Source organism: Dioscorea cayenensis, chromosome 11, assembly GCF_009730915.1.
Source record: "Dioscorea cayenensis subsp. rotundata cultivar TDr96_F1 chromosome 11, TDr96_F1_v2_PseudoChromosome.rev07_lg8_w22 25.fasta, whole genome shotgun sequence".
NCBI classification, from domain to species: domain Eukaryota; kingdom Viridiplantae; phylum Streptophyta; class Magnoliopsida; order Dioscoreales; family Dioscoreaceae; genus Dioscorea; species Dioscorea cayenensis.
The window spans coordinates 4,846,021-4,964,379 of record NC_052481.1 but is presented as its reverse complement, the minus strand read 5'-3'; the positions used below and the strand labels follow the sequence as shown (position 1 = coordinate 4,964,379).

General features: G+C 36.0%; 8 protein-coding genes and 1 non-coding gene across 13 annotated transcripts; 4 read left to right on the top strand and 5 right to left on the bottom strand.

Annotated features, from left to right (window-relative positions):
• Positions 1 to 2,168: 2,168 nt before the first annotated feature.
• Positions 2,169 to 49,035, top strand: LOC120272125 (DNA (cytosine-5)-methyltransferase CMT2-like). Of its 3 annotated transcripts, none has more exons than XM_039278875.1 (22): positions 2,169 to 2,925; positions 3,195 to 3,229; positions 3,299 to 3,401; positions 3,948 to 4,055; positions 5,087 to 5,206; positions 5,410 to 5,503; positions 15,854 to 15,958; positions 21,035 to 21,222; positions 21,328 to 21,393; positions 21,486 to 21,731; positions 22,379 to 22,437; positions 22,502 to 22,568; positions 25,889 to 26,218; positions 26,318 to 26,386; positions 44,054 to 44,140; positions 44,215 to 44,302; positions 46,801 to 46,919; positions 47,012 to 47,116; positions 47,709 to 47,752; positions 47,843 to 47,912; positions 47,989 to 48,092; positions 48,582 to 49,035. In XM_039278875.1, the coding sequence occupies exons 1-22, from the start codon at positions 2,275 to 2,277 to the stop codon at positions 48,766 to 48,768; spliced, it is 3,045 nt and encodes a 1,014-aa protein (XP_039134809.1). In that variant the 5' UTR covers positions 2,169 to 2,274; the 3' UTR covers positions 48,769 to 49,035. The 3 variants fall into 3 exon arrangements, with proteins under 3 accessions (XP_039134809.1, XP_039134811.1, XP_039134810.1); XM_039278877.1 differs by having other exon boundaries at positions 48,011 to 48,092; positions 48,582 to 48,718; XM_039278876.1 differs by lacking the exon at positions 15,854 to 15,958.
• Positions 49,036 to 59,524: 10,489 nt separating this feature from the next.
• Positions 59,525 to 61,495, bottom strand: LOC120271548. The gene is made up of 2 exons (XM_039278236.1): positions 60,275 to 61,495; positions 59,525 to 59,926 (listed from the first exon to the last, which is right to left on the bottom strand). The coding sequence occupies exons 1-2, from the start codon at positions 61,493 to 61,495 to the stop codon at positions 59,525 to 59,527; spliced, it is 1,623 nt and encodes a 540-aa protein (XP_039134170.1).
• Positions 61,496 to 62,563: 1,068 nt separating this feature from the next.
• Positions 62,564 to 64,508, bottom strand: LOC120271547. Its single transcript, XM_039278235.1, has 4 exons — positions 64,426 to 64,508; positions 63,891 to 64,307; positions 63,209 to 63,830; positions 62,564 to 63,163 (listed from the first exon to the last, which is right to left on the bottom strand). Exons 1-4 carry the CDS (start codon positions 64,506 to 64,508, stop codon positions 62,564 to 62,566), a joined length of 1,722 nt encoding a protein of 573 aa, XP_039134169.1.
• LOC120272921 lies at positions 64,341 to 64,452 on the top strand. Its single transcript, XR_005540453.1, has one exon. It is a non-coding gene; the product is annotated as a small nucleolar RNA R71 (small nucleolar RNA).
• Positions 64,509 to 66,593: 2,085 nt separating the features above from the next.
• Positions 66,594 to 67,156, bottom strand: LOC120271546. Its single transcript, XM_039278234.1, has 2 exons — positions 67,004 to 67,156; positions 66,594 to 66,941 (listed from the first exon to the last, which is right to left on the bottom strand). The coding sequence occupies exons 1-2, from the start codon at positions 67,154 to 67,156 to the stop codon at positions 66,594 to 66,596; spliced, it is 501 nt and encodes a 166-aa protein (XP_039134168.1).
• Positions 67,157 to 71,770: 4,614 nt separating this feature from the next.
• LOC120272503 (gluconokinase) lies at positions 71,771 to 73,690 on the top strand. 3 transcript variants are annotated; one of them, XM_039279338.1, is made up of 4 exons: positions 71,771 to 71,823; positions 71,909 to 71,951; positions 72,788 to 72,867; positions 73,245 to 73,690. In XM_039279338.1, the coding sequence occupies exons 1-4, from the start codon at positions 71,799 to 71,801 to the stop codon at positions 73,667 to 73,669; spliced, it is 573 nt and encodes a 190-aa protein (XP_039135272.1). In that variant the 5' UTR covers positions 71,771 to 71,798; the 3' UTR covers positions 73,670 to 73,690. The 3 variants fall into 3 exon arrangements, with proteins under 3 accessions (XP_039135272.1, XP_039135274.1, XP_039135273.1); XM_039279340.1 differs by having other exon boundaries at positions 71,803 to 71,823; positions 72,753 to 72,867; XM_039279339.1 differs by lacking the exon at positions 71,771 to 71,823 and having other exon boundaries at positions 71,913 to 71,951; positions 72,750 to 72,867.
• Positions 73,691 to 73,806: 116 nt separating this feature from the next.
• On the bottom strand, positions 73,807 to 75,843 carry LOC120272502 (protein MODIFYING WALL LIGNIN-1-like). The gene is made up of 3 exons (XM_039279337.1): positions 75,599 to 75,843; positions 75,099 to 75,301; positions 73,807 to 74,238 (listed from the first exon to the last, which is right to left on the bottom strand). Exons 1-3 carry the CDS (start codon positions 75,692 to 75,694, stop codon positions 73,920 to 73,922), a joined length of 618 nt encoding a protein of 205 aa, XP_039135271.1. The 5' UTR covers positions 75,695 to 75,843; the 3' UTR covers positions 73,807 to 73,919.
• Positions 75,844 to 81,309: 5,466 nt separating this feature from the next.
• Positions 81,310 to 83,989, bottom strand: LOC120272179 (uncharacterized membrane protein At1g75140-like). The gene has a single exon (XM_039278945.1). The coding sequence runs from the start codon at positions 83,302 to 83,304 to the stop codon at positions 81,565 to 81,567; it is 1,740 nt and encodes a 579-aa protein (XP_039134879.1). The 5' UTR covers positions 83,305 to 83,989; the 3' UTR covers positions 81,310 to 81,564.
• Positions 83,523 to 86,621, top strand: LOC120271545. The gene is made up of 3 exons (XM_039278233.1): positions 83,523 to 83,655; positions 85,318 to 85,809; positions 86,401 to 86,621. The coding sequence occupies exons 1-3, from the start codon at positions 83,523 to 83,525 to the stop codon at positions 86,619 to 86,621; spliced, it is 846 nt and encodes a 281-aa protein (XP_039134167.1).
• Positions 86,622 to 118,359: the final 31,738 nt, after the last annotated feature.

Genomic DNA, 118,359 nt, shown 5'->3' with positions numbered 1-118,359 from the left:
GGCGGCGATGGATGTTGAGAGAAAGAATGCTTGTTATTTATCGCCTACGTCCAAGATTTTGGAGCTTCGAGAGTCGGTGAGTTTATCGCAATGTGGTACAGGATGGTGATGGATGGGAGAGGGATGAAGGATGAAATGAATCACGGGATGAGCGGCGTCCCGCCCGATTTGGTGGGAGCGCCACTCATCCAATTTTTACGGATGAGGGGCCATCCCCATCAGGCCCATCAGGAAACCAAAGCAACGGATGGGCCTATAGCTCTGGATATTCCATCCCATCTCAAGATATCCGACTTGCCAAACACTACCTTAGATTAGTGGAGCTGAATTTGAGGAGTTGGCTTCTTCTGATTGGCTGGAGTTGGCTTTCTCTGATTGGTCAAAGTTTTGTAGTGGAGAACTACCATTGGTGTTGGGGATTCCTTTGGTTTGCGAGTTGTTAGGAGGTGTTTTTGTTTTGGTTATTTTTGGTGTCTTGTTGCTGAGGTGGCAATTATGTTGTTTTTGTTTTTCTTTCTCTATGCCTTTTTATTTTTAACATAATGTTCTAGCTTAATAAAGTTATTGCTTTCGGCCAAAACTCAACCTTTCAATCAAATAGGAATATTTACCTAAAGTACACAATAACTACAATTAACATCAAGGTTTATATCTCATTTAGATCATACTTAAAAAAAATCTAATTCCAAAATGCACTACTAACTCTGAAACTAAGGTAAGAATTGAATTAGAACAACATCTAATCATCAGCAAAAGCCTAAATATTGAGAAATTCTATAAATTGTGTAGCTTTTAAAAGAATTTGCTAGTTTTTAAAAAATTTTCATGATTAAGGTCTCATTAGAAAAAGCTTGTCACAAGTGTTTCATCAGTACTTGACATGCCCTAATTGGACAATATCTTGGACTTGAAAATAAATTCTAAAAGGACATTCATCGTACAATCCAAATTTTTCTAAACCTTAACATCAAACTTTAGATTTTCAAAAAAAAAAAAAACAACAATACAAACTAATTTTTCTACACAAATCACAAAATCACATGCCAAAGGATTCGAAGCTTAGTGGCGTTGGCTCTACTGCGAAAGACATATATTGCTGGAGCTCATGGGCAGAGTTTGAAATGTGCTAGCTATAGTGGTGGCAAGGATCCTTGGTTAAGGAAAGCGGCTTTACAACCCAATCTACATGTACGGTTGGTCTGAGGTGCGAGCCATTATTGTCCCCGTGATTTGTACTTATCGTTTTTGTTATCATGTTAGTCACTACACCCTTTATTCCCTCTTAAATTTTTAGATCTTAAAAATTTGGTAGACAAACTTAGAACGCATGTATCTACATGTCAAAAAGAAAAAGTAATTTAGAATAGATATTACTTTACAAAGGCTAGGTCCCTAATTATGGATCACATATTCACGAATTTTGGATCTAATATGAAAGCAATACACACAAGATTTAAGGTTTTAAAAAAACAATTGATGATTTAAATTCAATTGCATTTTGTACAGCTAGGTTTTTTTATAAAATAAAAATACTCTAAAAAAATAGTATGACAATATATATATTGATGAAAGATATTAGGCTTGACTAAGCCTATAACCAAGAGCATGTGCATATGAGAGAGCTCTTTTAGAGAGTTGAGCTCTACCAATAAAGAACACATTCAATTCACAATATGCCTTTATATTTGGTGACCCAAGTACTGTGTTGGGTTATAATATATATATATATATATATTTTATTTTTTTCTATAAAATTTTTCAAAAAAATATTTCTATAAGTGTTTGGTTTAGCATTGAAAAAAATATTAGGTTTTGCATTGAAAAAAACCCAAAAATATATGTTGAAAAATAAATGCGTTTGGGGTGTTTTTCTCCTAAATTAAACATTTCATAAAAAACAAAGAAAAAGAAAAAAATTCAAACACCCAACAAAACAATATAATAAATTAATTTTTAATGATTGTTGCGGCGAGCTCACTTCCCAGTTCCCACTCACCAAATGGAGCTTTGTGTTAGTGGATCACTACTTTTAACGTATCTCACATATCATTCAATCACATCCGTTCATTATCAGGGGTCCCACATGATCGGACGGTGTTTATCCACTCTTCGATATAACCAATAATTTGACCGTCGTATTACCCCGCCAACTCGTAGTAAAAGAACTCCCGCCATTCTCCCGATCCTTCTCTCCCCTCGAAAAAAGCCCTAATTTTTCCCCCTTTTTCTCCTCCTCAGCCCCTCCACGGAGGGTTTTGGGGCTTCAATCCAGCAATGGCGAGCTCGATTCCAACTCGGAGCTCGACGGAGAAGTCTGAGGCCCTGAAACCCTGCTCAAATGCGAGGAAAAATGGTGGAGATCGTGGCAACATCGGTCCTGAGCGTGCATTTGAAAATCCTGAACTCTGGGGGTTGAGGCGCTCTGCGAGGAAGTCTGGGGTTCCGGATTTCTTTCACGATTCCATGGGGGGCAATGCGGGCTGTAAGCTTGGTTCTCCGAGAAGCTTTTTTGGGGATTCAGTGGCCACAAATTCTAAGAGTGAGGTTGTTGATAATGGTGATCGGAGTGTTTCTGAACTCAAAAGTTCTCGTTTTTGTTCCGTTGTTGGCAATGAGGGTCCACAGATCTCATTACACACTGATAAGGCTTTGACGAGGTGCTGCTCACTGGAGGACTCAACCGATGGTGATCCTGGAAAGAAGAATGAGAAGCTTATTGCTCTGTCCTGTAATGAAGAAGAGTTTTTGATTGAGAATCGGGAGGGCCCAACTTCAAAAAAGATGAAGGTTTCTTCTCGTCCCGTAGTGAACACTGTTCCTTTTGATGCGAAGTACCTAAGAAAGGTCAATGGGACTACCTTTTTTGTTGGCAACCCTGTTCTAGAGGAAGAAGCTAGGCAGAGGTGGCCACACCACTATATGAAGGTATGTTGACCTAGAATTGTGAATTAGTTGGTAAAGATCATGCCTTTCATGTTATTGTTTTGTTGGAATTATTTTCTATTCTTTTCTTTTCGTTATCAAAAAGTTTGTATTGGTTCAAATCAGGTTACTTGCAGGTATTCTTGATAATTGATTCCAGTTAATGTATGCTTTCAATTCTTTCAATTGTGCAGCTTTTTGTTTTTTCTTATTAGCAAGGTTTTACTAATCAATCTTGCATTTTCTAAATAATGTATCTCTTACTTTCCAAGGGCAAGAAAAGCAAAAAAGGGTGTAATCCTGCGAAGTAAGTAATATCTATCAATCTTTCTCTCTTCCCTTTCAGCTTTCAAATTATGCATTTCCTTGTTTGTAGTGACTGTGATGAAGACGAGGTCATCTTAGATGTAAAATGCCATTACTTGCAAGCTAATGTTAGTGGATGCCTTTTTGATATTGGGGATTGCGCTTATGTGAAGGTGAGCAATCTCTGGTCATCTTTAATGTAAAAGCATCAGTTGCAAACTAAATTTAGTGAATATTTTTCCAAGATCGGAGGTTGTGCTTCTTTTATAGTGAGCTTTCCATGGTCATGATCTCAGTTCATTAAATATCATCTTCAATTGTGTATACCATATATTGAAGGTCTTTCAATTTGAAGAGCAAAAACTATCTTTTGTTGGCTAGATTAGAAAGAAGGTAGGGTATTTTTATCTCTACTCCGCAGAATGTTTAACATTTCTAAAGAATTAAATAAATGAGCATTATTAAATTGGATTTGTTTTTGACAGATTATTTGCTTTTTTATATTGTCTTGGAACACCATGTGTCTTTTTACTTAAATAATCATGTTTTTCAAATGCCTTCTCCTATAGGGTTTTGGGATATGAAGTACAGTTTTTTCTTCTACTGTTAGACTTGGAATTCTCAACCCGCATTTGTTTTATTAATTTGAATTTGTGAAGTAGATAGTAATTTGTATTCATGGTATAGTGACATTGATGTGATATCTGCACCTTTTATAGGGTGAGAAACGAAAACCGAATTTTATTGGCAGAATATGTGAATTTTTTGAAACAACAAAAGGGGAACACTACACCACATTGCAGTGGTTCTATAAAGCTGAAGATACTGTGAGCACATAACTACTCTTATTCTTTGGTATTGAAATTCTATTATGAGAATTGATTGTCAAGCATCTGATTGATATGATATGTTTAGTGCTGAACTGCTGATGACCTTTGCTGGATCTTTTTATTTTTATTTGTATTGCTCACTTTTTCTCAGTCATTGATTGCTTCTATCCCTGGTTGAGGTGAGGAACCACTTCCATGCCTGTGAACATAAGTATAGTTATTTAATAGTTATTTAATCTTCCCCTGATTCCCTGATAGCAGAAGCCTTGCACACCAGGCTTTCCATTCATATCAATATAGCCTTTTTTTTTCTTTCCATTATGTCCTCACCCACTCTTCTTCCATCCTGACTTTAGGAAGCTCTCCAACATTAACCTGGGAAATATTTCCAAGTCTTTGTATTTGGAAAAGTCTTTTGTCTTTGTTATGTTGGTAATGGTTCTTATTGTTGGTAGCTGGTACTCGATACAGAGAATGATGGTGCTTTCTAAGAGCATTGAGTACATCAGTTGATAAGAGTCTCTATTATTATGTTTATTATGTTTTCTCTGATATAATTTGTTGTTCAACTCTTGCTGAACAATTCAACTTCTGTTGTTCTCATTTGTTTTCCTCTCTCCCTTCAATTAAAAGAATAACACTTAAAAATCTCATTTACCCTGAAGGTTGTGATCCATATCACATTTAATGCCTTCATTTTTCTTACTTACGTTTTGAACCAACAAATTATTTTCTGAAATTAGCTCTTTATTCTTTGGTAGAGTTCTAAAATGACATTTTTTTGTGTGACCTGTCATACTGTTATCATGAAGTCTCTGCCCTAGTTTTTAATGATGTTTTAAAAAAAAAATCTTTATCATGAAGACTTCATTATTGAAATTAATTCCCCAAATTTCTTTGTGCAGATATCTGATCTTTGATAAGTGATTTAAATTTTCTCTTTTGCTCAGATTACTGTAAGGAGAAAGGTTTACCAACCATGTCTACGGCATCTGATATTGTCTACTGGCTTCATTTCTCTTCCATAGGTTATGAAAGAGCAGGCAAAATTTCATGACAAAATGCGGTTGTTCTACTCTGATATAAGGAATGATAATTTGTTAGACTGCATCATTTCAAAAGTCAGGATTTCACCAATCATTCCCAGAGTATGTATATCTGAAATTTAGCTATTATTGATGTAAATATTATGTAGGAGTATATTCTTAAGAAGTTCTGTGTCACATTTTCTGCATGTTAGCAGGATATGATTTCTCATTTGCATATGTTAGTAGATACCACCTCTGATTAGTACTGTATATAGCTAGCTTGTATGTTTGGTTACAGCTGTTAACTAATGATTACATTGCAGGTAGATGTGAAGTCTAGAGCTCTTCCATCATGCTTGTATTATTATGATATGAAGTATTCGGTGGATTATTCTACTTTCTCTTCTTTGGAAACTAGTAAGTTATCTTGCTTAATTAAATCCATGAATGAATTTAGTAAATGTGGTAATTTTGTGATTTTAAAAGAATATGGAGAATTGACTCTTAATTATTGTGTCACATGCTAAAACTAATCATTTGATTCTTGTATTTACTTTCATTCAAGCCAAATGAGGAGACAACAGGTACATCTCCTGAGTTCTTGGTTCAGCTTCCAACACACTGTTTCATATTGATGCAGGATAGACTAATCAATTACACCTAAAGAATCTAATTTTGTTCAAGGATTTGTTTGAATCCCTTACCATTATGAATTACAAAGTAATAATAACACATAATTTTAGTTGGCTTTGATATTTATTGAAAATCAGTGATGCAAATAAAAAAGAGCTTAAAACATTAGGGCTCTTGGTTATACAGCCGAAAGGCCAAATTAGTTATAAATTCTGGTTCCCAATGTATCAACAAATGGGTATTAATTAAACAAGACGAAAATGCAGGTCTACATTTCAGCAGAACATTTTCTTGGTAGAAACTATATGAAAGACTTGACCCTAAAATAATTGCACAAAAATCAAATTAAGGATCAGAGCATAGTCTAGTTTATGACTGGAAAAATCTTGACCAAGGCCTATAAATCAAATTGGATTGACTGTGACCCTGAGCATTATAATGAGAATAGCTATCCCACATCAGACTAATGTTTACTCTAGAGAATAGCTATCCCACATAGCCACATCAATGCCCACAATGGATGTGGACAAATAAATTATCAACTTTCCTAAAATAAAATGAGACTGTGCATTTATTTGACACTGTAGCAGTCCTTTGGGAGGATTTGTTTTTGTTATGGAGTTTGATGATAAAATTAAAGCAGTTAATGTTCATTTAGATGGTTCCAACTGCAGATATTGGTCTTATGTGATGAATTTTCTTTAAAAAAAATATGTTGAAGTATATTGATCAATTTTTACTTATGCCTATTCTTGATATAAAGCTGCATAAGCTTTGTCTATTCATGAATAACTCATATGAGAGTAAAATATCACTAAGGGAAAAATTGTCACATAGATCAACTATGTTGTTACCTAGGATATTGGTTTTCAATTATCAAACTTTCTATTGCTAAAGTGCATGACATTTTCTAGCCAAAGAATATCAATTACAAAGATAAATACAAGTTGCTCGCCAAGGTGACCTTTCAATTCAAGATTTTAATACCAAATTAAGTATGTCGTGGGGTCAATTAGCATTTATGGGGCCTATTGAATTGCAAACAAAGCTGATTTCCCAAATATGGAAGAAAACGATGTTTGGCTTGATTGTTGATACTAGATAGCATTAGTCCCTTATTTGGTTCAAAGGAGGAAGGGATGGAGGATTTGGAAAAAATATCATGTTAGGTTCATTGGAGGGGTGAGGAGTAATCTATGTTTTTTGTTTGGTTGGATAGAGGAGTAAGGAGGTGTGTAATGTATATTGACTGATTTGCCCTTTAATATAAAATGAATTATGATTACTCTTTTTACATTTTTTTTTTATTTTTATGTGATTTTATACCCAATTTATTATTGTTATTATTACTTGGGTTCATTTATGTAGTTACTTTGTATTTTTTTTTATTTTATGATCATTATTGTATATAAATATATTTTTTGAATATTGCATGGTTATGATACGGAGGCGAAAAATAAAACTAAGTTTGAATCATGAATTTTGTCATTTGAAAAAAAACCCATAGATAGTCTTTCCTACCATGATACTTGGGAGCATCTTGACGAGCCACCATAGATAGTCTTTCCTACCATGATGCTTGGGAGCATCTTGACGAGCCACTTGTACACGTATATGAGTTCCATCAATTGCAACAACACAATCCTTACACATAAACATAATATAAAATATTAATGTCAAAATTCTTATTTTCATCAATTGTGTGAAATAGATGTATATATGCTGAAATGTTCTAAAATTTGCCATGAAGTATGGGAAAAGTCTTTCACTACAAAGTATCTCAGGAGGGACAGTTCCACCATCAGGCTGGATTAGGAATTTATTTTCTAATTGGATTATAGTTTATATTACATTATGTAAATGGCAGCTAATAGGCTCTCCTGCCTGAATGTCAAAACCAGAAGTTTACTTCACGATTATTGGCACTATGTATTAGTATATATAAAGACTTAGTAAGTTGTTGTTCCACACTTACCCATCGTGTAGGTCTTAGGCCGCCTTCTCCTTTCTCCCTCTAACATTTCAGCTAACTTCAAAAATGTTGGAGGTACCATTCTCACGATGTTATGACTTGTCTCATTGTTCATAATACTAGTCATTATCTCATCTTTAATCTGCTCTCTTTCGGAGCTCATGTTATATGTTATTTTTCTTTTACGAGAATGCCTGTGGATGAAGTACCGTTTAGCAACAAGACAAACAACATGAGCTACCATATTTTGCACCATAATCCACCATCCTATAATTTCATCATTTTCCATCTAAATTTAATAAGAATATAAATGATAAGAACTATTAGATTAATCATATACAAAAACTGATACACCAATTATCACTGCATAAATTCATTATAATTGTATAAAGCTAAAAACACAATGAGCTTAAAGATGGTTTACAAAAACTAATACACCAATTGTAGATAACAACTATTTTTATGGAATTAAGCACCGATGAAAAAAAACTATAATGTAACTTAAAATCTTTATCCGTTGTACTTATTATTTATTGGTATCACCCATGTCTTCATTGGCTGTCCCGTTAAACCCAAGCTAATACGTTTACTTTTTATGTCTAGTGTGCCATTTCGTAACATACTTCTTTTTATGTTTTCCAAAACTATTATATATTGATTCTTAAACCAATAATAACTACTGTAAAACAATGATAAATATTTGATTTAGTTTATATGTTATTGCATTACATACACCTTGTTCAACTAAAACAGAGAATGAAAGATATACCTTGTTCAACTATAACAAAGAAATTAAGAAACTTCTGGTTGGCCCTGTAATATGGTTGCTCACAGTTTCCCTAGATTGCATTACATACACCAAGTGCCAGGGTATAGAGTGAGGAGATCATGCATGGGCAATGGAGTAGCATGAGCCGAAAGGATTATGACAAAATTTCCCAATGGTTTCATTTTGTAGACTGATAGGCTCCTAACAAATAAGGAATATGGGTTCTTAAGATACCTACCAAACAAGTAACAACTGATAGACTCTTATCATTTTGCAAGCAATACTATAATATTCATGTAGTTTTCATTTTTGCCTTGCGTGATTGAAAACTTGCCTTTCACATATGAAACTCTACTAGTTTATCTCCACACTTGGATCAAGACAAGTTATGGATACTCAAAGTCCTGTTTGCCGTTTGTTAGAGTTATGTTATAGTTTATATTTGGTTAATAGGCCATATTGGGCCTATACCACAAAACCCTAATATTTCTCTATATATACCCTTGTACTCTTTTACTAATAATATATACAAACTATTTTTCCTATCTTCACATGGTATTAGAGCACTGGGTTAAACCCTAGCTGTCGCTACCACCACTCCAAACCTTAGCCTTCCACCAGCCACCGCCACTTCTGCCGCCAGCCGCCGCTCATCACTCACCGTTCTCGTTGGTTTATGGGCACCTGGTGATGTTCCTCAGCACTTACTAGTGATGCCCTTCTCTCGTTGCTGAAGGATTTGTCTCTTCGTTGCTATGTCTTCGTCTCATAATTCTTTAGTTAAGAATCTCTATTGTACCTCGCAAAAGTTAGATGGGAGGAATTATGTTTTTTGGGCACAGAGTTTTGACCAGTTCCTTATGGCTCATAAGAAATCGTCGTACCTCACGGCAGATCCGTCGGACTCTAAGGATGCCAAGTATGCTGATTGGCTTGCTGAGGATGCTGTAGTTCGCTTATGTTTGACTGGTAGTATGGAGCCGGATATTGCCCGAAGTGTGGTGATGTTGACTACCGCAAAGGCAATTTGGGAGATGTGCAGATTGACATATGGAAATGAAAATAATCTCTAGTGTTTTTGAGTTGTATGAGTAACTGTTTACAGCTCTTCAAGGCGATTGTACCGCCCCTCAGTTCTTCACTCACATCCGTAGCTTGTTGGATGAGCTAGATATTTACCAGTGATTAGTTCTTGATCTGGCCACCCTTCGTCGTTACTGCAATGAAGTTGCAGTCATCGCATATCTTTCCGGGCTTCCTCTTGAGATGTAAAATCAGGTGAAGGGTTCTATTATGAGTTCTGAGAGAATGCCTGATCTTGCTGTTGTTTATGCTCACGTGCTTCGCCTATCTTCTACATCCACATCTCCATCGCCCGTCGTGTTCTCTGATTAGTCTGCTTTTCTAGCTTCTTGTAGGCGTGGTGATAAAGGTTTCTCTTGTGGTGGTCGAGGAGCTGGTCATGGTGATTCTTGGAGTAGAGTTGTGTACCTTCTGTCGACGAACATGCCACACTGAGGATCGCTGTAGGGATAAGCATGGTCGCCCGGCAGTGGCCAATCCTAGTACCGAGGTGGTCGATCCGTCACCTACTTCCGGTGTTGAACAGTTTGCCACTATCTCTCAGGCTGACTTAGCACGGTTCCAGCAGCTACAGGGCACAGTGTCTCACGCCACAGTCTTTTCTCCTGTTTCCTCAGGTAATGCCTTTCTTGCTTCCAGGGACAGTTCTTGGATTATTGAGTCTGGGGCCTTCTCTCACATGACAAGTACAAAACCTTTTTTCCAAAAGCTTTCTTCGTCTGTTTTTGTTTTGTGGTAATTGTTGATGGACAATCGTGCTTAGTGTCCGGAGAGAGTTGTGCAGGTTTCTTCTCAGCTTAGACCAAATGATGTTCTTTTCGTACCTGATTTCCTGTTAACTTGCTATCCGTTTCTACGATCACTAAACATTTGAATTGTAGTGTAACATTTTTCCCTTTCACTGCATTTTTTAGGATCTGCAGACGGGGAAGAGGATTGGTTTGGGGCGTAATCGTGGTGACGGCATGTCTACGTTGGTGCATGATGATATTCCTCGTGGTTTGGCATCATCTGTTTTTAACTCCGAGTCATCACTTATATGGCACTGTAGATTAGGTAATCTTTCTCTTAGTCGTCTTCAGCAAACTTTGCCTTGGATTCGGGTCGAGTCATTTCAATATGAGTCGTGCCAGTTTGGTAAACATTATCGTGCTACCTTTAAGCATTCTACTCTAGTGTCTAAGTCGGTCGTTATTTGATTTAGTTCATCGTGTTTTTTAGGGACCTTCTAAGGTCGCGTTTATTTTTTATCATCGTTACTATGCTGTGTTTGTTGATTTTTCTCGAGTGTCATGGGTATATTTGTTAAAAGATCGTCGGTCTATTGCTGATGTCCTTAAAACAATCATTTTGGAAATAAAAAAAATCAGTTTTTCACTGTTCTCAAATGTCTTTGCACCGATAATGCTTTAGAATTTGTATCTTCTGTTGTAAATTCTTTGTGTGCGTCCTTTGGGATTATTCATCAAACCACCTGTCCACACACTTCTCAACAAAATGGGGTTGCTGAAAGAAAGCATCGTCATATCTTGGATGTTGCGCGCACTCTCGGTTAAGAGTAATGTTCTTATGTATTTGTGGTCTGATGCTACTTTAATTGCAGTCTATCTTATTAATCGTATGCCTTCTGCACCCCTAGGGGGAGATGTTCCTCTACGTCATCTTCTATTTGATACTGAGTTGTTTCACTTGTCTCCTCGTGTTTTTAGTTGTGTTGGTTTTGTTCAAGATTTAACTCCTGGTTTGGACAAGTTGCGCCCGCGTGCGCTTAAATGTGTCTTTCTTGGATATTCCCGCACCCAACGTGGATACTGGTTGTTTCACCTGACTAGTCGGAAGTATTGTCTATAGATGTCACATTTTTTTTGAGTCTCAATCATTTTTTTTCTGGCTCAGTTTCTCACGAGATGTTGACTACGTCATTTGATATTGTTTTCTCCATTCCTGTTTCGGTCCCTCTGCTTGTGCCTATGCCTAGTGTGATGCCTCCTCCAATGGATACAGATGATGGCCGCTTTGGACAAGTTTATCATCGTCGCCAATGTGTATCACGCTAGCTCCGCCCCTCCGGTCCTCTCGCCGGACCATGTAGATCCGTCTCTTATCTTCCTATTGCCTTTCGCAAAGGTATTCGTTCTTGACTAAACATCCTATCTCACTTTTTGTTTCTTATGATAATCTTCACCTGTCCTTCCGTATCTTTGCTCTTTTATTGTCTGCTAAGTCGATTCCCAGGATCTACCAAGATGCGCGTTTGCTTCCACAATTGCAGATGGCAATGGATGAGGTAATTGAAACCTTGAGATCTCGTGATACATGGGTGCTTGTGCCTTGCCATGCTGATGCCAGCGTCGTTACTTGCCGATGGGTCTTCTCTGTCTAGCACAAAGCGGATGGTACAGTTGATCATTACAAAGCCTGGTTGGTGGTTTGTGGTTTTACTCAGATTTATGGTGTCGATTATGCTGAGATTTTTTCACCGGTTGCTCGTTTGAATTCCATTCGTATTCTATTGTCAGTAGCTATGAATCAATTATGGGCACTCTGTCAACTTGATGTAAAGAACGCCTTTCTCTATGGAGACTTAGTTGAGACAGTGTTTATGGAGAACCTCCGGAGTATGTTGCTCAGGGGGAGAATCTAGTCTGCCAGCTGAAGAAAGCGATCTATGGTCTGAAACAAAGTTCTCATGCATGGTTTGAAAAATTTAATGTAATTGCAGTTGCAAATGGTTTTCGCAGGTGTAATGTGTATCACTCTGTCTTCTATAAGAACACTTAATCTGGTTGTATTGTACTTGCGGTATATGTCGATGACATCTTGTTGACGGGTAGCGATCATCAGGGCATTCAGAGAACTAAGGAGGATTTAATGAAGCATTTCGTTACACGAGACATGGGACGACCCAGATACTTCCTTGGTATTGAGTTTGCATATGCCAAAGGAAAGATGACGCTCTCACAGCGGAAATATGTGTTGGAGTTACTTGAAGAGACTGGTTTATTGGGTTGTAAACTAGAGATTATATCTATTGAGCAGTCACCACCCTTCTGGGAGACATCTTCCCCATTTCTCAAAGATCCTGGTCAATACATATGTCTGATTGGCAAGCTCATTTATCTGACAGTTATCGTCCTGATATATGTTACGTATTTGGACTCGTATGGCAGTTTATGCATGAGCCATGAGAAGTTCATTAGCAGGGTGCTCTGAGGGTTCTTACATATGTTAAAGGAGCTCCCGGCAAAGGTCTCCTCTACAAGAATCATGGTCACCTGCACGTTGCAGCCTATTCTGACTCGGGTTATGCTAGTGATAGAGGAGACAGAAAGTCTACGCCGGGTTTCTGTACGTATGTCGGTGGAAACTTGTTTACTTATGCAGAAACAGAGTACAGATTAATGGCACAGACAACTTGTGAGATGGTTTGGGTGCATTTTTTCTATCTGAGTTGGGATTCTCTATCACAATACCTATGCAAATGTTGTGTGATAACCAGGCCTTCATCTTCATTGCAAATAATCCAACATTCCATGAGCGTACCAAGCATGTGGAGGTTGATTGTCACAATGTTCGTGATATGGTACTGAAGGGAGTCATCTCTACGCCATATACTAGTCGTCTGAGTAACTGGCGGATATTTTCACCAAGGGTTTAAATGTTAAAGTCTTTAGTAATCTATGTAACAAGCTGGGCATGCTCGATATATATGCTCCAACTTGAGGGTGAGTGCTAGAGTTATGTTATAGTTTATATTTGGTTAATGGGCCATATTGGCCCTATACCACAAAACCCTAATATTTCTCTATATATATTCTTGTACTATTTTACTAATGATATATACAAACTATTTTTCCTATCTTCACATCGTTCTAATTGCAATTTAATATTGATTTAACAAAAAGGTGAACAACGCAAATCATAATTAAAACACATCCTGATTAAGGCAGAGCATAGGGCATCCTAATCAACTTGCCATTAAAAAATTAAATTAAATAATAAAATAAATAACTTAAATAATTAATTAATAAAATAAACTTTTCAAAATGAGATTGTTTGATGACATATCATAAGACAAACTTCAAAATTAACAAAATCATATATTTAGCCTTATATTCATTAGCCACTACAACTAATGTTGAAGAAAACAATAGGATGGATCACTGCCATAGTTTTTAATGCTAATAATATTTTAAGTGGGCTTAGAGATCTTAAGCAATACAATCAGAATTAACGGGAAACTACCAATTTTGACTTATTTCAGCAATTAGCTAACAAGTTCGTAGTGTTTGGGGGAGTGGGGTGCTTCACCCCTCCAAACTCCTTTTTCTCCAAAATTCTCCAACCAAACACACCCCACTCCAAATTCCCTACTAGTTCTCCAACCCCCCAATGGATAAGAGAAGATTTTGAGTATGTTAGGGGTCTCACTTATATGGCACACCCTTGCTTGTTGATGCAACTTTGAGTGAATTAATTTGCAAAAGAGACTCGTTTTAACTCTGTGACTCCCAATTTTGATATTAGTAAATCTCAAAATTCTTCCGTTGTTGCGAATACAAGCTCCATTAAAGTCATAACAAAACCTATGTCTAAATAGCATGAGAGGCCAGAAGAACTCTTGTGCACAAGTTATAAGTTACGGTCATACTTAAGGCCATGGTCGAGCCCGAGGGCGTGGATATATTTCACATCAATCTTACTCACATTTTTGGAAAAACATGACACAGTAGATGTGGACAAGAATTTTTTGTTGATGTGTTGTCTGATATATTTGCTAATTAACACATACTTTCTTTACTTATTGAGATACTTGAACAAGATGTCCAAAAATTTTTGTCAAATCAACATCAATAATTTTGTTTGTTTTAAAGTTTTGTAATCTTCCGACTTTTCACAAATTCCCTGTTCAGGTAATTTTTCTATTACTTGGTCATTGATTATAGTGCTACTAATCATATGATTCCCTTAAATCTACCTTGGTCTACTTACATTTTTTCTATTGATAATCTCAAACCAGTTTATTCTGCTAATGGGCTTTGCTATGGCCCTTCAAAAGATCGGTAGTCTATTTATTTTACCTTACTCTTGATCACACTGCATGTTCCTAAACTCACTACTAGTTTATTATCTATTAGTAATTAGCTAGCTTAGGGTATTATATAACCTTCATTATGTAACCTTCATCACTACTATGTGTGTTGAGCAGGATCTGCAAACATGTTTTGGGATTGGGGCAGGCCATAAAGTTTTTGGCTTTTATGAGTTGGGTTACCTTCACATCCCTCATTTGGTTTTTGCTACTAAAATATCCTCATATTTTTTCTTTTGAGTTAAACTCTCAATCCACATTGTTTCAATTAAGGCATTCTTGGTTAGGGCATGTTTCTGAGTTGGAGTATTTGGTTTCTGTAAGAATATTAGGAAAAGTTAATTTTAGTGATATTTCAAATTGTTGCGGGTGTAAATTGTCCAAATTGTCTGCTTTACCTTTTAATAATAGTCAAACAATGTAGTCATCCCCATTTAATTTAGTACATCTGTATTTAATTTAGTTCACTCAGACATTGGGGGACCTGGATCTATGCGTAGTAAAGGAGGTGCATGGTATTATTTGTTGTTTATTGATTATCACATAAATTACATGTGGGTTTACTTAATGCATGAACATACAAATTTTACAATATCCATCACTTTTTTATTGCAATGGTATGCATCCACTTTGGCAAAATTGATTAAGTATTTTCATTCTGATTTTGGAGGAGAGTATCTGTCTAATTAATTTACTTACGTTTTGATCTATAAAGAAACGATTATCAAATTTCTTGTCCTTACACCCTTGAACAAAATGGAATTGCAGACCATAAGTATTGTTCTTATATTATGGAAGTTTCCAGATTATTGCTACTTTCGCCCAATGTTCCATTTATGTTCTGGGATAAAGTTGTTTTAACTATCGTATATCTTATTAATTGTATTCCTTTTACACTCACTTCTGGTCTTTTTCTTCTCCTACATTGTATGGTTTTACAGTGAATTATTCTTCTTTATGGGTTTTTGAGTGCATTTCCTTTGTTTTGTTACCTACTCATGAACACAAAGATATTTGTTAAGTCACGTATGTGTGTGCTTCTTTGTTACAGTGTTGATAAAACAAAGGATATCAGTATGGTCTGAAAACTAATTGATTATATGTTTCTTGGTGCAGTATTTTTAGAGACTATTCCTTTTTATTCATTATGTAATACTTTACCTTTTCCGACTTTCATTGATCTATTACATTATAATACGACACGTACCACTCCTGTGGTTCCTTCCACTATTTCATCTGATTCACCATCTTCTATTACACGAGTTATGCATCCGAAGACATCAACAGAGGACATTGAAGATGATCTACCTTCATCTAGTCAAGGTGATTTTGCATGTGTTATCTCCATCTCTATCTGTTGATTCTATTTCATCTATTTTTCATCCTATTCATGTTCAACCATTTTGTACTCGCATCTTAACACATATACATCATTAATCCATTTGTCTTCCATTTATTCCTCTGACTATTGCTCGTTTTATCATCCATACATTCTTTCATTGAATGTTCATCTTTTATAGAAGCCTTTTCTCATCCTAATTGGCAAAAAGCTATGGAGGAAGAACTTGATGCTTTGCATAAAACTCACACAAAGGATATTGTATTAGTACCCTAGGTAAAAACGCTTTTGGTTACAAGTGGAAATATAAGAATAAGACAAATGCAGAGGGATTACTTGAATGCTATAAAGTTCGTTTTGTAGCTCAAGGCTTCTATTAGGAGTATGGCATTGACTATGAGGAGAATTTTGCTTTAGTGGCAAAAATGGCTTTAGTACATGTTTTGATAACGCTTGAGTCTTCTAATAAATGGCCTTTTTTTCAGATGGATGTAAAGAATGCTTTCTTAAATGGAAATTTATATGAAGAGGTATACATTTGTCTTCCTACATTTTGCCGCATACTAAAGATTATGTTGTCTTCAGACAGCACTTTATAATCTTAAACAAGCATCTGGTGCTTATCGTGAGAAGTTTAGTTCAACATTACTCTAACTTGGCATCACTAACTCACTATGATTCAGCTTTATTCTTGTTAGGGATGCAGTGGCTTAGGACTATAGTCCCACATCGCCTGTGGGAGCCAATCCCTCTTGTCTTATATACCTATACCAAACCTTCTTTGTAACTCGGGTTATAGAGAAGTTAGGGTGATGGGTCTCTGTCTTAACATGGTAACAGAGATGTAGGTCCCCTGTGCCTGTGATCGGCTATGGCTAAGATCTTGGGTCCCACATCCGCTGTGGGCCCAGGGGGTGTTAGGGACGCAATGGCTCAGGATCATAGTCCTACATCGCCTGTGGGAGCCAATCCCTCTAGTCTTATATATCCATACCAAACCTTCCCTGTAACTCGGGTTATGGAGAAGTTAGGGTGGTGGGTCCCTATATTAACAATTCCCTCATACTTTTCACATGGGAAAATTCTTTTGTTTTTGCATGTGAATGATACGATAATTGTTGAAGATAACTTGGATAATATTGCCTTTTATTAATGACCATCCTGCAAAGTTATTTGTAATGAAAGATTTAGGTCCTCTGTTATTTTCTTGGCATTGAAATTGCCTCATCAGCTTGTGGCTATATCTTGTCTCAGACTAAATATGCACTTGATATACTTAACAGAGCTGGGCTTACGGAAGAAAAGACAATCACAACTCCTTCTGAGTGAAGTGTTAAACTCTCTCCAAATGATACACTTTTGGATGATCTTGTTGGCTTTTTAGTGTATCTCACAGTAATGCATATGGATATACAGTTTACTGTATATGCTAGTTTAGTTTTGCTCTGCGTACTACTCATTGGACAAATATTCTTCAGATTTTTTGTTACTTGCGAGGCACATAACATTATGGATTATTATTTTCTTCATTTCCATCTTTGGGTTTATGTGCCTTTTGTGATGTAGATTGGGTTGGAGATATTATAGATCATTAGTCCACTATTGGGGGACATTCTTTAGTCTATTGGAAAAGCAAGAAAAGGGGAGTTGTTGCTAGATCCTCCATGAAGCAGTGTATTGATCTATGGCATCTACCATAATGGTGGTTTTTTGGCTTCATTGACTTTTAAATGCTTTTGGATTTCTACAATCAATGGCTATGCCTTTTCATTGTGTCAATAAAATCGCAATCTTGTTTACTCACAATTCTGTTTTTTATGAATGAATAAAGCATATAGAAATTGATTATCATTTTGTGTGCTAACATTAACTGCAGGGCACTATTAAACTTCCACATATTCAGTCTTATTTGTAGATTGCTGATATGTTTACAAAGACTCACACATTAACCTGTTTTCAGTTTTTGTTAGGCAAACTCTCGATGTGTATTTTTCCATCAAGAGTTAAAGGGGAAGTATAAGGGTATTAATGCCTTTTGGGTTAAGTTTAGAAAACCTCTCTTATTCAATTGAGTTGTGCCTCAATTGTATTTTAGTGTGAAAAACTATTCTTTTAATTGGAATATTACAACCTTAATTTCAATAGTTTGTTTGCTTGTTTTGGATTGCATGATCACTAAAGAGCGAGCATAACACATCCAATATTTTAGCTTATTACTTCTGAATTATTGAACTAAGAACATAGAAAATGATTCAAACATTGCTATTAAAGACTTAAAAAAAAAAAGCCTTAAATACAATGAGATGGAGTTCTTAAGCTCTCAGCTTCTTTTTAGGGCTGGTTAAGAAAAAAAGGACTCTCTTTGCCAGCTGATGTTTTGGCAGTTCTGCAGTCCAGTGATGATTGGAGGTGGAGATGGACTTCTCAAACTATTTGATTCTATGTTAAGGCTGAGGAAAAAGGGGAGAATGGCCTATTTGCATGTTGATAGTTTGTGGACTTCTCAAGCTCTCATTTGTGAGGGTTTGGACTTCTCAAGCTCTATGATTCTCTGTTAAGGCTGAGATAAGGAGAGGATGCCATTTCATCATCTGATGGTGTGGCTGTTCTATAGTTCGGCGATGATAGAGGTGGGATAGACTTCTCAAGTTTCTATTTGCAAAGATTTTCATTTCTTAAGCTTTCTGATTCCTGAGGTTGAAAAAAAAAAGGAGGTAATGCCCTATTCGGCTAACAATTTATGAATTTCTCAAGCTGTTACTTGCAAGGATTTGGACTTCTTAAGCTCTCTAAGACTTTGTTAAGGCTGACAGGAAAAAGAAGATGATGCTCTTTTTTGCCGGGTGATAGTTTAGTAGTAAGTAGGACTGGACTTGTTAAGTTCTCATTGAGAAGAATTTGCACTTCTCAAACTTTTTAATTTTCTGTTAGGGTTGAGAAAAAGCAGAGAATGGCGAAGATGAAAAGAAAAGAGGAAAGTGGTAATAGTTTAGACATTATCTAAACTGTGATTAAAACTCAAAACCATAACAGCTGCTATTGGTGATTGACAACAGGGACGTATAAGCAATTAAACATTTTTTGTAGGGGTATGCAAGCACATATCCTTTTTGTAGGGCCATTTAAGCAAATTACATATCTTAAGGGGCATGCAAGCAATTTTCTTGTTTTAGTAAGATCTCATCACGCTAAAAATCAGTCAACTTCTCTTGGTTTGTTTTTCCTATGCCAATAGACATTGTATTGGTTTTGATACCAAATTGATGGATAATAGGATAGACAATCACACGTAGGGTTTCTAGTCAATCACCTGCGGAAACTGTAAGCAATCACATTTAGAAGAACAAAAGAAAATGAAGTAATTACACCTCAAAGTATAGCATTAAGCTAAAAGAAACTAGAGAATAATTAATTCATTGGAATTCTAAGAAGACTCCACACAGGAAAAAAGCTTATTTAAACTAAAAATTATCTAAGCTTCTAAATCTATTGAATAATATTTAATACAAGCCCATCAAATTTTACACACTTATGTAGGCCAAAAAATGAAATCACCAAACTACCCAACACCAAAGCATATGATTTACACGTAGACAACTGACAAAACTAAACCATGCGGAATAATAATGGGGCCCATGTTCTACATCAAGGATTATTGCCAAAAATTTTAACCATGTTTTTTAAAGTTTTGGTAACCTCACAAGTGAAGTTTAGTTAAATGCATGATTTACGTTAGTCCGCCTGAGGGCTACGATACAATATTCACTGCATAATCACCATGTCTGTAATGATGCAGAGGAAAATATTAACATGGTGGTTAGTATGAAAGATTTATTAAATATATTTACAACTGTACAAGCTTCCTGGTCATGATTATCACAAACTTATTATGCTTGGAATTGTTATTACCATGTTTGTAATGGATAATTGGATGTTTTGTACGTCCATGCCTTTGGATTAATGTGTGTATATCTTATCAATCTAATTCTATTTGCATCTTTAATGCTATTTTTCCCATTATCTTAAATATTCAATTTTATTTGCACCTTTTGATTTTGGGCATATTTATTTAAGTCCATGATCATTGAGTACTAATGTTAAGGCTAAAATTTTGGAGTTATTAATTGAGATCATTTTAGATGATCTTGACTTTCTTAAGTCAAATGGATTTGGTGTTTGTTCTTTCTTTCTTTCTTCTTTAATGAATGCTAGATTTATGATGTTAGGAAGAATTATGTTTTTTTGAGTGCTAGATTTTATTTTATTAGGAAGATTTCTGTTTTAGATATAATTAGAAAAATCAGGACCTAGTAGACTAGCCTCCGTTTAGATCACAACTGATCATGATTGTAAAGTTATTGAATTTTTGAGACAACAATTTTTGTGTTGCAGCTTTTTCCTTGTCACTCTCTCCTTTTTTCAAGTTATGTGGTAATGCTAATTTGTTTTTATTTGATGCAACAGAGGTTGGGTCAGAATAATAACGGTCATGTGCAGAATTTGTCAAAAAAGATCTTTACCCTCTTTGTACATAATTTTAGAATTGGACTCTTCTATCATACATGGAAAATGAAGAATTTGATTTTATAATTTAATAAAAAAATTACATTTGCTCAGAGAATGTGAACATCCAAATGCTGTGTTCTTAAAGAGTGAAGGCAAGATACATATTTTGAACTACACTGTATATGCTCTTTCTTTATTTTTCCCTTACTTCTCTCCCTCTCTTTGACCTGCCTTATTTTGCTTCGTTCTTAGTTGATGTAATTTCTGCAAGCCTTAGAAAAAGATAACTAAATTTCACATCAGTCACGAACTACTCTCAAAACTTGATTGTGATAATGATTAATCTTTGTGTTAAGCTAGGGCAAGCTCAAAGACAAATGAAAAATTTCTTAGTTGGCTATTATGTGAAAATAGATAAAGGTTGGTTGAGTACTTCCATGATATTTCAGATGTTACTGTATGTGTCTCTTTTATGTTTGTCATGCCATTTTCCTAAGTTGATATATCTATGATTATCAAGATATCTCAGCATCTAACATTTTCTAATGATTTAGGTGAAAAGAGGGATTTGTGCTCATGTTATGGCTTTGAAAATGATAGTGATGTTTCGTTAAAAGGTGTGCGGCACTGTTGCAAGTCTAACAATGTAGAGGCAACGCTATTAGATCTGTATTCTGGTTGTGGTGGAATGTCAACTGGGCTTTGTCTTGGAGCTCGACTGTCTGGTCTGAATCTTGTGACAGTAAGTATTTTGTCACACTCAATTCTTAACATGTTCTGGGCATATATCATTCCTTTTTCATCTTTGAATCTTTTCCATTTGGGCTGACTTATATTCCCTTCATAGAAATGGGCTGTTGATTCTGACGAGGCTGCATGTGAAAGTCTGAAACTAAATCATCCAGAAACTCAAGTAAGCTTTATTTGAACAACTATATTTGCTTTCTGGAACTGCCTTTGTTATTCACTTAGAAACATTATGTGGATATTTTTGTTTTGCAATAGATCAGGAATGAGTCCGCAGATGATTTTCTGGATTTGTTAAGAGAATGGAAGAGACTTTGCAAATGCTATGCTGTTGGTATTGGTAATCAAAGAAAACCTAACTTAAGGTCCTCTCATGTGAAAAAGTCCAATCCACATGCTCGAGATGACTCTTCGATGGATTCTGAAGAATTTGAGGTTTCAAGGCTAGTTGATATTTGTTATGGCGACCCTGCAAATGTTGGGAAGCGTGGATTGAAATTTAAGGTCAATTATCAATTCCTCTTATTTTATTATCTTGTTAGTGCCATAGTTGTAGCATTTCCAGTTTTATTGTAATTAAAGTAGTTGAGAATCCCTTTCGCATGGCGCATTCTGGTTAATGAATGCTTTGATACGTTAACCTGTAGCAGCTACATGGAGCAATTAGAATTTATATAATAAAACACTTTTAATGACAATTAAAAAGGTATAATTTCCTAAGCAGTCCCTCTACTTTTCTAAATTTACCTTTTTAGCCTCTTTACTTTGAACTGTAACTTTTCGGTCCCTCTATAATTTTAATTTAGCCATGTCAGTTCTCCTAAACCCTAAATCCTAACCCTAAACCATCAAAAAGAGAGACTGACATGACTCATTTAAACATAGCAGATGAACTAGTTTAAAGTGAGGGACTAAAAAGTTAAGTTTGAAAAGGTGGGGGACTATTTAGAGAATTATACCAAATTAAAATCGTTAAAAGATTTGTGTGACATGATGGTTAGAAAAGTAAAGATGGATTCAAAAGAGACATATCCAAGTTTGCATATGATGGCTTGGTTTTGAACTTATTGTGAATATTGCTTTTAATATTTTAGTTTGGACAGTATCTTTTTACAATGTCTTTGTTGACTATGGCATAATAATAATTCCAGGTGCGGTGGAAAGGTTTTGGTCCTAGTGAAGATACATGGGAACCAATTGAAGGACTAAGGTACTTCCTCTCGAATAAGTTGTGTTTATTGTGATTACATCTTTGACACTGTGCATTGCTTCAGCAACTGTAAGGACAGTATAAGAGATTTTGTAGTTGAAGGGGTCAAGGCAAAGATACTTCCTCTACCTGTAAGTTCATTTATTACATGAGATATGCTATATGTACATTTGATTATTAATTTATCAGTTCAACATTTTCCTGATTGAAGAGGAAGGACCATTGCAGTTTCTATTGCCTATAAACTTATGCTCTTTAATTTCCCAAACAAGGGCCATAGTTTTCATTGATATTGTAATCAATTAGATGATTTTCCTATTAAAATAGTTATTTTAATTGCCAAAGATTCGTGTGACAACTAGCACATTCATATGCTTGCAATAGGTAATAATATTTTTCAATTGTTTCATGACTTTGTACCATAAAATGAAAATACGCGTAACCTCTTTCAATTCGTTTGGGCACTTGACTATTTTCTAGTCTATAACTCCATTAGAAATCATTGTAGAAAAAACCATATGTTGCCTTAGTTATATGATAGGAAGCACACAAGTCTTTTTGATTAAGTTTTCATGCACATCCATGGTTGTTAAATCAAGATTCGAATCTTGAATCGAAATCCTAATTTTGTGAATTGTGAATCGAGAATTGTGAGATTCAGTAATAATTAACAAAATTAGTGAAAAATAATATATATTATATTCTAAAATATGTATTTATAAACTTTTCACCTTTTATAATCTTTGACTTTTGATTTATAAGTTTGTATCATTTGCCTAAATATGCTAAACCAAAAATTTCCTAATCTTAAGACTTATAGTGTCTTTCATTTGAAACCTAAAAAGTTTTAAATCTAATAATCTATATTTTTGAGCTATATTAAATCCATATAATTTCCGAATTCGAGCCCATCGAGCCCATCATCATCATGGATTTATCTAAAAAATTTCACTATAAATTACTTGTAATTGCTTTTCTTCCTCATCCTCCTCTGTGATATCTTTTCCTTTTTTCTTTCTATCAAACATCAAATTCCATGACCCTATATTAGATTTAGAGCTCTTTTAGACATTTCAAACAGCAAAATTCCAAATTTGTAACATAAATAATAATAATAATATATTTAGTTTAATATTTTTATATAACATATGCCATGTGAATCAAAATTATAAAATATTAATCATAAAACAAAATGGTCAAAACTACAAACTTATTTTATAAATTTTAATCATAAATTTATTAAAACAAATTATTTCATTCTTATCACAAATGGATTTATTCTTATCTTAATTTACATAACATAAATTAGGATTCTTAAATTTTTTGAAAGATAAATCCTAATTGGCATAAGCAGTGGCGGAACCAGAAGAAAAGTAGAGGGGGTGCTAACTCAAAGAATTAAAAATAGGTTTTGGACATTTATTAAAAAAAATCAAAAAAATATATAGTCAGATTAGTTAAACTACAAATTCATTGTAGTTTGGCCGATCTAATTAAAAAAACAAAAAAACAAAAAAACAAATGAGACTATAGGATACAGTCAATAATTTTTTTTATGTAAGACTTACTAAAAAAATTAAGGGCCAAACAATAGAATGTTATAAATATTTTTCTATATATATATTTATTTATTTATATGTTATATCCTAGCATATAATAATTACTAGGTCAAACAATACATTTTTATCATTTTTTCTAAAATTATAATTTTTATTCTATGTAAACTGATTTGTAATAAATGGAGGGGCCAAAACAATAATGTTTTGAAAAAAAAAAGTGAATTCTTTTATACTATATGAACCAATATGTAAAATATCAAAATAATAAATTTTTTTTTTCCAAACATTTTTTTTTTAACTATCGGTATTCATTTGTAAAAACTTGTTATTTTTAGAAAAATAAAATAAACTTTCAATGGATATATAGAGAGAGAGTGTGTGTGTGTGAGAGAGAGAATTAAAGAGAGAGGGGTTTGAACTATGCCCTCCTCAGTCCCTTAATATATATATAATTGGTTGGGCCAAGGGATGCTCAAGCACCCCCTTGACCTTCCTCCCCCTTCCTTCTGCCCTTGGGCATAAGTGAATTAGATGAATCTTGTGATTCAATGTCGCATTGATTCCTATGATTTAGTAACTATTTGAGAGATTCGGTAACAATTCGATGATATTTTTGATTTGTATGTACGATTCGTATAGGTGAGAATGGACTTGATACACACAATACGAATCGCAATCGTACGATTCTAATAATGGTGTTTGCATCCGTAATTTTACTTGAATGAATTGTTTATTATTGTTAGATGTAGATCAAATATATTCTCTAGAGTCAATTTAACCCAAATCATAACTGGTATGATGGATATATATATGTTTATATCCATATTTATTAACTTAACCTATTTGCCTTTTTGATAGGTGCTAGTCCATTTTAGCTATCTACGATGCAAACAATTCAATTAAACAAACTTTTATACATGTTAGTTGAAACCCAAACATATTATCTCGACTTTAATCAGCCTGAAAGCTTAAGTTGATGTGAGATGTGGCATTTGGTATTTATGGTAAACTTAGAACCAAGTAAACAACCCTTTTTTGGTTGGAAACTTAGGGTAACCCGTAAGCAAACATAATTAAGTCTTTAGGATGATCCAAAGGTCTTCTTAAATTGGACTCCTCACAGAACATATTTAGGTGCGTTCCATCCTCATACATTTTTTAGCATTTATAACTTACAAAAATTATTTTGCGTATATAAGTAATTAGATCTCATTATCTTTATATGTCCATATAAAAGATGTGACTACATATATGCCCCTTAAATTATTCTTTTTTTTCTGTGTACCTTTGGAAAAGTGTATATGCAGTCATGCAGAATAGTATTTTAAGATCAATGATTGCACATATGCATTTCTATATTTAGGGTGTTTTGCATATGGACACCTTGATATATGATTTTCTCTTATAAAGCCTTTCTAAATTTGAAATTGAATACATACCTTCTTATGCCCTTTTATGTGTGTATATGCAGAGCAAGGCTATTGTTATCTTTAGAGCATATCCTTCCAAATATAATCATATTATAATTTTGTATTCTTTGAGGTATTGAAAAAATATTTCAATAAGGTGACAAAAACTTATAAATATTTTTAACCAAAATTATTTAATTTATTAAATAATTATATATCTGTGGTAAATAAACATAACAAGGGCATCATTGACATTTGACAATTTTCTTTTCCATTGATGCTCTACTAAACACATTGAAACAGTGTAATTCTTCTTTGTCATATCAGCGCTGTTTCGTCTTTACTAACAAATGCTACCTTTGTTACTCTAATAATTATGAGCAAATTAACTACATCAGTTATAGGGACTGTACTTCTATGTTCAAATTGCTCTCTACAACAAGGTAGATATTCATTATTTTATTTCTCGCTAAACAATTTCAGGGTGAAGTAGATGTTGTATGTGGAGGTCCTCCATGCCAAGGTATCAGTGGCTATAATCGGTTTAGAAACTTCAATGCGCCACTAGATGATGAAAGAAACCGCCAAATAGCTGTCTTCATGGATATTGTAGAATTCTTGAAGCCTAAATATGTTTTAATGGAAAATGTTGTTGATATATTGAAGTTTGCAAAGGCTACGCTAGCACGATATTCATTGAGTCGATTAGTTCACATGAACTACCAAGCAAGGTTTGGAATGATGGCTGCAGGTTGTTATGGCCTTCCACAATTTCGTTTGCGTGTGTTCTTATGGGGTTGCCATCCCTATGAGGCAAGTTTTGATGTATGATAGTTCTTTGTTTTGCAGATCATTGTTTCATATACTAGTTTCCTTTCTTTCTTTCTTTTTTTTTTTTTAATTTTGTTGCAGAAATTACCTCAATTTCCCCTTCCAACGCATGAAGTGATCTTGAGAGGTGGTGCCTCTGCTGAGTTTGAGGTATGCTATTTCTCTTTTATTTGATTAACTTGCCTTGTTTCAAATGAAAGAAAATCAATTTAAAGTCTGACTTTTGCTTTGAATAGTTTTCCATGCAAAATTATTTGAATATCTATAATTTGAAATTTGCGCCCTATTAAAATTAGTTAAGCTCTTGGCTACCATGAAAAGTGTGGTTGTGATATCTTGAATTGTTTTGTGAAGACTGAAAATTAGGGACATAACCTCATTGTTTCCATCTTTTGCACCAAAAAATATGCAGATAACCTTTTGTTCCATTTTTCCATATATGAGATCATTTATAAGATTGTTTCACTTGAGGATGAGTACAACCCTGATAATGCTAACATGATTCAACACCTTCGTGATGATTTCATGCATGATAAGGTAGTTGAGGGAAACAACTAATGAATGTATTCATGTATTTTTGATCTTTCTTAGGACCATCACTCAGAGCTTCAGAAACTTTTAGGAGAATTTTTAGTTTCAATTATGTTAAGAAAGCTTCCACCTTAGATTTGAGCACAAGTTTGATTCCATTGACCCTCAAAAGGTGCCTTTGGAAATGGGGATAAATGAGTTAGGGTAGTGGAGGTAAGGTTTGGAATTTGAAATTATTTAAAGGAAAATTTTAATTATACTTTGACTATTAATACTAATCAATATAAATATTTTAATATTAGAAATATACTTTGCTAATGAATATGGCTATTTACTAATATTAATAGTTATAAATATTATTTAATTAAATAATTAAATCTTGTATAAGAAAATTGGTGGGGTAACTATGGGTGTTTGGTTTGAGGTTTGGGTAACCCCATTGCTAGATGCTGTCAAGAATCCCACAAGTCAAGAAAATCAAAACAAGAGATTGAGAGAAATGAAATTCTACAGGTCAAGAAACCCAAAGTATGAGATCAAGAATGAACTAAATTGTCTGACCATATTATGGATTTTTCAGACTTATATATTGGGACGAAAGGAATACATAAATAGTATGTGCAATTTGAGGCTCCATTCTATTAATAGATAGAGTTCTTGATTATAATCCTAATATGGAAAGACAATCCTAAATTTTCTGATTAATTCCTTCACATATTCTTGTGATATATATTGCATTGATTCCTTGACGTGTTTTCATGACATTGTAATTGATTCCTTGACACTCCCTCAAATTGATGCTGGTGAATAAACTAGAAACAATTCGCTAGTAAGAAGATGATGACAATCGCTTGTTGAAGCTTTTGTTAAGATATCAGCTAGTTGATCTTGAGAATGCATATAACTATATAAGGAAGAAATATAAACTGTCAACCAAACATATTCCAAATACAATGGCAATCTATTTAATATGCTAATTCTCTTATGAAAAATAGGATTCTTTGCAATTTAGGTAGCATTACTGTTATCAGAATGCTAAAGCGTATAGTATTCAAATTTATCAAAATTAGGCTGTTGATCACATATAGCTTTGTTAATTTGAAGACAAAAAGAATCTTTGGTATGATAATAAGATTGTTTCTATAGGGCAGCCACAAATGGTTAAAATTAGGATGTTAGAGGATAAGTTTTGGTCATAAAATGTTCCGACATTGGGAATTATTTTTCTCATCAAATTTGAAGATTGTTAATTGCACCTTGTGAAGTTTAATTCTTGTGAGAATAGGAAAAATAATTTGGATATCAATCAAGAAAAGAGTACAAGGGTATATATAGAGAAATATTAGGGTTTTGTGGTATGGGTCCAATATGGCCCATTAACCAATCTAAACTCTAACACTCCACCTCAAGCTGGAGCATATATATCGAACATGCGTAGCTTGTTACATAGATTACTAAAGACTTTAACATTTAAACCCTTGGTGAAGATATCTGCTAGTTGTTCAGATGACTGGGTGTATAGCGTAGAAATGACTCCCTTTAATACCATATCACGAACATAGTGACGATCAACCTCCATATGCTTGGTATGCTCATGGAATGTTGGATTGTTTGCAATGAAGATGGCGGCCTGATTATTACACAACATCTGCATAGTTATCGTGACGGGGAATCCTAACTCAGATAGAAGAGATTGCACCCAAACCATCTCATAAGCTGTCTGTGCCATTGATCTGTACTCTGCTTCAACATTCGATCTTGAAACCGCATTCTGCTTCTTGCTTCGCTAAGTAACCAAGTTTCCACCAACATACGTACAGAATCGGACGTAGACTTTCTGTCTCCTCTATCGCCAGCATAACCCGAGTCAGAATAGGTAGGTGACCATAATTCTTGTAAAGAAGACCTTTGCCGGGAGCTCCTTTAACATATGCAAGCACCCTGCCAGTGAACTTCTCGTGGCTCATGCATAAACTGACTCAAGAGTCCAACTGTGTAAGATATATCAGGACGAGTAACTGTTAGATAAATGAGCTTGCCAATCAAATGTTTGTATTGACTTGGATCTTTGAGAGATGGGAAGATGTCTCCCAGAAGGGTGGTGACTGCTCAATAGGTGTACTCTCTGGTTTACAACCCAATAAACCAGTCTTCTTAAGTAAGTCCAACACATATTTCCGCTGTGAGAGCGTCATCTTTCCTTTGGCATATGAAAACTCAATACCTAGGAAGTATTTGGGTCGTCCATGTCTCGTGTAACGAAATGCTTCATTAAATGCTCCTTAGTTCTCTGAATGCCCTGATGATCGCTACCCGCCAACAAGATGTCATCGACATATACCGCAAGTACCACACAATTAGATTAAGTGTTCTTATAAAACATAGAGTGATCCACATTACACCTGCGAAAACCATTTGTAATTGCAATTACACTAAATTTTTCAAACCATGCACGAGAACTTTGTTTTAGACCATAGATCGCTTTCTTGAGCTGGCAGCAAGGGCGGAGGGAGAGGGGGGCAAAGGGGCAGCCGCCCCCCCTGCCGCCGGGGGCCCCTTTCCCCCTTCTCTCTTTCTCCGTTTTTCCACACTCTCTCTCTCTGGCCGTCCCCTTTCCCCCTCGCCCGCCCTTTCTCCCTCTTCCCCTCTTTTTTTTTTTCTCTCTAATTAGTTTTTATTCTCTCTTTAATTAGTTTTTATTCTCTCCCTTCCCCTCCCACCCTCTCTCTAACCCGTTTGGTGCTTTGCAGTGAAAGACTTTCCCTGTAAAGTCTTTCGTTGTAAAATTTTTCCCTGCAAAGTAACAAGACAATGTTTGGCATGTATAATAAAAAATGTAATTGAAATACATGTAAAGTTAATTCTTTCGTTTGGTATGAATAAGTTTCTATGTAAAGTTATATGCATTCTCAATTTTACCCTTGATTACTCTAGTTAATAAATTAAAAATTTATATATAAAAAACATTTTAAATTTCATCACCAAATCATTGTAGCATCAAATAAATTCATTAAAACCATACAAAAAACTAAAATCTAGTTCCAAAAATATAAAAATTTAACAAAAATATATTAAAAAGTTAAAAAAAAATATATAAAAAAATTAATGAGTGATCTCTCTTGCCCTAGAGTTTTGGAAAGAAAAGAAAAATGGAGTTTTGTTCGAGGGTTTTTAAAATCAAGAAAAGATAAAGAAAAAACATTATTTAACTAAAGGTAGTATCGGAATTTCACTTGCTTAATATTTTCACAGTCACTGTGTAATCCTTTTCACATCCTCCCCCCTATGAATCATTTTCCCTAGTCAAAGGGAAAGTAATTACATGAAGACCGTTACTTTGCATTGCTCATATTAAACCAAACGTGTGAAAGTCTTTCACAACTTTACTTTCCTACAACTTTACAGTTTTTTATTCTCTTTCTTCCACCCCCTATCTCTCTTTCTAAGTTTTTTATTTTTATTTTTTAAAATCATCTCTCTATTGTTTTTTATTTTTATTTTTAAAAAAATTAATTTTTTTTTTACAAATTAATAGATATAGTCTAAAACAATCAAAAGGGCTTATAGCCTAATAGTACTTGATGAGATCTCTAGTTCAAAACTTATTAAAAGCAATAAAGATAATGGGTCGACATCGGTTGTGAGTGTGGGTTTGTAGCCCAAACTCTTCATCACCGGTTGAGAGTGCGTGGATTAAATAATTAAATTTCATTCCAGCACACGCCCAAATCTATACAGCATTTGTCACTTTTGTTAACAAAAAAAAATCTAAAACATAATATTTTTAAAAAATATTATCAAAAATTTATTATTTGATTTATTAATATTTTATAAATTACTTTGTGTAGCATTTTTTTAACTCTATGTTTTAGTTTTTAATTTTTTTTACAAATTAATTTATATAATATATAAAATTACATTTTTAGTAGAGTTTTTTAAATATATGATTTTTATAAACTAAACTATAAATTATCATATAAATGAATTTTAAAAATATAAAATTTTTAATTAGTTAATTAATTAATTTTTTTTTTAATTCGCCCCCTAACCTTTAACTTCTGGCTCCGCCACTAGCTGGCAGACTAGATTCTCCTCCTGAGCAACATACTCTGGAGGTTGCTCCATAAACACTGTTTCAACTAAGTCTCCATAGAGAAAGATATTCTTTACATCGAGTTGACAGAGTGCCCATGATCGATTCATAGCCACCGACAGTAGAATGCGAATGGAATTCAGACGAGTAACCGGTGAAAAAGTCTTAGCATAATCAACACCAAAAGTTTGAGTAAAACCACAGGCCACCAACCGGGCTTTGTAGTGATCAACTGTACCATCAGCTTTGTGCTTGACAGAGAAGAGCCATCGGCAAGAGACGACATTGGCATCAGCAAGGCGAGGCACGAGCTCCCATGTACCTGGAGATCTCAAGGCTTCCATTTCCTCATCCATTGCCTTCTGCCATTGTGGAAGCAGACGTGCATCCTGGTAGTTCCTGGGGATCGATTCAGCAGACAGGAAAGAGCAAAGGTGCCGAAGGACGGGTGAAAATTATCATAAGAAACAAAAAGTGAGATGGGATGTTTGGTACAAGAACGAATTCCTTTGCGAAAGGCAATGGGAAGATCAAAAGACGGGTCTACATCATCCGGGGAGACGATCAGGGGAGGCAGATCTGGCAGTGGTACATGTTGGCGGCGATGATAAACCTGTCCAAAACGGCCATCAGCTGAATCTACTGGAGGAAGCGTCACACTAGGCACAAGCACAGGTGGAGTGACAGAAACAGGAATAGGAAGAACAATATCAGATGACATTGTCAACAAATCGTGAGAACCCGAGTCGGAAAAAAAAGATTGAGACTCAAAAAACGTGACATCCATAGACACATAATACTTCTGACTAGTCGGGTGCTACAAACGATATCCACGTTGGGTGCGGGAATATCCGACAAAGACACATTTAAGCACATGCAGGCACAACTTATCCAAACCAGGAGTTAAATCCTGAACAAAACCAACACAACCGAAAACATGAGGAGATAAGCGAAATAATTCAGTATCAGGTAGAAGACGACATAGAGGGACCTCTTCCCCTAAGGGTGCAGAAGACATACGATTAATAAGATATACTGCAGTTAAGATAGCATTAGACCACAAATACCTAGGGACATTACGCTCCACTAAGAGAGTGCATGCAACATTTAAGATGTGACGATGCTTTCTTTCAGCAACCCCATTCTGCTGAGAGGTGTGTGGACATGTGGTTTGATGAATAATTCCAAAGGACGCACACAGAGAATTTACAGCAGAAGATACAAATTCTAAAGCATTATCAGCACGAAGACATTTGAGAACAGTGGAAAACTGATTTTGCACTTCCAAAATAAATGTTTTAAGGACACCAACAATAGATCGACGGTCTTTTAACAAATATACGCATGACACTCGAGAAAAATCATCAACAAACACAACATAGTAATGATGACCTGAAATAGACGCGACTCTAGAAGGTCCCCAAACATCATAATGAACTAGATCAAATGACGACCGACTAGATACTAGAGTAGAACGTTTAAAGGTAGCACGATGATGCTTACCCAACTGACACGACTCACATTGAAATGACTCAACCCGAATCTAAGGTAAAGCCTGCTGAAGATGACTAAGAGAAGGATGACCCAATCTACAGTGCCATATGAGTGATGACTTGGTGTCCGAAATAGAAGTTGCCAAACCACAAGGAATATCATCACATACCAACCTATAAACGCCGTCACCATGATTACGCCCTAAACCAACCAATCCTCTTCCCCGTCTGCAGATCCTGATAAGTGCAGTGAAAAAGGAAAAAAGTAACATTACAATTCAACTGTTTAGTGATTGCAGAAATAGATAGCAAGTTCACAGGAAATTTAGGTACAAAAAGAACATCAGTTAGTTTAAGCTGAGAGGAAGCCTGCATAACTCCTTCTCCAGACACTAAGCAAGATCGTCCATCGGTAATTGCCACAGAATGAAAAATAGATGGACAAAGATTTTGAAAAAAAAAATTTTGTACCTGTCATGTGAGAGGAGGAACCGGAGTCAACAATCCAGGAACTGTTCTTGGAAGCAAGAAAGGCATTACCTGTGAAAATAGGAGAAGAGACTATGGCATGAGAAACTGTGCCCTGTAGCTGTTGAAACTGTGTAAAGTCAGCCTGAGAGATAGTAACTAACTGTTCAGCACTAGAAGTATGTGACGGATCGGCCAACTCTGTACTAGTATTGACCATTACCGAATGACCGTGCTTATCCCAACAACGATTCTCAATGTGGCCTGTCCGTCGACAAAAGGTGCACACAAACCTACCCCGAGAAGCACCACAGCCGGCTCCTCGACCACCATGAGAGGAGCCTTTACAACGCCCACGAGACAAAAACATGACGACGAAGATAAATCCTTCAGCAACGAGACAAGGGCATCACTGGTGATGGCTGAGGAACATCACCATGTGCCTGTAGAACAATGGGAACGATGAGAGATGAGCGGCGGCTTGTGGTAGAGCTGGCGGCGGCGGGTTGAAGGCTAGGGTTTGGAGTGGCGGCGGCAGCTAGGGTTTTGGGTGGCCGCTAGGGTGTAACCCAGAGCTCTGGTACCATATGAGAATAGGAAAAATAATTTGGATATCAATCAAGAAAGAGTACAAGGGTATATATAGAGAAATATTAGGGTTTTGTGGTATGGGCCCAATATGGCCCATTAACCAATCTAAACTCTAACAATTATTATCGCTACTACTTAAAAGAAGATAGAAATTTTCCCATTCAATGTAGGTACACCTGAGATGTATCTATGAAAACTCAAGTTGATAAGTCCTGGTTATTGTAGTGAAAATTTGATCACTTCAATTTTGCGGATATTTCATTAGAAAAAAATGATGAGAGGCCTTCCATATATCTTACAAATTTTATATGTGTGAAGGTTATTTCCTTGGAAAATAACAAAAATAGTCCTTCTCATATAGAAAAGCATGCAAGGCCAAGAAACCATTGGAGCTGATTCATATATAAATATATATATATATATATAGGCGACCAAAATAGATACTTTATTTTATTCATTGATGAGTACACCAAAATGACATAGATGTATTTTCTTCAAGAATGACAAGACTATTTTTTCTCTACTTAAGAAATTCAAGAATCATGCTTATTCCTTTGGCGGTGCTTGTCATTTTTTTCAAAAATAAAAATTAAAAAAAATGGCCACTACCAAATTTGTATTCATAGTTGGTGATGATTTTGTAAGTTGGATGGAGCCCACAAAATCATGCTTCTACCCAAAAACAAGGAAGCGCACTACTAGATTTTTTTGTCCTAGTTAGTAATGATTTTGTTAATTGGATGTATGTGTACATCACAAGATATTGTTACTTTATTGATAAAAGATTATATTCCTTTGAAGAAATGGGGAAAAATGATTTGGTTCAAATAGATGCTTTTCCAACTTGGATGTGATATGAGAAATACGTTATTCATTGTGAGTTTTATAAATAAAAAAATAATAAATTATGTATTATGATGTTATGTAACCCTGGAGGGACAGAGAATTAGGAGTGGTAATGGGGCGGGGAATCCCCGATCCCTGTGGGGACCCGACCCGACGGGGATGGGGATCCCCGAATCCCTCCCCTATGGGGGCGGGGACGGCGGCCAATCCGTCCCCGTTTCCTAAATGGGGATGGGGACGGGAAATGCCCTCCCCGCCCCGTGGGGATCCCCGACCCGATTAAAATACATATATATATATATTGTGTGTATATGTATGTATAATTTTTCCAACATAAAAAAATTCAATGGCCTAGGTAATAATATAAAAAACTCTAATTTTAATTTAATTGCGCTAATCACATAAACTATTTATTTTAAACTAATAACAATTAAAATTAAATATAAGAGCCCCATGTTAAGTAGTTTTGATCTTATCATAATTTTATATATATTTATGTTGAGTTATTTTTATGTTCCAATATGTAATAATATTTTTACAACTAGAGAATCCCCGTGGGGATGGGGATGGGGAAGAAAATTCCCCCCGTCAGGGAATCGGGGATGGGGAATCCCCGTCCCCGCCATTGACGGGGACGGGGACGGGGAGGGGCATCCCCGCCCCCGGCCCGCCCTGTTACCACCCCTACAGAGAATATGACTTCCCCGATAAGGGAATCAGTAAACAACGAATTAATAATATTATCCAGTATTCTAACATATTTGCACAGTACCATACAGTACAAAATGCCAAGAGGTTTCAATCTCTGAGCAGCTTATTCACCATTTTAGTGAGATACCATAGGACTATCAATGGTTCTTATAACACTGAATATTAGTTATTTTGAAGGCTGATAATTTGCTTTCAAGTTGGAGATTGTTGATATTGGCTCAAAAACCTATTTGTGCCTGATTTTGGGTAAATCCAAATGACAATTTAGAGGCTATTACCTACATTTAATTTTACGACTTACTCATTTATTCTTCATATTTGATTAAGTTAGATATAAATATTGTAGAACCCATGGGTTTGTAAGATGCCCAACCCAGCTCATTGGTTCAATAACCCAGCTCATTGTAACATGAACTTGAAGCAACTTGATAGAACTTAGCTATGATACTAGATGTTGGCAATTAAAAGGAATCTAATTACCTAAAGAACAAACTGTAATGATGGTTGAATGATCCAAACAAACATTTTCCACTTAATTATTTCCCTTTATGTGTTCTTGGGTGTACTAGCTTTGTTTTGTTTCCCATTCATGAATGCACAAAATTATTTGCTAAGTCATGTTTTTGTATTTTTCTTGGTTATGTGATTGATAAAAAAGGATATTGGTGTTTTGATTCTGCTGCTAATCAATTATATGCTTCTCAGCATGTAGCCTTCCTAGAAACTGTTCGTTTTTTAATATTTTTTTATCAAGTAATACTTTGTTTTCTTTTGAGTCTCTTAGTTTGGGGTTGTATCTATTACTCCTTTAGTTACTACTATTACCATAGAAAGATGCAGATTAATGCTAGATTTGGTTTTCAAGTGCTATTTATTTAAAGATTATGCTTATCAGGGATCCAATTATTAGGGATTATTCTATCCAGATTAATGCAAGCCTAGATATCTCTTTGTAATATTCAGGAGTTTATCCTGGCTTGTAGTTTTATTTCATTTGAATTAATTTTGCCATGACCCTTAGGCTATATTTATGCCCTACAAAGTCTAGTATTTTGTTAATCCTCTGAAATGAAAGTCTTTTATTTCTAAATAGAAAGTTTCATGGTATCAGACGGGTCTGATTTTTTTTCATCTTTGAAATCTTATTTTTCCCCATGACTAAATACCTTAGAGTAGCTATGACTAGTGAGAGTGGTACCTCAAATCCAGATTTTAAACATAGAAATACCAATCTTAGCTCAAACTTTATTAGCATTTTTGTGAGTGGGACTATCCCTACCACTGGTTATAAGCTCATTGGTTATAATTATAATCAGTGGTCTCATTTAGTCATGATTTTCATCTCCGGCAAGCGGAAAGAAGATTTCTTGACAAGAGCCACTTTGCAACCTCAAGAAAGCAGTCCTAATTTTTGCAAATAGAAGGTTGATGCGTTGGTTCTTGAACTCCATGACAAATGAAATAGGAGAAACCTTTATGTAGTACAAAACTGCGAATTGGGATGCGGTCCAATATAAATAAAGACAACACATCAGCAATCTTTGAGATCAAGGGGATTCTTTAAGATCTCAAGCAAGTGGAATAATTCATTACAGATTATTTCAACAGACTTGTTCACTGTTGGCAGCAACTTGACATACTGGAAGCTGTTTCTTGGAGTTGTTCTAATGCTGGAAGGTAGTACAAACAAATTCAGGAGAAAGAAAAGATTTTAAATTTCTCCTAGGCCTAAATCGTTATCTTGATGAAATTCGAAAGAAAGTTCTCAGCATAAAGCTTTTACCCAGTGTTTGAGAGGTATTTTCTGAAATTTGTAGGGAAGAAACTAGGAGGAAAATCATGCTTGGAGCCCTACAAATATTTGTTGGAAAATGCATTTAAAGCTGGTTGATTTGATACCCAGTCCAAAATCTTCTCAAGATAGCAGGGGGAATGTTGTTGCAGTTGCCAAAAATCAGCCTTTTATTTGAACCCAGTCCCTTCAATAAATAAAAAAAAATGGAAGTCCCACAGAAGCTTTTTTAAACCACAGTGTAGAATGCCCTGAATCTTGTTGGAACTAGTACAATACTCTGGCGCAGCAAGACCATCTATTTACTGCTTTGGGTGGATTCAAGAGCTTCAAATTGCATGAACGATGACTTTAATTCTTTTGACTAATGTAAGCCATGTAATGGAGGAAAAATGGTCTATATAGCAGGTGCAACATGCTCATCTGTCTCTGGTGGTTCAGTCATTATATCAAAAGATTCAAGACTTAAGATATAAGACTTAATTCAGTGTTGTTTTTTTTGTAAACTTGATTATAACCCGCTGTCTGTGAGTAAATTCACTAAAGATTTGGAGTGTGTTGCTAAATTTTCTACAAACTTGTGTGATTTTCTGGGTTTAATCTTTGGAAAGACCATTGGCAGTGTGAAAATGAGTGTGGGTCTCTACCTTTTGCAAGCTAAAGTTCCTAGGGACCCGATTAATAGGGATTATATTTTAAGAGCTTGTTTATTTTTTCTTTTTATTTCTGTTTTGTATCCAACTTGGATAGCTTTTCCTGATATTCAGTAGTTTATCCTGCCTTGTAGTTTTATTTCATTTGAATTAATTCAGTCTGTCTCGCGTAGGCTGTATTTATACCCTACAAGGTCCTGCAGTTTGTTAAGCTTTTCTGAAATGAATCTTTTTTTTTTTCCTATACAGAAAGTTTAAATTACTTCTTTATATTTACCACCTTCCATTACACAAGTTGAAACTTATTATCCTAAGGTAGTAGCACAAGGTTTTCAAGATGATCCATCTTCATCTAGTCAATGTGATTCTATAGGCTTGCTATCTCCATCTTTATCTGTTGATCTTATTCTATCTACTTCCCAACATATTCGTTTTCAACCACCTCATACTCAGTCGTTTTCTTGATCGGCATACAATATTAACTCTTCTATCTTCTAGTTATTCATATGAGTATTTCCCTTTTTTATCATGTACACATTCTCTTGTTAAACATTAATCTTTTAAAGAAGCTTCTTCTTATCCCTATTGGTACAAAGCTATACAGAACAGACTTGATGCTCTGTATAAATCTCACACATGATATCTTGTGTCATTACCCTCAGCTAAAAATGTTATTGGTTTCAAGCAGATATATAAGATGAAAACAAAGGCATATGGATTTTTTCGAATGTTATGAAACTTGCCTTATGACTAAGGGTTCATCTGAGGAGTGTGACATTGACTATGAGACATTTGCTTTTGTGGCAAAAGATGACTTGATTACATGTTTTTAAATTACATTTTGTTCCTCCAATTAATGGTCCTTTTTTTTTAAATGGATGTAAAAAATGTATTCCTAAATGGAGATTCACATGAAGAGATGGACATTCGTCCTTCTTGAATTTGCTCCATATTATGGGACAAGTATGTTATTTTGATAGAGCACTTTATAGTCTCAAATAAGTGCCGTGTGCTTTGTTTGAGAAATTCAATTCAACATTACTCTGCCTTGGTTTTGTTAACTCACGTTATCATTTAGCTATATTCATTCATATCTTTTCTCATGGCAAAATTCTCTTATTTTTGTATGCGGACAGTATGATCATAATTGGAGATGACTCAAATGGTATTGTTTTTTTTTAAGGATCATCTTGTAAAGTTGTTTGAAATGGAAGATCTAGGCCTTCTACATTTATTTTCTTTTCATTGGAGTTGCTTCATCAACTCTTAGTTACGTCTTGTCATAGACTAAGTATCCATTGAATATACTTAATAGAGCTGACCTTAATGAGGAAAAGGTAGTTGCTACTCCTCCTGAGTTGATGGCGGCTCATTTTTCAAAAATGTTATTCAATATCGAGAAATTGCTGGCTTTGTAGTGTGTCTCATAGTCACTCGTCTTGATGGAATAGTCTGCTGTGCTCATTGTTGGTCAAGTCAATTTTGCTCCTTACTCATTGGGCAGTTGTCCTTTAGATTCTTTTATTCTTCCAAGGCACAAATAAATTATTGTTCCCTTTATTTTCATTTTTTGTTTTACATGCCTTTTGTGATGTAGATTGGGTTGAGGATATAACATCTCACCATTCCATTATCAGTTGGTGTTTTTATTTGGGGGAATCCTTGATCTTATGAAAAAATAAAAACTTGAAAGTTGTAGCTAGATCCACTGAAGCTAAGCACCGGTCTATGGTGTCCACCATAATTGAGGGGCTTTTGATGCTTTAAAATTTTCACAATTTGATCCTACATCTTTACATTGTATTTATAAAAGGGATATGTCAAACTCTCACAACTCACTTTTTCATGAGTGGACAACATATATGGAGATTAATTGTCATTTTGTTCACCAACATTATCTGCAATGCATTATCATCCTTCCAAATGATTAGACTGTTAGAAGGGAGAAGAATGAAAGAAGAGAAGAAAAGAGATGGATCAAAGCTCATCAGTATATTAGAAACAAGTGATCAATGGCTACATATAGAAGCAACACATACAAGTATACACCACTACACATGTATATATATACATACATACATCTGGTATACATACATACATCTAACACCCCCCCTCAAACTCAAGGTGGATCATGGGTCTTGAGTTTGGATAACATAAACAGATGCTGATCACGTGTCTGTGCCTTAGTGAAAAAAATCGACCCACCGGACCTCGGTAGGGAAGATAATGAAGAGAGACAAGATGCGCACTGGACATGACAGCGGATGAAGTGGGCATCGACACCAATGTGTTTGGTCAGCTCATGCTTGACCGGATCTGCTGCAATCTGAAGAGCTCCTGTACTGTCACAGTGAATAGGAATAGGAGAATGAATCGGGACACCAAAATCCTGCAAAATCGAGCGAAGCCAAAGCACCTCCTGTACTGTAGAAGCTAAAGCGCGAACCTCGACCCTCAAAGACTGGACTTGGCAATGGTTTGCTGTTTCTTAGTCTTCCACACAACAAGTGAAGACCCAAGAAATATACAATAGCCGCGATGTGAGACTCGATCATCGGGAGAATCGCCCAAGTAGCATCCGAATAGGCTCAGAGTCAAGAGTGGACTCGATGCAGTAGAATACACCACGCGAGGCAGTACCTCGAAGATATCGTAACACCCGGAGAAGATGTCCATAATGAACAGAGGTGGGAGCCGCAACAAACTGACTGAGAATGTGCACAGCATGAGAAATGTCCGGACGTGTGCATGAAGATAGACTAAGCTACCAACAAGATGCCGAGAAGCGAGAAGGATCCGTAGGGGAACCCCATCGAAGCACGAAGTTGCAAATGCAACTCCATCGGTGTAGCGGCGGTACGAGTATCTGTCAAACCAGAGCGATCAAGAAGGTCAAGAGTGTAACGTCCCGGGATAGTCGATAGCCATCGGGATGAGATGTGATCTCGATACCCGTAAAAATAACGAAGCGGACCAAGATCAGTCATCAAAAAAGTCTCACATAGTCGCTGCTTCACAAAAGCAATGTGAGCAGAATCATCACCAGTAAGAATCATATCATCCACATACAAAAGAAGAATGGTCCGGCAACGGGGTGAAAAATGAATGAAGACTGCCGGATCATGTATGCTCGGAGTAAACCCAGCAGCCTCAACGGCTGTGCTGAACCTCTCAAACCAGGCACGAGGAGCCTGTTTGAGACCATAGAGAGCACGGCGAAGGCGACAAACAGAGCCAGGAGGTACCTGAAGGCCGGGAGGAGGAGTCATGTAGACCTCCTCCTTCAGGTCCCCATGAAGAAAGGCATTCTTCACATCAAGCTGATGAAGAACCCACCTACGAATAGCAGCAACAGCAACTAATGTACGGACTGTGTGCATGTGGGCCACGGGGGCAAAAGTCTCCTCATAGTCACGGCCATACTCCTGCTGAAAACCACGAGCAACAAGACGTGCTTTATAACGCTCGAGAGACCCATCAGAACGGGTCTTCACCCGATAGATCCAGCGACATGTAATAGGAATAGCATGGGTAGGGAGAGGGACAATATCCCACGTGTGAGTCCGAGACAAGGCATCAAGTTCCTCGCCCATGGCGATCCCGCCACTCGGGGATCGAACCGCTTCATGAGGTACTGCTCAATGATATCCGAGACACTCGGTGCTAGCGTAGCATAACGACAGGGAGGATGTAAAGTGGAGCGATCTCGCAAAGAGTAAGGAGGAGTCGGATCGGGTAGTAGGAGAGACGCCGAGAGGGCTCGCCTCGATGGAGTCGTCATGGATCCCGACGATGGTAGAATAAACGGATCGCGGATGAGCGGGGAGGAAGTGAAGAAGAAGAAGGGGTAGACACAGTAGGAGACTCAACAGAAAGAGGAGAAGCAGGGTCAAGGGAGGAGGGACTAAGAAGCTCTGGAGGAGTAATGATCGACGGAGAAGACACAGGAGAGGTACCTACAGGAGAAATGGGAGGGAAAAGAAAAGATAGAGGAACCGAAGGAGAGGGAGACTCAGTAGAAGAGGGAGAAGCGTAAAATGGCGTAGTCTCATCAAATGTGACATCACGAGAAATACGAATACGACGAGCAACGGGATCATAACAACGATAACCTTTATGCTCAAGGCTATATCCCAGAAAAACACAGGAGACAGACTGGGCGGTGAGCTTCGTCCGTTCCCGCGGTGAGAGCAAAACAAAACAACGACAACCAAAAACACGAAGATGATCATAGCGAGGAGGTGTCCCATGAAGAGACTCCCCCGGGCTGCGATCATGAAGATGAGAGGAAGGTTGAAGGTTAATCAGATAAACAGCCGTACTAACAGCATCAGCCCAAAAATGAGGAGGGAGAAAAGCACCAAGAAGAAGAGCACGAGCCGTCTCTAAGATATGACGATGTTTGCGTTCAGCAACCCCATTCTGAGCATGAGCACCAGGACAGGATAACTGAGGCAATGTGCCTTCAGAAGATAAAAAGGCTCGAAAAGCCTGAGAAATATATTCACCACCCGAGTCAGATCGAAAGATCTTGACTGAGGCAGCAAAGTGGGTGTGAACCATGGCTGTAAAAGATCGATAAATAGACAATAACTGACTACGATTATGCATAAAGTAGATCCAAGTAAAAGCGAGTGTAGTCATCAATAAAAAAATAACATAATAGCGAGTTACCTCCTTTAGAAACAAAAAGGAGCGGGGACCCCAAACATCGAATGAATAAGTTCAAAAGTGCGATGAGTCCGAGATACACTCATAGGATAAGGGACGCTGGAGCTGCTTTACCAAGCTTACGACCAACACGCATAATATCGGAGGAAGGAGAGACACTCCTAAGACGCCAAGACGAACAAGAGATGACAGATGCAGAGGGACACAAGTGACCAAGACGATGATGCCACATATGATGAGATAAAAAGCAAGTAGCATGACAGATGATGAATAGATTTAGTCAAGATGACGTGATGAAGAGTATCCAACACATAGACTCCATCATGGCGGCGGCCAGCTCCAATCACCTTCCCACTGTGATCCTGCACACGACATGTGGTACGGTCAAAAATAACCTGACAACCATAATCAGTAAGCTGACTAACAGACATGAGGTTCATGGATAAACGAGGAACATGAGAGACAGAGGGAATAGAAAAAGAAGTAGAAGAAAAATGGCCAGTAGATGAAATGGGGAGGAGGGTGCCATCAGCAGTACGAACACGTGTAACATGTAATGGCGGATGAGAATGATGAAGATGAGTGGCATCAGGAGTCATGTGAAGAGAAGCACCAGAATCAAGAAGCCAAAGAGGACAGGAACTACCTGGAGCAGTAGGAGGAACCTGAGCCGACCGTGCATGGCCAGTGGAGTCTGCTAGATGAGACTGCTGAAACTGTCGAAACATCGCCAATAACTGATGATCGGTAGGAGACAGCGAAGGAGAAGATGATGTAGCTGGAGATGGTGGAGACAGCGAAGGGGAAAAAGACAGGACTAGTGAAGTATAGAAATGGCCGACTGATGAAGTGTAGAAATGGCCGGAGAGGTGGCCGGAGAGATGGCCGGAGGAAGGTACCTAGTCTGATACCATGTTAGAAGGGAGAAGAATGAAAGAAGAGAAGAAAAGAGATGGATCAAAGCTCATCAGTATATTAGAAACAAGTGATCAATGGCTACATATAGAAGCAACACATACAAGTATACACCACTACACATGTATATATATACATACATACATCTGGTATACATACATACATCTAACATAGACATCCATGCAGATTGCTGATATGTTCACAAAGATTCATAGATTGACCCGTTTTCAGTTTTTTTTAGCAAACTCTTGATGTGTACTTCTCCATCATCAATTTGAAGAGGGATGTTAGAATATAGTAGTATATATTTGGACTGCAAGTGCAATAATGCCTTTTGGGTTAACATTGGAAAACCTAATCCTTTTCTTATGTGAAGAGAGTTTTGTCTCAATTGTATAGAGGGAGAAATTATTCTTTTAGTCTTCAAATCAACATCTTTTTCCTTCAATGGTTATTCATCTTTTGCACAAGAAAAAGTTTGCTACCTGGCATATAGAAAATGAGCTCTTCTGTGATTATATTCTCAGGAAATGTATATTCAAGATCTTGTCATTAGTTTGCTAGAATGAGCTCCTTCTTTTAAGCTTTCATCCTCAAAATATTCATACTGTTTTTTTTAAATTATGTCTCCATGGGACACTCATTCTGAGATCCCATTTCCTGAAAATTATAGATTCGAAACTATTCCACTTTTTTGTAGATCGGTGCCTCACTTTGAGCCAGGAAGTTAATCCTATGTGCTGGGGCTGGGTTAGTTACCCACAGAACAAATGGGACATGAAAGGAGAAATTCATTTATCCTTCAAATTTGAAAAGGACTGTAGATTAAATGTGGTAATATGGCTTTGCTATTCCATATATATTATGGACTTTGGCTAACCTTGGGTCTTTACTGATTACTTACCTTTGACTAACTAACTAATCTCAAGAGCAGGTCCCATCCAGCTAACCTTTTTGACAGCTAAACCTCGAATGAGGGTAACATTATCTAGCTAGATTACAAGAAGCTATTTGCATGTACACAAGACAATGTGTCTCATTATCCTTTTTCAGCGTAATATTGTTGGGTACGATGAAGGCCAAGTACGTGTGTTGGAAAAAGCGGTTGTTCTCGAGGATGTTCTTTCTGATCTTCCAGCTGTAAGTTTGCTTATTTGATATGTTTCTCTTGTGCTATTACTCAGTGACATCAGGTATTTATCTTTATTCCTTAGGTGTCAAATGATGAAAATAATGAACAAATACCTTACACTAAAGGCCCTCAAACAGAGTTTCAGAGATACATTCGCATGCCCAAGTCTGGTATATTCTTTTTCGATATGAAAGAGTCAAGTGTGAGTTGTTTTTTTTTTTTTTCGTCTAGCAAAGCAAGAATTTCAATTTTTCTATTGTCAAAGGCAATATATTTAGGCTAATTGTGTCCCTTTTCTTGCTTTTGTACCTGCCTATGTTATTTAATTCTTTCATGCCTGGCCATCAACTTAGCTTGGTATAATTTTATTGAGAATTGAGTTTTTGTTTTTATTCTTTTCTTAATTGAGAATTGAATGTGAGATACCTTTTGCCTAGCAAAGTGAAAATAATAATGTCTTTATAATCAAAACCAATTTGTTATGCATATAATTTTGGGGGTTTTTTTTCTCTCCCTAATTTGGCCTTTTTTTAGTTTTTAATCATCAAAATGGTTCATGACCATTTTATTCATCAAAATGGCTTTGGAGGTATCACATTAGTGCCAGGTCAGTATCTGTGTGCTAATTGGACACTATAAAAAAACCAAAAGCGTGGTTTTTTTTTCCAGTTTGATCTTTTTTTATTATTATTGTTTTTTTTCTTTTTTTTAACCACATTTTTTTTAAATTGACTTATTAATTTTTTGAAAAACCCATTTATTTTCAAAAAAATGGTACTATTATTATTAAAATGGGAAGCATTTTTGCACATTATTTAAATCTATTTGTTTTTAAACTTTTTTAATGATTTTTTAAAAATAAATTTCTCTTCCCACTTATAACCATAATTGTGTTTCATATATACACACAAAAAGGGTTTAAAATGATAACCATACATATTAGTAGTTGTTGTCATGCGAACATATATACACATTTTTATAGGGTTAATTGGTTTCCTCTACACCTTATTTATTATGCAATTAATGTATGCCATTTCTAGCCATAAAATTTGAAAAGAAAGCCATATATATGTGTGTGTATATATATATATATATAAAGTAAAATATTAATTTTATATATGATAAAGACTCAATTAACTTTATATATTCTTTTAAAAAATTTGTACAAAAAATATATATAGATTTTATATTTACAATGAACTAATATAATATCTATCTTATATTAAATAGTAATTGTTAATTTAGTTTTAAAATGTATATAATAGGAAAAACAATTATGCTTTAGGTGAAAAGCGAAATTAAAAAAAAAATTATATCCAAATGCGTTTAAAGAAATTAAAAACAAATAGGTCTTAAACTTATTAAAACAAAATAGGTTTTAAAAAATGTGCAAAAAGTGATTCCCATTTTATTAATAATAATATATATTTAAAATGAATAGGTTTTTAGAAATTAATTTTTTTTAAAAAAATAATAATAATTTTTCAAAAATTAAGTTATAACCAAAAAAAGGGCTAGTTTAGCAATTACAACCAAAAATAAAGGTTAAATTGGAAAAAACCATGCTTTTTCCTTTTTGAAGTGCCCACTAAACACCAAGGTGCTGATTTGGCAACGTTCAGGGCCATTTTGTTAAATAAAATGGTTTTGGGGCCATTTTGACAGTTGAAAATGGAAAAGAGGGTCAAGTTAGATAAAAGCTCTATTTCTTCTTCTTTTATGACCCGACTATTTACCTCTATATATCTATTCTTTCATGACCAGCCATCTGTGTTTAATTTTATTAATTTCAAGATTCGATATTGAAGGTTCAACTTGACGAGTTGTTTTTCTCAAGAACTTAGTAATTAACTTGCCTTAGTAGAAAGCAATTCATTATACATGTATCTGTTGACGAAGAAAGAAATGTCCAAAGTTAATGCTAAATTTATGTGATACACATGTACAAAAAGTTTCATTTGTCATCATGGTGACCATAAGGACTAGAGATCTTAAATGTTTTCAACTTGAATATCTTGTTCATATACCATCTGAGATTCCTCAAACTCAAGGCGAGTTAAAATTGATAATTTAAAAGAGTTATCCAATACTCAGAGGGCAGATGACCTTCTGAGATTAATTTTAACTTGTAATGTTAGATTTTATATTTTACACTAGTGGGCCGTACATGGATGTTATATAAGCTGAGGGGTGCTACACCAAAAAGTCTTAAAGATTTAATGGCTCAATCCCTATACTTATATATAAACTCATTACACTTCTATCATATAACCGATATGGGACTATATTTCTAACATGTAACATCCGCATTTTTTTAATTTATTCTTTTTATAAGTACTTTTGATACAGCATGGAAGGTTGTATCCGGAGCAACTCATTTTTACAAGGTATGACCTTGTGTTGAGAGACCAGTGTTCACTTAATTTTCAACTTTAACACATTATTCAGTGGTCTTATTTTGTTGTTGTCCAGACTTGTTGTGCATTTAAAGTCTGTCTTTGCTTTCTCTTTAATTTTCCTTGATGAAGGATATAACTTTTAAAGTTGTCCGTCAATAATCTGAGGATGTAGCATGAATGTCATTTTGTTATCATCACATGAAAAATTGTACTGTTGCAAGTTATGCCAAATATAGTCATTCTGAAATTTGGTTTTTTTCAAAAAATAGAGATGATAGGATTTTCAGCATGTGAAGTGGATGATATACAACCATTGTTGTTTGACCATCGTCCGAGAAAGTTATTTGAGGATGATTATATGCGTGTCTGTCAAATTCCTCGGAAAAAGGTTCTTTTTCATTTTTCATTTTAAATTATTTTTTTCTGTATAGTCATATCTTGCACAGAGATATGCCCCTAATATTTTTACCAAATTTACAGGGAGCTAATTTTAGGGACCTCCCTGGAACCATTATCGATGCTAACAATACTGTTCAACTAGATCCAAGCAAGGAAAGGATACTATTACCTTCTGGGAGGCCACTGGTAGGATATGTTTTAGTTTTTCTACTGTGGAATGGTAGTAATTTGTGTTGTCTGTGGTCATATGAAACGGTTTGGTTGATTCTGATTACTTGCTACTTTTGATCTAGTTGTGACCTTTCTTCAAGAAAATTTGCTTTACTTGTTCATGTCCGTTAAAGCAATGTGTCCTGAAATATTTAAAAAAATGTATACAGTAATTTGCATTCTTATTCATTCTTGTTAATCTGTATCAAAAAGGTTTTGAATGTACTGTTACTTTTTGAAGACCACTTTTACCCTTTGAACTACAAATGGTTGCTATGCTAGTAGCCAGAAATTTTCTTTGAAGCATACTCAGTATATGGCCGGTAGTTCTGTAATGTCATTGTTTTATTCTATGCAACATTAATATTATTACTTGTCTTTCAAGTTGATGATATTAAAACTTGGATTCTTGCGGTATTTCTGTCCAAATAATTTTTTGGCTCCTTATCTGAATATGTAAATATTATGGTCTTTGCACAAGTGTTATGCATTAGACCTTGGGTTACACACTTATACACTGCAGATTTGTTAGATGGTGCGACTGGGTTATTGTTTTCATTTTTATCAGGTTCCAGATTATGCCCTGAACTTCTGGGAAGGAAAATCAGTGAGGTTGTCTGAGTTTCTCAGAATTTTTTTCAAATTTGTAATATTGGCCTCATGTTGGATTTTCAGTTCAGTAACTCATGTTATTTAATGCAGACCTTTTGGTCGGTTATGGTGGGATGAGACAGTACCTACTGTCTTGACTGTTCCTGATGCTCATCATCAGGTACTCTTTTCAACCACTTTATTCGAGTTACCCTTTTTAAGTCATGGTAATTTTATATATACTAAGTTTCTTTCAGGCTGTTTTACATCCTGAGCAAGATCGTATTCTCACTATCCGAGAGACTGCAAGGATTCAAGGTTTTCCTGATTATTATAGGTTCTCTGGGACTGTGAAAGAAAGGTACTAGCTACAATATTTCTCCTCATGAACAATAGAATAATTTTAGAACTCATCAAGTGAAGTAGCTGACATTTTTACTATTTATAATTGTTACAATTTCTTCTGTGGTTGTTTTATTAAGTTGGAGATAGGTGCAATGCCACTTTCTTGAGCACTTTGATTTAAATTGAAATTGTGAATAAGATTAAAAGACAAACTAATACAGAAAGCACGTCTGTTGACTTGAACATAATGAACTCCTTTTTCCTATATGGAAGGATGGAACCAATCTCTTACTCATGGTTGATTGAGAGTGAGGATGAATTTGGTGTTTTATTAGAAGAAATTGATTTTATCAAAGCTCAACTAGATGAAATCAAGTATTGTGTTTTGGTGACCTCTTTAGCTAGCCTTTCCAGCATGGATTATATCATACTATCTAGTCCTATAACTCTATTTATAACTCTAGATTCTTTTTCCTTGTCAAATTCATGCTACTTTATATTGCAGATACCGCCAAATTGGCAATGCCGTGGCAGTTCCAGTCAGCAAAGCCTTAGGGTATGCAATGGGGCTTGCATGGTTGAAGCAAAGTGGAGATGAACCTCTACTGACCCTGCCATCAAATTTTGCATTATCTAACAAAGTCCTGCAATTATCTAGCTCACCTTCAGAAGTGCAAAACGTGAGCTCCTGACCTCTGTTCAATGACGTCATCGATTCAAATAGTTCTGGTTTCTGTATGCATGTTATCTTGCATCCTAATGATACTTGGTGTTAGACTAAGCATGATCCTTCCCATGCTCTTTCTATCTTGCTTTCAAATGGTCACAGTAGTCTGTAAGCCTTTGCCAAACTCCTGTTTTTGACTTCATTTCTGCACTAAAATATTGCAAAGGAAACGTTTAATTGGTTGTCGAAATTTTTTTCTATAATGTATCATTGGAATATTATTCAGGTTGGTAACTTGAACTGAAATAATTAACTACTTATTGAGCAGCAGTAAGTCTCTCTCTAGAATTTCGCCTATATAAAATTGGTTGTTGAGATTTGTGAATGCAATGGAGAATAGCACCTTTTCATTATTGTCTCAGGGAAATATTATTCCAATTGAGCTGATCAAATCAAATACTGATTCAGTGGCTGTAAATCTCTCGTAATAGTATCGTCCTTTGCTATATTCAATTGGTTGTCGAGATTTCTAAATGGAATGGAGAATAATTATTTGAATTGAACAAGCCTGACAGTTGATTCAACAGTGATGAATCCTTCACTAGAATTTGGTCCTTGGTTCTATTTGATTGTTTGCCGAGATTTCTGAATGCAATGCAGAAGAACTCTTGTTTACTATATCAAGTGAAATATTCTTTCATGAACAATTTGAATAACAAATCGACTAATAATTCAGCTACTGTAAATTTCACTAGATTCTATTTAATTGGTTGCGGAGATTTCTGAATGTGATGCAGAATACCTCTCTGTATGAAGAAAAATGTTCTTCAGCGAACAATTGGAACAACAAATTGACTTGTAATTCCGCCGCTGTAAACCTCCATAGGATTTTGGCCTTTGTTATATGTAAAATTGGTTGTTGAGATTTCTGAATGCAATGCCAGACATGTCTTGTTCTTAACTGTGTATCAAGGGAAGTATTTCTGGGCAGCCAATTTGAACAACTGATGATTCCTGATTCGTTACTGTGTATCAAGGGAAGTATTTCTGGGCAGCCAATTTGAACAATTGTTCAACTAATGGTTCCTGTTCTTTACTGTGTATCAAGGGAAGTATTTCTGGGGTTGGTCTAAATGTTAAAGACTTAGGTTGTTTAAATAAATAGTTTTAAGTTTAAATTTTTGTGTATAAAAAACAAAATACATGTATGAAAAAAAAAACAAAACCATGTTGGAAGAGGCCTACTTCTTTGGAGAGCTTTCAATGTTTCACCCCTTTGTATGTAAAAAGGGAAACAAGGAAATGATTTACTGTTGTTTAATATTACTACTTCAAAAGTCTCATATTAATTAATTTAGAAAATATAGATTTGAATTATATAAGCTTTTTTTTATTTAACCAGGTTTGGACTTTTCATTCAAAGCAAATTTTCAAATTTATATTTTATATAGAAACTTGCATCCATCAGAGTAATTTTTAGTATATTTAATCTTCTTGTGCTTTTAAAAATAAAATCAAAGAAAAAAAAAAACAGAGCAAATCACTTAACTAATTAGAACTTGTGTAACTTTTGCATAAAGAATTGGCATTGACCTTCCTAGCAAAAATTAAGATACTCAAATTTTTTGTTTAAAAAAAATATTGAATAACTAATGGGTGTTTTAGTCCCTATATTTTACATTCGTAACACTTTAGTTATTTTACTATTTTAAATAAAATATTTATGTATTATTTATTTTATTAATAATCTAGTATAAATATGAGAGTTTCAACACCTACAATTTTTCGCCTTACAATTTGTTTTGCATTTGTTTTTCCAAGTGCAATGTTGTTTTTGTCATTGCATTGTTTTATACCCTGAAAAAGGTTTGCTTTTGTAGCTCTCCTATGGAATTAGTTGATTATTATAATATCAACTAGTGAAAATATTAAACTTCCAAAAATTGTCACTCTCTATTATTTCTAATAATCAAATATATTAATTTTATTAATTTTCATTTCATCAGGCATCCCAGGCGTACAAAAACAAAAACAAGAAGGAAAATATTTGGCTTTGGAGGTGTATAAAAAATTATAATATTTTAAAATTTAATTAAGATCATATTGTGTTTTTTGCTTACATATCTTCACAAATGATTAATGGTCTATATACTTTTCTAAATGCTACTATATATATATATATATATATATATGACAAACTAGACATATTGAAGTGCACGAATTTTTTAAATATATCACACATCCTCATTCTTTATTATAAAAGAGTTAAGCCATGATCTCCAGCAGCAAATAGAAGACTCTTGCTAATAGAACCAAAGGGTTGTTAGCGTATACATATTCATATAAATCATTGTCAAATGAATTAAATTATTGTTAGCGTATACATTTTCATATAAATCATTGTCAAATAAATTAAATTATTGATCTTTTATAAAAATTGTGTATCAATATTTTTTCTTAGAGATTTTTATTTTTATTTTTTAAAAATCTTAATCATAGCCAGCGCAAGAAAATTAAAAAAAAAAAAAAAAATCGGTACACATAAATAAGATTTTTTTTAAGGACATGTTAGTAATTAAGCATTGTATAATGGGATAAGGGGAATTTTATCAAGCACATATATTGTCCCATTAAACTGAACGCCCAGTCAAGCCTTCCTCCAACGGCTTCCAATATGCAAAACCAAGGTTCAATTTTTCTCCAAGTTTCCATGATTTTTGTCATCTATTTCAATGTCTTGATTGTTTCTTGTGTTTTTTTGAAAATTATTGAAAATTCTCTAAGTTTTTTATCTATTGATTTTGAATTTTGACAAACAAAACTCAAATGGAATGATACAATGTTACACTCTAATACCATGTTTGTTATCTCAGCAATGGAAAGTTGCTCATGGTATGCTTTTCCAGCAAAAATGACCGGTGCGTAAGAAGAAAGCATAAAGTGAATTTTTGGGGGTAAATTTCTTGGTTGGGTACTAATTTTTGGTCAAATTTCACTTTGAGCACTAACTTTCAATTCATAATAAAGTGAGCACTAAGTTTTTATTCTCTTTCACCGACTGAGCACTTGGCCCTTTCCAATGAGAACTTATGATGTGGTCGCCGGATTGCTTGCGTGGACTCCTATTTTCCACGTAATCGGTTGTCCTGGAGCCATCCACGTTAGCAACTTACCTGCATCAGCGAGGAAGGATCCACGTTGGCTGCCATGCAGGCATCTTCTTCATCATCGAAGCCGAGATTACTTTTAGCCCTAGTTTTTTACCGTGCTTCCCGTGAGCTTGCGATCATTGGTAGCACTGCTTCACGTTCGACAATGTCTGCCGAGCAAGCGTGCGATGTCTGGCGAGCTTTGAAGTAACAATAGAGGTCACAATTCTTGTTGTTACTGCAAGAGGTCTTCCACTTTGAACAACAGAGAAGAAGCTGCAGTTGAAGCATCATGGGCATAAATTGGGAAGTTCACAATTCCTCCATGCATCATCGGTTAATTCACAAGCAACAAAAGAAGTCACTAGTTTTGTCTGGGTTAATACACAATCATGGGTTAATTCATGCATCATATCTTTGTGATAAAAGTTCACAATTTCTGCAAAAAGTATGAAAGTTCACTCCTGCATAAAAATTCATTCAACTCAGGATGAATCTGACTCAATTCAACTCCAATTAAACACAATCAGATCATATTACACTATACAAAACTTTCATTAAAAAACACATTTCATTAACACAAAAAAGTATGAAGTTCACACAAGAGAATATAAAATAAATAAATAAATAAATAAATAAAAGTTATTGTTCTCCCCACAGGGCATACAAGTATGAAGTAACATTCCACAAAAAAAAAAACTATAGCCTTCGCATTTCCCCAAAACCAGAACCACACAACATACAAGTTAATGTTGTCCCTACAGTTCCAAAAAACACAGAACATTCAAGTATGCATTTACACTATGCAGTATACCAAAAAAACAAAAGTAAAACACCCCATCAAGACCTTCCCACACCAGGTGGTTTCCATATTCTCTTTCTTTTTCCAATAGTTCCTTCTTTCTTTTTAGCCTCCAAAGTGTTATCTTTCATTTGAGACCTCAATCTAGGTCTTGTACTCAATTTCTTCTTCCCCACTCTTGCTGCTGCTGGCAGTTGTTTTTTCCCTCCACTTGTTTGAGTCATTGACAAATCTTGGTTATAGATGTTTTTCACTTGAAAGCCAGAAGATCACGAATTTAGAAACTGCAGTGGGGTTCATATTGTGAACAAATTTATATTTACCTTTAATGAATCATCCCAAAAGCCCCTCGTCTTAGTCAGTTCATGTCCTCTACTCATCCTAGAAGCCCCTCTACTCAGTAGATCAACCTTGCATTATTGTTTGGAGAAAAAAAAATTTAGATTTCATCATAAAAATTAAAAACCCAGTATTTTGAGATAAAAACCTGTTGGTAATGTTTTGGTAAAACATGAGGGTTAATTGCATCACTTAGGTCATTCTCTGTTTCTTATGGAAATCAGATTCATTAATGACATATTCAACCATAATTATTCTGATTCACCCATTAATCTACTCACCTCATTGTTGGTAGGTGCTCCACTAGGTCCTAATGTGCTCGATGCCCTGTTATTCCTCCTGCTGCTGGTGGCAGTTGTTTTTTCCCTCCATTTGCTTGAGTCCTTGACTAATCTTGGTTATAGATGTTTTTCACCTGAAAGCCAGGAAGAACATGAATTTAGAAATTACAATGGGGTTCATATTGTGAACAAATTTATATTCACATTTGATGGATCATCCCAGAAGTCCCTCCTCTTAGTTGGTTCATGTCTCCAGTCATCCTAGAAGCCCCTCTTCTCAGTAGATCAACCTTGTATTATTGTTTGGACAAAAAATTACATTGCATCATAAAAATTAGAAACCCAGTATAATGAGATAAAAACCTGTTGGTAATGTTCTTGTAAAACTTGAGGGTCAATTGCATCACTTGGGTCATTCTCTGTTTCCTGTGCAAATAAGATTCATTAATGACATATTTAACCATAACTAGTCTCAAACACTCATTAATCTACTCACCTCATTGTTGGTAGGTGCTCCACCAGGCCCTGATGTGCTTAATGCCTTGCTATTCCTCTTCTTACCCTATCATGCATGAATGATTGTGTTACTACAATAACTAAATTTATAACGTAAAACCCACTAAGATCAAATAAAAATTACAAACCTGTGATGAGTGAAACCTCTTGTTGTGTCCCTTACCATCACATATGCTGCACGTCATTGTGAAACCCTTTTTACTGACCTTACCTTTGTTGAATCCAGTCTTTTCACCTGTTTCTTTTCTCCTAAGCATTGGTCTCTTCCCCCTGCTTTTGTGGATAGGCTCTGGTGGGTTTATTGGTTGTTGGCCATTCCTAAGCCAGCAGTCCTTGCCTTGTGTAGGGTATAGTATATGGTTGTTGTCTCCAGAGAGGTGGACACCCTATAGCACTCATCTACATAATTCTCAGGGTTGTCCCGATTTGAAAAAAATGCTGAAATAGCATGGCAACATGGCACCCCAGTGAGCTGCCATTTTTTGCATGTGCATGTTTTTCAGTCATGTCTACTATGAATCGGCCACCAGATTCTGTTACTTAATATTGGCTACTACCTGACCATGTTGATTTGCATGCCCAACTTAATGCTTTTGTTTTCTCTAATTTTTTTTATGATCTTTGGATAGAGCATTGTTTGGCATTTTGCCATTGCATCTCTCTTTTTTGAATCCTTATCATTAATCTTGTTCTAATTGCTTCATTTAAACTGATTACCCCTATGTTTCTAGCTTCTAGGATGACGTTGTTGAAACATTCACTTAAATTATTCAACAGTATGTCACATTTGAACTGAGGTTTGAAGTGTGACCTAGTCCAGTGATGAGGGTAGATGTTTTTCATGTATTCACATGCTTCAGGAGACATCACACTAAGGGTCTCTAATTCTTTGTTGAAGGCAGGAACATAGGAAGCCCTAGCACACTTCCACATTTGATCTTTAAGTCTTTTACCCCTGAAAATTGTTCTAAAGTTGGTGTGTATGTGTCTGACACAAAATCTATGCTCACTATGGGGAAACAACTCCTCTATAGTGTTGTACTTACAAATTGCATTATTAACCTCATGCATTTAGCTAATAAATGCATTTTTCCTAGCCTTCACAATGATTTTCCTTCTCTTTTTGTACAAACTACTCTCTTTAGTTGTTTTAATTATAGAATGCTGGAATTGGCTGAGAAACCTGGAGACTGTGAAGATACACAACTCGTCCGTGGTCTGCGAGAAGTGCTTGTGGTCTGTAAAGTGACTGGGGCCCAGCTTCCATCTTTGGCTATAAAAGGACCAGAAAATGGGCTTTAGGGTAAGAAGAAAGGAAGGAGAAAAGGAGCTGGTGGCTGAAGAAGGAGAGAAGAAGCTCTGAAGACTTAAGAAGGCTGGAGAAGGAGAGGAGAGCTGAAACTTGAAGATCAGCCCCTGTAGACGTCATAGGGAGTCTTCTCAGCCTTGTTGTATTGTTTCCTGCATAATTTCTTTACTTTCTATCTTCTCTTTGTAACTGAGATGGTGTGTGAGTAGAACTTTTCTTAGGTTTGGGATTAGCCCAAGGTTTTGGGTGTGTGATGTGTTGATACTCTTTTTGTATGGATCTTTTATGCTTAATGGTAGATTTCTTGAGCTGATTTCTGATTTGAGAACACAGCTTGTGATTATGAAAGCATTGCTTGCTATCTTAGAGATCTAGGTTAACTGAAAGGATAACTTAGGTCTTGGAACCTCTTTAATCACCATGAATATACTGAAAGATAATTCTTGAGGGTCTTTTGCTTAATCACTGTACTTATTCAGGTTTTGAGAAGGTTTATCTACCACGATAGTAGGAGATGACCCAATCAAGACCTAACTTGTTATCTCTTGAAAGAGAGTGACAAGTAGCTTAGGATTAATGCCCTTCAAGAGATCTACCCAAATCTAGTCTAGATCCAAGACATTATTCATGTTACACCTTGTGGTGAGTTCCCAAACCTAAGTCTATTTTTAACTCGAAGTGTAATCCATGACTCGTGTTTACGTAGCCTTGATTATGTTTTATTCCCTGCTTCTTGTTGTTTCCAAGCAAAAGACCCTCAAGAATTACCTTTCAGTATATTCAGGGTGATTAAAGAGGTTCCAAGACCTAAGTTATCCTTTCAGTTAACCTAGATCTCTAAGATAGCAAGCAATGCTTTCACAATCACAAGTTGTGTACTCAAATCAGAAATCAGCTCAAGAAATCTACCATTAAGCATAAAAGATCCATACAAAAAGAGTATCAACACATCACACACCCAACACCTTGGGCTAATCCCAAACCTAAGAAAAGTTCTACTCACACACCATCTCAGTTACAAAGAGAAGATAGAAAGAAAAGAAATTACGAAGGAAACAGCACAACAAGGCTGAGAAGACTCCCTATGACGTCTACAGGGGTCTGATCTTCAAGTTTCAGCTCTCCTCTCCTTCTCCAGCCTTCTTAAGTATTCAGAGCTTCTTCTCTCCTTCTTCAGCCGCCAGCTCCTTTTCTCCATCATTTCTTCTTACCCTAAAGCCCATTTTCTGGTCCTTTTATAACCAAAGATGGAAGCTGGGCCCCAGTCACTTTACAGACCACAAGCACTTCTCGCAGACCACAGACGAGTTGTGTATCTTCACAGTCTCCAGGTTTCTCGGCCAATTCCAGTATTCTACAATTAAAACAACTAAAGAGAGTAGTTTGTACAAAAAGAGAAGGAAAATCATTGTGAAAGCTAGGTAAAATGCATGATTATTAGCTAAATGCATGAGGTTAATAATGCAATTTGTAAGTGCAACAAACTCCCCCAAGCTTGAATTTTGCTTGCCCTCAAGCAATGTTACATTTAAAGAACATGACAAGGGAAGTTAACAGAATTCAAACGATGACATTATCTGGCACATGACACAAGCATAACTTACAAATAAAGTTCATAAAGGTCATGGAGTAATTCAACTTCTTCCATAGGATAGATTGTACACAAGCATCACAAAAGAACTTGATTCACCTCACATGCAAATTGTCCTGAAATTTAAGATAGGATATATAGATGCAATAGATCTTAGAGACTTCATAGAACTCCCATGCACAATCCACTAGCCAAGTTTCTTATTAGAGGGATCAATAGGATTTCTTTAACACTTCATTCACCCTTTTTTTTTTCTTTTCAATTCTTTGTCCGACTAACATAGGATGTGGTGATTTTTCTCTTTTCTCTTCTCTTTTTTTTTCGAAGGGTGCACATGCGGGTTAGGCACAAGTGCCACCCTTCTACTTGTTACAATCCTACATAGACGCACTCATGTCTCGATAGCAAATAGCCCATGAAAACAAAGGAGTGCTGGCATAGACCTTTCTTTTTCTTTTTCTTTTTTAAAATTCAGAAGATCACCTATATCATTTCCCTCTTATTTAAGAGCTTAACTTAGGCAAAGAGAATGCTATGGGGTCACAAAATCTCAAGAAGAATCCATTGCAAATGTATATACTAAATTAAATTGCAAGATCACAAACAATGAGATTAGCAAAGTTAGACTCATGCAAATGCAAGTGTGCAGTCCAATCACTATTAGATAAGAAAATTATCCCATGGCCTTTTTTGTGTCATGCTGAACAATTCATCATAGGATTTCTGAAGGCAAGAGTCTTTTGTTTTTGTTTTCAAAATAAATATGCAAATGCAAGTGCATGATGGGATGCATGAAAGGATGCAACTACTAGACAAACTCCCCCAAGCCTACTTTAAGCATTGTCCTCAATGTTAAGAAGTTGATAAGAAAAATAAGCAATTGGGGAGAGTGGAACTGACCATACTACTGTGGAGGAGGAAAATGGCCTTGCACGACTAGCCACTGGTAGATTGAATTGGTTTGCTGCTGAATTTGGTTTAAAATTGGCCGTTGTGCCTGTTGTTCAGCAGAAATGGTGTCAAGGGCAGTCATAATGCACGCGAGATTATCTGCAGCCTGTGGAACTTGCCGCGGGGGTTGTGGAACTTGTTCTGCAGGGGGATTTCCAGCGTGTTGTGGTGCGAGAGAGTTCAGGCCAGGAAATCCCCAGTTTTCGCGGTGGTGGACAATGGTCTGCTCAGGGTCAGGAAGGGGATAACGTGGTGTCCCTTTGAGAATAAGGTAGTGGACATCAGCTTCTTTGACGATCATCTTCATAGCGATGCAAGCTTCCATGTCCAGCCGAATGTTGCCTGGGATAGTCTGAAATGGAGACAGGTCACAGTGAAAAGAAAAAGAAATAGGAGTGATGAGACCGTCAAGAATAATGTCACCTGAGGAAGCTTTGCCTACTTTGGCAAATTGCCGAGCTAAAAAAGCACCAGTATCTAAAGGGGTGTTGTGGAGTATTGCCCAGAGAAACATGAGCTCGGATTGTCTAACAATGGCCTCACACTCACCATGACCAAACAAAGAAAGGGCCATAATACGATGTATGTATCGGAAACAAGGATTCCTAAGGCTGGTGGCCCTAGCAGTTGAAGGTTCGTATTTGGGTTCATTTGTGAGGGTGTGCCAAAAATCAGTGGCATCAAAGTCTTTGGGTGTTCGGTGATCACCACCGGTTGGAAGACCGAAAATTTGGTTAAACTGGGCCAGATTAAGCTTAAAATCTTGGTTAAGAAGTCTAAATGTAATCTCGCCTTCCTCACTACCTGGACCGTAGAGGACATGGACATCAACGGAGCTTAAGAACTCTAGGGTCATGCGTTCATAAGTGGGGAATCTCATATTAACGAATGCGGTCCACCCAAGGTTACCTACCATCCAATAGACATCATCAAGGATACCCAAGGTGCGGAGGAGATTGTCATCGATGTACCTTGTTGGGATGATTCTGCGTTTAGAAAGAACCCGGTATCTGTTCTTTTGGAAAGCATCTCGAAAAATGATGTTGTGAGTAGACGCGTCGAGTAGCTGTTCAATGGAGGGGTGGCTCGCTGGAGGAGGTCACGGAGGCTGGTCTTGGGAGCTCATTGCAGCGGCTGTGCGTCTAGTTCTCCTAGTCTGCATGATGAAGATATGGCCTGTGGAGCTCAGGAGAGGTGGTAAGAAGGTTGGTGGAAGTGATGGAGTGTTCAGGTTGATGGTTTGAGTTGTGAGAGGATAGTGGGAGCTGTGTTGAAATGAGTGAGTACTAGAGAAGGGATGGGGGTGATAGTTGGATAGTTGATGGGATGGGTGAGTTATGAGGGTGTCTTGGTTTTAGGAAAAGGCAGTGTGGAATAAAGACAATGACAAGAAGATTATGGGGAAATTCATAGGTAGTGTTTAGGTCAGTCTTGGGGCGAGAGAAAAAGTAATGGGGTGGGTGGAAAGTGGAGGGTGGACATTGGGATCGAGAGCAGAAAGCTGGAAAATTTGGAGGGAAAACTGTTTCTGCACTCTTCCAATCTACGTACGATCCACACTTGTGTTCCCTGACGCACTCCGGTTGTGTTTCATACAGGTGAACCTGACGAATCTGCACTGGCTGCTGGTAGTTTGATCTGTACATTTGAACATCAAATGAGCTGAAAAGAGCTCTGGAACAATTCTAAACCTGCAGAAAGATCTGAACTTTAATCAACTAACATAATTGAAAATTTGTAACACACCCATAAAAAAATATAAATAAATAAAACAAAGACTGAAAATCAAAAAGAAAACAGGAGCTCGTTTAAGGTCACGAGCACGACCCTTTTATTCATTTATTTAGTGATGGGAGGGGTTTGGGAGAGCATAAGTTCTCCCTTCCTCAATGATTTCTCCAACAATATAATGCTTCAGTCTTTGCCCATTAACCTTGAAAGTGCCTGTTGTTTCACTGTGAACTTCAACAGCGCCATACGGGAAGACCTTGGTCACTATGAAAGGTCCTGACCATCTTGACCTTAATTTCCTTGGAAAAAGCTTGAATCGAGAATTAAAAAGCAAGATCAAATCTCCTTCTCGAAATTCTCTACGAAAAATCTGCTTGTCATGCCATAATTTGGTTCTTTCCTTGTACATCTTTGAGTTCTCGTAGGCATCCAATCTTAATTCTTCCAGTTCTTGTAGTTGAAGTTTCCTTTTTTCTCCAGCTGTCTTCATATCAAAATTGATAGCCTTGACTGCCTAGAATGCCTTATGTTCCAATTCAACCGGCAAATGGCAAGCCTTGCCATAAATTAAACGAAATGGGGTCATGCCAATGGGGGCCTTGTAAGTTGTTCTATATGCCCATAAGGCATCATCAAATTTCAGTGACCAATCTTTTCTTGTTGTCGAGACTGCTTTCTCAAGTATGCTCTTGATCTCTCAATTTGAAATTTCAGCCTGCCCACTTGTTTGAGGATGGTATGGTGTGGCGATCTAGTGTGTTACCCCATATTTTCTAAGGAGGCTTTCGAATTATTTTTCTATAAAGTGTGATCATCCATCACTTATGACAGCTCTAGGAATTCCAAACCTTGGAAAAATTACCCGTTTGAAGAGCTTAATTACAGTTCGGGCATCGTTTGTTGGGGACGGAATAGCTTCAACCCATTTGGAGACATAATCTACAGCCACAAGAATATATCTATTGTTGCATGAAGATGGAAACAGCCCCATATAATCTATTCCCCAAACATTGAAGATTTCCACTTCAAGGATGTAATTAAGAGGCATTTCATGTCTCCTTGAAATGTTTCCTGTTCTTTGACAACGATCACAAGCAAGTACAAATCTCCTCGTGTCTTTGAAAAGTGTAGGCCAATAGAACCCAGCTTGAAGTATTTTGGTTGCAGTTTTTGAAGAGCTACAGTGACCACCATAAGATGAAGAATGACAATAGAACAGGACGTTTTCTGCTTCTTCTTCGGGGATACATCTTCGAAGTATTCCATCAGCACATCTCTTGTAAAGAAATGGTTCATCCCAAAAATAGTGTCTCAAGTCTGAAAAGAACTTTTTCTTCTGCTGGAATTTCAGATCTGGTGGTAGAATTCCACAAACTAGGTAGTTCACAAAATCTGCATACCATGGAGCTTCAATTGTGGAAATTCTCAGCAGCTGTTCATCAGGAAATGCATCGTTAATAGCCAGCTCATTCTCTCTATTCTTGTCCACAACCTGATGTAATCTTGAGAGGTGGTCAGCTACTACATTTTCTGCACCTTTCTTATCACGAATCTCAAGATCGAATTCCTGAAGGAGGAGAATCCATCTGATTAGCCTTGGCTTTGCATCCTTTTTGCTTAAAAGATATTTGATCGCAGCATGATCTGTGTATACTATCACTTTGGAGCCAACAAGGTAGGATCTGAATTTGTCGAAAGCAAACACAACCGCCAGGAGTTCTTTTTCTGTTGTGGCATAGTTAACTTGGGCTTCGTCTAATGCCTTGCTTGCATAATAGATTGCATTTAATCTCTTTTCCTTTCGCTGCCCAAGCATAGCCCCTAACGCGTAGTCACTCGCGTCGCACATAATTTCAAAGGGCAACTCCCAATCAGGTAGTTGAATTATTGGTGTAGTGATCAATGCATGTTTCAACCTGCAGAACGCATCCAAACAGTCATAATCAAAATCAAAAGGAACATCATTAGCTAACAAATTAGTTAAAGGTTTTGCAATTTTTGAGAAATCCTTTATAAAGCGCCGGTAGAATTCTGCATGTCCTAGGAAACTACGGACTGCTTTAACTGTGGTTGGTGGCTGCATTCTCTCTATGACTTACACCTATGCTTTGTCTACTTCAATGCCACGTTCGGACACCACATGTCCTAGCACAATGTCGACCTGTACCATGAAATGACACTTCTCCCAGTTAAGGATGAGGTTCATTTCTTGACACCTGTATAGCACCTTAGACAAGTTAGCTAAACATTCATCAAAGGTTGTGCCATACACCGAAAAGTCATCCATAAAAATTTCGTTGATGTTTTCAATAAAATCTGAGAATATAGCTGTCATGCAACGTTGAAAGGTGGCTCCCTTACAAAGACCAAATGGCATCCTCCTATAGGCAAAAGTGTCGTAAGGGCAAGTGAATGTGGTCTTGTGTTGGTCACTAGGATAAATAGGAATTTGGTAAAAACTAGAAAATCCATCTAAGTAAAAAAAATGAGAGTGTTTAGCCAACCTTTCTAGCATTTGATCTATAAAAGGGAGTGGGTAATGGTCTTTCCTTGTTGCCTTATTTAATTTCCTATAGTCAATGCACATCCTCCAGCCCGTGACCGTTCTAGTTGGGATTAATTCATCACTTTCATTTTTCATAACGGTCATTCCTCCTTTTTTTAGGCACTACTTGCACAGGGCTGACCCACTCACTATCAGAAATTGGGTAAATCACACCGGCATCAAGCAATTTGAGTACTTCTTTCCTAACAACTTCCTTCATATTAGGGTTTAATCTTCTTTGGTGCTCAACGGAAGGTTTGTAATCAGATTCAAGTAAAATCCTGTGCATACAAACTGAAGGTTGTATTCCTTTCAAATCATTAATTGTGTACCCTATGGCTTTTGGTGTAATCTAAGCTCGTTGAGAAGTTTTTCAGATTTTGTCCTGCTTAGATCAGCATTAATAATCACAGGGTATGTGGAATTGGGTCCAAGGAATTCATTCCTGAGAGTGGGTGGGAGAGGTTTTAGTTCTACCTTTGGAGCTTTGCAGTTTTCTGGGTTGTGTACTGTGGAAACTGGTTCCAGAGTTTCAATTCTGGCCTGTTTTTGCTGCAGAACTTTCTTGGACTGTTGTAGCTGTACACAATTCCCACTCTCAATGTCTTAATCATCTTCCAGCTCATCATGCACCAAACACAGCTGGAGGGAACCTTTGGAAATGTGCTTTGGCAACTCCTCTTTGATAGCTTGTTCAAGTAGATCAACCCTACAACAAGAGCTTTCAACAAAAGAGTGTTTAACAGAGTTAGCCAAATCAAATTCCACTTTTTCTTCACCAACAGTTAAAGAAAGCTTGCCATTTTTGACATCAATAAGTGCCCCTGCAGTTGCCAAGAAAGGCCTTCCAAGAATGATTGGAAGTTGAGTGTCTTCTTCCATTTCTAATACCACAAAATCAGCAGGTACAAAGAACTTACCGACCTTGATTGGGATGTCTTCAAGAATACCTATTGGATGCTTGACAGATCGATCCGCAAGTTGCAAGGAAATTATTGTAGGCTTCAACTCTCCCATGTCTAGTTTCTTGCACACAGACAAAGGCATCAAGCTTACACTTGCACCTAGATCACATAGAGCCTTCTCAAAGCTTGCTGCCCCAATTTCGCATGGAATCGAGAAGCTGCCCGGATCCTTCAGTTTTGGAGGCAATTTGTTTTGGATTAAGGCACTGCACTCCTCTGTTAATTCCGCTGTTTTATACTCCTCCAATCTCCTTTTGTTGGATAGAATATCTTTCAAGAATTTTGCATATGATGGCATTTGTTGCAAAGCTTCTGTGAAAGGGACATTGATGTATAGCTTCTTGAGAACTTCTAGAAACTTTCCAAATTGTTTGTCCAGCTTGGCCTTGGCTAACCTTTGTGGAAATGGTACAGGTGGTATGTAAGGTTTTGGAGGTGTGTATCTCGGTGCGTCATCAACTTTTTCTGCATCTCTACAATTGTATTCAGTCGTTTGCTGTTGTATATCATTTTTCTCACTTGGATTCACCCCAATGTTTTCATTTTCTGCTTGTTTTGACTTTGGATCTTCCAATTGCTTGCCACTCCTTAGAGTTATGGCTTTACAATGTTCACTTGGATTAATTTCTGGTTTTCTTGGAAACATTCCTGGGGGTCTGGATGAAGAACTTGCTTGTTGAGCAATTTGATTTTCCAGCATTTTGTTGTGAGTTTCCAAAGAATCAACTTTGGAAGTAAGCTGCCGAATTGCTTCATTCATAACTTGACCTTGTTGCTTGAACTCTTCATTCTGCTTGGCCTGTGTTGCAACAAAACTCTCTAGCAGGGCCTCTAAATTTGATTTCCGTACTGGTTGTGGATTAGAAATTCTCTGCTGAAATCCTGGTGGCTGTCTAGGAACATTAGAGCTGAGGTTTTGCTCAAAATGAGGTTGATTGTTCTTGTAGGAAAGATTAGGATGATTTCACCAACCAGGGTTGTAGGTGTTGGAGAATGGATTGTTGACAGGTCTCTGACTGAAGTTGTGAAGATAGTTCATTTGCTCCATTGATGATTCTGAAGAGGGGGGTGCGATCAACTGACAGTTTGTAGCTAGGTGTTCTGTGGACCCACAGATTTCACATGTGATATTGGCGGCACTTGGAGCATTCGCATTCAGTTTGTCAAATTTTTGACTTAGAGCATCCATCTTGGCTGCAATTAGGTTTAAGGTCTCTACTTCATGTCTTCCTGGAGGTTTTGGAGTGGTGTTTCTTTCACTTGTCCATTGGCAGTGGTTGAGAGCCATGTCTTCAATTAAATTATAAGCGTCATCTACCTTTTTGTTCATCAAAGCTCCTCCTGATGCAGCATCAACTGAAATGCGAGAGTTGTAGTTTAATCCACTGTAGAAGGTTTGCACAACCAGTCATTTCTCTAAGCCATGGTGTGGGCACAGTCTCATAAGCTCCATGAATCTGTCCCAAGCCTCATACAGTGATTCACCATCCTTTTGATAAAAACCAGTGATTTGGTTCCGCAACTGAGCTGTTTTGTTTGGCACTTGGGGCTACAAACTCCCTCAAAGTTTTGCTATTATCATCCATGTTTGATGCTTGTGATGATTCTTTAAGCTTAGCTTTCCTTTGATATTGAAGCCAAAAATCTCTCTCAAATTCTTGATCTGGTTCTAATAGACTTCCAAGACTTCGATTTCTTTGCATAGAATGAGAATTGACCAGCAAAGAAAACAAGTTAAGAGAATTGGACTAAATGGGGAAAACAGAGAATAAAATGGCCTAGTCAAACCAAGTTGCAAATCAATTAATATCACACTATGGTCCCCGGCAACGGTGCCAAGAATATACTGAAAGGTAATTCTTGAGGGTCTTTTGCTTAATCACTGTACTTATTCAGGTTTTGAGAAGGTTTATCTACCACGATAGTAGGAGATGACCCAATCAAGACCTAACTTGTTATCTCTTGAAAGAGAGTGACAAGTAGCTTAGGATTAATGCCCTTCAAGAGATCTACCCAAATCTAGTCTAGATCCAGCACATTATTCATGTTACACCTTGTGGTGAGTTCCCAAACCTAAGTCTATTTTAACCTGAAGTGTAATCCACAGCCCTGTGTTTCTGTAGCCTTGATTATGTTTTATTCCCTGCTTCTTGTTGTTTCCAAGCAAAAGACCCTCAAGAATTACCTTTCAGTATATTCAGGGTGATTAAAGAGGTTCCAAGACCTAAGTTATCCTTTCAGTTAACCTAGATCTCTAAGATAGCAAGCAATGCTTTCACAATCACAAGTTGTGTACTCAAATCAGAAATCAGCTCAAGAAATCTACCATTAAGCATAAAAGATCCATACAAAAAGAGTATCAACACATCACACACCCAACACCTTGCGCTAATCCCAAACCTAAGAAAAGTTCTACTCACACACCATCTCAGTTACAAAGAGAAGATAGAAAGAAAAGAAATTATGCAAGAAATAGCACAACAAGGCTGAGAAGACTCCCTATGACGTCTACAGGGGTCTGATCTTCAAGTTTCAGCTCTCCTCTCCTTCTCCAGCCTTCTTAAGTCTTCAGAGCTTGTTCTTTCCGTCTTCAGCCGCCAGCTCCTTTTCTCCTTCCTTTCTTCTTACCCTAAAGCCCATTTTCTGGTCCTTTTATAGCCAAAGATGGAAGCTGGGCCCCAGTCACTTTACAGACCACAAGCACTTCTCGCAGACCACGGACGAGTTGTATATCTTCACAGTCTCCAGGTTTCTCAGCCAATTCCAGTATTCTACAATTAAAACAACTAAAGAGAGTAGTTTGTACAAAAAGAGAAGGAAAATCATTGTGAAGGCTAGGAAAAATGCATGATTATTAGCTAAATGCATGAGGTTAATAATGCAATTTGTAAGTGCAACATATAGCAGCCATTAAGCCCTATGGTGAAGTAGTAAGGTTTTCACACATTCACAGAACAAATAAAAAAACACAAAGACAAAAAAAACAACACTACATTAGCAATGCATTAGTAATTGAACCATTAAAAACCCATATAAAGTAACCATACCTTATGCCTATTAGTCATGAAAGCCCAATTCTGCAGCCTTCTTATTTGATCATTCTCATCACCATCTATCAACCTGTATTAAGTAGTAAAGTAGATAACATTAAATTATACATATAAAATTTACCATCTATCAAGCTATATGAATAATTGTAACAAGAATTTTACCTTCTTGCAATACCCTTTGATCTCCAGGCCATGAGGGTACTAATTTCAACCTCCTCATTGGTCCTAACTGCTTAAATAATCCCAACAATAAACCAGCTGGGATCAGCCCTAATCCAAGTACTTGTTTGCAATCCACTGGGTATTCACATGCCTTATCCTATGCTGTCTGGCACATTCATGGGTGAGAATTCCTGACTTGATTTGAACTGTATTCTTGTCCTTAATCATTGGATCAGCCCACAAATAAAAAGGACATCTCTTCCTGGATATTACCTTGCACCTTTTGTTGTTACTTGGTCTGAAATTCATTTCCACCATGTGTTTTATACCATAATTCCTCATAGCCTCTCTGAACTACTTGAAGTCTCTAAACTTTATACCAACTTTAAACTGGGGTCTTTCATATCAAACTCCTCAACAAACTCTGCTTATTTAGGTCTACCTGCAGCCACATCTTCCTCATCTGTTGAAGAACAAGAATGCAGTTCTTCTGAAGCCCCCATACTCAATCTCATAGTCATCCCCATCTCTTGCAGGCCCTTCTACAATATTGTCCACTGATCTAGCACCTAACCCAGCACCATGCCCATCACCACTAACCTCATGTACATCATTTTCCTCACCACTAAGACTATAATCTGAGTCATACAGATCACTGTCAGGTTCAACATCAACATTGTCCTCATTATGCTCTACATCTGGATCCATGCTTTGATCTTCATCCTGTTCTTGGTCCTGGTCCATACAAACTTCATTCTTATCTAGGATTTGATTATCATCCTGGTCCTTATCATCAAATTCTTTTGCCTTGAATTTTCCTCAGAGTTTGTATCACTGAAAATTGGTGGGAGTTCCTTATTGACGCTAACAGTGACATTCACTTCACCATGCAACTGAACAATTAAGGCCATTTCTAAAGCATCTGCATCAGTTTTAATCTCTCTCCTCCCTATATTATCACTCAGATAATCCATCCAATAGAAACTACAGCCATCCACATCTAAATTTAGTTCTTGTGCCATGGATAATAAGCCAAGCTTCAGATTTTTATCATAGTCAACTGAGAGCCGCTTAATCAGAAAAGAGCCAGGCCTGAGCCAGTGCCGCCACCAACAACATTGAAGAAGAGGAATCCTTGGAGGCCAGTGCAATTATCAGCAAACTTCCTAGTGTTGTCAAGACAGATCCACAATCTCCATGCTAATGGTGTAGTAGCCTTAAGCAAAGTTATTGACAACATCCTTCTTGCCAATGATGAGTTGTTCCTAGTGGAATAGCTGGTGATAGTATTTAGTTCTCACTTCATCAATCACAGTGAGTTCCAGATCAACAAACACAGCACGAGGGGCATGCTTTCTAGCACCAGTCCCACGGTGTTGAAGACATCATCCCCTCTTTCCAAACTCTTGTCAGAGGGCATCTGGCCATTAGCCTAAATACCATGTTCAATGCAAAATAACTCCCAACAAGCATTGCTGACCTAGATCCAGGCTTGGCTGATGGGAATCGAAATGCACTCTCTCATCTTCGCCAGAGGAGATGAGGAACTCGCGAAGGAGAAGGAGGAAAAGAGAAAAGGAGAAGTAGAGAGATCTCAAGGGCTGGCGTTTACGAAGACGTCGTCCAATGCTTTCATATATAACAAAGTGTCATGTGCATATATAGGATAAGGAATGGTGAAGTTATTCGCCCTTATGGCTTTTGACAAGTAGCCCATTCCAAGTTTATAAATGCACATGAACAAAGTCCATATCTCCCAAATAGTCCACTCATATAATTATAAAATTCTAATATTGTACTAGAGCTCATTAAGCTTAACAACCCAAGGAAGGCTTTTTTTATATATAAATATTACATTTTTTTAATTACGTAAATATGTAATTTTAATTATAATCACTAATATAGGTAAAATGGTGAATTTTCACTGTTTTATGTTTAATAATATAAAAACGGTAGACAATTTACTGTTTTCACTGAAAAATCACAATTTCATACGAATGCTACAGATTCATCCAACAATGAAAATGAAGGCAAAATGAAGAAGCGCAACATCATTATTTGCATGTGCTGAAACCCCATCAAAGAGAATCTCAAAGCCAAAACCCCTGGAAAAAGATCATCATCGTCAAAGTACAAGGGTGTGCAGCAATGCCAGTGAGGCAAATAGGAGGCTGAAATTAGACATCTAATCCGTGGAGTTCATCTTTAGCTCGGCACCTTCGACATGGCGGAAAAGGCTACTGAAACCTGTACCTTGACTTCCAACCGTTTAGAGGCTGAGAAGCAAAACCTTCTCCAATCCTAGTCTGAATAGTTCCTTGATCACCATCCCTCTTCTCCTTCCTCCATCCTCGACATCTCCCACTCCTCCAGCTCTGCCGGTAACACCAGAACCAAGAGCATAACACTGTGCCGAAGATGGACGAGCTCTCGCTTCCCATCTCGAACTTTGTTTCGATGATGATGATTCAACACTGAAGACAAAGATGAACTTGTTGTTCTGTGAGGATGCAATAGATTTGGAAGCGTTTGATCTCGATGCTTATAAAGATGAGCTTGAGTTTGTCTTGGATGGAAACCTTTTTTATTTTGACGATGCTAAACCTTTCTCTTTCTTGAAACCAAAGACTCTTTCTTGGATTGATTAACTAGGGATGTGAAGAAGTTTTTCTTGGATTGAAAATGGTAAATAGTTTACAAGTTATTGTGCATTTTGTACAGAAAATGGTAAACTATTTACCCTTTTTATGTAAATGCACGTAAAACAGTGAAAAATTCACCGTTTCACCTATATTAGTGATTATATTTAAAATTACATATTTACGTAATTAAAAAATGTAATATTATAATAAAAAACCCCAAGGAAAAGATAATTTATAATTATATAAATACGGTGCATTTATAAACTTGGATTAAGTGCTTAGATTTATTGTTAGAATTTTATAATTGTATGAGTGGACCCTAACATGTACATTTAGATCCAATGATTTTAATATCATTTTCTAAGCAATTCAAGCCTAAATTTTCTGGTAAATAAGATTAGACCAATCTAATTTGAGCAATCAAATGGGAGAAAGCATGAGTTAGTTTTTTGAGTGGGTACCTTATTATGCTCGTGTTTCATTTTGAGTATTTTTTTCAATTCGTATCAAAATGAGCACTTGATTTTGATTTCCTTTCAACGGGAAAGTACTGGGACTATTCTGGTGGAGAGTTGCTGACATATTCTCCAGGATTCTCACGTGGATGGCTTCCTTCCACGTCATATGCATACGTGGATATGTCGGTTGGGCAACTTAACCCTCATTTGCTACAAAGGATGCCACGTCATAAGTCTTTTTCTCTTCCTCCTCCTTCTTCTCCTTCTTATGATTTGGAATCGCCTTCACACCCCTCGCAATCACTGCCTTAACCTCATCAGGGCTCGCCAAACGACAAGCCTCCAACTGCACATCCTCATTCTTGGGATATTCTTAACAACCTTTCTAAATCAATTGCCGTGCAGCCCAAATCTTTTTAGTAACCTCTTCCAGGCTCGCAACGGCAATCCATCCAGGAGGATTTTTAGGGTTAGTCTGTGTCATTGATTTAAGCAGCAACTGCGCCTTCTTAATATCTGAAATCTCAGCATCACTAGTAATCTTCTTACTCTTAAGATCAGTGAGATTGCCCTTAGGATCAACTACGGTAAGCTCAGATACAGAATCTGCCAACGTATCAAGTTTCAAAGAAAGCACAATATCTCTCCCTTCTCCGACGACAGTGAGATTAATGACCAAAGTCTGCAACCAAGGGGTCTCGGTGTCCCCAATGGCGTGGCTCTTGGGATTAAGAGTAGTAACTTGCTCTTGCTCCTGCTCCTGTCGAGCTTTCTCAAGAAGCATACTAGGAACAAGAACCAAGCTCTTGAACCTCTTCTTTTTTGTTTCAAAGCGAGTAGCCCCTGATCTCCAGAATGCTATCCCACAGCTTGGGAGTGAGATCTATGAACTTCCTCTTCAGATCTTCGAACTGCTCGGTGATCTTAGGGTTAGAAGCACAATATTACTCAATCTCTCAAGGAAGAAGCAAAAGGAGAAGAAGGCTTCTGACGTGGCATCCTTCATGGCAAATGAGAAGGTGGCGTGCCCATGTATATATATGACGTGGAGTAAAGCCATCCACGTGAGAATCCCACGCAACCACATCAACAACTTTCCACTAGAATAGTTCTAGTACCCTTCTGTTGAAAGAAAATCAAAATCAAGTGCTTATTTTGATACGAATTGAAAAATAAGTGCTCAAAATGAAACATGGGTATAATAAGATATCCACTCAAAAAAAAAATAAATAAATAAATAACCCGAGAAAGCATGCATTGGAAAAGAGTTTGGTAAAAAAAAAACTCTAGATTTTGCTAACAATATGGTGGTAGTTAGTAATGGAGATAATCAAACTATTTTTCAAATCTAAAAATTTTGATATTCGAAAAAAAACCAATAAGAGTCTATAAGTAATGACAACACGTAATTTGATAAAATTCTAGGGAGGTGCGAGATAACACGCAATTAAAAAAAAATAATAATAATAATAATTTGCCAAACAACCGTTTGCGTAAAGAATTGGCATTGCCCTTCCTAGCAAAAATTAAGATACTCGAATTTTTTGTTTAAAAAAATGTTGAATAAATATTAAGTCTATATCTGACATTTGTAACTTTAGTAATTTTACTAATTTTACTATTTTAAATAAGATATATATATATATATATATTATTTATAATCTAGTAGAAATATGAGAACTTTTCAACACCCAAATTTTTGGCCATACAATTTGTTTTGCATTTGTTTTCTAAGTGCAATGTAGTTTTCATCATTGCATTGTTTAATACCCTGAAAGAGGTTTGCTTTTGTAGCTCTCTTATGGAACTACTTGATTATTATTATATAAACTAATAAAAATATTAAACTTCCTAAAAATGTCACTCTTTATTATTTCTAATAATCAAATATATGAATTCTATTAATTTTTATTTCATTAGTCTTCCAAGGCATATAAAAACAAAAACAAGAACAAAAAACGAAAATATTTGGTTTTGAAGGTGTATACAAAATTATAATATTTTAAAATTAAAATAAATAATTAAAATATTGTGTTTTTTTTTTTTACATATCCCCGCAAATAACTAATGATTTATTTACTTTTCTAAATGCTACTATAAATCTATATATTTAATTTTTGATAAAATGGACAAATTATAGTTAATGACCTACACATATTTTTTAAATAAATCACGCACTCTTATTTTTTTGTTACGTGCGAGTTAAACTATAGTCTCCACCCACACATAGAGAACTCGTGCTAATAGATCAAAGTACTGTTGGCGCATACATATTCATATAAATCATTATCAAATGAATTCAATTATTGACCCTTTATAAAAATTGTGTATCAATACTTTTTTCTCAGAGATTTTTATTTTTATTTTTATTTTCTTAAAATTTTAATCTTGTTCAATGCAAGAAAATTCAAAAAAAAAAAAAAAAAAATTTGGTACGCAAAAATAAGAATTTTTTTGGACATGTTAGTAATTAAGCATTGTTTAAGGGGATACCGGGAATTTGATCAAGCACATATATCGTCTTATTCAACTGAAACGCCCGGTCAAGCCTTCCAACACCTCCAATGGCTTCCAATCTGCAAACTCAAGGTTCAATTTTTCTCCAAGTTTCCATGATTTTTGTCATCTATTTCAATGTGTTGATTGTTTCTTGTGTTTTCTGAAATTTCTCTAGGTTTGGCTATTGTGATTATGGGTGTCAGTGGTTCTGGCAAATCGTGAGGATTTCTTATTCCCAATCTATGAATTCATCATTCATATATTTTTATTTCTCTTTTTTCTGGTTTATGATCTTTGATCAATTAAATCTATGTTCATTTTTATGTTGACAATGAAATCTCAAATGGAATGATCAGGTAGGTGATAGATGAGATTGAAGCTTGTTTATTAATCTTTGATCAATTAGACCTATGTTTGATTAATCTGTTGATGCTGAGTATTGACAATGAGAAGTCAAATGGAATGATTTGGTGAAACAGGAGATTGAATTTATCCTTCAAACATGTATTCTCTTTTTACTGTTTTATAATCTTTGATCAATTGTATGATTGTATCTAAGTTTTATATCTATTGTTTTTGAATGTTGACAAACAAATCTCAAATGGATTGAACTGGTGATAGATGAGAATCAATTTATGCCTCTGCATGTAATCTCTGTTTCTTGTTTCTTAATTGTTCTTAATTAAATCTTTGGTATCTATTAATCCTGAATGTTGATGATGAAAACTCAAAGAGAATGATCAGGTGATAGATGAGAATGAGGGAAGGGTATGTTTTCAGTGTTAGGACTTAAAGGGTGGTCTTTTTTAATCAACACAGAGACTTTTGTTTGACTATCTGAAATTTGTTTATCTGGTCAGAATTTGATTTGATTTATGTTCTTATTATTTGATCCTTTATCATCATTCATATTTTCTACTGTGCATAAATTCACAAACTCTAATAAAAGATATATTCACAATTTTGTTTGTTCTTTGTAAATTTTTGCTATTTGTTTATAATGTTTTGTGTTTTAGAAGTAATGTGATCATTTAAAGCCTATATCGACAAACAGAACTGTTTGTGAGATGCTTGCAAAGTCTCTGGGCTGCAACTTTATTGAAGCTGATGATTATCATTCACAAGCTAACAAAGGTATCAAAGGCAAATCCATATTCGCTTTGCTAATAAACTATTAATTACCAAGAGATATTCAATAATTCTTGCAAACTTTGAGAATTATTGTATATTTTTTTTCTTTGTTCATTCACCAATTCTCTGTATAAACTGTAATGGGGACCATGAAATTTGTAGATGAATGCTAATTGTTTTTGTTATGATCATGAAGAGTGTCTGCAGCCAAATTATATTGAAATTTATTGGCGCAACATGGTTTTATGTATTCACTGTCAAAAAATTCCTGCAACTTATGTATTGCGATCTTGGTTTACATTTTCTTGGATTAAATCACATCATAAATCGAGTTTAACCATTTTATTGCAGTGACTGATCCAACTGCTTCCACTTTGCAGAAAAAATGAGCAGAGCAATTCCGCTTAACGACGAGGACAGGGTACCATGGCTTGAAGCTCTCAGCGGCGCAATCAGGAAATACATGATGAATGGTGAAACTCTAACTCTAACTTGCTCAGCACTACAAAATAAGTACAGAGAGATCCTAAGATCAGCCGATCCTAACTATAAACCCGGGAACTATACCACCTGCCGGGTAAAATTTGTATGTTTAGTCGCCCCAGCAGAAGTGATTGCCGAGAGGATTAAGATCAGATCTAATGACGGTAAGCACTTCATGCCTGCTACATTACTGCAGTCTCAATTAGATTTGCTTCAGATAAATGAGGATGAACAAATAAACAAAATTGATGCCACTCTGAAACTTCAGAGCATTGTTGACAGCATACTCCTGCTCATCAAAGGCTTAGAACTTCAGCAATAATTGATGTAATTTTCTTGTTTCTTACTCTGAAATTGCTGAGCAGAAACAGAATTGAAATTTGTAGTTGCTATGCTCATTGGCCAGCAACAGAAACAGACAGCATCAGTGACAAATATTTCATTCAGTTTACTACAAAATTTTCAAAATATGATTAGAAAACAGATAAACTTATCGGCATTACCGAATTGCTGTTCAGACTCTATACAGAATATGGCGGATATTGCAGTTTTACATTTAACTGAAGATCAAATCAAGGGACTTGTCTTCTGTTATAAGTATCTTCATGCACAAAAACCGGTTGAGTGCTCTGCGGGGGGATTTCCGGTCGTCCCATTGCTATCCCTTGGTTGGACTGAGGACCCCATGTTTGTGTGCTCTTGAAATTCGATAAAGCAACATAATAGACAATGCCAAGAGAAACGCTAGCAAGAGAAAGCACAGCCCCTCCGGCAAAAACACCAGGCTTGACGACATAGCAATAGCTACCGAAGTACATGCTTTCCTGGCCTCGCTGATTGTTAAGAGCTGCTCCGGTCAGTAACAAGAGGAATGCGATTATAAATGTAACCCTGCAACAATATGAATCTTATTAGCTTCATTCTCATCAAGTTTGAGTCTGAAAACTAACAGGGTACAAATGCACACACTAGCAACATATTCTACATCCAATGAACGATTTTTGTTGCATAAGAAAATAGAAAATAAAATACAGCTTTAGAAGCATCAAGGAAAACATCGATGTCCAAACTGATGTTGGGCACATCTGTCATAGACCAGCAGCTCTTCGAAAGCATTGCACCATCCCTTGTGTTGTATTTAAAGAAAGAAGAGTGATTGCCCTTGCGCCTCCAAAACCCAATCGCCCATTTCAATGTCAAACCTCCAAAGGAAAAAAACATCAAGCAATGGCATACTATGTGTGAAATTTTACCAATCTATCCTCACAAGGAAAACCATCTTGTAAAATAACACCAATGTTTGGCCTTCATTTAAAGAGAATGTGACAATCATATTTAAGAGTTACAGAGCAATTAAAACAGAAAAATCAAATTAATCATGCAAAGGTAAATAAAGGAAAAAAACATCAATACTTGATATGCCTAAAACATCTTCACTTTATATCTAGGTTTCAAGTTCAATATGTCGATTTGAACGAAAGCTAGCCTATTCCAGAATGCAAAGATTAAGCATGACATGCACTTAATGAGTAGAATAAAATCACAACATCAAGAAGAACTCTGATAATATCGACACTGTTAACAAAGAAACAATGAAGGTGATCAATCCTATAATGCAGGAAACTATCTGTTGATCTAAACAAAAGCAAACTTATTCCAGAATGCAAAGAACAAGCATGACTGAAAAATTAATAAGTAGAATAAAAGAACACAACATGAAGAAGAACTTGGATAATATCCGAACTGTTTACCAAGAAACAATGAAGGCTATCAATGCAATACTCCAGTTGGTTTCCGACGAATAGCGCTGTTTCTTGCAACATAAGCAGCCAGCAATGGTATTAACCATCGCTTGCGCTATCATAAGAGCCACTGCCGATGACAATCCAAGAACCAAAGCTGGTGTCTTTGGATATATACATTCACCAGGTATTGATGTTTTCACTTCAGATGCCTAAAATATCAAAAATACCACACCAAGTCACAAACCCATTGAGCAAACACCAAAACTTTTCAATTAACACATTTCATTCACTAGAAAATATCAAATCAATCAAAACAAAATGAAAACCAAACAAGATCAAGATAAAAAAAGCAAGAAAGGGAAATTTTTTTTCCTTTCTCCCCAACACAATACAATCCATTTCTCTAAAGTCAACACAGCAAAGATCCAAGTACCCAGAAGTTTACATGGTAAACTAGAAATCATTCACACAAACAAGAAATCCAACAAGAACTCATGAAACATCACCTTCACCCTTGTGGCCTCTGCAGCAAATCCAAGGGCAGCAGAGAGGATGCCCAAGAACCCAACAGCCATGCTTACCCAAACCACCTTCTTCTCCATCTCTTCCTCTTCTTCTCTCCCTCTTTGAAAGGAAGATACCCTAGGGTTATCTCTGAGGAGTGTGAATGAGGCCTGAAGGAGAGACAATTTCCACAAATGGTAATCTAACAACTGCAAAAGCCAAGAAACTAATGTTATATTATTTAGTAAAAGAGATCTCTTTGTTCCCTAGTCCTAACACCTTAAAATTCTCTGTTTAATTTTTTTTTTAATTTTGAAGCTTTTACTTTCCAACCCTTGAAAATAGAGAAATTATTTGCTATCTTTTTTAAAAGATTTTATTTTTCTTGCAAGGCTCTTAAATAAATTTTTGATTATTTTCAATTCGATTAAAATGAGTTTTTAATTTTTATTTGTATAACATCTGTTTTTAATACGTTTCATTAAACATTATGTTATTTTAGAGGGATGATTAATTTTGCTGTTTTTCAAGGGGTGGCGAGTTAAAAATAAAAAAAAACAAACCCTCTTTTTCTGTGCGGGGGCTGTTTGAATATTTCCACCATCTTGTCAGAAACTCTCATTATTAAGTACGATCTTGGTATTTTTTCTAATAACCACTTCAAAAAAAAGTTATTTATTGATAAATTTACATTTCAAACCCTGGGAATTTCTTTTCTTTTTCATTCTTTTTAACTTTTTCTTCTTTTCTTTTTCGCTCTTTATTCCTTGTTTTATTATTATTATATTCATCCTCCGGGCATGAGTTTGAACATTGTTTTAAACAGTTTGACAGTGACTTGAAACAGAGAATGTGCATAAGCAAGCAACGCAGGGTCCACATGAGTTGATATTCAAGGCTCCAGGACCCAGGTTAACTGGTCATCGACCAAACTAATATTAGGTAGCGTTTGGTTAGATGTAGTTAAAAAAATACGATGAGATTTTTTTAATCACGATGTAATTAGTAAATTCGAAGTTGAAAAATGCAGGAGAGTCAAATTTTTGGTGTTTGGTTGATCAGAATCGAAAATCTTGATTTAAAAATTTTATGTTTGTTTGGGAGGATTTGTAAATCTCGATTTTGAAAATATGTGTTTGGTTGGATGTATTTGTAGCATAGTTATCAAACCCGGACCGGCCCGGCGGTCGGACCGGTTGATCCGATGACCCGGTGCTTCAACCGGTCCGGGTCTTTAATTAGACCAGTTATGCAATCAACCCGTTCTGACCCGCGATTGACTCGCTTTGACCCGGTGGTTGGACCGGTTGACCCAATGATCGGACCGATTGACCCGTGATCGAACCGATTGACCCTATCGGACTCAATTGATCCCGACTTTGATTTGTAATTTCAATTTTGAACTTTGGTTATATATTGGATTGAGTTTGGTTTGATAGTTTGATAATAAATTTAAACTTTTTATCGTGAATTAAGTATTGCTATGTATTGATATTATGTGAAGTTTGAGCTTTTTTTCTTCTTTTTCTACTACTTCCAAATCAAAAAAATTAGCAATTGTTTTTGTATTTTTTTTCCATCAAATTATTTATTTGATAACTAATAATTCATGGATATTATTATGATATATCATTATATAATTAAAAACTAATTTATAATTTTAAAAAAAATATTTTAAAATATTTTTATTAACCCAGTATTGACCTAAATAACCCGACGGTTGAACCAATTGACCCGTGACCCAGAGCCTTGACCGGATCAATGCCCGGGCCGGGTTTGATAACTATGATTTGTAGGATATAAACACCCTTGCTAAGGATACTCCACCTTGGTCATTATTAAATTTAATTAATTATAAATACACAATTAATTGTTATTAATAGTAACCAAAATAATTATGCATATAATTGCTTAATTTAATATAAATTTATGTCTTCATTACAAATTATTGTTATTTTTTATAATTATAAAAAATATATTACACTATTTATAATTTTTTATATTGATAAAAATATAATAGTAACCATTTATTATTAAGATAAAATAATATCATGATTTTATTTTTATTTTATTTATATATAAATTTATTAGAAAGTCTCACGTGACATCACGTGCGAGACTTTCTATGGAAATCCCAAATGCGGGAGATTAAACTACGGCCGATTTGGACATAGTTTGAAAACTAACCAAATCCATCTACACTGCATTTCTAACTACTTTCAAATTCTCAAATCCAACCAAACAAACACCAGATTTTGAAATTTTTTGTAATTACAATTACATGTAGTTTTATATCCTGCCAAACAAACACACCCTTATATATATATATATATTGTGTGTTATTTATTATTCATATTTTAATGAATAATATTTCTGTATTTATAAAAAAAACTTTTAAAATTATTTGAATGTGATTGTTTTTAATATTTTTTTTAAAAAAAGTTATTTTCTGTTTTACAACACAAACAATATAGATTTTATTTTAATAATAATTTAGTGTTTAAAAATGTTATTTTTTTAAATTGTTTTAAACTTTTTGAAAGCCCATTTTTTTTAAAAAAATTATATTATTAAAATATAAAGTATTTTTACACAATTTTTAAATTTATTTGTGTTTTTTATTTTTTAAAAAACTTTTTTAAAAAAAAATTAACTTTTTTTAAATTAATTGACTTTTAAAAAAATTTGCTTTTTCTTTCCATCTTATACTAAGTGTATAATCTTGACCACCTGTGCATGGATCAAAAATGGTTTCATTTGTAAGACGGCACATAGGTAGGTGACCAAAAAAATCAAACACAAACGTATGCACATGAATATAAAACTTTAAATCCTACGAGGCATAGGACATGCTTTTTATATAAAACAATATGGGCAATGGCAGAACCAAGATTTGATGGTAAGGGATTGGAACCTAAAGGTAAAGTGTAATAATAATAATAATAATAATAATAATAATTAATACATACATACATGCATATTGATATACATTAGAATCTTTTATAAAGGCTCTACATAATGACACATCATCCAGTGCATGTGTGACGAAATTTTGATCTTTTTTTTCAATTTGTCAGTTGGGCGGATTTCCTTTTCTTTTTCTTTTTGTTTATTTTTTATTTTTTATTTTTTACTTATTTTTTGCTGTGTGCGTGTACTCTGCCTGCCCTCCAAGCTATCCCCACCTACTGGCTACTTCAGGCTGCCAATTATATTACCAAAGGGATCAAGCAGAAAATTGAAAGCAAAATTAGCTCTGGATAAATAAATAAATAAATAAATAAATAATACATTTATATCATGCTGACAACTACAACTATGTATAATAATAATTTGGACCCTAGAATGTTGATTTATTAAAGTCAATTCAAAACTCAAACCAAACTCTAGTGGCTTGTGAATGGCTGAAAACAAGCCTTTTCAGTAACAAAGGTATGATGTTGATGCGCACCAAAAATCCGGGATTGTGAAGACTAGAGAAAGCCAGAAATTATTGAGCATCTTCTGGGTTGGTTAATGGCATTGGCAGCTCACATGCATTCAAACAGTCCTTTTCAGTTATTCCACTTGTAATTGAAACTATTGTTTACCAGACTAACTGCTGTTTTGAGAAACAAATTGCAACATCAAACCTCTTTTCACCACTATTCTCTTTCAGCAGCAATCTTCTTCTTGCTTTGGTTGAGAAAACCTGCAAATTTTTATTGATGATGTTGCATGACAAGCTGAAGATGATTTTTTACTACCTGTGAAAAATCTTATATAACCGGAAACGAAAGCGGTGAGCTTAATTATAATTATTCGAAAAAATACAGTCATCCATTTAATTGAATACAGCATTAGCATAACATATGGGTATGTTAGCGGTAGATGGCTAAGTATCACACACAAGGAATTGTCAGGTCTGCACATTCACTAGCCAACTCAAATTGAAACTGAAGCTGTAGAGAACTTATGCGTATATCGAACTACTGAACTGAATTCTTCAAAACAAGATCATCGATCTAACTATCAGAGACATGGAAATGGAAATGCAAATGAACCAACTCAATCATTAGCCAATTCAATTTGAGACTGGAAGCAAAAAATAGTCAGCCAGAGAAACTGATAAAGCTGAGCTGTTGCGCATATTATTATCTGAAGACATCATCAATACATCACCAGCAAGGAACCCTTTAAATTAATCATACTATCACATGTAGTCATACTGAAGAATGCAGCCCAAATAATAAATTAAAAAAACTCAGATTTGAAGTATATATTTTAAACAGACCTGGACATAGGCAGGATAAAGCCAATACTATATACAAGCATAAAAAAGAAAACCAAGAACGTTTAAGTGATTCAAGACAATTAGCCTCCAAGGTATTTTAACATACTTAAATCCAACAATTGAATCAATGCAAGATAAATTGAGGACTATAAAGCTGCTTCCAAAAAATTTCCGGAAACAGAAACATAACTATTATATATTCTTAGCAGAATTATAAATAAAGAGGAGAAATGGACAGGTACTCTAAAAGATCAATGCCATAGCATGTTCAAAATTGTTGATGTCCAACTTTCTCCATATCATAGAGATTAAGTTCACCAGCATATATAATCTAACACTAATATTAAATTGATTGGTGGTAGCTAAACACAATCCTTTACTTTAAAGTCCAAGCTAGCACAGGTATAATTTCATAGCAAAAAGGCACATGTTTGAAACTTACATTGGAATAACCAACAATAATTTGACAAGGACTCTAGATATCCAAACAACAACACATCGACCCATGTGCAAATTTCCAACTAAACATTTGAACAACAATTCATAATTGTATAGAGCATAGGCCAGATTTCTGAAGAAATTATTGTGAATTATCACAGAGACAAAACATGGGGTGGCTTGCGGCATGCAAAAAATCTTGTAAGAATAGTAAATTAAATAATTCATGATTTATTCATGGTCCTGATTCAAGCTCGGTGTAGCAGGAGACAACCACACAAACATTATAATGTTCTCATTTGTAAGAGAGCAATCACAGTCATGTCTCCTTAAATATTTGCTGTGATAATTACCAATAGATAAGACAACAAGAAAGCAAATTGAGGTTGATGTTCCAATTTCTGCAACTACCATTCAGCAAATGATCAAGTAAATAAAAGCCAAATTTCAAATCCATCAGTTATAGATCAGCGCCCCAAATTACCATCATGATCAAATAATTCTATTGAGAATAAAATAATGACATTTCAATCTAGATCAAACAATCTAAAGATAAATACCAATTTACAGATCATATCTCATGGTAAAAATATAAACTGCTACATGGCAACATAAAATACAGAAACATACCTGTAGCACTCTGTGATCAGGTATAGGACAGACAACGGAGGACAACCTCATGCAGAATTTTGTCATACCACAACAATGCTCAAAAACACAGACATAGGTCACAGAATAAGGCTTTAAAAGCAAACCAAATGCTAAGACTGATATTTAGGTACATAACAAGCTCAACTTTGAGTCCACGTGGTCACTGTTTCAAATTCTTGCAATATCCAGAAACATTCAGTGGCTCTGAACCAGAAAAATGAATGATAGCATTCTGTCTTAACTAATTACCAAGTGGAACAATTTATTCAGATCCTAAACATGTATTTAACATCTTTACTACTGAAACACTATGGTATGCAAGTAAATTTGTGGTCAGATTAAAAGAGAATGTTAAAAAATGTCAAAGAAAGTAGTATTTCTCTTCCAAGATGTTAAGAAACAGAACATGGATGAAGGCAAGCCACCCATCTCTTCTTTTCATAGCCATGAAGATGAGAACCTGTACCATTCTTGTTTGCTTTTGAGTGTACAACAGGTTTAAGTTACACAACAGGACGGCATCAATATCGAAAAACCCCAAGCAGGTAAAACCTACAACAGTTCAGTTCCAACGAAAATTCTGGAAACCTTTAGACAAAATTTCTGTCAATCAATATGATCCTCAGAAACTTGGGCAGCAGGAAACAGAGGTTCCCTTCTTTTCGCAAAACCAGAAGGTTCAATACTTTGGGCTCTATACTTCAACTCTGAAGGTCCTCTAAAACCAGGATCAGCAGAAGCAGGTCTGTATGGAATACCTGAGCCCCCTGGGTACCGAGAAGGTGGAGACACATATCTTCTAGAGGGGCCTCTCAGTGTGCCTCCTCTCAATTCCCTGCGTTCAGCTGGCCTCGAAGCATCTCCAAAAGCTCTATCAGTCGCCCCAGTGCTCAAAAGGCCACTAGAGGAGCCCACACCAGTGGTGTTGAATGAATCGTCAGGCACCCAGCCCAAAGAATCCTTCTTTTTCACATAAAATTGCCAGATACCAATCAAAAACAACAGGAAGAGCAGAGATGGAGCACTCCATACCACAGCATTGCTCTCAGCCTTGAACACCGGGAAGTTCGACTTATATATCCCAATGTAGCCCCCACCAAGCCCCAAAACCACAAGCTTCTCCCGGTCTGCTGCAATCAAAGGTTTGATCTCCACAAAGCTCCCATCTTGCACTGAATCTGAATTCAAGAAGAGAGATTTAACCTCTTGAATGGTGACAGAGAAGAGAGGACGAGGAGCCCCAGCCCTGCCGTAGTACTGAGAGGAGACATTGTAGACAAAGACATTGTCTTGGCTAACTGCAAGGAGGTATCCTCTGATGGCCTGGATGCAGACCGGGCCCTGAACCTCTGCTTTCCTGATTGCCCTAACCCTGCATTTTAGATTGGCAACATCACCTAAAAGCACGACATGAATTAGATCGCCACCGGATGTGAATCCGTAGGCTTTAGCTCGTTCCAACACGTCGAAGGAGTAGGCACTCGCCAGGGTGCCGTTAAGGCCCTCGCAATCGACCTCGCGGATCACCATCGACCGGAGATCGAGAGAGCCGGCGCCGGTCTCCGTTAGGAAGAGGAGCCGATGCTTGGCGAAGGCGAGAGGCCGGCTAGAAGCGATGGCGGTGCCATAGAGCGTGCCGTTCTCAGTGAAGACGCGGATCCGACCTCCGGCGTCGGAGGCAAGCACATACCGCGCCCGCCCGGCCTGGTGGAGCTCAAGGCCGAGGACTGGCGGGGAGTCGAGCTCCCGTGCCGCCGCCCGCACGAAAGGCCGGGTGTTGCCGACGGAAAGCGATGGCCACTCATCACCGGCGCCAATCGTTTCCGAAAGCCGGTGAGCGACGAGAGAGCCGTCTGCGTGGCCAGCGAAAAGGAGGCTGTCGTTGCGACGGGAGGAGAGGTAGGAAAGCATGGCGGTCACCGGAGAATCGGACGGCGAGGGGAGCTCCATAAGGACATCGCCAGAAGACGAAAACACATACACGCGACCGTGAGAGTCTCCTACAGCAAAGTACTTGCTGATACCTTCGAGGTCCTCGTAGGGGAGGACAGCAGCGCAGGTTGGATCAGACTCGAGGCGAGCGGCGGCGGAGAACTGGAATCGGTCTGACCAAGCAGGCTTCAGCTTGGTGACGGCCACTCCAGTTGCCGTCGGGGACGGCATCTCGTGCTGGCGGATAGGAACCGGGGAAGCAAGGGAAGATTCGAGTCTAGCGACAGCATGGGAGAGGGAATCAACGAGGGATTCCAGGCGGCGGAGCTGAGCGTCGTAGCGATCTAGGAGGACGGGGTCAGGTGAAGCGAAGGGGATGGAGATGAGGAGGAGGAGGAGGAACGACCTCGCCATGGATCGAAAGGGCTAGGGTTTCGATGCTCGGTCTTCAGGAATCCGCCATTTTTAGGGTTTGGGGAGAAGAGCAAGCTCGGGATCGGCGGCGGTGAGAGGAGAAGACGGGGGAAATGGAGTGGGTTCGAGTAAGAGTCTTCGCTTTCTGGTCCCAAACAGCAAACAGGGTGCTTTCCCATTAGATAACTGCCACGTAAAATTAAAAAAGGGGCCCACCTATGGTACTCGTTAAGATCGTCGTCGGGAGAGGTGAAGGACAGTGTGTTTGTTCGACCGATAACGAAGAGCGGATTCCAATGCCGTCGGTTTGCGGGGCTTCCAACAGCAAACGCGGAAGTGAACCTCTAGATGGTTGCCACGTGTAAAACAAGGTGGGCCCCGGGTAATGGTACACGAGATGGTGCACCATGCTGTAACATGGGAGAGGGTGACCGATCCTCGTGGAGAAATTGGATAGAGCTTAGAGGTCTATAGGATTGAACAGCAAATTCAGGTGATATCTCACTAGTTAGTTGACACGTTGAAAATATGGCGGGACCCACGAGTGATAAACGCTAGACAGCTGATAAATTATTAGGTTGTTTAGTAAGGGAGGGAATTGCACGAAATCTGTGTGCCTTATCTGGTTTTGAAAAACAATGTTGGACTTGATTGATTGAATGAATGAATGAATGAATACCCAACTTGCGCATCCATCTGAATTATTTATCTGTTTTTAATTTTTATTTACTAAAATATAAACTTTTAAAATTCCTCAACTTTTTATTATACCCACCATAAATGAGTTAGATCAATTATGAATAACTAAACTAGGGATTTTTATTAATTACTCTCTTGATGAATTATTAATTTCATACCATGTTATGTAAAGCAACAAGTTTTTTATTTATTTATTATATATTTATTACTAATAAACGACAAGTCAATTAAGGTAATTTATAAATTTTTTTTAAAAAAATCCCCCGTCCTGCAATCCTGGAAAGATGAAACCACTAATTTTTCTATAAAGAACACATACCCAGATCCATAAATAGTATAAAAAAGTACCGAATCCAAATGTACAGTACATGAACAGTACAAAAAACAGTCTGTAGGGGAAAAATTCGAACCCTTACCCTCGCACTCTTGTGTCAAACAACAAGTTGTTATGGTTATTTTCTTTTTTATTAAAATTATTTTTCCCCCTAAATTTAGTATTTTGTTATCATTCTTGGTTAATTTTACATTTTTATATTATATAATGATTATTTCACTTTAAAAGAAAATCAAATTCTAGCAACATATTTATATATTTTTAATTTAAAATTTTCCTATTTATATGCACTACTTATAAAAACCCCGAAGGAACAACCTCTATAAAATAAGTACAGTTAATTCATGGATTAACCCCTTATTTGGCCCTTATAAGTAGGTAAAGTTGCCCATTTAGTCCCTTAATTCTATTTTTGTCTCTGGGGTACATCTATTATTTTAATTGAGTAATCTTAGTTCAGACTGTAACAGCCGTTTGGTTTTCCATCCATGGTTGCTGACGTGGTTTTTTTTTTAATATTAAAATATTATTAAAAAAATATAATAAAATAAAAAACATGGCCCCTTTTCGATCGTTTGGATCCAAAAAAAAGGGGAACTGCTTTTTTTTTTTTAGGATTGTAACAACCGTTTGTAAATGCAAGATGGAGATCCAAATGATAGGATGATTGCCAATTCTGGGAGTATGCTTCAAAAAATCCACTGCGCATGCTGCAGGTACTCCCCATCTTCACCCAATGTCGGTTGTGTGACAATGATTTTGAACTTGTTAATATTTGATCTGGTCAACTTGTCCTGGATGATTAGTCGTATGTCCATTACCTTGAATGTAGTTTGTATTGTGTCTGGGACATCCATTGAATACTGGCACAAGTTCTTGGTGTTCTTCAATCCAGCAAGCTTTAGTTTTTTTTTTTGACTGTTTGGCTTAAAGGAAGAAACTTCTCTAATATTTTCCTTGGCATGTCAAAATTGATGAAGATATCAAAGTGAGGGCAAGTTTGAGGGTTCAACATGCCTTGTATGCCAAGCTTTTTGGCAAGGCTCCAGTTTTTGAGTATATAAAAATTGTTCTACTTGGACAGTGGCAAGAGTTTGGAAGAATCTCCATATCTGACATGCCAAATGGGTTTATGTTAATCCGCTGTGAGACAAATGAGGCAAAGAAAAAAATAGTTTTTGGAGGACCGTGGAATATAAATGGACTTACCTTCCAAATCTCACAGTGGCAACCTTTCTTTGAACTGGCAACGACCAAGCTGACAAAGGCCATTGTGTGGGTGCAACTTCATAACTTACCATTTGAACTTTGGGATGGTCAAACCCTTGATTCCATCACTGAACCTCTTGGCAAACTTCTCAAGGTTGATGAACTCACTTCATCCCTGTCGAGAGCTCGATTTGCAAGAGTTTATTTAGAGATTGATCTAATTTCACCACTGAAAAGAGGCTTCTGGTTGGACGATGGATATGGTAAGGTCCTCTGTCACTGTTTTTTATGAGCGTCTCCCTACCTTTTGTTACCACTATGGAATGATTGGACACGGTACCAACTCCTGCAGCCATCGCCGAGGATTTGTCCCCAGCCACGAACATGGAATTTCTCACTTTGGTAATGGATTTGGCAGCGATCCTAGGTTCCCGGCCGACAAACCAATAGAGATGGATGAGGGTCATGTTGGTGCTAGTTTTTCGACCCCGGCATTGGAAGAGATCTTGACAAATGAACAATATTTCAGTTCTTGGATGGTTGTTTCTCATCTTCATAGTCGCGGTCACGGCCATGGTGGCTAGGGATCTGTCAACATGTGCAAATCACATGAAATAGGGTATTACTACATGAGCTTTGAGAGCCGTTGATGAAAACCAATCTCAAGGCAACTTGGATCTAGTCCCAAGGGAACCTTGGGACATGGAGTTTTCGTTTGGATCTCACCATGGAGATGTGCGTAATAACTGGAGAGGCAGGGGCGGGCAACTTTTGTCTTCTCGAGGCCAGCGTTCTCATATCCCTTCACATGGGGAACATGATGCCAATTTAATTAAGAAACGATGGGATGGTAGGGGAGAGTTCCTTAGCTCCTCTCGATCTTACTGTCAGTTATGAAGGGTCCAAAGGAAAACAGGTAGCATCTCCTGGGGATTCGATCTTGGCAATTCCGACAACAAGAGAGAACAATGCCAGAAACCCTATTCGCTTGCCTGGGAGAATGGAAAAGGGGGAGTCTTCTTCCAAGATGGTAGAGCCTTCTCAAAAACAACCTCTTATTCCTCTATTCTTCTAATCCTCTGATTAATGTAGAGCTTGAGACAAGGGGAGCACGCATAGTATGATGGTAGACAGAGTGAAAAATGCTCTAGAAGAGGACTCGGCATCTAATGAGGATTCTGATCAATCAATGACTGATTCGGATTGGTCAGAAGAAGATGAAGATATGAATGACAAACTTGGAGACGACCTCACCTCACCATTAAACAAGCTCAAGAAGAGCTAAGAAGAGAAGCACTTGTCCAAAAGGACAGTTATTTAGAGGATACTTCCCCAAAGAAAGGGAAGTTAGAGGGAGGTGGATTGGGATTTAGCTAATCCTTTATAGTCCCCTTTCCTTCCTCTTCAGTTTTTCTTGGTTCTTTCATCTTTTATTATTGTTGTTTATGATGAGTTCTCTAAAAGTAATTTGTTGGAGTTGTAAGGGAGCAATGGGGCTTGATAAGATCAACCGTATTCAGTTGTTAGCAAAGGAGCATAATCCTATGATCATCTGTTTGATTGAAATAAGAGCATATTTTGATAGAATTGATCGCTTTTGTTCTAGGTTTGCCAGACACTGGAATTGGGCGGCTATCACAGTAGAAGGATATTATTCAGGAGGTATTATCACGCTCTGGCAGGATAGACTTGGTTGTGTCACTCCGATTATTAAGTCCAAATTTATCTTGCATATGGTAATCTCTAACCTTACCTTGACTAATATGGTCATCTCTGTTGTTTATAATATTCTTAAAATTCAAATTCAAAGGAAGGTTTGGAAAGAGCTTTCTAAACTTAATTCTCTTGAGACCCCTTGGTGTCTCATAGGTGATTTTAATTACCTCTGATGAGCATATGGGAGGGAGGTTTTCTTATTACAATCGCAAGGTTCAATTTTTTTTTCCGATTTCATTGATAATAATTCCTTGCTTGACATCGGGTTCGGTGGTACTGTTCTATTGGTGCAATGGTCAAATTGGTCACGTGCGGAGAAGGGCTAGGTTGGATCGTTGCTTGGCAAACTATTCTTGGATTTCTTTTTTTAATGCATATAATATGATGCATTTGCCCAGGATCCTTTCCGATCACTCTCCTTTGCTTTTATATGCTTCTAGATATGCTGGTAATCGTCGTAATATCTTTTGTTTTGAGAATCACTGGCTTAAGTATAATGATCATTTGATTGCTATTAGAAAGACTGACACACCCCTTGCGTGCGACCCACAAGTGCACGGGTTTGTCGAAGCAATAAATCTCAGGTCAACTCCCCCACACTTAAGCTTTTACTTGTCCTCAAGCAAAGATAAACATTGAAGCATAGAAGAAGGTAATATTGAAAGTTCTTGGCCTTAGGTTCACCAAAGCATGCAAGGAGAGCATTCTAAAAGTAAGGGAAATTTCAACACTAAATATGAAAAATCAATGCTCTAGCTAGAACTTGAATAAAAAAGGACAACAAACCTGAAATCGTGTAAGTGTGTGTAAACTCACTCAATTCAATCCAAAGTATACTCCTCAAAGTTCTAAGTAATAAGGGACTTATTTATCTACAAAACACAATAAAATAAAGGAATGGTAGTAGCTTCACACATCCTCTAAGGTAACCCTTTCCAAAGCGGCTGCTAAGGTGGCTTTCACACTTTCAATTTGCCCCACTTGATTCTCTAAATTATGCAAGGAAACGGTATGGTTGCGAAGTGTAGCTTCGACCAACTAAAAATGTGTATCCGATGATTGAACAAATCTGGTCAAAGCTTTCTTTAGATTGGTCATCCAGGTCTCCAAGCCTGAAACTCTATTCCCCATGTTTGGGGCTTGTTGTTGTTGAAAACCCGGTGATGCCATGGCCTTTTGCTGCCCTTAGTTACTCTATGAGAAATTGGGGTGGTTCCTCCACCCTTGGTTGTAGGTGTTGCTATAAGAATTACCTTGTACCCTTCCCAAGTTACCCACAAAATCTACTTGTTCAGTCGGGGCTGAAGTAGCAATCAAGATAGGACTATCAGACGACATATGTGAACCCCCACAACCATCACAACTCATGATAGCGGCTACCCTCGATGAAGTCAATGTGTCCATTTCTTGCTCAATGTCTCTACTTGGGCTGCCAAAGATGTAACTGCATCGATCTCATGGAGTCCGGCCACTTTCTTCCTTTCCCTCGCATTCCATTGGTAGTGACCATTTCTTCTACTAACTGTCGGGCTTCATCAGGGGTCTTGCTCCCCATTGTATCTCCTGTGGCGGCATCTAGAAGTTGTCTTGTACTTGGGTTCAACCCGTTGTAAAAAGTTTAAATGATTATCCATTCGGGGAATCGGTGTTGTGGACACTTCCACAAGAGATCCTTGAATCGCTCCCACATCTTAAACAAGGATTCAAGCTCCATCTGAACAAACGACAATATCTCATTATGAAGCTTTGCCGACTTTCCCGGAGGGAAGTACCTTGCAAGGAAAGCTTCGACCATCTCATTCCAAGTCGTGATGGATGCTTTTGGCAAGGAATGAAGCCACTGCTTGACTCTTCCTTTGAGAGAGAATGGGAAAGCCCTCAATCTGATAGCGTCATTCGAAACTCCGTTGATCTTCAGCATGTCACAAACTTCCAAGAAGTTTTTGATGTGATTGTTTGGATCCTCATCGTCCAAACCATTGAACTGAGCTAATTGTTGAATCATTTGGATGAATGCCGGCTTTAGCTTAAAATTTGGAGTTGGAATCGGGGGTCGCACAATACTAGATTGTGTGCCTAAAACTAAGGGTCTTGCATAGTTGTAAAGTGTTCTCTATTGTTCATTCTACTCTGCCATACTGTCTGACCCTTCAACTTCTATTTCAGCTTGATTGGACGATTCTTGTACAGGTTCTTTACCCCTTCTTCTGAGTATTCGTTCAAGTTTAGGATCACCTTCAATGAATATTGAAGGGTTCCCTGGGGTCATAACTTGGAGCTACAACAAAAAAAAAAAAAGAAAACAAATCAGAATGATGATAGAATAAGGAGATGTGAAATAGAATAAATGAATGAATAGCTAAGATAGCAAAGTTCAAAGCATCTCTAAACGCCTATTTTCTGGCAACAGCGCCAAAAACTTGACATACCCCTTGTGTGTGACCCGCAAGTGCACTGGTTTATCAAAGTAATATATCCCAGGTGAGTGGGGTATTATATCCACAGAAAATAAGGAATAGAAACACCAAGATTGCTACTTAACCGAGTAAAGATGAAACAATGGTTGTGTTAATAAGATGTAATGTAGACAAAATAAAAGAAATAAGAAAGAGAGGCACAAATAAGTGAAAGGAAAAGACAATTGATAAGAAGTGGGGTACTCGAATATTGTTCCGCCTAGGATTATCGCTTCAAGTGAAAAACCAACTATTATGCTTCCTAACTAATGCTCAATGAGTCGTGGACATCCTAAGATATACGGTCCCAAACCTAAGGTCAACCGTGACTAACTCTACACTATGCCCCAACGGAGAAATCGATCAATCTCAACACCTCACACTGTGCAAAGTTGTAAATAGCTCTAGGGATTCCAAGTGATAAACCCTATTCCTATATGTAGAGCTAACCCTTTGGTCCAGGCGAAAGACCCCTAGTCACAATTAAGCCCCAGATATTAAAGTTCACTTCAACGCTTTACTCTGTCGCTCGTGCAACTAAGTCCTAACGGAGTTTATTCTTTAGCACTTCACTCTATTGTGACCGCAAAGAACTCTAGGAAATGGAGGTAGGATAAATCACATCGGAAGGGAAAGGGAACGCTCTGCTACCTCTCGACTCACCCTCTCGACCCTCTCCAATCTAGCTTTGTCTAGCCCTCATGGTGTGTCACTCATCCACAAAGGCTACCAAGATGGACTCTCAACCCTAGTATCACTCTAAGGGAGAAATCATTCAACAAGCATTCAAGATTGAAACTCAATTAAAAACATCAATTAAGGAAAGCATAATAAAAGGTCAATGAAACAAATACACCTAGGATTCAGAAATCTAAGTACCTACTAGGGGTTTAGCTCTCCATGGAGCAAGATACAATCAATGATAGAATTGAAAGTAAAAACAAGCAATCCATAGTAAAACCCCATCGGTATTCCTGTCGATAGTTTTGTGGAGTAGCCTCGTCTTTTCTAAAGGTCTCCTTGTCAAGCCTAGGGCACACATCGCCGGATCGGTACCGACGAAAACTCCCCCAATAACTATCTTCTAAGAGAAACGCGGCGTTGAATCCGTAGAACCAGTCCAAAAGCCTTGCCAATACCTCTCTAAACCCTAGCAGCAAGCCTCTCAATAGTTAAAGAAAAGATGAGGAAAAAGCCCCCTCAATTGGGCTGAATCACGGCTTTAAATAGGCTGAAATTGGGCATCCACACGGCCCTGTGGATGTTCCACACGCCCCTGTGGATTCTGTGGAATCCTGATTTTCTGCGGGCTGTGAACAGTAACTGCTACAGCGAATTGCTACAATATTTTGCTACAGTACCTGCTATACTACCCCTACCAAAATGCTCCAGATTCCACGTCTTTCATCGAGATAACATAAACAGGCACACGTTTATGCCATAAATCGCATCGCTTCTTCAATAAATAGACTCATTGGTGAAGATCTTGCTATCATTGCACGAGTTGGAATACACAAATATGACTGCCTTTGTGTCCCTCGAAACCATGTGATTGCTTGCATACACGGAGGCTGGCACACAATCACATAGCTTTGAATCCAACTTGTGTTTTCGCATTTGTTCTTTCCAAGATTTCATCAAATAGTGCATTCACGATCTACATTAGCTTCTTTCTTACATATTTGGCTCCGCAACTCTACATGCACCAAAGTAACACAAATACACATGTATTAGCGCTAAAACTTGATAAAACTAATGCTCAACGCAAGGAAAGAATACTTTGCATTCTTAACACACAAGCACTTATCAAAGACTTTAAACTTCCATGCTCATTCTTCTGCTATGCATGCTTTTATTCACATTTTGAGTAGATTTTGCTCAAATTTGCTTGCTTGAAAGCTTCGGATGCATGCAATATTGATAAGAAAATTAGGGCCACAGAGGTCTCTATCCAGGCTATAGTGATTGATAGCTTTGAGAATCCCTTGATTGATCCTGATAATGTCCAATTCAATAGTCTGTATAATAAGCATATAGTCTTACTTAGACAGAACGCTAAAAAGTGGGCTTAGAGGGCTAAGATTAATTGGATTTATAATGCTGATCTCAATACCTCTTTCTTTCAGAAAAGTGTTAAAATCAGGAAGCATTTCAACTTTATTGCTCATATTAAAGATAACCTTGGAAATGTCTTCATTGACCAGTAGCAAATTAGACAAATTTTTATCAATCATTTCCAGACCCTTTGGCAAGACTCTAGTAACTCTTCATTAGATTATATTTTTCATTCCTTGCCTAATGATTTGCCTATAATCTTTGCTAGTGATTGTGATATTATTACTAGGGAAGTTACAAAAGAGGAGATTTATCTTACTCTAAATTCCTTACCCTCAGATAAAAGCTTTTTCCCTGATGGTTTCAATTCAGAGTTTTACAAATTTTTTTGGGATGAGATATGAGACCACCTTTTCTTAGCAATCAAAGCTTTCTTTGAGACAACCAAAATGCCTAAAGCCTGGGGAAGAACTTATGTGATTCTAATTCCAAAGATCGATCACCCTTAAAAAGTGTCTGACTTCCAGCCTATCTCTTTTTGCAATGTTTGCTATAAGTTCATTACAAAAATATTGGCTAAAAGTCTTAAAAGTATGATAGGGAATCTGATTAGTAGGGAACAATGCGGGTTTGTTCCTAGATGTACTCCTACGGATAACTTTCTTGTCGTCTAAGAGATGGTTCATACTATTAATCAAAATTTGTATAACCCTCCTAGGATGATTATTAAGTTAGATGTGGGAAAAGCTTATGACACTATAAATTGGCATGTTGATATTGTTGTTTTAATAAAAATGGGTTTTCCTAGTAAGTGGATTGCTTGGATTAGCTCTTGTCTGAAGACTTCTTCCTTTTCTCTATTAATTAATGGTCAGCCTACTTCCTGGTTTTCTTCTACTCATGGTGTTAGACAAGGGGATCCAATTTCCTCTTATCTTTTCATTTTGCTTTCTCAGATTCTCTCCAATTTGCATAATAGAGCCAAGTATTTAAAGTTAATCCCTGGAGTTTGCAATGATCTAAACTATGATTTCAGCCATCTCATGTATGCAAACAGTTTAATTCTAATTACTTCTGCATTTAGGAAAGTGACCAGGAACATTAAGTGTTGTTTGCTGATATATTCCTTTATTTCTTGCTAGAATCCTAATACATTCAAATTTGGAATTTTCTTTCCTGATTGGTTCAATAATCATGTTGCCAAAAGTATTATTCAAATTCTTAATTTCAAAAAGGGCAAGCTCCCTTTCACTTATTTGGGTATCTTGATTTCTTCTAAAAAATTAGCTTTATCTCATTTTGAGAACATGGTTAGAAAAGTTAATAATTTGGCTACTTATTGGACAAGTGCTAAAATCTCAAAGGCTGGGAAAGCCATCTTAATCAATAGCTCAATTATGGCTCTTCCTTCTTATTACATGTTAGTTTATCCTTTTCCGGACTCAGCTATTGAGAAACTATCCAGATCTGCTAGGAAACTCCTGTAGGCAAATGACAACAATGGTAGTGGCATGTCAATGGTTAATTGGAACACTTCTACACTTGGTAAACCTTAGGGGGTTTGGGCCTTCGAAACTTAAAATTTGTCCATCATTCTTTGAAGGCTAAAAATGTCTTTAATTTGTTAAATGGCAAAGATTATATCTAGGTTGATTTGATCATAAGAAGTATGGCAATCATAGGTTGTGGAATATTGTCCCTCCTCCTAGATGTTATTGGTTTTTCAGGGGTTTATGTAAAACTGTGGGAATTATCAAGTCTAACATGTGGCTCAATGTTATAAATCCCAATTTGACTTCTACTTTGCAGGATCCTTAATTGTTTGAAATTCCCTTGAATTTCAAGCCTACTTTATGAATATGGAGATAGATTGGGAGATTATTTTTGTTTTTGATTTCCATAATGCTAATGGTTGGAATACTTAATTGTCTAATCATGCTTTTGGCCGCAATTTAAATTCCCATGTTTTTGATACAACTAGGGTGGACTCAAATGGGCCCCTACATTGGGTTTGGTTCCCTCAGTAAACTCTAATAAGTTCTCTTCAGTGATATATCATTATTTGAATAATCATCAATGCAATGCATGGATCATAAATCAAATTTTAATATTTTGGTGACTTCAAGGGATTGTGGGTTCATGACTTCTATTAGGGGGCAAGCCCCTAATGTTAATTACCCTGGACATTGTCGCAGGAACCTCCGATTAAGAAAATAAGATAAATTGTGACAATCAATTTTCATTCATTTCAATAAATATGAATTCATGGATTCCATGGAAAATACAAGAAATTTAAAATCATCTTAACAATCATCTTGACTTATGGACTTGCATCCGAACTTGTGTCTTGGACGTTTTGCATTTTGGATTTGATTTGCATCTTGAATTTGATTTGAATTTCAAGTTATGACTTCTCCATGTTGATGAACCATAGATTTGGTTTTGACTTTTCATAAGCTTCGGCTCTTATGCTTGTGAAGCTCCCTTCTTGACTTGTGAAACTCTTTGAGTTTTTGACTTCTGATGTCTGAAGACTACTGAGTTCAATTGTTGATTTATGTAGATTTTCAAATATTGACTTGTGAAACTCTTTGGGTCTTCGACTTTTTTGCTATCTTGAGACCGCTGAGCTCAATTTCCGATTTGTATAGATTTTCAAATATTGACTCGTGAAACTCTTTCGGTCTTCGACTTTTGATGTCTTGAGACAGCTGAGCTCAATTGTCGATTTATATAGATTTTCAAATATTGACTCGTGAAACTCTTTGGGTCTTTGAGTTTTGATGTCTTGAGACCGCTGAGCTCAATTGTCGATTTATATAGATTTTTAAACATTGACTTGTGAAACTCTTTGGGTCTTCGACTTTCGATGTCCTGAGACCATCGAGTTCAATTGTCGATTTACATACTTCTTTTTTTGTATATTTTGAACCTCGACTTGGCTGCCTGGGTTTTGATTTTTTTTTTTTGTTATATATATTTTATCACATATTGCTGCATATGCCTCATCGCCGTTTTGCATGCCTTGTTGCCATCTTGCCTCGAGATGATATATATATATATATGTTGTTACTTCAGAAAGAGTATTTTTGTCATTTGACTCTAAATCTCAGGTTTTATTCGAGAATTACCCCTTGAGAGAAAATCAGCAACTTCACATATATAAATGTTTTTTTTGTGCACATATGATTATTATATTTATGATAGACCACGCATTAGTTAAAATTATGAATAGCCCTGCATTTGCTTATTCACTTTTGGGTTCATCTTGCGATCATGTGCTATGAATATTCATGCATGCTTTTTTTACTCATTGGCATATTTTTGTTACTCATAAAAAACCAGATTATATTCTTCATGCTTATAACAAATTTTGAGCAGCTGTTGCTTTACCTTATTATCTGGAGTTTTTTTTTCTCTTAAGTATCATGCTATGGTATATAGCCGGGCGAAACCATTTCCCAAATAACCTAAATGCAAGATCACCAGATGGCAACCATTCTTATCCACTTGATTAAATGCTCATGCTCATGCATTCAAACTTGGATTTCTTTCCTCCATTCATGTGCAAATAGTATTATTAGACATGTATGCGAAGCATGGTCAAGTACAAAAAGCGAGGAACATTTTAGTGATTTGTCTGGTGAAAATGTTGTTGCTTGTAATGATATAATTTCATGCTACACTAAGGTTGGTGATATGATTGCTGCACGAAATTTTTTTTGATAAAATGTCTCACGAGGATGGTATTTCATGGTCTGTCATAATATCAGGATATGCAGATAGTGGGAACATGCTTGTAACCTATATCTTGATTCGACAATATTTAGCTAATAAGAAGTTGCAACAATCTTCAGATGCATTTTGTGCACCTTCTATCGAGGTCTTTGGTCATCTAAGAATGTTTAGTTCTCCAAAGCTTCATATTTTGAGCCACTTAGCTTCTCATTTCTATGGCCTTTCTTAATATGATCTAGAGGGGTCAACTGGTCATCATTAGTGGCACTACAATTGGCATTGGGCCATAGCAAAGTGTTCACCGTATATCTGTTTGATGCGCATACCATGCAACCAAATGCAATGGGGTCATCCCATCCTTGGCTCTTGCCTCCAGAAATGCACCATGCTCAATAAGTATTTTTGCTGATTCATTGCAGTCAATTTTTTGTGCCGCCATGTGTATAGATGTTTCATCAAACGTGTTTGTTGCCTTCAACTCAATTTTTTTTAGCACCTTTTATATTTTTTTCTTCTTATCTTTTTTTTTCCTTCATTTCATTTTTTAATTATTTTTTTCTTCTCTCTTTTACACTCATCCTCCATTACTTTATTTATTTTATTATTTATTATTTTTTTACCCAGGCTTCTTCATTTTTTTATTATTTTTATATATGCACGTGCATGCATGCCTGACTTTCATCATTTTATGTGTTTGGCGAGAGATGGGCACGCCCAACAAGCATGGATGTAATGTCTTCCCTTTTTTTATTTATTTACCCTTATAAGATAAGAGCTATTTTTCTTCCATATTCACATACGACCACCACCATGCATATATATTATTTTAAAATCAAATATGAGTATGTATGCTACTTGCACATTAAATTGAGTGCATGCTTGGATTTTTCAATCCTAATGATGAACCCGTGTGCTTTTCTTTTTTTTTTATTATATTTATTTTATTATTTTATTATTATTATTTTTTGCCATGTACGTATTCAATTTTTTTTAGTGGGCCCATGCCCTTTTATTTTGTTTTTATTTTATTTTATTTATTTATTTATTTGGTGCATATCATGACACCATAGCATACATTCTATCATTTTCATTTTACATATATTCTTTAACCCACCATATTAATTAATACGGCCCACCATATTGATCTCATGCAACCTCAACAACAACCATGCTATATATATATATATATATATCAAATATGAGTATTTTAGATTTGTGTTCATCAGCATGCATGCTTAATTGTTAATGGTTGTTCTTGGGTGTTGACCATCATGTTGAGTGCCTTGACTGTATATATATATATATATATTTTTTGTTTATGCCGTACAACATCATGTTCTCAATTCTCTTGTGCATGCAGGACAATGGCGAGGGCCCCATGTTCTTTAATAATTTTGAAGCAACTTTTTATGCACAGTACAAATAGCAAGCATGGCTTAATATTTAACGTACTGACCATGTTTATGAGCAAGAGACTTGAACTAAATAAAAATGCATATATGCATTACATTCAACATTACTATTAGACACCACCAAATGAGAAAATTGTCATCCATCATTACTCAATCACAAAAAAGAACCAGATTATATTCTTCATGCTTGAGCAGTTGTTGCTTTACCTCATTATCTAGAGTTTTTTTTTTTACTCCTTCTAGAGGAAACCAATGGAATTATTCTTATAACGCATCAAAATCTCTCTCCAAACCTAAAGAATACTGCGCCAGTCAACTGCGTAGTCCATCTTGACTAATCCAAGCTTAACTCCAGCACCCTAAAATAATCCATGACCTACTCTCTGGAAGGACTCTATGGGATTACCTTTGACATTCTTGAACTTCTGTCACGCCCCAGCCCCACTGCCGGGCCCGCAGACAGATCGGCCGCATCCACTGAGACTGGGTCCCACTGGATGCCAGGCCTCAGATTAGACCTGGTCAGAGTCACCCCTAACAAGCAGAATATAAACAGTAATACAGAAGCACAAATAGGATACTAGAAACTGAAATATCACAAGTACGGGCCTTAGCAGCCGTACAGAACACAAAGATGAACCCAACAGTTCTCAATACATAAATACGGTCAAAATACAAGCCTTACACTCACAGAAAAGTGTACTACAGAGATACTGATAACAACGGAAAATACACTCCCAGACACTTCCCCCCGATTCTAGGCTTGATCCTCTCCTGCGAGAACAGAGTTCACAGAGTGTATGAGCCACAAGGGGCCCGATGAGGGGTCGCGAAACAACGAGATAAAGCAGATATTGCAGAATACTATAACATACTTCATACAGAATACAGAAAACACACCGAATACAGAAATAATCCGAAAAATCGAGAAACACGCAGATTCGATCATGTACATCTCCACGGCTAATACGAAATCGACAAAGACGAGGGTCGGATCATCGATCGTGAAGTCGGGACGAGCGAAACGGAATATCAACTGAAGTCTGGATCTTCGACCCGTAGTCGGGGGTAGCGCTACTCTGGAACACATGTGCACATGGCTGGGACTTACTCCTCCCTAGTCAGGGCGAGCCGGGGAATGGAGATGTACTAAAAACCCAGCGTAAATCTGAAATCGAGACGGAGAAAAATCTTGAATAAATAGAACAATTAAATAAATAAAAACAATAAATAAATAAATGACAAGTAAGTAAATAAATAATTAAATAAAATTACAAAAAAAAGGTGAAATAACTTAAATACAAAATAATTATCGAAATACTGAAATTTGCGGGTGCGAGAGCCCTACCGGCTCCAAGCTACGAGTTAGGGTCCACCCAGGTCCAGCTGAACTAGGGCTCGCTACCAAAAAATCTAACCAACAAAAAGCTATACTTAGAATTTAGCCTTGGGTCGGGCCTATCTACAACTAAGGCCCGAAGAAAGAATTTACAATTATTGCAAGATAAGACAAGCACGAGTCAAATACCTATGTCTATAAATAATAACTCTGATATCGTGAGTTCAAGGGTGGCAATTAAAATCCCAACTATAAAAAAATACAACATATATGACTATGTAAATATTCACATAAATGAGATGATTAATCATGCTTCTAGAAGCCACAAACAAGTGCACTGGAACCTACGAGTGGAAGATAATTAAGCAAATAGAAATTCCGAAACATGCTTACAAGTGCTTGTAAAAAAACTAGGTTTAGATGACAAGTTAATACCAACAATGGCCTATAACAAAGCACTTAGGGTCTAGAAGGTCTTAGAGGATTAAATAATACAAATCAAAGTCTCATGCAAAACCAACCTCACATAATGACCAGCTTTTAAACACCATTAAAGTTAAATTAAGGACATCCTATCAATGAATAAATTAACACAAATCCAAACAAACCCCAAGTTTAGACACGAGAAAAAAATTCCAAATAAACTAAAAGCATCAGTCTGCTACCATCACAATTAAATACATAACAAAAACTAATAAGCTATCAAGATAAGATTACAAGAAGTCAAGCTTAAACCAAGGTGTGAATAAAATTAGCAACCTGAATCTAATGGCTGCACACTCAAAGCTCCAAATTACAAGCATGAAAAGTCTGTCCTTAAAAATAGCTAAGCAAGGATCTAACAACAACAACCAAGGTTTACACTCACTTACAACATTAACAAAGCTAAAACAAGGATTTAGAAGACACATGAACAGTAACCCGAGAACTCAACTTAGTTTGCAGCTTAACACCACCACAGGCTTACAACCCTCTACTAAAATTAAGGTGGTTTAAAAACTAACAAAACAATAAAAAGCAGTCAAGCTTTTTTTAATAGAATAAAAATCATCAAAAGGTTAAGGTCCCATGCATTACCATTTACACATACAAGATACAAATAAACACATACACTCACAAAGCATGATTATCAAATGAAACCCTCCAAAGTTTAAGCATGTTGCAAAAAGATTAACCAAAAGTCGAACACAAACAACAACAGTTAAGCTTCAAGGATGCAAGAACTAAGCTTTAAGCTTACAAGAATTCAAACAAGATTAGTATTCTTCTAAACAAAAAGGTTAGGGTGCAGGCCACAACAAGGCATGGAAGCAACACAACAACCCACAAGAACACTCACAAACCAAGCATAGAAGGGGATCTAACAAGAAGCTTCAACCACAAACACCCTAGATGCTAACCTGAAGCTTGATGAAGAAAGAAACGGTGAATCTTCAGCCTCCTTCGCAGCTGCCGAACCCAAGTAATGCGACTCGAGCTCCTCCTCACGGCTGGCTTCTTCAGTCCGAAGTTCAAAGGAAGCTTGCCACCTCTTCGATCCGAACTCAAAGAAAGGGCTGCTAATTAGAGGAAGGAGGAGAAGAAGATTAGGAAGAGGAAGAGTGCCTCTCCCACCAACCATGACAAGACCCAGAGCTTCACGGGGAGAAGGAGCCAGTCGGGTGAGAATCAAGTTTGCAGAGCAACAGATGTCGGGAATCCCCATAACTAGTCAAACAGTCAAAGGGAAGTAGGAATGTCTCTGGTCAACCTGGTCAACATGACCAAGGTTGCGAACATTACAACTTCCAAGGTCATTTCCATGCTCCACAAAGGCATACATATGGGTGTTCTTCACAGGAATTCTCAGCAAGCTCGATAATATTCCTGCAGGCACCCAAGGAATCATGCACCTTCTCACTTTCAAACTCAAAGTCAGCATCATCTTCTTCGTCATCTATATTTTAAATCATCCTGTGCTTCCTTTTTTTCCCTACTCCATCCAGCAGAATAACTGCAAGAACCCTTGAACTATATATGTTCATGTGTTCTCAAGAAACCTTCAGTCTCTGCTTTGCTTTCATGATTATATACTGAAACTTCTTCTGGTAATTATCACTCCAAGTTTTTTCAACTTTATAGCAACATAGGAAGAACAGATAATTGAGTCAAGCAAATTCCACTCCCTTAAACGCATCAGCCGGGTTCAGACTGTCTATCAGGAAAACACAGCTCGTATTGTTTGTTGACCGTAATTTATGAACCCAGTCACCATAGGGAACATATTGTAGATATCCATGAATAAAGTGAAGCCAACCATAGCAACTCACTAGTGTTCTTCGTGAATTGAATTTTTCTTTTAATACAAATTTATATATATCTTCTGAAATGTTTGGAGCCCCATAGTCATCTTCTACTAATGGTAGGCCCAGCTTCTTTTTTTTTTTTAATATTCTTTGATATATATATATATATGCATACTTCTCATTTTATTATTATTTTTATTATTTTTATTATCATCATTATTATTATTATTTTCCTTTTTGTCATGCATGCATGCTTTTCCTCCTGCGCATCTAACCATAGAATTGGAGCCTTTGACGACCTTTGAGGTGTAATATCATCCATTGTTGAAGGACCTGGGAACATGTTTATGAAAAGAATTTTTGGACTTATATTCAAGCTGCTCTTTTTCTCTACATTAACTTTCTGATCTCCAGAGCTTTATCCCATCTACCATCCTTCTTGTATACATTAACAAAGAGAACATAGCGCAAATGATAGCTTGGTTCCAACTCTCGCGGTAGACATCTTGGAGCTTGGAGTAAGCGGCATCGAAGGATGCGTCGGCGAAGGGCATCGAAAGGAAGTTGCCGCACGCCACGTCCCAGATTGAGTCAAGACCGGCTTTCCGATTGTGAACGCGCGCGCGAGTGACTTGATACTCGTTAATGGTGATTCCCGTGATGTTTTCCTGGGAGTGAGCCGTGATTGCACACATCGGACCACCGATGCTGTATCCGACATCGAGGACTTTAAGACCTAGCTGCGCGTTGTTGAGATCAGCGGCGCATTTTTGTGGATACACGTGGTGTCGCGATGAGAGAGACTGGGGATGGAAGGAGAGAAGCGAAAGCTCTGGCCCCAGCCATACTCGTAGACGTTGGTGATGAGTTTGTAGAAGGTGTCGACGAAGACAGGGGCATTTGTGGAGTCACCGGCGGTCTCCTTTGGTCTCCGGAGAAAAGGACCAGTACTGCTTATACTTGTCCTAGGCCTTATCCCTTATGATGAATCCCATCTTGACCACCTGAACCAGTAGATCACCGCCGCGCCACCGCGGCAAACAGCGTCCATGCCACCATCGTCCTCTCCGTCGCGGATCAGTTCCGAGGTTTTAGCGGAGAAGATAATGAAAGAGAGAGAGAGAGAGAGAGAGAGAGCACGAGGAAGAAGAAATGGTGCGTGCATGTGTTTTTTTTCTTCTTCTTGGTTTTTTTTTTCTATCTTCTAATTTTTTTTTTCTTCTTCTCTTCTGATTTTTTTCTTTTTTCTTTTTTTCATTCTTTTTTTTTTCAAATCTCCTTTTTTTTTTTTCTATTTTTGAAGGGCTTTGGCTTCTTCCCTCTGTCTTCTCTATCTTCTTTTTAGTTGGCAGCAATTATGACATCAACACGACAGCAACAGTGAGCATTAGCGGTGACGACGTCAAGCTGCTTAGCGGCATTATCTCAGCCACTCAAGCAGCAACGGCAGTGAGTAGTAGCAACGACAGTGAGCAGCAGCAACGGTGTTAAGCTGCTTGGCGGCATTATCTCAGCCACTCAAGCAGCAACGACGACGAGCGACAGCAGGTGATGGCAGGCAACGAGCAGCAGGTGGCCAGTTTCTCTTTTTTTTTCTCCTTATCCCCAAAATTTGATACCCTCACGAGAAATCACAACCTTACATAGACTAAGTCAGAAGAGGATAAGATATGATTTAAAATTTAAAATTAATTTTTTTAAAACATTTTTTTTGTTAAAATTTAATTATGTTTTTTTTTGAAATTTAATTAATAAAATTCAATTTGTCTTGGGTGCTCGGGATTTGCATTTCTCAAGTTGCCTTGAGATATGTTCTCAGGCTATATGAAATTTATGATCACCTTGGGATGTGTATCTGGGCTATCCTAAGATTTGAGATTGCCTCGAGATATGTGTTCTCGAGGGCAATCTTGTAATTTGCATTTTGCCTCGAGATATGTTCTCAGTGGAAATTTTGTAAATTTATATTTTGCCTCGAGATATGTGCTCTCGGCTGATCTTGCGATTTAAATATTTTAGATTACCTCGAGATCTGTGCTCTAGTCTGATCTTGCGATTTAAATATTTTAGATTGCCTTGAGATCTGTGCTCTAGGATGATCTTATGATTTGGATATTTTAGATCGCCTCGAGATCTGTGCTCTCATTGATCTGTGATTTAAATATTTTAGATCGGCTCGAGATCTGTGCTCTCGGTTGATCTTATGATTTTGATATTTTAGATCTCCTCGAGATCTGTGCTCTCGGCTGATCTTCAAATTCTAACTTTTTAGATTATCTCAAAAATGTCTTCTAGACTTATCTTGAATATATCCAAATATAATGAAATTTATTTATTTGAACCACATGTTGTCCTAATTCGATTATGATTTGACTGTATGTAATTTTTTAAAATTTTTATTCGATTTGAATTAGGACATGCAATTTTTTTTACGTAAACAGGTTGGTTGGAATAATTTATGGAAGCTGTACACATCTCCGAGAGCTAAGACCTTTTCTTGGCTTCTTTGCAATGGTAAAATAAAAAAACTATACTTTCCTTCATGTGTTGAATCTAGGACCCTTGAATAACTGTGTTTTTTGTGATCTTCAAGTTGAAATGGCTGATCATTTATTCAATGATTGCATTAAAACACAGACTATTTGGAACAAAATTGTGGATATCATTGGTTGTAGTATTCAAGTTGTTGCATCCATTATTTCTGTATGTTGGCTTGATTACTCTCTTAACAATTCTAATAGATACATGGCTTCTCTAATTGCTTCTGCCTGTTGGTTTATTTGGAAGGGCAAATGTAACCGTATCTTCAAGAACATCTGTCTTGATTGTGAAAAATGGCTAGGCTAATAGTGGAGCATGTTAAAGATTTATCTATTCCTTTAGCAACCTAAAAAGGACTCCAAATTTTCTATTCCAATATTCCTCAACCTGGCCATCTTCACATTTATGTGGCAAGCTCTTGGAGAAGCAATGAAAGTAGGGCTGGTCTAGGTTTTGTGGCTTTAAATTATAATGCTCAATTTACATGTGCAGGAATTAACCAGAAGCAGGTTTCTTCTCCGATGGAAGCCACGACTGCTGCTTTGGAGGTAGCTTTACAATGGGCTTTTTTCTGACTCAAGATGTGGTAGAAGATTGTTCATTAGTGATCAAAGAATGTGGAGATTGCTGTAGGGTTTAGACACTGAAGTAAACTGGTGATTGAATCATTTTGTAAATGCAATCAAACAAATTTTGGCCCAAGAAATAGATTTTCAAATTAATCTCATTCCAGCTGATTGGAATAAGATGGCGCTAGTTATAGCAAGAAGAGGATTGCAAAATGCTTATCTTTCTTGGTTTCATCAAGGTCTTCAAAAGCCTCGTTGGCTAATGCAAGTTATATCTAGCTTCAGCTTTATTTAGATTTGTTGTGTTGTTCTTTTAGTTTCAGTTCCTGTTGTTAGCCTTGTTGTTTGTTTTTGTTTTGCTTGTAGCTTTGCCTTATTTCTTTTAATAAATAGCTACTTTGTAGCTTTTTTTTTTAAAAAAAATATTTTACTTGAAAAAGGAAATATTTCAGAGATTTTGTGGATCTTTGGAAGGTGGTATATGAAAGGAAAGAAAAAAAAAAAAATGTTGGTTGTATCAAGTTAATTTCTTGATTGCCATTAAACTATTTATCATAGTCTTGCTCAAAATATTGGCAATATTGTACTACCTATTCAAAGTTTTAATATAATATTCTCATATCAGTCTATGATTTATTTTGCCAATCTTATTATGTAATAGTAATACACAATACCATCCACTCTCATTTTTGTTGTGATATACCTCAACAGGTGGCTAAATCAATAGTGCTAGTGTTGGGATCTTATCACTCTAACAAGGGAATTATCATGCGAAAAATACATGCCAAAACGCAGCGGATAACAAAACTTTTAACGGCAAGTAAACATGATAAAACCCTAATGCATGCCAGAACTAGGATTAAATTCTAAATAAATAAATAATTAAAAGTTATACCTTTTTCTTAATGACGATTTTGAAGCACCCTTGTTTCCCCGAAATCGAAAGGAACTGCGAATCGCGACTCCCCTCTACTATCACGTACACACAAACGCCTCTGGGAATCAAGTAGGTATGATAATACCTTAAGAAACAACACTTGTTTCTTGGTTCGAATAGCAAGCACCCGAGATTCAAGAGAAAAGGGGCTGTAGGCGTGGCGGTGGCTGGTTCCGACGGCGGGATCCGACGGCGTCGGCCAAGGCAGAAGAGTGGGTGGCGGCTAGAGTTTTTTAAGAGACAATCTCTCAATCACTCTATCTTTTTTTCTCTCACTCTCCTTTCATATTAGGGTTAGATCATTTATTTATATTGGAACCCCAAAACCCTAATTTACAAAAAAACCCTTCACTCCTAATCAAATTAGGAATCTCTTCTTTACTTGATTAATTAAACCATTTTAATTAACCAAATCAATTAGATTGGATCAACACTTAATAAGACCCAACCAGAATAAGCTATTCGCTCCACCTAATTTAGGGTTTTCACTAAAACCCTAAATAGGTGGTCCAATAAGTAACAAATACCGAACCTTGATCCCGGCATTCTTAGTGTACGATCCTGTAGGTCCATTTAACATTGAAAATGAGCTTAAACAATTTTAACGCTTATAAATCATACTTATTCTCTAGCAAGATAATACGATTACCCAATATTAAATGAAGGTCAATTTCAAGAATTAACGGAACCTATCGCAACCTTATACAATCCTTTGCCACTGAATATCTTAATTAGCATAAAGCATGAAGCGAGTCACCCTTATTTTAATGCTAATCAAGTGGCTAGTGATATTCACTCTCTCTACAGAGAGGGACAATCCCTTCACTTCACTCATGTCTCTCAGCATGAACTGCGACATGCCCAAACTTACTTGTACTTGCCACTCAGTTACGAATGACGTTAGGTGTAAGTTAAAGCATGTAAGGATTCATCCAAAATCTATAGTGATTTCATGTCGAAGGATTTGAGTACAAGAATTGCTTGAGAAAAACACTTATGACTTTACAACCATGTAGTGTTCAAAGAGCGGATCGATCCAGGTACACTGTTTCCTAATATGTATCTATGTCCTTTGATTGATATCCCATATCCTATGACCCGTAAAACAAGGCCATCTCAAGAAAGACATACTAGTCTTAATTTATTTTCATTCCCATGAAAATAATCGACTAGGGACATTTAGAATATTGTTCTAGTTTATGCTTCAAGGTTTCACTATCCAAATCACACATTTGATAACTTGAGTAGAACCAATATTCAAGGATATTTTATCTTACTAACTATGCATAGAAATAATAATAAATAAAACGATGCCTCATAATAAATATCCAAATAATAAGTATTCATACAATGTATTGGGGTGAGGGCTTACACTAACAGCTAGTTCTTACTAATTGACGTACTCTAGTTCCAAAAGTGTGAATCATTAACAATAACTCAAAATAAAATATAAAAAGTTCATATTATTATTACTATTATCACATGAGCTCTTTGTGGCATATGCCTCACAAAAATATGTCTATTCTCAATCTTTGAATATATTTCAGAGGTTAGGATGACTTTCTTTTTGTTCTTGTCCTCATTTTTTTGGGGGAAACGTGTGCAACTCCTTGCCAAGAACATGAAAGATAGATGACAGAGAGGAAGAAAGCTAGCCTTTTTAATGCCTTATTTAGCCACTTTGTTGCCACATTTTGTCTCCTATCTATCATGTCTTATAATGAAGTTCATACAGAAACACTAGGCTGCTGGAAATTTTCTTGAATTTTCTCAAAATATTTCTGGTATTTTAAATAATTTTAACCACTTGTAAGTGTACTTTGCAGATCACACAGTACTTAGATTAGAGATGTTACAAAGAATTGTGGAATGACCACTTTTGTCTAGCAAAAGTTGTGCAATGCATCTATAGAAAACTTTTAGCTTCATGTAAGGAGCAAATGTAAGTTTAATGCATGTTTTCTTCAAGGTTAATCTTTGCTAAAGGCTGATGTTGTCTGCTGGCAAGGTTCTATTAACATCCTTTCCTATCATAAAGATCCACTTGAGTCTATTATAAAAATAAACTAATTAAGTATTCATTATTGGAGACCTACGACTCACACACACGCATACACATACTGCATGCATCGACACAGACACTTGATCAATGCTCATTTTAGCTGATTCAAGGCAATAAGTTGTTTAATTACTTATTACTTCATTAGGTTCCTAACATTTCTTATTTGACAGTACCCTGCAAATAAAGCATTACATTTTATGTGTTTTCTATAAATTATTCCTTGTTTTGTATGATATTTACATTATCTAAAGCTTGTTGGTTACTCACATGTGTTTTAACGGTTTCAAAGTCTTCTAATAGTGACTAGCGTACTTGCTAATTTATTGGGGATAGAGATCAAAACATTCTAATTACGTAATATCAATTGAATCTTTGAACAAGTAGATAAACATCAGGAGTAAAAGAAGGCCCTAAGTGGGGAAATTGGGCTACATTTCTGCTGCCCATTGCATTTTGGAATTCAAATGAAAAAAATGTATCAAGGATTTCTATTTGTCTAAGTGGAATAAACATGTTGAGAGAGAATCCAAAAGAAACCTCAAAAGAAATCTTAAGTTAGAATAGCACACCTATCTAATATTGTTGGAATTTTTAAGGAAAAGAAGAAATATAATATAATAATAATGATAAAGTTTTTATTATCTCAATGCCTTACATAAATACCAAAGCATCACCCATTATATAGGCTAAAACAAACTTGATAAGACTCCACTATTTGTTGAACTAAATAACAAATAAAGATAAGATTATTTGACTAATTTAATCTCCCATGTGACCATGTAAAAGATGCCACATCAGCTTTGAATTATCCCAACATCTGTCCTTAATTCAAAGCTGTAAAATTTTCAAACAACTAAAAAAAAACTTCGAGCTTTATGGAGCACTTCTCTCCAAACTTCAAACATTATGGAGCACGTCTCTCCACTTCTCTTCATTATATGATGTACTTCTCACCAACTAAAATAGGGTTTCTTCTTTGGCCTCTTCTACCAAATTTGCACGTTCTTCATCCTTAAATCTGCAATTTACCTGTAAATGTCCAAATCTTTTTCACTTGAAACATTGAGGTTTTCCTTTGTGCCAACAATCTTTCCCTTCATGACCTAGTTTCTTGCAATGGTCGCATTGGAGTATTCTTCTTTTTCCTTTTGAAGATGAGCTTTTTGCTAGATAGGCTTCCTCAATTTTAGGTTCTGCTCCTTCTTCTCTCATACTTCTTCTTTGTTCTTGTGCCTGCAAAGTGTTAATTAGTTCTGCCAAAGTTATTTGACTAATATCTCTTGAATCTTCTAGAAATGAATTTTTTACCTCAAATCGTTTGGGCAAACTTACAAACACTTTTTCCACAACTCTACTATCAGGTAGCTCTTCTCCCATCAATTTAATTTTATTCACCACTGTCGTTAACTTGTCAAAATAGGCTTGTACGGTCTCTTTCTTTCATGCGTAGAATCTCAAAAGAGACTCAAAATCTCTTTTGAGATTTAGCACTTGCATTCTTCTTGTTCTGTCATTGCCTTGGTATAGTTCTTGTAGCACATTCCAAGCTTCCATGGCTTTTCACAATTCATAATTCGTGTGAAAATTGATTATGAAATAGCAGCATGTATTAAGGATAAGTCTCTTGGTGCTTTTGCTTCTTCCTCTGTATGGGACCTCATTTGATTTAATGTTAGATTGTCTCCCAAAGGTTGTATGCCCCTGTTATCTTCAACTGATTGCCACAACCCAAGCCCCTTCAAATAAGCCTTCATCTTAACAGCCCATATGCGATAATTTTCACCATTAAAAATTGGGGGAGAAAGCGCTGACATATTACCGGCCATGCTGATCACAGGCCCTTGAGAACTAATAGCTCATATACCATGTTGGAATTTTTAAGGAAAAGAAGAAATACAAAATAATAATAATTATGATAAAGTTTTTATTATCTCAATGCCTTACATAAATATCAAAGCATCACTCATTATATAGGCTAAAACAAACTTGATTAGACTCCACTATTTGTTGAACTAAATAACAAATAAAGATAAGATTATTTGACTAATTTATTCTCCTGCGTGAGCATGTAGAAGATGCCACATCAGCTTTGAAATATCCCAACAAATACGACATACTCTTCTTCTCTGTATCTTCTCTCTCTCTCTCTCTCTCTCTCTCTCTCTCTTCTCTTTTACATCATGTCATTGCCTAATTTTTCTGTTTATTTTGGTACAATTAGGCCATTTTTTGCAACTAGCTTATTGTGCATCATACGTACCCTCCTTGATTAAACAAGACATGATGAGATGAGCATTCTTGGTTGTTATACACTTGTGGACATTATGAACAACCAAGTATTTCTTTGTCACTGTTGGTGTTTGCTTGAATTATTTTGCATGTTTTTGAAAGCACCATGAATGCAATTGATTTGATACAGAAATTTGTATGCATCTTCCATCATCTGCTAACTTCTAAACAGCATGTCTCATAATAGATTGATAGCACATATATGTTCAACCTTGAAGGCCTCATTCCAAAACTTTGTCAAGTTGGTCATGAAATAGGAGAAGATGATAGAGCACTTCGTCTATGCTCAGTGTTACAGTTGATGGGTTTAACTGTACATGTGAGGTGGTTTTGTTTTAAGTGATTACCATGGTAAGTATACATCCACTGTCATTGTCAATATCTGGGAATAAGATTTTGAATGAATAATTTCAGGAAACCTACATTTCCAATCATGGCAGCAGCTTCGCCAAAAATTTTAATTGTCTTCACATGCAAATGCCTTATTTGATGTCAACATCTTTTTATTAGAGCTAGTTATGCCTCACTTTTTGTTCATGGATTTGTTTCCCAAGTTTGACTCTTATAATATTTTTTTTTTTTGCTTCATATTAGGTTATGTACTCATTTCTTGATTGATTGGTAAACTTGGGCTTCCTAGAACCAGGGATTTTCAAGGTCTTAACCCAAATAGTTTGATGGATAAGGAACTTATAGCATTTGCACGCTTGATCAATGTGTATTCCCTGAAATCAGGTATGAGGCAATTGGTAAACAGAGAGGAATGGACGTCTACATAACTACCACAACAAAAACAGATAAAGAAGCTCAGAGATTGCTTTATCTCTTGGGATGCCATTTAGAGAGGGTGGTGGCCCGACTATGCTTATTCACAGGAAGAAAAGAAAGGCTGCTCACATCAACCAAAAGTCTAAAGATAGAAAGTAAGTTTAAGGTGCGTCTTTCTCTTCAGGTAGTGCTACTGCCTCTGACTCCTTTATTATTTCATTTTTTGGTAAGCTGAGAAGTGATTTCTTCCATGAAACCAATTTAAGTGTCTTTGTTGTTGCATGTTCTGATGTATGTGCACATTATTATCCTTTTGGTTCATCAAATTTTATGGCTGACCTTGGATTATGTTGGTGCAATTGTATGCCCCTTGTTTCAATATTATTTATTTATAGCACTAAACATTACTCCAAAGTCAACTATGTGTATGCAACAAAATCTTGATGCAAACTGCTTCTGTTGATTACTTTTTTTTTTTCTCTCAAAGGTTTGTAATCAATTCAAAAATTGGCTAAATTGTCCACCTTAGCTTGAACATGTTAAACACTATCATATTTTGTAAATATTATCCTGTCCATTATGCAGAAACAAAAAGATGGATGCCTTCTTATGATACTTGTTGAAACATTTGTATGGACTAGTTTTAAGTTAATTCTGGAGTTTTTACCATACATTTCTAATAACATGACATTCATTATTGCCCAATGTTTTAGATTATCTCGCAATTTACAATTCAAAATTTTAATGAATGGTTTTATAATTGCCTCAAATGGCCATACCTGTCTTTCTTGTTAAGTGATGCTTCTAGATGTGTTCAGAGAATAGTTATTGCAATTCTTATGTTAGATTCTCAGACTTAATTGTGTGTAGAGAAGTAGATCACAAGTTTTACAATTTTTTCTGGTTATCTGTGAAAGAAGGTAATTTGTCTATGAAGAAGAGTCAACCATATTCTTGCTTATATAATGGTCTACCAACAACTACAAAATTTATTGTTTATCTGTGTGATTTGAATTATAGAATAAGATTCACCGTTGAACATATCTACAATTTTTTGTGGCTATTTATGAGAAGAAGGCAATTTGTGATTGACGAGTAAACCTCATATTCTCGCTTCGTATTCCCGCTTTTATGATATGGTCTACCAACAGATTTCCATTGTTTAGCTTTCAGAAGTAGGTAATTTGAAGAAAGCCATTGGCATACACAAGTTTTGTTCATCTTTTGGTTTGATGGTTCTATGTTTAATTATTTGTTTTGGTTTAGTTTGTTGTAAGATTTTGATGGATATATTGTTGATAATTTTTTTAGTAGTCTTTGATATTTATCATTGATTTTAACTTTGCAAGTTTACTACTAGCTTGTAAGTCATTTTAGCTTTTGTTTTGTAAACAATTTTAACTTAAATTTTACATGATTTATAGGTAGCTGATGCTTCAAGTGCCCAACAAACGTCGGGTGGGATAATCATTCTCCCAAATCAAGCCATCAAGCAAATCCAAATGCATTGAGTGGGCTCATTATTTTTAGATTTTTTAAATAGTTTATTATTTTAATATTTTAGATTAGTGTTTTATTGTTGCATACATCTTATTCATTGCAATTTTTTTTAAATGGTTTTTGTAGGTGATGCTTTTTAGAAGATGGTATCTGTTCTACTTGAGCAAATCCTTGTCGTTTATTTGGTTGTTAGACATTAAATGAAAGTAGTTTATCTTTGTGTTAGATTTGGAATTGAGGCAAGGACTCTTGGTTGTCAAGATTAAATATTAATTTACTTTTGGGCTTGTATTTTATAAATACTCCCTCCATTCCAAAATACATGTCGTTTTAAGAAGAAAAAAATTATTTCAAAATAGTTGTTGTTTTTCAATATCAAGGCAATATTCATTCTCTTCCAATTTTAACCATTTTTAATTTTCTAAGTTATATAAATAAAGAGAGTAATATTTATAGTCCCAAGAAAAATGGTTTCAAGAGAGGGATAGTTTAGTAATTTAGTTGTTTTTTTTACTTCCTCCGTTCCTTTTTATCTATTACAAATCCCTATTCTTTTTTATATGTCATTTTCTAACATCAAGAAGCATTAATTATTATTTTTTCCAAAGTTACCCTTAACACTTTATTCAACTATCTTATTGGAATTAAATATGGGAGAAAAATCTAAAGATATAAATTGGGGGTAATTTTGGAAAAATAACTAATTTTTTATAAAATTTTGTGAAATAACTAAGTTTATTGGTATGTGAGATTCGGTTAACCACTACAAATAAAAAGGAACCGAGGGAGTATGTTAAAGTTTAGATAATTTAATGCTATCCTTAATTCTTGTGCAACATCCTTAAACGACATGTATTTAAGAATGCAGGGAGTATATGTTTATGATGATGAAATAGTTTCATTTTTATTTTTAGTGGAGTGCTTGTATTAGATTTTGAACTGAGACAAGAACTCTTAGTTGTCAAGATTGAATAGTAGTTTATTTTTGGACATATATCTCATAAATACATGTTTGTGATGATGAAATAATTTTTCTTTTTTATTTTTAGTGGAATGTCATTGGTTTTTTTAACGGTATTGATTGTTTTAATTTTGTAAATTAATGTAATTGTGTGTGAGATATTTAATTATTCATAATATACTTACAGGTGTAATTAGAGAGTGGTGCGGCCTGTTAACAGGGCCTACCGGGCCTACCCCGATGGGTCCGGGTCAGCCAAAACTGGGCCGGCTAACATTACAGGTCCGTTGAGCCGGGTTGAGCCGGCGGACCCACCAGGTCACGGGTCAACTTGAAGTGACGTAGACCCAGCTCAAGGAACCCCTTCAAACAAGCTGGCCGGGTCGAAAACAGCCGATTGCCGGGCCGGCCCGCAGGGTTTTATTTATTTATTAAAATTAATTATTAGTTTTAGTTAAATTACAATGAAAAAATGTTAAAAAAAAAACACAAAACTAATGACTTGGTTATGAGTGTTTTTCTAGCCAATTGTCATGTGTTTTTTTTCTATCATAGGCGATGTGAGACTAAACATAAATAGTATACACTTTTATGGTTATATCTTGTAGCAAAGGAAAAAAAATTTAATCTCTTGTTTTGATTGGCTAGCATCATGATGGTATTAGAGTGTTGATATTATAAGTCAAATGTTGTTGATCACAATAATAATAATAATAATAATAATAATAATAATAATAATAATAATAATAATAATATTTTCAAAAAATTATTATTATTATTATTATTATTATTATTTTGCCAAAAATTTAATAGAAATCTTAAAAATAAATAATATTTAAGACAATTTTAAATAAATCACAATAATTAAAAACATTTATAGTTATTAATTTATTTTGTTAAAAAACTTGAAATGTATTTGATAATATTTTCAAAACCGAATATTTGTTGATATGTGATTAAAGTTTTGTAAAAACATTGATTTCATTAAAAAAAAAATACCGATTGGAATTGAAGAGATCTTACTAAATGAAAAAAAATTATTTTTTTTGTAAAAACCTATTAAATATAAAATCCGCCCTTTTGGTCCTTGTATTTGCACATTTTTGTTCTTTTTGGTCCCTCTAGTTCATCAGCTGAAAAAATCAAAAGGGCAAATCTGTCAATTAGAGGGACCAAAAAGACAGAAATGTGCAAAAACTATAATTCTTTGTAAAACATTTTTTTACATATTATCAACTTAAAATCATAATATTTTTAGACATTTTACTTAATAAATAGTTAGCTTAATTTTTTATTAAATTAATAATAAAGTTCTAATTTAATTTTAAAAAAAAATCTTTTAAGTATAAAATTTTATCCATCTTTATGTTAACAATACATTTTAACAAAAATAAATAAATAAATAAATTAGAATAAATATATTCATTATGAGATAATGTTAACAACTAATTCATTGTAAAAGAATGGTCAAAATATCAAAATGGTCCCTCTATTTTGCGTTTTCCACCCTTTTAGTCCCTCTAATATAAAATCCGTCTTTTTGGTTCTCGTATTTTCATATTTATATATTTTTGGTCTCTCTAATTGACGGATCTGCCCTTTTGGTCCTTCCAGTTGATGAATTAGAGGGACCAAAAAAGATGAAAATGTGTAAATACGAGGACCAAAAGGACAAATTTTACAACTAAAGGACGAAAATGTGCAAATACAAGGACCAAAAATGCGGATTTTATATTAGAGAGACTAAAAGGGAGGAAAATACAAAATAGAGGGACCATTTTGATATTTTAACCAAAATATTTTAACTAATAGGTGTAAATATCAAAATGGTCCCTCTAGTTTTCGTTTTCCGCTCTTTTAGTCCCTCTAATATAAAATCCGCCCTTTTGGTCCTTGTATTTGCACATTTTCGTCCTTTAGTTGTAAAATCTGCCATTTTGGTCCTCGTATTTATACATTTTCATCCTTTTTGGTCCCTCTAATTCATCAACTGGAAGGACCAAAAGGGAAGATCCGTCAATTAGAGAGACCAAAAATATATAAATATGAAAATACGAGAACCAAAAAGACGGATTTTATATTAGAGGGACTAAAAGGGTGGAAAACGCAAAATAGAGGGACCATTTTGATATTTTGACCATTCTTTTACAATGAATTAGTTGTTAACATTATCTCATAATGAATATATTTATTCTAATTTATTTATTTATTTATTTTTGTTAAAATCTATTGTTAACATAAAGATGGATAAAATTTTATACTTAAAAGATTTTTTTTTATAAATTAAATTAGAACGTTATTATTAATTTAATAAAAAATTAAGCTAACTATTTATTAAGTAAAATGTCTAAAAATATTATGATTTTAAGTTGATAATATGTAAAAAAATGTTTTACAAAGAATTATAGTTTAAAATTAAGATGCTTACATATCATTCAAAATATTGATTTGTATGACAATATTTTTACATAATAAATTTTATATATAAGTAGCTTCCCCCACACTGATCGCTAAGAAATGTTGGGTTGTTTGGTTAAGAAGGCCTTTGAATGAGTAGGGCTAAGTTTTGGGTTCGAATCCCATCGAAGCAAACACAATTTTTTAATTAAATTTTATTTTGTAATAAACCGCGGGGTTGACCGGGTCAACCTGTCGTGTTGACTGACCCAGGTGACCCGGTGGGTCAACCCACCGGGTCACGAGTTGGGAAGAAACTAATCCATAATAGGGCCTGCTACAGTAAGCTGGCCAGGTGGGTTTTGTCTGGTTGGTTCTCGGCTGGAACGGGCCAAATGTTAGCCCGTGCCTCCTCTAGGTGTAATAATGGTTGTATTGAGAAAATAATTATTAATATAAAAAATTTCACCAATAATATTGCCGTTGCTAAAACTTCAATATACATCTATAGCAACAAATGTTGTAGCCATTGATAAATCAAATGGATATATTCCAACAAATGTTGTAATCGTTGGTATAGGTCTATGCTTATGAGATTCTTACCGATGGTAAAAAAAAGTTGGAATATGCATTTGACCATTGGTATAAGATAAATAAATCTAAGGTGCTTTAACAACAGTAACCTCAATAGTTACAATTATATTCCGTTGGTAAATCTCAAAAATATTTTCCAATAGAAGTTATAACCGTTGGTATAGATGTATACATAGACTTCTACTAACGGTAAACAAAATTTTTGGAACAAATGTTTTTATTGTTGTTACAGGGTAAGCAAGCTGAGGGTGCAATCTTAACAATATGACCAATAGTTACAGTTATATTCCGTCGGCAAAACTAATAAATTTATTCCAACAAATGCTATATCCATTGGTATAAGTCTATACATTAAAGACTTTTACAGATGGTAAATGAATATTTGGAATAGATATTTCTACCGTTGGTATAGGGTTTTGAGACCTCTACTAATGGATTTTTGATTTTTAGCAACATTTTTTATACCGTCACTATATGGTATTTTGTTAGTAGTTAATTTTTATTATTATTAGTTGTATGGAAGTTGGAAAGTAATCCTGAGTTGGCATTGGATTGCCAGATTTGTGGGTCTAACTAAAATGAATGAGCAATCATCAAGAAGCCATTTTGTCTTTTCTCCCATTTAATTACTTGGACTAGATTGGTCTAATCTCATTTACCAGAGAATTTAGGCTTGAATTACCTAGAAAATGATATTAAAATTATGGAATCTAAATTTGGATTTTTACCTATTTGGCCATTTTTTTAATATTGTACCCAGTCAACACATGGGCTACTAACTGGGCTGCTGATTGGGTATTTAAAAAAATTATTTTAAATAATAATAATATTTTAACTTATTAATCCTGGAAAGGGAATCCTTGAACCCGAAAAATCCCAGCGGGGATGGGGACGAGAAAAACAATTCCCCATATTTATGTTCGGGACTGTGATCAAGGATGGGCTTAGAAATTCTGGGTCAAGCTGCTATTGTAGCACAGTAGGAATTTTTTTAAAGATTTTTCAAATGTTGGGTTTGTTATAACCCTAGTTATAAGTAGGTTAAGTCAATCAAATATAGATTCTAGGCCAAATAGAACCCTAATTATTTATGCATCACATATAGGACTCGAATTGCGCATATTTCTCTTGTTATCAAAATCTAAAGTTTTTTTACAAGCTCTTTTTTCCAATGCATACTATTATTATTACTATTAGTTGTATGGAAGTTGGAAAGTAATCCTAAGTTGCCATTTAAATTGCCTGATATGTGGGTCGAACTAAAATGAATGAGCAATCATCCGGAAGCCAGTTTGTCTTTTCTCTCATTTAATTACTTGGCTAGATTGGTCTAATCTCATTAACCAGAGATTTTAGGCTTGAATTACCTAGAAAATGATATTAAAATCATTGAATCTAAATTGGGCTTTTTACCTATTTGGCCATCTTTTTTTTTATTATTGTATCACATTAATGCCCAGGCAGCACATGGGCTACTAACTGGACCACTGCCCAAATATTTAAAAAATATTTTAAATAATAATAATATTTTAACTTATTATTTGGGAAGGAAAATCCTTGAACCTGTAAAATTCCAGTAGGGACGAGAAAAACAATTCCTCGTATTTGGGTTCGGGACTATTGTCAATGATGGGCTTAGAAATTCAGTGTCAAGCAACGACTCTATCACCGTAGAAATTTTTTAAATATTTTTCACTATTGGGTTTGCTAAAACCTTAATTATATGTATGTTGAGTCAATCAAAAAATGCCAAATGGAACCTCAATTCTTTATACATCACATATAGGACTTGAATTGCGCATATTCCTCTTGTTATCAAAATCTAGAGTTTTTTAACAAGCTCTTTTTTTAATTTCCAATGAACGCTATTACTATTACTATTACTATTATTATTATCATTATTATTATTATTAGTTTTATAGAAGTTGGAGAGTAATCCTGAGTTGGCATTTGAATTGCCAAATCTGTGGGTCGAACTAAAATGAATGAGTAATCATCATGAGGCCATTTTGTCTTTTCTCCCATTTAATTACTTAGTCTAGATTGGTTTAATCTCATTAACTGGAGAATTTAGGCTTGAATTACCTAGAAAATGATATTAAAATCATTGAATCTAAATTGAGGTTTTTACCTATTTGGCCATCTTTTTTTTTTGTTATTGTATCACATTAATGCCCAGTCTGTACATGGGCTAATGACTGGGCTGCTGACTAGGTATTAGAAAAAAAGTTATTTTAAATAATAATATTTTTTAAGTTATTAATTGTGGAAGGGAAATCATTGAACCTGAAAAATCCTAGCGGGGACAAGGATCGGAAAAACAATTCCCTGTATTTGAATTCTGGATTGTAGTAAGGGATGGGCTAAATTTGTAGTCAAGTCGTTACTGTAGCACAATAGGAATTTTTTTAAAGATTTTTCAATGTTGGGTTTGATATAACTTTAATTACAAGTAGGTTGAGTCAATCAAAAATCCATTCTAGGTTAAATAGAACTTAATTCTTTATGCATCGCATATAGGACTTGCCTTGTGCATATTCCTCTTATTATCAAAATCTAGAATTTTTTTTTTAAAAAAAAACTTTTGTTTCTAATGCATGCTATACCAAAAACTTATCCCACCAAGCTAACAAGAAAAAGCTAGGATAGAGAATTAGAGTAATGGTTTTAGTTACAAAAGCAACACTACTGGAAAAATTATCCAAGCATGGCTAGAGACTTACTTCGATGATCGGAAAAGAGGGAGGTGAAAAGAGAAAACTAGCTAAATTTCCAAGCTCCAAGAACCTCCCAGAGTTAGCAACCACCCTCACAAACAATAGAATGAAGAAGAAAAAGGAGAAGAATGAAACAATGGAGAGGAAGGAAGCAATGGAGGTAAAAGGCTTGGTTATGAGAAGGCATGGATATGATGGAGCCCAGGAATTCCTCCGGGAATACCTCATTCAACTAAGTTTCCAAAGCAAGCTGACCAGAAGAAAGGGATTAAGGGAAAATCAAGGTTCTCGGCATCCTAAGCATGTTTTTAGTGTTGGACGGGTCCACATATAGTGTTACATGAAATAGGCATAACTCTTTTTAACTCAACTCTAATTAAATATTAATTTGCTAAACTATGCGCATAACCAAAATTCCCTTTGAAAACCTAATTCTATAGTCAAAAATTGCAATTGGCTTTCACTGATTTTTGGGCT

Bases quoted from the DNA above. Each gene is read 5' to 3' on its own strand.
- LOC120272125 (XM_039278875.1), top strand. From the start codon at position 2,275: ATGGCGAGCTCGATTCCAACTCGGAGCTCGACGGAGAAGTCTGAGGCC. The intron at 22,569-25,888 runs GTAAGTTCATTT...AAACAATTTCAG, and splicing joins CAAAGATACTTCCTCTACCT to GGTGAAGTAGATGTTGTATG. The intron at 47,753-47,842 runs GTTGTCTGAGTT...TATTTAATGCAG, and splicing joins TGGGAAGGAAAATCAGTGAG to ACCTTTTGGTCGGTTATGGT.
- LOC120271548 (XM_039278236.1), bottom strand. From the start codon at position 61,495: ATGCAGCCACCAACCACAGTTAAAGCAGTCCGTAGTTTCCTAGGACAT. The intron at 59,927-60,274 runs GTAATTTTTCCA...AAGGCATTCTAG, and splicing joins TAATTAAGCTCTTCAAACGG to GCAGTCAAGGCTATCAATTT.
- LOC120271547 (XM_039278235.1), bottom strand. From the start codon at position 64,508: ATGGATGATAATAGCAAAACTTTGAGGGAGTTTGTAGCCCCAAGTGCC. The intron at 64,308-64,425 runs GTTTTTATCAAA...AACCTTCTACAG, and splicing joins GTTGCGGAACCAAATCACTG to TGGATTAAACTACAACTCTC. The intron at 63,831-63,890 runs GTGAAATCATCC...GCAAAACCTCAG, and splicing joins AACACCTACAACCCTGGTTG to CTCTAATGTTCCTAGACAGC.
- LOC120271546 (XM_039278234.1), bottom strand. From the start codon at position 67,156: ATGGCACAAGAACTAAATTTAGATGTGGATGGCTGTAGTTTCTATTGG. The intron at 66,942-67,003 runs GTTAGCGTCAAT...GGAAAATTCAAG, and splicing joins ATGGTGAAGTGAATGTCACT to GCAAAAGAATTTGATGATAA.
- LOC120272503 (XM_039279338.1), top strand. From the start codon at position 71,799: ATGGCTTCCAATCTGCAAACTCAAG. The intron at 71,824-71,908 runs GTTCAATTTTTC...AAATTTCTCTAG, and splicing joins TTCCAATCTGCAAACTCAAG to GTTTGGCTATTGTGATTATG. The intron at 71,952-72,787 runs GTGAGGATTTCT...ATCGACAAACAG, and splicing joins GTCAGTGGTTCTGGCAAATC to AACTGTTTGTGAGATGCTTG.
- LOC120272502 (XM_039279337.1), bottom strand. From the start codon at position 75,694: ATGGAGAAGAAGGTGGTTTGGGTAAGCATGGCTGTTGGGTTCTTGGGC. The intron at 75,302-75,598 runs GTGATGTTTCAT...TTGATATTTTAG, and splicing joins CAGAGGCCACAAGGGTGAAG to GCATCTGAAGTGAAAACATC. The intron at 74,239-75,098 runs GTAAACAGTTCG...ATATTGTTGCAG, and splicing joins ATAGCCTTCATTGTTTCTTG to GGTTACATTTATAATCGCAT.
- LOC120272179 (XM_039278945.1), bottom strand. From the start codon at position 83,304: ATGGCGAGGTCGTTCCTCCTCCTCCTCCTCATCTCCATCCCCTTCGCT.
- LOC120271545 (XM_039278233.1), top strand. From the start codon at position 83,523: ATGGTACTCGTTAAGATCGTCGTCGGGAGAGGTGAAGGACAGTGTGTT. The intron at 83,656-85,317 runs GTTGCCACGTGT...AAATTGATGAAG, and splicing joins CGGAAGTGAACCTCTAGATG to ATATCAAAGTGAGGGCAAGT. The intron at 85,810-86,400 runs GTAAGGTCCTCT...ATGGGATGGTAG, and splicing joins CTGGTTGGACGATGGATATG to GGGAGAGTTCCTTAGCTCCT.